This window comes from Lacerta agilis, chromosome 6 (assembly GCF_009819535.1).
Source record: "Lacerta agilis isolate rLacAgi1 chromosome 6, rLacAgi1.pri, whole genome shotgun sequence".
Lineage (NCBI taxonomy): Eukaryota > Metazoa > Chordata > Lepidosauria > Squamata > Lacertidae > Lacerta > Lacerta agilis.
In genome coordinates this window covers 229,154-336,291 of record NC_046317.1, presented here as the reverse complement: position 1 = coordinate 336,291, position 107,138 = coordinate 229,154, and the positions used below count along the sequence as shown (strand labels likewise).

At 47.5% G+C, this 107,138-nt stretch overlaps 1 protein-coding gene across 1 annotated transcript; it reads right to left on the bottom strand.

The window, feature by feature from the left end:
- Positions 1-10,602: 10,602 nt before the first annotated feature.
- LOC117047840 (cysteine-rich protein 2-like) lies at positions 10,603-85,976 on the bottom strand. The gene is made up of 13 exons (XM_033151066.1): positions 85,857-85,976; positions 49,000-49,094; positions 41,908-41,965; positions 40,445-40,582; positions 38,601-38,669; positions 37,359-37,453; positions 34,644-34,701; positions 34,084-34,148; positions 20,382-20,703; positions 14,337-14,431; positions 12,338-12,395; positions 11,031-11,078; positions 10,603-10,922 (listed from the first exon to the last, which is right to left on the bottom strand). Exons 1-12 carry the CDS (start codon positions 85,897-85,899, stop codon positions 11,038-11,040), a joined length of 1,137 nt encoding a protein of 378 aa, XP_033006957.1. The 5' UTR covers positions 85,900-85,976; the 3' UTR covers positions 10,603-10,922; positions 11,031-11,037.
- Between the last annotated feature and the right edge of the window lie 21,162 nt (positions 85,977-107,138).

Below are 107,138 nucleotides of genomic sequence, written 5' to 3'. Positions count from 1 at the left end.
AATAAAACCATATATCTCAAAGACACCACCATCTTGGGATGACCTTCATTCCAGGACACCAAGGAAGTGCAGGCGCCCCAGGAACCTCTTGCCATACAGAGATTGGGGTGGTGTGCAACAATATGTTCCCATCCAAGCTGGTGAACCCTGTATATTTCTAAACAAGTAGATTTTGCTAGTTTGCATCTTCCCTGCAAGTCCTCTTTTCCTTTTGTGGTCAATTCTTTTAGATTGTCACACTGAGATTATTGTTGTTTTCTAAGCTGCCCTGTGAGCTTTTCTGGCTGAAAAGCAGAGTATAAATATTTTGAATGAATATCAGTATGTGGGAAGGGGCAAGGTAGAAATATGATGGCTGGGGGAGGGAAGGCCCCTCTCTAATGGGAGCATTGCATCTGCACATCATCCCTGAAGAATAGGAACACAATTCATTCTACTTGCAGGCTGGAGGACACTCTTTCCCTGTTCCCTGTCTTCAGGGAGCACAGTAAGCGTTCACTTGTAAGCAGAGGAGGCAGGAATGCTGACGTCTCCCTCGTGACCGAGTTGTAGACGAATGTAGAATTGAACATGGAAAAGGCCGTTCCTTTCCATGGGAGCCTACAGACATTTGTCTCTGCAATACTTGCCCCCGGTCTCCATGGCTGTGCACCAAAAAACCTTGAAGCTGAGATGGAGCTGTTCGAAGAGCAGGCATCGGCCAGCCCAGTAGGAGAGTCATCTGGAGTTTCTCTGACTTCATGGGCATAACTTGTTGTGGAGGATACTGTGGGGAAAGAAAGAAGAATTACTTGGGAGAATCTCCATTGCTAATTTGGTCTGCTCTGAAGGCTTCTGGTGTTCCCTCAGTTCTCACAGCAGCTTTCCCATCAGTCTTATGGCATGTTTATAATGATGATCGGCATTTCCCAGGACCCTTAATGTCAGAATAAAAATAACTGCCCTTAATGTGCCCTGTTTTCATAAATAGGAAATCCAAAATATTAATGGAATGTGCTTTGTCTGAGGTGAACTTCTGAAAACAGCCAGCTTCTGACTTTCCATAGCAGGCAGATGTCAATGTTTAGACGCAATTCATTCTTGGTCCACAGAGAAGGCCGGGGGGGGGGGGAGCCTAAAGCTAGAAGCAAAATCAGTCACTGGCAAAAAGTGGTCATCAAAACCCTAAAGTGTGAAAGGAACGTCTTGGACTGAGATCAGGATAAAAGCATCCCTGGTAGGTTCAACCTCCTTTATGAAGCTCCCAAAGGAGATTATTCCATTATGATACTTGCAGTGGAGCAAGCAAAGAGGTTTGCTTTGCTGCCATATTTTCAGGAGAGCAAGAGGGCCACGTTGCTGCTCAACCTTTGACCACAAATTCTTGAAATCAGCTGATCACTGCCAACTGAGCTGTTCCTCCTCCCTTCACTAGCCATGGGACCTTTTCTCCTTGCAGTTGCAGGAAGGAGCCAATAACACTTGAGTGATCTTGTGAGTGAAAACAGCTTTTTGCTTGGTTGAGCCCAGCACAGTGGGGACTTCCACATTAGTCTTTAAATGTGGAAATCCCACTCTTTGCCCTGGAGAAAGTGAGTGAAAATTGAGGTGACAGGGATTCATGAAAATCTCTGTAGCTTACAGTTGGAGAACAATTGGTGGCAGTGTTTAAAACCCTCATCTGGAGTACCCCTTGTGTTTGATCACAAAGGGAAGAGTTGTGGTCTTTGCAGGCAGCAGCTTGCATCACAGAGTAGTAAGTTAAATCTGGATCTGGGAAGAGCCATTCTCTTGTTTCCTCAATTCTGAGAGATGTGGGTAGCGAATACGGTCATTTTCAAATTGACCAACATTCATAAAATATGTGTTGTCTGGGATGTACATTCATTTTCCCCCTCCCTTCTGAATTTGTTCCCACAATAACAACATTTATATGTGATGCCAAACAGCAGAGTCACCTATGAAACACACCATTGCTAGGTTGCTTCAAGGATGCCGCCATGTCTCAGCCTCTGTGTGCAAAAAGGTGAAAATGCTGTAACTTCACAGGACTGTTGTTACTGGGATAGCTTATGTCTGCTTAAACACTTGAAGGGTGTTCTATAGATGCTGAATGTTAATCTGCGGTGAAAGTGTTAAATGCCAATAGACTATAGGTTTGCTGTGAAGATGAGACAGATAGTGAAACTACAACTGCCACCTCAGTGGGAAAAGGAGAAAAACAATTTATTTATTTATTTATTTATTTATTTATTTATACATACCCTGCCCTCCCTGGCCAGAGCTGGGCTCAGGGTGGCTAACACCAATAAAATTACAATACGTAAAAGAAAAACAGTTAATTAAAATACGGGTTAAAATACAATTTAAAATGCAGCCTCATTTTAGTAGTAGCCCATAAACCGAAACCATAAGGGAAGGGAAACATAAGGGTCAGACTGAGTCCAAACCAAAGGCCAGGCGGAACAGCTCTGTCTTGCAGGCCTTGCGGAAAGATGTCAAATCCCGCAGGGCCCCTGGTCTCTTGTGACAGAGTGTTCCACCAAGTTGGGGCCAGTACTGAAAAGGCCCTGGCCCTAGTTGAGACCAATCTAACCACCTTGATGCTCGGGACCTCCAAAGTGTTATTTGTGGACCTTAAGGTCCTCCATGGGGCATACCAGGAGAGGTGGTCCCGTGGGTACGAGGGTCCTAGGCCGTATAAGGCTTTAAAGGTCAAAACCAGCATCTTAAACCTGATCCTGTACACCGGGAGCCAGTGCAGCTGGTATAGCACTGGATGAATGTGGTCCCGTGGCAAGGACCCTGTAAGGAGCCTCGCTGTGGCATTCTGCACCTGCAGCAGTTTCTGGGTCAGCTTCAAGGGCAGCCCCGCATAGAGCGAGTTACAATAATCAAGCCTGGAGGTGACCGTCGCATGGATCACTGTGGCCAGATCAGGGTGAGACTAACTGCTTGATATGGCAGAGATGGGAAAATGCCACCTTTGCTGTGGCTGCAACCTGCGCCTCCATGGAAAGGGTACACCCAAGCTCTTGACAGAAGGCGCTGGCACTAATTGAGCCCCCGCAAGAGATGGTGTACCCCATGTTGTACCGACCCAGCCAGAGGACCTCTGTCTTCAAAGGATTTAACTTCAACCGGCTCCCACGCAGCCATCCAGCCACAGCTTCCAAGCATCTGGTCAATGTGTCTGGGGCCGAGTCAGGATGGCCATCCATCAACAGATAAAGTTGGGGGTCATCAGTATATTGATGATAACCCTGCCCAAAATTCCAGACAATTTGGGCAAAGGGGTGCATAAAGATATTGAAAAGCATTGGGGAAAGGATTGCGCCCTGCAGGACTCCACACACCAAGGAGTGCCGTGGCGACAACTCCTTCCCTAGCGCCACCCTTTGTCCCTGACCTGAGATAAAGGAGCGCAGCCATTGTCGGACTGTGCCCTGAATCCCCATGTCGGCAAGGCGGTGGTCCAAAAGTTCGTGATTGACCATATCGAAGGCTGCTGGCAAATTTAAAAGAATCAGCAGTCCTGCCCCGCCTCAATCCAGCTGTCTGTTAGGGAGACCAAAGCCGTCTCGGTCCCACTGAAATGGATCCAGAGCCAATGTTTCATCCAGAAACCTGCCAAGTTGTTCGGCAACCGCTCTCTCAATTACCTTACCCAGGTACAAAAGATTCGAAACCAGGCGGTAATTGGATACATCTAAAGGAACTAGAGATGTTTTCTTTAAGAGCGGACGCACCACTGCTTCCTTCAACTCCCTTGGCAAAGTCCCCGTGCCAAGGGACAGGTTGATGATCTCATCCAGGAGGGCCCACACACGCTCTAATCAGCCAGGACGGGCACAGGTCAAGGGGGCAAGTGGGCCTTCCAGCTCGAGGAATCTGTCTACATCGGCAGAGAGTATCTGATCGAAGTGGTCCAATACTGGACCCGAGGACAGTTGAGGGGCCTCCAGTTCTGTTACTGTATCCAAATTGGCAGGGAGGTCAAGAAAGAGCTGCTCACACACTCAGGGTCAGAGTGCAAATTAAAATCATCTCACAAAGATTTGGCATCCCCCACTTGCCATGTTGAACCCCCTGCCATGCTTGGGGGTGGAGATCCTAATCTTTAGGGTGAGCATTGCAACTTATAAGCACATTAAAATCTAAGAAAAGACCATGGCCCTTCTAGTCCATCATCCTGTACTCTCAGGGGCCAGGCAGGTGCCCCAAAGGAAGCCCACGAGCAGGACCCCTGGGCAACAGCAGCAACTCTCCCCGCTTGTGATCCCCAGCAATGCAATCAGAACATGCCTCAAACATGGAAAGGCAGGACAGAGCCAGGAATCTGTCTAGAACCATCCCAGACTAATGGCCATCACTATGCAAAACAGGGCAGTTATTCTAGATCAGGGGTGGCCAACTCCCAAGAGACTGCAATCTACTCCCAGTTAAAAACTGGCAGTGATCTACCCCCTTTTGGGGGGTTCAGGTCAAAGTTGTTGAGCTTTTCTTAGAAGGGGAATCCCTTTTCTTTGGGGTTCAGGTTAAAGTTGTTGAGCATAAGGAAGGCATAGGGACTGCCTCCATAGATTTCTATTTCATCTTTCAGTGCACACTGTGTCTTACAACCCTATATCGAGGGAGAGAGAGTGGCTTGAACAAGGCCATCCAATGGCTGAATAGGAATTTGGAGTGGCTCTCTCACTCTTTCTCAGTCCTAGCCAGTCCCAGGTCTTAAACAAAGCCATAGCAGTTGCCTGCTATGGAGTCTGGTTGCACCTTCAGGCTCCCTGACCAAGGGTTTTCGCCAAGGTGTGTCCCCCCCTCTATCTTTCTATCTATCTATCTAGACGTCTCCTGTCAACAGTCTGTCAACAGAGATAATTATGTGGTGATTAATTATAGCCACACCATAAATATTGGATATCACATTATCTCTGGGAAAACGGAGATTCTGACTGGCAGAACTCTCTAACAGAGTTGTTTGACATGGAACGGTCTCCCATTGAGAGGTTGTGGACTCTCCTTCCTTGGAGATGTTGGGTGGGCATCTGTCAGGGATGCGTTAGCTGAGATTCCTGCATTGCAGGGGGTTGGGCTAGATGACCCTCAAGGTCCCTTCCAAGGTCCCTTCCAATTCTATGAGTCTGTCTCCTTCCTCTGCTATGCCAAAAATAGAGTATGGGTGGTTATTCCGTTTGTCCAATGCTCTCCCCAGGGAGGTTCAGCTGGCACCTTTAGGTGCCAGGCAAAAGCATTCCTTTGCAACCAGGTCTTTGGCTGATTGACATTTGTTGTGGGAGGGGGATTAATATTATTATTATTATTCTATTATTTTGTTGTTGTTCTTATGTATTTTGTGGTTTTATATTGATATCTATGGCTGAAGGGTTGTATGATAATAATAATAATAATAATAATAATAATAATAATAATAATAATAAAGATGATGGTGATGATGTGTGATATGGGCAAAAGCAGCAAAAATTGGATATTGTATAAATAACCTTCCCCTTTTTCTTGGTCTCAGGCTGTTACAACGATGCATCTGTTGCAAAGACAGCCAGCTTCCTGTTTGATTCATTCCACTCATTATCTGTCTGTTTCCACCCACGCCCAGCGTAACAGATTGTTTTTTGCTTTGATGACTAAATGTTTATAGCAACCAGAATTTCCACAAACCTCTGAAATGGCACAGCAAGAGTTTCCTATTCATGTTCTCTGTGTCAGATTATTTGCTTGGGAACAGCTTGCTATGTCAAGAGACTGTTTGGGTTCTTTGGCAAGAAGCTGCAATTTTCTTCTGAGAACAGAATAGCAGATGTCCACCGTATTTCCAGCCTCACTCACCAGGGGCCTCGGTCTTTTTAAATACCACCCATGTTATCTAAGGCTCCTCAAGCTATTGAACTCAGCCACCTGCTTTGTAACAGATTAATTTATCATATAAATGTATTTGTATTTTACCCAATACTACCCAAACGCCAATCTAGGTGTCAGAATGAAGCGGAAAAACCCCATTTAAAATAAGTGGGAGCTCACTCTTACTGTAAGAAGGAAGTATCACCTTTATTATTTTATTTTTCATTCCCTATTGCAGAAGCAAACGTGAACAAAAATACCCTTAAGAACAGATAAATGCACACTTTCAACTTGCTGCTTTGGGAGTTGCTAGTTAGATGGATTTACCATTTAAACAACCAATTATGCAGCAGTAACTTTAAATTTTCCTGCAGTGAACCACAATAAAGGCAGCATATTTCATTCAAGCTTTTTTGAAAGCATATTATCCCTACCCTATCATGATCTGACATTTGTCACATTTATCTCTTTGCAGTCTGGCAAATGAATTTTAATACCAACTTTGTATTCCTCTTTGTTTCACATTCACCTAATGATTAGCAGTAGCTATAGGGTAGCAGCAGGAGTAGAACTGGCAAAAGGAAAGGGTGACCCTTGACCCTTACTTCTAAAAATAAGCGAAAGGTTCCGTTTAGGTTTAGGTTCAGTAGGATTGCTTAAGTTCAAGTCTACATAAAGGCTCTGGCTGAGACAGTAATTTCCACAATCCAAGTATATGGCTGGTGCAGTAGGAGATGGGGAGCCCAAATGCTCAAGGAACAAGAGCGGTGTCACCTTATTCTGTAAATATTGGAGCCTCATGTACAAAGAGTAGGGTTAGTTGTTTCTCAAGGGTCATTTTGTGACTACAGTTCAAAACATTGCTCTTTCAGTGCAGGAGTAACAGCAGAAGTGTCCCTTCAAAAAGAAAGTGTGGACTAGTAAATTATAAGTAAAATACATATAAATGCTCCCATATCAGCCTAACATCAATCTATAAATGGCTGACACTGAAACTGCTCCCTCGTGGTATAGCTCCACTGACCCTTTGCAACCAGTTCCAGTCAGGCTGGCAGACAGCAGTCCTGGACACTCTTCAGAAACTGGGCTTTGCCCCTCAAGCCCTTCTAAGTCTGGGCTTGGGCCAAGCAAAGAATCACCTAGAAACTGTCACCAAGAGACAACAGGACTGCTTAAGGTGCCATGACTACAAAATTGTAGAAATCGAGAGAGAGATACAGCTGCACCAGCAGCATATCTCTTTTTTTCCGTATCCAAAAATGCAAGAAGGGCTTTTACACTTGCCAGAAGCTCGGCTCTGCCCTCGCCAGTCTTGGAAGGATACTTTTAAAAAGTCCCACATGACCAGAGACTTTGTGCCTGCCCATTGGGGGATATAGGAAGCTCCAAACACATATTTTTTAGATGTCCCTTTTACGATGAGGCATGTAGAGAAACCATTGACCCCCTGCTGGTGAGGCTTGCTGACCTCCTGGTAAAGCAAAAATTTGATCTTCTCCTGTTAGGCAAAGATCACAAGACGCCCCGGATGGTTGCCAGAATCCGCGCACAGATCTGTAGGCGCACACCATTCCCCGATTCAAACTAGTTTGTTAAGAAAATTCCCAAACTCGGATCCACGGGCGATTCTGAGTCATTTCTCTATGGTAGTTTATCTTAAAGTTTTTATGGGTTTATACACCTATCACATTTTCAAACTTTAAATCCATTGTTTTATATTGTTTTAAATGTTGGTTTTGCTTTTGGGATGGTAGTCCCATTTGTGTTTCACAAGCTGGTCTCTGACCGTAATAATAATAATAATATATTATTATTATTATTATTATTATTATTATTATTATTATTATTATTACTACTACTACTACTACTACTACTACATATAAATGTACTTAAATGTAAATAACATAGTAAATTGTGTGTGTGTGTATTGTGTCATGGTTTAGGAATGTTTGAGAAGTTCCTTGAATGTGTAGCTTGTGTAAGACACTGTTGACTATCTTCACTTGTAAGACATTGGTTGTCAAACAGTGAGCCTTGGCCATCTTTCCTGGAGTCCTCCTCCTCCTCCTCCTCCTGTTTGCTGCCTCCCAGATTCCCAGTCTCCCCCTCTGCCCACTCTCCAGTTCTGTCACACTTTATGCCAAGGGTCCTCTCATGGGCTCATGGCGAGGAAGAGCACAAGCACACCCAGGGGAAGCAGGAAGTTTTCCTTTGTTTGTTTGCTGGCTGCAGCATCCCTGACAACAGATTTGGAGTGAGGAGGTTCCCAGGTGGCTGTCCTTGTCTGTCGTTGATGTGCAGGTATCTGGGGATTTATACTGTGATTCCTTCACTGTGTGCCTTGCCCTTCCCCTGCTCCCTTTCAAGTATCATCTGAGGCTTCTGTATGACGACTGCTTGCTACCGCTGTTTATCTGCTTACAACCCCACCCCCCAAAAAACCCCAAATCCACCCCAGCTTCAGTAACAGTTCCTTACTTCTACACATAGGGCTTGAGAAATGCAAGAAAATAGCAAAGTAGCTTGATGGTGTGTGTTGTAAGAATTTTAAGGTATTTTATTTATATATAATAATTGTTATTAATGTACCAAAACAGATAAGGCCACATGTCTGAAAAACAGCACAGACAGGCCTCACTCCATTTTGACTCCCAACTGACCAAGTATTTCTTTGTCACAGGAACAAAGGGGGGGGTTGCCCCTCCAGCTACTCAGCAGCCGGGGAGAGAGCCTTAGTAGGGCTCCCCTCCTCTCAGGAGCACTTATGAATAAATAGAGACGATACAGAATCTCCCAAAGCAAGGCAATAGCCCTTTATTAGAACTGCTGCAGCAGGGTGTTTTTGCAAGCAAAAGACCCCGAACAAAGGTGCGCAAGCTCCTATATAGATTTTTGAAATTGCCCCCCTCCAGCTCAAGACCACCCCTCCATACATTAGAATTACATCACAAATTGGGAGGGTCTGGTAGCAATGATCTGAGCATCTTGGACCCTGCCCCCATGCCTCTTGCCCTCCACCAAAAACCCATCAAGTGAAACAAAAGATATTTACATTTCCCTATATCCCAGCCAAGTTAATCACACCTTTTTGTCTGACACTCAGGATGCCAGAGATTATCACTCAGGCAGAGGGCTGCTGAGTAGCTGGAGGGTATAATAACAATTATTATATATAAATAAAATACCTTAAAATTCTTACAACAGTGTGTGTGCCCAGAAGTGTAAGTTTGCCCCCTCCTGTGGTTTTGGTTGTTGTTTTTTGTTTGTTTGTTTGTTTTTGTTTTGGTAATACCCATCCCTACCAAAAAAAAAAAAAACCACCAGCACCAATAACCTCCCTCCCTTTTTTTGAGAGTCCCCTAGTTCTATGAGGAGAGATGTAAAAATAACCCTGAAAGTGAGGAGTGTCTTCTGTGTTTCCCTCTCCTCCCTCCTCTTCTTCTCCACCTCTCCTCCCAGGCGAGGGGGGGGGGGGCCCAGCAGAGCCAAAGCAGGGTCTGCTGATGCAGTCCCTCGGAAGTCCACCAGGGGTCTGAAGCCTCTCACTGATTGGCTGCCAAGACAGTAGTCCGAGGGGGTGGAGCAGCACTTTTGGCTATGATGGATGTCACCAACTAGTCAATTCCAGCGCCTGAATGGAATTTTCCATGGGTGCAGTTGTGGGATGTGTTACATCAGTACAGTCAATTGCAACATGCTTTACTTCCTAGAGTGGACAAAGATGGGGGGGGGTTCCTGTCAGTGCTGTCAAGTATCACATTTTCCCCGGGAATCTCCCTTATTTCAAGCAGTTTCCCGCTGCTATCCCTTATTTTTTATATCCCTTTAATTTCCCGTTTTTTCTAAGGAAGCAGCTCCTCTCCCTCCCCCTGCTGGCCAGGGACTGGGAAGACCTCGCCTCCTTGCAGCCTCAAAGCAAGCGGGAGCCATTTCCCGCGCTTACAGGCGTCGTAGCCCACGGGCAGTGTTCCCAAAATACACTAAGCCTACTGAGCGCGTTCACACCAGTGCCACCCACTTTTGCTTCTGGCTCCGCCCACCACTGCCATGTGACTGTCCCCGGGATAGGGGAGGCTGCTGATCCCTTATTTTCAAATCCGAAACTTGACAGCTATGGTTCCTGCTCTAAGTGACTCAGCATATGAGTGTGACTCTATAAAAGCTGAGTCACGCAGCCATGTTCTGCCCTCTTCGTTCCTGTTCGATTCAACTCATAGTTAAGTCTAATCCATTTTGTTAGCACTTAGGCCCATCCTCACAAAGGATGTAAGCCACATATGTTTGTAGCCTGTGAAGAACTTGTAAGTATACATATTGTTATACTTTTAAATACAGACTTGTGAGTCTATTACATTACATTACATTACATTACATTACATTACATTACATTACATTACATTACATTAATGTTTATTATTTCTGGGGACACCAGAAATAATCCATCTGGGCAAACCAGATTGGATTAGTCCTTTTGTAGAGATTCAAACGAATCTACCAGCCAGCTTCCATGAATATAGAGGGGATTTGCTCTGCTATGTCAGTCACTAGCATGAGCGAAGGAAGGATAATACTTAACAGATATTTCCTTTCCTATTATCCTAAACATCCCCACAGCAATGGCCAGTATCCATTCCATCTGGGATTCCAAAGGAGATCTCAAAGGGTCTGCTCAAGAGCCTCCAGGGTAGCATTTTCTTAAAGATATTGAGCAAATACAAGCACATCACACCTCCCCCCCCCTTCCAAAGATGAACTGCAGCAAACCTCTTCAAATCAAGATTTTATTACTGAGACACAATCATCATCGTGGACAGCAGAGTCTAAAAGCAGGGCTAGGCTTTGGGCATGAATTCATTTCCAAGAAACTCTCCGTGTTAAAATTAGGAAAAAAGATTCTGGTCTCCACCTCAAAGTATGTTTCCACTTACACAGAGCAGGAAATCTCCCAGTTATCTAGCATGATGCCTCTTTTGAAAGCCTTCATAATAAGCTAGCTTGCTACATGCTTGGGGTGGGGGAGAGGCACATTGCGGCTATTACGATTTGTGAAACTGCCGGAATCCACAGCCAATTCCATCCTTACAGCCCTAAAAAGAAGCCAAAGAGAATACTGTGAGCAAAATGGATCTAAGCCATCAGGGCTACAAAAGCAATCCTGGGTCTATCAAGAAGAAGCTCTCACAACAGTAATTTACCTGAACTTCATTTGAAGGTGTGGCTTTCAGCCCCTCCACGGCCAAACCCTGAAAGGAAACCAGACAAAATCAATACTAATTCCACATCTGGTTATCTATCCATGAAAAGAGCCACTCTGACCCCTGAGCCACCCAAGACGAGGCTCTGAATGGGCCTAAGCCAGGTCAGGAAGAGGGATCTGGAGTGCTTTGCCAGGACTTTTTAAAGCTAATGGCAATTCCCTCTGTTGTAGCCTTCCAGACATGTACAGAAAAGGGGTTTTTCCCTCAAGGGATAAGATTAGTTCATCATCCATAGCTATCCAGGGATCTGAAAAGTCATATTAATTTAATGAAAGGACATTACATCTCTAGTTTGGTGGACCATGATCACCAAGGAGCTTGCTTCCTCAATCCCTCCTGCCACATGGAAAGGCAGCTCTTTCAACATACTCCTCCTCCAAAGGGGACATTTGGCTATTTGGCTCTTCTGCAGCAATTAGCCTCTCAAACAGAGACTGAAGATAATCTCCCAGACCCACTAGTGAAAGGGTGCAGAAATCCTAGTTTGGGGATGTCCACACCCTTCTGCCATTGGTACCAGCCATGTCAGGAAATGTTGAAGCCATTAAAAAAACAGATTCTTCCTGGTGTTTCTCAGAAAAGCATATCAAATAATCTTATTTTACTGTTTTAACAATGTAAAATGTATCATTTACAACTTAGAATATAAAAGGCAAAGCAAGAAGAATTCACATGCAATTTACCTGTATGCTCATTTCATAGACTTAGTGTGGAAATATATATTGCATCTGAGTGTTCAGTATAATAATTATTATTCTCTAATACTGTAGATTGTCTTACATTATTTTTTTTAAATAAAAGCATTTAATGTTGGGACCCACCCTAGTTTTGTAGATATTTTAAATATCTAGTTTTGTAGATATTTTAAACATATAGCTGCATACTCTGATTTTATCTGAATGGAAATTGTAAAAATATCAATAAGCATTTACAATGTGTTGTTGTTTCCAGTGTTTCCCCATTTCTTCAGAATCATCTAAGGTGTGAAGAGATGGGAAATGGAGCCTCAGACCTGTTGCAAAGGCGATTGGGTGGGAATTGGATTAGGAAGCTCCAAGGCAATCTTCAAATGTGACGGTAAAGTCTGTCACCATATGGCTGCCACACATTAATGAACAACAGCAAACAGCAGAGGCACTTCATGTGCAGCCCGGCCAGCATCCGGTTTCACTCCATCTTCACAGAGAGAGAGAGAGAGAGAGTTCTGCCTCCTATGAGCTGGTGCTTGTCCAGAGGAATCTTACCTTTTGGTCCAAACAAGGCAGCATAGCAAGGGTGGTTGCAATAAGGCTTCCCATCATGCTGCAGAGAGAATACAAACATCTCAGAGGAAGCAGGGAAGACGGGACAGTTGATGGAACTGAGTCCAGCTTTGGGGGATTGTAGTATCTATGGAAGACGGGGGGGGGGGCAGAGCCGTCTTAAGGGGATCTGCCGCCCTGGCGCGGCTATCCCTCCGGCGCCCCCGCCATGCCGCCTCTCCGCCGCCTCCCTCCCGCGCTTGCCGCCCCTTGGGAGGGGGGTGGGCGAGCGGGGGGTGAGGGGCGTGGCGCTGGAGCGGCGCGGGGCTCTGCGCGCCCTTCCAGCGCTTCCGGGATGGGAGGCGAGGGCGGCCGGCTCTGGACGGCGCGGCGCTGCTGGGCAGCTCGCGCTGCATTGGGCGGGCGGCCGGCTGCGCGCGGGAGCGCGAGCCGGCCGCCCTCGCCTCCCAGAGCCCCAGCTGGAGTGCTGGAAGGTCGCGCAAAGCCCCGCGCCGCTCCAGCGCTCCAGCTGGGGCTCTGGGAGGCGAGGGCGGGCGGCTTACAGCCCGCCCGCCGGCGTGCGAGTGCCCGCCTGCCCGTGGGGGCGGGGGCGGGTTGGGGAGGAGGAGCCCGGTATGCCGGCGGGCTCGCGGGGGCGCCCCTGGGGCGCCCAGCGCCCTGGCGCACCGCGCCACCGGCTTCTATGGATGAGACGGCTCTGGGGGGGGGGCAGACCCAGAGCCACCAACCAATTCCTGCTGGAGGCTAAGAAGGCAGAGCCTCGCTTGCCTGTCTACTGTTGGGGCAAAAGCCAGGCCAGCCAGAGGAGTGGAATCCACAAATAATGGCAAAGCAGGGGTAGCCACCAACCCCTCCAAAAACTCCCACTCCACATCCCCCCACCTACCCAGGAATATCTCCTCTGACTCCCTTTAAAACACACACACAGAGAGAGGGGGGGTAACCTTCAGTTCCCCCACCCAGGAAGAAAGCCAAACTCTCTCATTCCACAGCTCACAATAAACTCTCACAAAGACACCATGGTAACACAACACACCCGCACCCACTCAGGAAGAACACACAAGCCATTCAAACAGGCACCCCACCCCACTGCCCCGCCAGCATCTCCAAGGCAGGCAGCCCCAGTTCCCTTTCCCCATGCGCTCCCCTCTTCCTGTTCTCAAAAGAGGCTGCTGGGTGGGCTGGGTGGGCTGCAAAGCATCGTTCCAGCTGCACCACCTCTTCCTTTTCTGCTCAGCCTCTGCACAGAGAGAAGGGAGCAGGATGGCTGGGAGTACTAGTAACGGGACTCTCTCTCCCCAAAGTTAAACTAAAGTAATAATAATTGTAACTCTATAGTAATCAGGAGGGGCCGTGCACAGTGTTGGGCGATCCAAGTGGCAAATCATTGCAGTCAGTGCTTTGCTCCTTCCCACGAGCATGAGAAACAGGGCGTGGCAAACCAGGGATTTGTTTGTTAGCTGGTGGTTACCGTGGTGTGAAAACCAGGCACCCTGGCAGCACAAACACGACCTGCAGCCAACTAATCTGAACAATAAGGCTGTCTGTCATCCAGCATTCCTTCTGAATTGTTTCCCTCTCCTACATGAAGGAGGGGGGGCATACATGCATTCCTGAAAGGTGGGAGACCAGTTAAAAGAAATGTTTTTGTGGTCCTCTTTTCCTCCAACTCATAAAGTCCATTTTGCAATATCCTTGGGAGATAAAGGTGGCATATAAATGTAATAATAATAAGACGAAGAAGCCAGTGAGTGGCTTTAGTTAGCAGGCGATCTGCACAATCTGTCAGAGCAGGCACACATCACAATTCTGCTTCTGTTGCTCAACCCACTTTAGAGACACCTGCATATCTTTTCTGCAAGTTACTCAGAAGCATCATGTCAGAAAAAGCCACCTGGGCATGTGCAGTTACTCTGCAGACTGGCTCCACCTGGAAGTTTGTTGTGCAGGCAAGAAGCAGCCACCTCAACCCTCAACTTACCTCTGCATGGCTACCTGCAGTCAGAGTCTTGCTGCATTTTTCGCACTTCAAGCACGGCCGATGCCAGTCTTTCCCCAGGGAAGTGACTTTCTCAGCTACCGCAGCAGGGACACAAACAAGACATAATTATGAAATGACTCAGAGAAACCTAGACCTCAGGCTGCATCCTGTCAGTGCTCCCCACCCTCGCCCCCCACATGGGAAGCTGGAAGAGGGCAGAGGTGCTCCAATGCACATCCACCTTCCTTAGCCCACCAATGCTGGCAACTGTCCTGCATGGTTGAAATCCTTCAAACTGGGAAGTCAAGGGGTGGCAAATGGGGCCATCTGCTTGCAGGGCATGTGTCAATCACTAAGCTATAGCCCCAGCATTAAACATTAAAAACTTCCCTAAACAGGGCTGCCTTCAGATATCTTTTAAAAGCAAGATAGTTGCTTATTTCCTTGACATCTGACGGGAGGGCGTTCCACAGGGCGGGCGCCACTACTGAGAAGGCCCTCTGCCTGGTTCCAGGCAACTTCGCTTCTTACAGTGAGGGAACTGCCAGAAGGCCCTCGGAGCTGGACCTCAGTGTCCAGACTGAACAATGGGGGTGGAGACATTCCTTTAGGTATACTGGACCAAAGCCGTTTAGGGCTTTAAAAGTCAGCACCAACATTTGAATTGTGCTCAAAAATGTACTGGGAGCAAATGTAGGTCTTTCAAGACCAGTGTTATGTGTCTTGGCGGCCACTCCCAGTCCCCAGTCTAACTGCCGCATTCTGGATTAATTGCAGTTTCCTAGTCACCTTCAAAGGGAGCCCCACATAGAGTGCATTGCAGTAGTCCAAGCGGGAGATAACTAGAATGTGCACCACTCTGGCGAGTCAGTCTGTGGGCATAGGGTCTCACCTGCGTACCAGATGGCAGACAGCTGCCCTGGATACAGAATTGACCTGCACCTCCATGGACAGCTGTGAGTCCAAAATGACTCCCAGCTTTGCACCAGGTCCTTCAGGGGCACAGTTACCCCATTCAGGACCAGGGAGCCCAAACCCCCTGATCTCTAACAGCGGCTTCATATAAATGTTAAAAAGCATGGGGGAGAGAACGGAACCCTGAGGCACCCAGTATACAAGCACTCAGTGTTAGTGGCTCCTTAAACCAGGGTTACAGTCACCAAAATGGAATACCTAGTTGCCATTTTGGAGGCAGACGGCTCGAAAGCCATATTTTTACATACATTTCAGTTCCTGGGATTCATTCTAATTGTGCAGATAAAACAGTACAGATAGAATTCTACAGGATGTGTTGCTGGTGTGTGAAAACAGTCAAGATCCAAGGATCTCCAGACACGCACCTCCAGTTGGGAGAGAGATCAGACGACATCCTGGCATCTTCACCTGGTTGCAAGTGGCTGAAAGCCAGGTGCAAAATGTGCTTAGGTAAAGGTAAAGGGACCCCTGACCATTAGGTCCAGTCGTGTCCGACTCTGGGTTTGCATTGCTCATCTCGCTTTACTGGCCAAGGGAGCCAGTGTACAGCTTCCGGGTCATGTGGCCAGCATGACTAAGCCGCTTCTGGTGAGCCAGAGCAGCACACAGAAATGCCGTTTACCTTCCCGCTGGAGTGGTACCTATTTATCTACTTGCGCTTTGACGTGCTTTCGAACTGCTAGGTTGGCACCTGGCAAATTTTGAATGCTGCATGTCCCAAACCAAGAACTTGGGAATTTGCTGTGACACGTTTGTCCAAATAGATCACCTACATGTTCAGCTTCTGAGGAACTGCAGGCAGACAGCCTCTCCTGCCGCAAGTATCATTTGAACTCACTTGCCACTTCAACTCAGTCAAACACTGAGGCAAGCATTCTGTGATTTCAAGCCCCAACCAGTACAATGGATCTCCTTCCCTCCTAGTCCTATTTACAAAGGGTGTCATTTTAATAAGGCTCTTTCAACTACTGCAGCTCACAAATATTTTCCAAGGGACAAGGGTTAGATTTTTCACAGCAACATTGTTTAGCTTTATGTTCACACTTAAGATATGCTACATCCATTGTTCCAAGCACTACCCAATTTCAAACATGCCTTGAGGTGCTCCTGCAAGTTCATTTCCTTTTGTAGCAGTGTAACAGCTTTGCCACTTTGGAATACTGTGGTCCTGCTCTTTGACATTTAGAAATCTAAGAGCAAAAGTCTCCACATCACAAACCACAAATTGTAGGGAAAAACTCAACAAAATCAGGCAAATATCCACTGCATGCAGAAAGAGAAGAGTTTGCTGGACAAACTTCAAAAAATAAAGTTTTTTGTTTTTTTTTAAAGGCTACGCCATTGCTGTTTACAATTCATAAGGGCTGGGCTGGTTTTGCAGGTACATTTTGAAGCAAGAGCTACATTGCTGGATTTCTGTTGATCGGGCCCTGCATTAACACCTTAAGCAAATAGGTAAGAAAATGCTAAAAGCAGCACAGGATGAAAGGTGATATGAGGCAACTCAAGTCAGTGGCATCAAGCCAGCTCTGTCTACAGAAAACTTCTAGCTACTTCCCCATGAACTGGAGCTATCATTGTCAAAGGCAATCATTTCCTGTTAACCATTTCCTGTTCAACAGCACCTACTACATGAAAAGAAAAGTGACATGAACAAAGTGTTGTGGTTTTTCTAAATACAGCAGTGACAGGATGCATATCTGTCTTGAAGCCTCACTGATCTAAGGAGGAAACTGCCTGTGGAAGTGTGCCCTGGCTTCTGCACATGCTCAGAGCTCCCCTTCCCATGTTGTAAGATTCCAGGGCTGAGCTCTGCTGCGGATCAGACATCTGCACATATAGTTGGATTTGTACATTTTGTCCTCAGATGCACACAGGAGCTCTGAAATTAATTACAGTGTCTTAGAGGTGAACACAGTGTCTGCTTGGCACTCCACAGACTCCCTCAGATGATGCTTGAACACTAATTCTCTGGGTCCCATACAAACTTGTAACAAAAATACACTTTTTCCACATTTGAAAAAATGAGGCTTAATTGGTGTTCTTTAGCTTTTTAAAACTGGGATGCGGGTGGCGCTGTGGTCTAAACCACAGAGCCTAGGGCTTGCCGATCAGAAGGTCGTGGTTCGAATCCCCACAACGGGGTGAGCTCCCGTTGTTCGGTCCCAGCTCCTGCCAACCTAGCAGTTTGAAAGCACATCAAAGTGCAAGTAGATAAATAGTACCGCTCCGGCGGGAAGGTAAACGGCGTTTCCATGAGCTGCTTTGGTTCGCCAGAAGTGGCTTAGTCATGCTGGCCACATGGACCTGGAAGCTGTATGCTGGCTCTCTTGGCCAGTAACACGAGATGAGTGCCACAACCCGAGTCGTCCGTGACTGAACCTAAAGGTTAGGGGTCCCTTTACCTTAGCTTTTTTAAGAGATTCATTTGTTTAATTTTTTATGGTTCTGGCCGCCTGTTTGTATTTCCAGCTGTAGAAACCAATATGCTGTGACTGTATGTTCATTCTACATGAGTGATGCATCACTTAGACATTATTCCTTTTTAAAAATACGTTTGTGTGTGTGAAAAGCAAGAATATTTTACATAATCATTCACAATCATAAACATACATACACATAAATATTGATCTGTACTTGAACATATGAATCTAAGTTCTCAACAGCCCTATATCCACTATACCCAGTTCTATTTTGGGGACTGTCAGAACTCACTTAGCCATTTTCTCTCTAATCGTTTTGTAATGACACATCATCACAGTTAGTTCTATGACCTCTAATTCCCCCCAAACTTTCCTGATTAGTTCATTTTTTGGTCCTCTCTCTGTTGTTTCTATGATCAGAATCCTTGCAATGGATTGGTATCTTTGCAAAATCTGTATTTTATGTTTTTTAATGCTCTCGTCATTGTGTAAAATTCAGCAAACGTAAAGATGGAGCTGCATCTATTTGTATGTGAAACATTTCCTTAAATATTTCTATTACCATTTGCCAGTATTACTGCTTTCTTACAAGGCTCCCCCCCATAAAAATCACCTTTTTGTTCCTGTCAAATCCTACACTTCCCTCTCCTGATTTACATATTTTCCCCTCCAATACACACATGGAGTCCAGTAACACTGAACTGCTATTTTTATGTAATTTTATTTATAAGATATGGCAACTGAAAAATTAGAGCCCCTCTGAAACAAAAACTGGATTTTTTGTTCATCAACTAGTTTTCAAAATTATTCCCTTGGAATTTCTCTATTTGTACTGTAATTCAATTTCATCATATAATTATGGATTATTTACATATTCTTTTTTTTAATTGAGTATCTTGGAGACCATTTGAGATATCTTTCAGTTTGTTTGACTCAGTCTTATCCTTCCAAATTTCCTAACTTCTTGTCAGCCTGTCTGGAAAAGTCCCAATTTGCAAATATTGATATCTGAGTGGGTCTACCTTCAGTTTTGCTTATACTTCTTCAGTGGTCTGGAAATCTTTCCAATCTTGAAAGATTCTCTGTTTATTTTCTTTCCATATCTGGAAACTTCCCAATTGTCCTTTTAGATGGAACTGTTTATCTTCTAGTAGAGAAGTCAATGGGGGTTGAGGGATAAGAACAGCTCATAGTGATGCCAAATTTCTATACATGTTTTTTACATGTGACTCCCCTCTGTAAAATGTTTGCCTATCTTCTTTACTTGTCCACAGTGATACTTAATATCGGGGTGCCAACTCACCCTCAGGACTGTGGGTAACCCCCGCTGCAATGTGCGACGTCACACAGGGAGGGGCTCGGACGCAGAGGCACAGACTCTGCCCCCCCCTCCCCAAAAGGCTGCCTCACTCGCTGGATGAAGAGGGCGAAGCTGAACTGCTTCTCTCCTGCTCTCTGGGAGGCAGTACCACTGCTGCCGGCCGGCCTTTCTCACTGACTTTGTGGGTGACCAGCCCCCACAATTGTATCATTGTGGTGCCCAAGCAACCATGGCCCCCTGGCGTTGTCTCCTAGGCTTCATCTCGGTCTTAGCGGAATATTCCTCCTATGGTCTGTTATATTTCCTCATCTGGTACCATTGCATCATCTATGCCAGACCAGACTTATGTCTGGAAGACCCCCATTCTCTCCTCTTGTTTTCTCTCTGCACCATCCAGGTTCCTTCCTACTCATTTTCCTCTATCCTATTGTCCCCCCACCCTCAGCTTAGTACTTTTTTATTGAGCCTGCATTGCAAATAGGGCTGTAGGGAGAAGATTCCTTGAAAATACAGTCTTGGTTCTTCCCAGTAGGGAGTGGCTGGCTGGCTATTCTCCCGTTTTCTGGGTCTGCCAGACAACAGGCTTGGCAAAGCCTTCGAACTTGGCTCTTTTGTGCCTTCTCCACACCACGGACGACAAAGGGCCCGAGCCTGCGCATCTCCACCTCGGCATCTCCGTGTCCCCGATCACCGGCCCCGATCTGTTGCCCCGGAGGGGCTCGGCGTCGAGGAATCCCCGGGAGCGCGTGCTCCGAGGTTGCTCCGCTCCCGCAAATCTGGACAGAGCTGTCGAGGTCCTCCTTTCGAGGCCCCGCCCGTCCTGCAATCTGGCCTCCGTTTCTCCCAGGTGAAGCCGGGTTGCCCACCGAGCCCCGTCCAGACGCGCATTTGCCCTGCCCTCCCGCCTCCGCTGCGCCCGTGGTCAGGAAACTCGCCACCAGGACCGCGAGCAGCTTCGCCAAAGCGACCCGGGGGGGGGGTGGACCTCGCGAGGACCAGGCCTCTCCGGCGGGCGGCGCCCTTTTGACCCGCGCGCCCCCGCCGCTCTTGGCCCCACCGGGGCTCCCGGAGGTGGGCGGCAAGCAGCGGGTCCACGAAGCAGGGCGCTGCCCGCGCGAGAGATGCACCCCCGGAGGGCTCCGCCTCGGTCCTGAGTCCGCTCGCGCCCCGGGCGGCCCCGATCCAGGGCAAGAGAGCCTCCCTGCGCAGGAGCGGGCGGACCCCTTCCTGCTCCTCGGAGTCCGCGACCCCTGTCTAGGGAAGGCACCCCGACGGGCTTCCCTTCCTGGCGGCGCCGCCAGTGCGGAGCGACGGGCGCAGTCTTACCGAAGTACACCTCCTTCTGGCACTTGGGGCACTTGGGCATTTCGGTGGCGGCGGCGGCGGCGTCAAGCACTCGGTCTCCCCGACGGAGGGCAGCGGTCGCAGCTACGAGCGGAGAGCCGTTGCACTTGCCTGCTCGCTTACTCGCTCGCGGAGAGGATCCTGCCTCGCCTCGGCGCCTCCGACCACGCCCGCCTTGGCCGCACCCTCCAAGCTCCGCCAGCGACGCCTCGCCCTTTCCTCGGCCCCAGCGGGCGGGTGGAGAATTGGCCGCGCTGCTGGCCTCGCCGCGAGAAAGCATCCCGCCCGAAGCCGAAGGCCCTTGCTGCGCGCAAAAGGCGCCGCATGCCATGCCGGAGATGGACCGAGTCGGGAGACAGTTTCAAAGGGGTTTTGGGTTTAGGCGCACAGTTTACTTAAACGCAACCGAAACTCCTCCAAGTTTGCAGCAGCCTGAATTAAACAGGCACCAGCCTTTTGAATTCGGCGGGCTCAGAAATGACCTGGGTACCAACCAGTGTAGTTGTTTAACGGAAGGAAATACATTCCCAGGTAGTTATAATTCAGTTGTTTCCAAAGGCGGCCCATTAGCGATTACAAGAGATGGAGATATGGGGCTAAGCTCTCTCTCTAACTAGTAATGAATACAGAAAAAGAGGAAGCTGTTTTATCCCACGTCAGATGATCCATCCATCTGTTCACACTGACTGGCAGCAGCTCTCCAGGATTTGAGGCAGGGTTCTCTCCCACCAGCCCTACCTGGAGATACCATGGGGGACTGAACCTGGAACTTTCTGAATGCCTAGCAGCTGCTGTACCACTGAACTAGAGCAATTCTCCAGTGGCAATCTGATAGAAGGCATTCTACGTCCCTATGCACCTCTAGTGTCCCTATGCATCTCTAGCGACATACCTGGGTCTAGGTACACACACACACACACCAATGGTGAACTTGCTCCTTTTAAGGAGCTACACAGCTCCATCCAACACTGGTTGGACTACCAACCTGAACCCATGAACTCATCTTGCCTGAATTGAGTTTCACTTTATTGGCTCTCATTCAGTGCATTAATGTGCTCAAGCACTGATTCAGCACTTCCCTATCTCATCTGAATCAGAGCATTATTGCTCTCCTTTGAACCCTCCTGTCTGAATCAGTAGTATGACATTGGCTGGCACAGGAACAAGTTGAGGCTAAGGAAGAAGAGTGGGACTCTTGCCTCCATTGCCATATGTATGTTCATAGAACAGCTACACTGCTGGTTGTTCTTACATGCTGAAGTAACCCAACGTAAAACAGATTTTGGGTGGAATTCCTGTAACTTCAGTTCAACATCTTTGTCTTACACCTTGTCTCCACAAAAAGAAAAGTTAGAGCTTCGTCCTTGGAGTGTTGGAGTTCCTTCCCACAATATCTGCTTGGCTCCCATTAAGCATCCTGCAGGGGCAACTGGTTGCCTTCAGTCTGATGGACACAAGCTCTGCTCAATCTCACCACTAGTATTACATACATCTTTATATACAGTCACCACCAGCTTGAACTCTTTTCTCCCCTCCCAGCAGCTTGATGAGGGCTAAAGTAGACATGCTGTCATGAGATAAATGACAGGATCTTGTGTTCTGTTTGTGTGTCATAAATGTGGCCCAACACATTTTGTTAAGGTGTGCACCCATGGATTGATTGATTTATGTCAATGAGGGAAGGGAGAAAATAGCAAGACGAACAAATAAGGACAAGGAAGGTGTAAATAGGCAAAAAGTTAGCAAACAACCAAGAGTTGTTGGGAAGTTAAAACAGGATATTTTTCCTGCAGAGAAAAATACTTGTGCAAAGTTGACCAGAGGCAGAGCAAATATGAAAGGCTGGTGGCAGAGTGACTGTTCCTCTTTGCTTGCATACCACAAAGTAGTAGTCCCTCATCCCCACAGAGGGGGGGCCAGAGGAGCTCAGAGGAACACAGCCATGAAATAGAAACAGACAGAGGCAGAAGAAAAAAAACTGGAATGGATCTATGCCTTGTGGACGAGGGGGTTCCTCAGCAGCCTTTTTATTCTGTCTGCGCCTCTCTGCTTCCCTAGATCCCCCCCTCTTTTTAGATAAGTGTGTGCCGCCATCCAATGCACAAACCTATGGTGTGTGTGTGTGTGTGCATGCGGGGCATTTATCCCACAGAGACGGGTTCATTAGGGCAGTCAGTCTCAGCTGTATCAAGTGAATTATATACCGTATTATGCCAACAAATTGACTGAGTATAAGTGTCTCCTCAAAGGCATAGCCTATAGCATACTTTCCAAATATAATCAATTCTTAAAGTGCAAAGTTCCATATGCAATACAAGGTGCTGTGGAGTGATTGTGCAGTGAATGCTCATAGATATGGTGTATACAGCAAAGCAACAAAGTTGAAGATGAAGTCCATTCCTTTGAAGAAACTGTACCAGTGAAACCGGGAAACCTCAAGCTAGCCACCCGTCGGAAGACAGACGAGGACGCCTGAGGGACTTTGATTATATTTGGAAAGTATGCTATAGGCTTTGCCTTTGGGGAGATACTTATAGATATGTGTTAAGTTACGCTATCTTCAGTCAATTTGTTGGCATAATATATATTTTTATAGTTCATATTTCTGAGTTTTTCACGGTTTTGTGTATTTCATATTGGGTTATTATTTCCATGATTGTCTGTTGGTTTTTTGTGTATCAAGTGAAATGGCAAGCATTTTTATTTAAACAAAAAGTTCATCCCAAAACCTCCAAGCCGTATTCTTCCTTTCCTGTACCATGCATCCTTCCACAATCCATGTCATTGTAGATACTTTTCTTTCTGTCTCCTGCTCTCTGGCCAGTCAGTTCTCTGTTCCGCATAGCCAAGCTCAATCCAAAACAATCAAATAGGCACCCCTATCCTCCACTGCTTCCTGCAGTTTGGCCAAACTCATGCCAGTCGCTTCAAGAACACTGTCCAACCATCTGATCCTCTGTCGTCCCCTTCTCCTTGTGCCCTCCATCTTTCCCAACATCAGGGTCTTTTCTAGGGAGTCTTCTCTTCTCCTGAGGTGGCCAAAGTACTGGAGCCTCAACTTCAGGATCTGTCCTTCCAGTGAGCACTCAGGGCTGATTTCTTTAAGGATGGATAGGTTTGATCTTTTTGCAGTCCATGGGACTCTCAAGAGTCTCCTCCAGCACCATCATTCAAAAGCATCAATTCTTCGGCGATCAGTCTTCTCCTTCATGGATCACTGCCTTGTCGTGGCGAAGGGGCTTGAATAACTCAGGGAAGCTATGAGCTATGCCAGGCACGTCCAACAGGTAGATCGTTTCAGTGTGGTTTCAATGGCTGGCAGCTGTTCCTCCTCTTCTTCCTGCTGCGGCTGCTGCCACACTGTCAGGGGCTGCTTTGACCCTCCTTCTCCAGCCACTGATTTTTTTGGACATGAGGAGGGGCAAAAAGGGCTCTCTGCCCTCAGGAGTTGGTGCCCCTGAACAGCGTAATTCTACAATGCACATGAAAGCTAATACCCAGAACAAACTTAGTTGGTCTCTAAGGTGCTACTGGATGTTTTTTAATTTTTTGTTTCTACCCAGGTAAAATTCAGAGTTTTGAGTTTAACTTCACGAGCAATGGCGTTTCTTCCTGCTGGCCATCAAAACAAAATTCCCTTGGCAGGCTGGCTTGTCAGACAGTTAAGTGCAGCACAGAACCAGGACTCCTTTTACACTAAGCAGCATTCCAGAAGTACACCTGCTGTTTAGGGAAGCTTTTAATGTTTAATAGTCTATTGCATTTTAATATTCTGTTGGAAGCCGCCCAGAGTGGCTGCGGAAACCCAGCCAGATGGGTGGGATAGGAATGAATGAATGAATGAATATTATGAACTCCTTATCTTTTGTTAGCCCCCATAGTGGATACAGTGAAATGCACTGGGGAAGCCCCCGACTGACTTAATTTTGTCTTAATTTTGACATGCACTCCCTAATCCTTTTATAAAGGGAAAGAAAACTATTCAGGAAAGGAAGATTCAAAAGCCAGGTGGAAGGGAATCGGTCTGGATTTTAGTGATCTGTTTTAATTTCTCTGTAGGTTTTATGGTATTATTGTTGTAAACAGCTTTGTTTTTTGCGGTATACACATATATTTATAAAATACATAACTAAATGTTGCACAGGTGACATATAGGCTGTATCTGCCAATATTTGAAAGCTGAAACTCAAATTTCTTGCTTGAGTATTAGCGGCTGTGCAGCAAACAACCTTTTATTTGGAGTCTGTTTCTGGTCTTTTATGCAATCACAGAGCAGGAGGTTGTTGTGATCCTAAGCTCTCTCAGAAGCAAAGCAGAAAGAAAAACAATGTCACTGGAAACAAAAGCTACATGGCAACAGGTAACTCCCACATCTACCACAATCAACATTCACCAAGTTATTTCCCATCATAGCTGTCAACCTTTCCCTTTTTTGCAGGAAATTCCCTTATTATAGCATTGGGAAACAGCAGGGAGGGTTGACAGCTATGTTCCCCATAGTGCTGTCTTATTAACTCTGTAGGTTTGCAAATGACACCAACTTATTTAGGATGTTGAAACTCATATGGACTATGAATAGCTGTTCTAATTGAGTGAATGGACAACAAACAACAAAGAAACAAACTTTTTTTTAATTGAGGGGGTTCCTTTGTGTATTTTTCAATGATTCCATTCCATTTTTTGTAAATGTGCAGATATTTTTTACAACTGTTTATGTTTTAAATGCTATTGGGTGACAGACAGAAGGTGGAACTGCTCAACACCTGTGTTGCCTCTGCCTTCACTCCAAAGGAAAACAATGCCCAACCTGGTGATAAGAGGATAAATGGTATAAGGAGGGAGCTGCAGCCTGAGAAAGGAAAAAAGGTGCTACTTTAAAGGAATTCAGATCTCCAGGGCCTGATGAACTGCATCCAAGGGTTCTAAAGAAGCTTGCAGATGGAATCTCAGAGCCTCTGTCTATAACCTTTGAGAATTTTGGGACAAGTGAGGTCCCTGCAGACTGGAGGCGGACAATGTCCCTATCTTCAAAAGCCAGGTGGAGGAGGGGAGACCAACCAGTCAGTTTGACACTGGTGTCTGGAAAGGTCTTCAAACAGATAATTAAACAGTCGGTCTGTGAGCACTTCAAAAAGGATGCTGTGATTACTAAGACCCAGCAGGGGTTTCTCAAAAATAAGTCATGCCAGAAGGGCCTTCTCGGTGGTGGCGCCCGCCCTGTGGAACGCCCTCCCGTCAGAAGTCAAGGGAATAAACAACTACCTGACATTCAGAAAACACCTAAAGGCAGCCCTGTTTAGGGAAGTTTTTAATATGTGACTCTGTACTGTATTTTGGTATTTGTTGGAGGCCGCCCAGAGTGGCTGGGGAGACCCGGCCAGATGGGGGGGGGTATAAATAATAAATTATTATTATTATTATTATTTTGATGGAGTTACAAGCTTGGTAGGTAAGGGGAATGCTGTGTATCTGGATTTCACTAAGGCTTTTGGTAAAGTCCCTCATGATAGAGGGACTGCAGTGCTGGAATTTGGGTTGGACAAGGTAACTGTTTGGTGAATTTGTGGCTGGTTGACTGATCAAACCCACTAATGCTCACTAACAGTTCCTCTTCTTCCTGGGAAAAAGTGACCCATGGAGAGCTGCAGGGTTCTATCCTGGGGCCAATTTTGTTTATAAATGACATGGATGAAAGAATTGAGGGGATGCTAATTGAATCTGCAGATTACACCAATCTGGGACGGGTAGCTAATGCTGCAGAAGACAGAATCGGGATTCAATATGACCTTAACAGATTGGAGAACTGGGCAAAAACTAACAGGAATTTCAATAGGGACAAATGGCAGGCTCTGCACTTTGGAAGCATTTAAGACGGGAGACAACTGGCTTGCCAGTAGTTCATGTGAAAAGGATCTAGAGGTTTTAGTGGAGCACAGGCTTAACATGAGTCAACAATGTGGTGCAGCACCAAAAAAGGCAATGTTATTCTTTTGGACAAAGAGGCTCAAAATTCATTCATTCATTCATTTAATTTATATACCGCCCTATACCCGGAGGTCTCAGGGCAGTTAACAATAAAAACCACAATATATAACATCAAAAATCAAAATAATTCAATAACCCCCCCAAAAGAGCCACCTTTTAAAGGGTATAGGATGTAGATCAGGTCAGGCAAAGGCCTAATTAAAAAGGAACGTTTTTGCCTGATGCCTAAAGGTGTATAACGAAGGCACCAGGCAAACTTCCCTGGGAAGAGCATTCCACAGATGGGGAGCTGTGGCGGAATAATGCCTGCTGATGGTTCAGGTTCATTATGGGTTAACCTATCACTCCCATGTTAGGTAGGTGTTCCCTGGGAGGCGGAGCTAGTTGGCATTCTAAAAGGAGGGGGAACAGCCTTGAAAGGCAGTGGGGGTTTGGCAGTTGGGGTGGAGGGTTAGAGAGAGAAAATGGGAGGTTAGGCTTTGGGGAATGGGAGGAAAGGTCATTACCGTTGCTAAAGGGATGCAGGAATTATAACTAAGCTGAATTACATGAGAAGAAGATTTGTAGCAGTAATAACCCGAGACATACATGTTTTCAAGTCACCTAATAAAGTTAAATGTGCTTAAACGTTCGCTGACTGTGGCAGTGTGTCAGTACCTTAAGAGGTGTGACTAAGAGGAGAGAAGTTACAGGTAGGTAGCCGTGTTGGTCTGCCATAGTGAAAACAAAATAAAAAAATTAAAAAAAATTCTTTCCAGTAGCACCTTAGAGACCAACTGAGTTTGTTCTTGGTATAAGCTTTCGTGTGCATGCACACTTCTTCAGATACCAAGAGGAGAGAACAAAGCTTTCCTGGGGAAGAGGAAACTGTATGCTTATTCTCCTGTCATACAGAGGGCTGGACAGTGAAGCCAAGTGTGCCACTTATGTGCCTAAAGGGAAGGCAAACTGCAGTAGTTGGGAACCCTGGTAGGGAGATCCCATAGGTGGCAAAAGGTATTCAAACATAGAGCCCTGAGGTACCCCAGAGACAACTCCCATATGAAGGATTCATCCTAGTTGTCAGTGAAACCTAGGGAGAGTCACTGTTGGGGAAGTATTGAAGGGGAGGGAATAGGATCCCTCACAGGAGCCCCTGCAGAGAAGGCCCGTTCTCATGTTGACACCCTTCAGACCTCTCAAGGAGTCTGGTGTCTTTATGATTTACGGTTGATTTACACACACACACACACACACACACACACAACCAAAAAAACCCTGTGTCTAGATGCAGTGTCGTAGCACAGGTTACTAGCACCTGGGGCAGGGCAAGTGTTGTGCCCCCTGGTGGATTGGGCGGCCCAGTGGTGCTGGGCTGTTGCTGGGGAAGCTGACTGCAGCTCCCTCACACACTGGAACCTAGCAGAGAAGAGGCACAGCAATGCTGTCACTTGTGCTCCTCCTCTCTGCTGCTTCCACGCGGGCCAGGAGCTTTGGCCTGGCGGCACAGGGCCAATGCTGAGCAAGAGGCTTCTGCAGCTCCCTGGTGTGCTCCAGAGAGCAGCAGGGGAGTGACACGGCACTACCACCGCTTCTTCCCTCCCTCCCTCCTTGGTGAGCAGTGGTGGCACCCTCTCCCTCTCTGCTGGCCCAGGGTGGGGCGCATGAGGGCGTCCTTTCATCAGCCATGAGGAGGCACCACCACCAGTCCAGCTCCAAAGGCCCAGCCCCATTTTGCATCCCCGTGGCTCCAGCCTAGATGAGTCAGCCTGTCGTGAGATTGCTTTGTCGCACCCCCTCAGAGTTGTGCACCCGAGACCATAGTTCCTGTGCCCCCCCCCACATCTCTGTCTAGATGGAGTGAGTGCAGAGCATTCACATCCCAAGAGTGTCCTGATCCTCCCATTGCTGCAGTCTCAGATTCCAAGAGACCCCAAACTTCATGTCTGGCGCACTCTGCAGCATAAAACAGACTCCCCATCTGCCAGCCCCCAGCCCCACCTAGGCAACTTGCAAAAGTGGTGCATTTTCCCTGTCCACTTTTACCTCATCTCACACTGCAATTCTGCCCCTCCATCCTGAAATTCTGGGCTTTTGTCTCTATCTCTCCCCTCAGGGAGGGGCTTTCCTCATTTTCCATCTGGCAAGTGAGTCTCTATTAATGGCCTGCTTAATAGGTTAATGGCTGAGCCAATCTAGTGATTACATATTGTTCTGCCAGGCAGTTTCCTGGACACAGAAAAACTGGTTTAAACTCCAGGCCCCCCACTAAATCCAGGAATTTAAGGGTTTAAATTCTAAACCTTTACTAAATCCAGATATTTCAGGGGGGGCTTTCGCCTGCAAACTTATAAGAGGATAGAATCATAGAGTTGGAAGAGACCATAAGGGCCATCCTGCCCAACCCCCTGCCAAGCAGGAAACACCATCAAAGCATTCCTGACAGAGCCTCCGCTTAAAGACCTCCAAAGAAGGAGACTCCATCACACTCCTTGGCAGCAAATTCCACTGTCCAACAGCTCTTACTGTCAGGAAGTTCTTCCTAATGTTTAGGTGGAATCTTCTTTAGGTGGAGCAGCAGAAAACAACCTTTCTCCCTCCTCTATATGACATCCTTTTATATATTTGAACATGGCTATCATATCACCCCTTAACCTTCTCTTCTCCAGGCTAAACATACCCAGCTCCCTAAGCCGTTCCTCATAAGGAATCGTTTCCAGGCCTTTGACCATTTTGGTTGTCCTCCTCTGGACACGTTCCAGCTTGTCAGTATCCTTCTTGAACTGTGGTGCCCAGAACTGGACACAGTATTCCAGGTGAGGTCTGACCAGAGCGGAATACAGTGGTACTATTACTTCCCTTGATCTAGATGCTATACTCCTATTGATGCAGCCCAGAATTGCATTGGCTTTCTTAGCTGCTGCATCACACTGTTGACTCATGTCAAGTTTGTGGTCTCCTAGATCCTTTTCACATGTACTGCTCTCAAGCCAGGTGTCACCCATCCTGTATTTGTGCCTTTCATTTTTTTTGCCCAAGTGTAGTACTTCACATTTCTCCCTGTTAAAATTCATCTTGTTTGCTTTGGCCCACTTCTCTGATCTGTTAAGGTCATTTTGAAGTGTAATCCTGTCCTCTGGGGTATTAGCCACCCCTCCCAATTTGGTGTCATCTGCAAACTTGATCAGGATGCCCTCAAGCCCATCATCCAAGTCATTGATGAAGATGTTGAATAAGACTGGGCCCAAGACAGAACCCTGTGGCACCCCACTAGTCACTTCTCTCCAGGATGAAGAGGAGCCATTGATGAGCACCCTTTGGGTTCGGTCAGTCAGCCAGTTACAAATCCACTGAATGGTAGCATTGTCTAGCCCACATTTTACCAGCTTCTTTACAAGAATATCATGGGGCACCATGTCAAAGGCCTTGCTGAAATCAAGATAGGCTACATCCACAGCATCCCCTTCATCTACCAGGCTTGTAATTCTGTCAAAAAATGAGATCAGATTAGTCTGATATGACTTATTTTTCAGAAACCCATGCTGACTTTTAGTGATCACAGCATTCCTTTCTAGGTGCTCACAGACCGTTTGCTTAATGATCTGCTCTAGAAACTTTCCTGGTATTGATGTCAGGCTGACTGGGCGGTAATTGTTTGAGTCTTCTCTTCCCCCCTTTTTGAAAATAGGGACATTTGCCCTCCTCCAGTCTGCTGGGACTTCGCCTGTTCTCCAGGAATTCTCAAAGATTACTGCCAGTGCTTCTGAAATCACCTCTGCCAGTTCTTTTCATACTCTTGGATGTAGTTCATCTGGCCCTGGAGACTTGAATACATCTAAACTAGCCAAGAATTCTTGTACTACCTCCTTAATTATTCTGGGCTGTGTTTCTCCTGCTGAATCATCTGCTCCATATTCTTCAGTTCAGGCATTGCTTTCTTTTTTGGAGAAGACTGAGGCAAAGAAGGCATTGAGGAGTTCTGTCCCCTGTTCGCATTTTACCACCTTCTCCTCTAAGTGACCCCACTGTTTCCTTGTTCTTCCTTTTGCTACGGACATACCAACAAAAGCCCTTTTTATTGCTTTTAACCTCTCTAGCAAGCCTGAGTTCATTCTGTGCTTTAGCTTTTCTGACTTTGTCTCTACACGTGCTGGCTATTTGTTCTGGTGGTTTCCCCCTTTTTCCATTTTTTGTACATATCCCTTTTAAATCTTAACTCAGTTAAAAGTTCTTTAGATAGCCACCCTGGCTTCTTTAGGCACCTTCCATGTTTCCGTCTCACTGGTATTGCCTGAAGTTGTGCTTTTAATACCTCCCTTTTAACAAGCTCCCAACCATTATGAACTCCCTTCCCTTTTAGTATTTCTGTCCATGGGATCACACCCAGCGTTTCCCTAAGTTTCCTGAAGTCTGCTTTCTTAAAGTCTAGAATTTGAGTCTTAGTATGCTTGGTTGCTCCTTTCCGCTGTATAATAAACTCCAGAAGAGCATGATCACTCCCACCTAATGATCCTGCCACTTCTACCCCACTAACCAGGTCATCACTATTGGTTAGGACCAGATCTAAAATGGCTTATCCTCTTGTTGATAGTTTTAATATTTTTTCCTGGGGCTCTGATATTTGCACTTTTAACTTTCACATCATGCTGAGTTTGCTGCTTGACTGCTCTTTGCTCTAGTCAAACTACTAATTCTATAGTTTATAACAGTTGAGGAGAGCAGGGTGCTTGTCTCACAGAGGGACATAGGAGAATCTGGCTAGCCAGCTGAATGCCAGCTTCTTTTCTGCTTTTCCCCACAGCAACAGTGACCCAAATTGGCTTGCTACCTTCTCATATGTGCAGGGCTGGCCTACTCATGAGGCAAGGTGAGGCGACTGCCTCAGGTGGCAGGATCCACAGGGGCAGCAGACCCCATTGTAGATCTTTATTCTCCCCATGTTCTTGATGTAGATTTTTCCTGGCAGGCAGAGGGGTGCCATTTTGGGTTCATTTCAGGTGCCAAAATGTCTTGTGCTGGCCTTGCCCAAATGACCACTTGGGACTTTATCAAGGATTAAGATGCCAGTGTAACCTACAGAATGAATGCACTGTGGGACTGCAAGCTGTAACATGGGCTGTGGGATACTGAATTGATTGTCTGGGAGAGGGTCACTGAGTGGCTGTTGGGTGGGAGGGCATTTCTGGAGTAGAGCAACTAGATCTCTCGGCTAGCCTCCCTCCTGCCATCTATCCAAGGCAGTGACTGGAGAGAATGATTGCAGTGGGGTTGCCTGTGGAACTGCTGCCTGCAACTGCAATGCGATGTTTGTCCCACAACCTGTCAGATGCTGGCTTACTCTGGAGCAAATTGAGTAAAAGCTTGCTTGGTGGGGAAGAATGACTGGAATGAAGTCACTGCAAGTAAGGATGCACCTGCTTCCTGACTTGACACGTCCAAGATGAACAGCGAGAGCTAAAGGGCTCTTTCCTGGAGCTGGTGTCTCTGCCCACCTCCAGCCAGGTTGGACTGTCTTGACTGCAGCTGCTGCTTTTTCTTCTATAAAAGAAATGAAGTCTATGCAGCAGAGTGAAGAGATGTGGATGACCCAGACAGTCTACACCTGTCTCTAGTGGACAAATAACCCTTTGAGAGAACAACCACCCCATTTCTAGGATTGTATTCTGGAATTCTATTCTCCTTGTTGGTTTTACAGTAGTCTTTTCTTTGTGCCCATTTTCTGTCTCCTGCGAACAACTTGAGAGTTATCCATACAGTGTCAGTGTTTTGGAGAGAGGCATCCCTAAATTTCTGTTTGTAAGGAGGAAGATTAAACCAGCCCTCTTTTTATTTATTTTTTAATTAAAAAAAATATTTACTCGTAAGGAGGACAGATTTTCTTAGACATCTTTTGTTGTATTGTATGGTATTTATTTTCCAATCCACATTTTTATTTTAAAGAGGAGCTTTATGGTTTTATACCATAAACTGTTGATTCTCCCCTGCATTCCTTTTGTTTCTGTTAGGTTAATATTTTAACCAAGAGGTAGGAATGAACAGGTAATGTGTAATGGATGGATTGTCTGCTTTCTAACCATAGCTGTCAACCCTCCCTGCTGTTTCCCAATGCTTTTAATAGGGGAATTTCCCGGGGAAAAGGGAAAGGTTGACAGCTATGTTTCTAACAGCCACCCTTCCACCACCTAGCGGGAGTCCCAGAAAAAGGCTACGGTACTTTGTGTGGTTCCCAAAATGTTTGATGTGAAGATACGTAAATGCTCTTAGCTCTTCTAGCTCCCTCTGATGGGGGAAATGTACTATTATGACAGTTTCCTTTTTAAAATTCAGATGACTTTATAGAAAAATATTTTTTCTTGTTTGCAGTAAACTCTTTAGGAGTTAAGAGTTGGTTTGATTAGTGTTTTATTTCCTCCCAGGAAAAGGCCCTCGTGTTAGCAGTCTTCAGGGGCCTCTGGGTATGAGACTCCGTTGAAGGCGAGCCAGAACAAAATATCACCAGCTGTGCCTCTGAGGCCAAAAAACAGTTTCAAGGTTAGCATGAGAAGCCCTCCCTCTCCACATAAACAAAGGCTCCAACTGAACTGCACAAACTGTTTGCCAAATACCTTTATTGTCAGCAAAAGTTAGGCTGGCGAGGCAGTTCGGGATAAAGAAGGTCGTCTGCAATTTGGGTAGTGCAGGCTTTGCAAAGCAGATTGATTAATTCAGCCTCTGACCCCCAACCCCCCACGGCTGGTACTGGCTGTCCCTTTGGCTAATATCCCAGGCTATGGAAAGGGCAAGCCATTCTCCAAAACAAAAAGCAAATCACTATCTAGTTATGAATAAACCTCAAACACTTAGGGAGGCAGACCCACAATGGGATACTTTGCAAGTAACCAGAGTCCCATCCTTCCCCACCCCCACAGCAACAGACACAAAGTTGTACCCCTCACATTTAAACTTATCAGCCAAAAACGGACAAATACATCCTTTGGCAGACGGCCTACACAGGTATCGAAGGCCTTCACCTCCTGTCCCAAGTCATGGCAAAAGCCCTCCCCTGGGCTCACAAGCCCACAGATCCTTTCCAGAGATGAGATTTCAAGTGGGAGCAACACAGCTCTGGCCAACATGCAGGAGTCCAGGTCAGCCGGTAGATGGAGCCAACTGCTGCATTTGCTCCCAGGATGGCTGGGTCTTTGTCTAGCAAGCAGACAATAGCTAGGGCTGTTTGGAATCTAGATGCTATACCTGCAGCCCCAGAAGAAGATGGCTCAAAAATGAAGCCAGTCCCCTGCTTTGCTCAGCTTGTCCTACCCTCTCTAGGCAGGCAGCCATTAAATGGCCCACACTAAGCTGGAGCGATAGCTGGCTGCAAAACATCCTTGGAATAAAGCCTGGTTTGTGTGACCGCAAGGAGCCATGTGAGGGCAGCTCAGGCCATTGCCCAGGACACACTTGACGGACGAGGAGAAAGGGAAAGGAGGACCCAGGGGAGAGAGGCGGCTCTCTGTGCTTTTATAGCATAGCCTTTGTTATAAGAACGGAGGGGGGAATAGAGCGCCAGCCTGGCCCAGGGAGGAGACGGCAGGGCAAGCACAGCTACGTCACCCGCTCTTGTGACAGGGCCAAGCCAGGAGTTGATTTCACTACATCTAAACACACAAGGAGATTAGTCTAAGAGAATGGAGTGGAAGTGGGCTGAGCAGGAAGTGAAGATGGAGAGAAGAAGCTCTCAAGGCTGGTCTTTCGCTTCTGAGTCTTGATCATAGATGTAACTTCCGACTGCACCTGTGTTCACACCTGCAAAAACAGCAGAAGCATCAATGGAGGAAGGTGGCTGAAAGCAGAAAGGCCAAGTTAACACCCAGCAGGCAGAAGCGGAGAGCAGAATGCACAACTTTCTGTGCTAAGTTTCTTTTCTGCTTCAAATGGTGTCTCTCCTCCCACTTGGACTAAGAGGAGTACACAGATGTGACTTGTAACTGCCATCCCATGTGAGAAGGAAAACCTCTCTCTGTTTGGGGATATAGCATAGCACTGACTACCTCCAAAATACTCCATGTACATGGGCAATTATGTTTAAGTTTGAGACCAAACTGATATCTATTATTATTATTATTATTATTATTATTATTATTATTATTATTATTATTATTATTATTATTATTAACTTCTCATTGTATTTTCTTTTAATCATCTCTTACTACATCAGTTTATGTCAGGCCTTCTGACCTTCTTGCCTCTTGTTTAACAACTGAGTTCCAGAAAATCCATCTGTCCCAATATCAGACTCACCTTTTGGTCCAAAGAGGATCCCATAGCATGGCTTGTGGCAATAAGGCTGTCCATCATGCTGGAGGGGGGGAAAGTGGGAGAGAAATACATCACTGTAAGCCATAAGACTAGCCTCTCCACCACTGGAAGACTTATTTGGATGGCCAACTATTGCATGGCCAAGGAGCCTTTCCTACTGGCCAGTAACAGGTACCGGTATGTGTGGAAGTGCTGGGGGAAGGGGGAGGCAGGGGTCTTTCTCAAAGACCCCTCACCAAAAGCAGATGCTGGTCAAGGATCCAGCTTGGCCCATGTGGCACCGGTCATAGTGAAGTGCTGAATCTCTCTGCCTGGAAATGACCTTGTGCCTAAGGACAAGGGCAACACAAAAGGCTTGGGCCTGCCTCTGTTGTGGCAAGATACAAAAAAGGCTGGTACCCAAGGATTCTGAATGGCTTAGATCTCATAGGCCAGAGCCATTAATATGAAGCAGGGGTATACTGTGCCTGAGTGACATGGGAGCTTTCGCATCCAGAGCTGGAGCTCTCTGGCTGTGTCTACATTATGCCTTTAAAGCCCATTCGAAACACGTTTCCCCTTCAAAAAATTCTGGGTACTGTGGTTTGTTACGGATTGCTGAGAACAGTAACTGTCAGGGGTAAACTACATTGCCCAAAATCCTTTGGCGACAGAATGAGATTTAAATGTGCAGCCACTAGGAACAATGCAGAACTACAATTTCCCCCTCCTATTCTATTTATATTCTGCATTTCTCCCTAACATGAATTCAAGGAGGCAAACAGATAAAACAGAAACAGCTAAAAACACTGGGGGGGGGGGTAATTGACATACATATAATTACAATTTAAAAAAAAATCACAGCCATTTCCTTTAAAACAGTCAGTTCCAGTTGGAGTTTCTGAACCGTTTTCATCAGCAGCCCCACGTGGGACTCATTAGAAGAACCCAAACAGGATCTAACTCTGGCGTGTATCCCGGTGGCCCAAGGCAACATCTCCAGGAAGAGGCACACCTGGCAACTAACTCTGCCAATGCACTTCCAGCCACCGCAGAGACCTGGGCTTCCACACTCAGGGTTGAGTCCAGGAGCACACCCAAAATGCAAACCGGTGTTTTCAGCGGGGAGTGTGGCCCCGTCCAGCACAGCCTTCTATGCTCTGTTCTGCCTTCACAGTGACCAAGAGCACCTCTGTCTTGTCTGGATTAAGTTTCAATTTGTTCACCCTCATCCAGTCCATTACTGATGACAGACACCAGTTTAGAACCAAGACACTTCCTTGGAAAGCTGATAAATATACAGCTGCTGTATGGACACAGAAGAATGCATCTTGTTTGCTTTTCAGAGCAGTAGCAGAGGAAGCCGTTCATGCCAAAACCAACTTGAGTTCATAGGGGAAGAGCTGCAGCCAGGATTTCTGGCTACAAAGCAGGGCTCATCATCAAAGTGCTGTATCAGATAGCAAACAGGCAGCCAAACATACAAGGTTGGATCTGCCTCTAGGATTATAACTTCTGACAGTTCTCACATTGCATTTTTCCTTCTAGAAGATGAAATGCTATGTCAAAAAAGCACTTTACACACATGAAGAACATACAAATGTTATCTGGCTCTGGACGTGTATGCTGGGAATCCACAACAACTGTATGAAGCGGCTCAAGAGAACCTAAAACAGGAGGGAGTGTTTAATATTCCAGAGCAGACAAAGGACTATCCAGGGGTAGGCAACCTAAGGCCCGTGGGCCGGGTGCAGCCCAATCGCCTTCTCAATCTGGCCCACAGAAAATCCATCTCTGGGTTATTTGTGGGGCATAGGAATTCGTTCATTTTTTTCCCCTTCAAAATATAGTCCGGCCCACCACATGGTCTGAGGGATGGTGGACCAGCCCACGGCTGGAAAAGGTTACTGACCCCTGGACTATGCTCTGTGCAGGTCGCAGAGGCCAGAAGTACACTATGAGAAGTCACAGTCACTCTAAACTGGACCGATACATGCAGTGTAAGCTCTTCACAACTAAGTTTGGAATAAACCAATGCCACATTAACCTGCCGCTGGTAAAAGCCAGTTAATCAGAGCCTCTTCCTCATTATCTTTATGTAACAAGCATTTCTTGTTAATGGTTTTTACCGATTCTCAGGGAGCTTTCACATCCGTGGTACTTTGGAAGTGCACATGTGAAGTTGCTCAAAACCACAGATCGCTTCAGGAATCATTTTGTGTGTACCTGCTTATCTCAAAGCATGTCATTAACCCAATCCTCAGGTTGTAAGCCATTTCCCAAACTTCTGGTGGCATCCTCACAGGCAAATGCTTTTTGTGTTTTTACTAAAACCATGACCCCTAACAATGCATTTCTAGTGACTGTGTTGCTATTATCGTGAGTGGTTCGAAATTTGAACTGTACAAGCTTTTGCGAATTGAAAACAACATCTATCCCTTAGAGTAGGAAAATCTCCATAAGAAAACACACATAGAGAGAGATTTTATTGGATTGATGGGTGGGGGGGGGGAGGCAGTGCTTTCTCAGTATCCTTCACCAATATTACTTCTAGATAAGGAGAAAGCTATTCAGAAAAAAATGAAACTATCACACAAAATTTTTGAAGATTCACTTTGTGACACTTTTATTGAGCACTACATGTCTTTTAAATGTGCAAAATATTGGCCCAACCCAGAGAACCTGTGTTAGAATGCAGCGTTTGCACCCAAGCCTTACCTCAGCGTGGCCTCCGGGGATCAGAGTCTTGCCACAGCGCTCACAGCGCAGGCAGGGGCGGTGCCAGTCCTTGCCCAGTGAAGTCACCTTCTCAGCTAGAACAGACAAGAAGTGGCATGCGAATTTGCAAGTCAGTCAGTCCTCATGGCAACTGATGCTGCTTGTGCCTCACAGAAAACCATCAGACAAAAAAAAAATCCTCCAGAGATCAGACAAACCACATCCAAAGCAGTGCTGGAAGGGTTTGACACAAGAATCTCAATGCAACATTCTGGCCACAATTCAGCATCCTCAGAATCTCAGTCCCCCTTTTCCTTTAAAGCAAGTTTCCACCCATTCTGGGTGGAATGAAAGGCTTGCATATTTAGGGCAAAATCCCCAAAGCTAGAAGGAGGCTCAGTTCCATGGACTAAGAGATGAGGCCACAGTGCTCTTCGTAGCTTCTTGCCCCTCACTGAAGCAGAATACATACTGCATACATCAATGCAAATCTTTTATGATTTATATAGGGCAAAGAATTCAACTTTTCTAGGTGCAGAACCCTTGTTACTTTGTTCTGTTCAGTCCTGTGTACAAGGGTCAGCAAGAACATAGCCCCCCAGAATGTCAGGAACATAGCCCCCCAGGATGCAGTGGATGAATTAGACTCAGAGATTGAACTAGGGACCGACTTTGCAGAGAACCGCCTGTCAGAATTGAGAAAGGGCAGTTCAACCCCCCTTTCTCAATAGAGAAGACTCTATTAACTCTCAAGGAGAGGAAGAGTTGGAAAGCAGTCAAAGCATTGCTAGGCAATCAGCAGATAAGCAGTGGTCTGAGTGGGTTGAGTGAGAGTGAGCAGGAGTGGGGAGGTCTCAGTCCTCGATCCAGGTGTTTGGATAAAACCAGAAGGCAATGGAAGAGCAAGAGGGGAAAGGCAGGAGTCTGGCGTCTTTCCTGTTGTGGCAGGGGCGAGATTTCAGACTGACCAACAAACATAAATGCGAACAGGCGAGAAGCCGGGCTCTGGATGTGTCCTTTTGTAAATAAACCTACATAAAACTGCCAGAGAGACAATTACTTCTTATTGGAGCTTGCTTGTCTGCAAGAGATGATATATTCCTTTTTTGAAAAATCAAATATTATCCGCCATTCCAGGCCATGACCATTTCTGGCTTGGTGACGCTGGTTTCATTTGGCTGCAACATTTCACTGTATCCCTGAAGCAAAGGTGGGGGAGATGCAGGACAGGCCAATACTCACCAAAGTAGACCTTCTTAGAGCAGCGTGGGCAGATGTTTGGCTCCCCAGTGAAGGTGGTAATGCTGGTAGCTGAAACACAAATGGGAAGGCATGAATTCTTTTTGGCTGATGAGGTCAAAGGCCTTCGTCAGGTCTAGGAAGTCGATGCACAAGGGGTGTCTCTGCTCTCAGCACTTCTTCTGCAGCTGACACAGTGAGAAATCTCACCTGTGGCTCCTAGAAGCTGTCAGCATGTGATAGCGGCCGCACCCCAGGAAACAACATGGACTGACCAGCTTAACCAGGTGAGGGAAGCTGTTGGGTCTCAAACCCTCGGTGAGCTGGGGACTTCCCCTGCATGCAAATACAGGCTCTGGCAGACTGAGTGGGTCCAACAGTCAAGAAGCGGTTTCTGCCTGTGCTGTGGAGGGAAGTGAGGGGCAGATGGGGCTTGTCACCCTGGGAAGGGAGCCCGCCCATCCAGGAGATGGAAAGCTCTGATACTAACCCTCTGCTGCCTTGTGGGGTCTGCTTGGGAGAAGAAAAGGCTGGGGAATCAACCCTAAATACAGAGTTGAGACCTTAAGATGGTCAGATGGCACACTGTACACCACCTTCTGGCAACTCCTGCAGCCAAGCTGGTGCCAAATGTCTTGCTCTGCTTTCCTCTGAACCATGTCAGCCAGCGACGCCAAGAGGGGGCAGCCCTCATCTGGGCAGCCCTGGACCTCCAGACACACTGCCCAGGCTTGTGCTGCAGGGAGGTCACTTTGGTGCTGCTAATGCAGCAAAAAGAACGTAGGAGGCAGCAGTTATGAGTTAGAAGCTCAACCTGACTGGCGTAAGGTTCAAGCGCTACAGGTTGCCTTCACTGGTGGGAGAGAACGCCGTGTCTCACTGGTCAGTTTCTGCCCACCTTAAGCCAGGCAGCTCCCAGTCAAGACAGTTCTTACCTGCCGCTGTCTGCAGGTTTCAATGGGTGCTTGGAGCTCAGAGCATCACTTGACAAGTGGACTGAACTACTGCACCAGGCAATAAAGAAACAAACCCTCTTGCACCTTGCAATTTGAAATGTCACTTTCTCTCTCTCTCTCTCTCTCTCTCTCTCTCTCTCTCTCTCTCTCCCATTAAAACACACAGATATTCACAATAAAAAAGCAGCACAGCACAGCACCCACTCTTTCCTTCTAAACAGCCAGTTCCCAAAGCCTGTCTTCACCAGTCAGCAGAAGACCAACAAAGTGGGAGGCGGTCTAACTTCTCTAGGAAGGAACTTCCAAGACTGTGAGCAGCCACCACCAAAAATGCCCTTTCCTGCATCACCACCCAGTGTGCCTGTGAGGGTGGCAGGACCAAGAGAAGGGCCTCCCCCAAAGATCTGAGAACCCAGGCAGGTTCTTATGAGGGAACATGGCTTTTCAGGTAACCTGGACCTAAAATGTATGAAACTTTTCTCTATTTCTGTAAAACTGCAACATCCACACAGCACTGAGTATGCAAGGAGCAACAAAAATGGATAGCAAGCTAGTTATCAGAAATCATGAAAAGGTAGGTAGCCATGTTGGTATGCCATAGTCATAAATAAATAAATAAATAAATAAATAAATAAATAAATAAATAAATCCTTCCAGTAGCACCTTAGAGACCAAGTAAGTTTGTTCTTGGTATGAGCTTTCGTGTGCATGCACACTTCTTCAGATACCTGAAATCATGAAATGAGCCAACCACAGAGTCTCCCCATTGCTCAGCAGCGAATGCAAGAAGCAGGGGTGCATAGGCTGTTGCCTGCCACAACCCCAATGCCCTCGGAGCACCCCTTCTCCTGCTTTCTGGGCCAACTGCCTTTCCTGGGACCCAATGCTCACCTTTGCTGGGTGCCTTGGGTGCTGCGCTCGCTTTCTTTTCTTCTACTTTGGATATGTGCTCAATAGGGCCTGGTGCCACTTGCCCTTCAGATTGGGGCTTATCATAGATGTAGGATCCTGCCCCTCCGATGTTCACACCTGGAAAATGGAGCAGGAGAGGTCAGAAGGGCTTTCTGCCCAAAAAGAATTACTTTTCCATTCTCCACAGCCATGTCTATGTATTTGAGGGAAGCCACAAACATCTTCCCATCTAGAACATTTCCCTGGTTGCAGCAATGGGCAAAAAGGTTCCTCAACGTAGCCCAGCCAGCTAAAACCACCATCAGAACATACAGGGAGCCAGCAGCTTCATAACCAAGTCAGACTATTGGTCCCTATGGCTTAGTACACTGACTTGAGGACAGCTCTTCAGGGATCGTTCAGACACGGATCTTTCGCAGTCTTACATGGTGAGTTGAAGCTGCCTACAAAATTATGTGCTCTCCCAGTGAGCTCCAGCCCTTACTCTATCCCCAGTGCTTTCAAAGTTTTGGACCCAGCAGCAAATTCCTGTACCTGCATTGGAGGGGTGAAGGCAGCCCTGTTTGGAGAAGTTTTTAATGTTTTATAGACTATTGCATTTTAATATTCTGTTGGAAGCCGCCCAGAGTGGCTGGGGAAACCCAGCCAGATGGGCAGGGTATATTATTATTATTATTATTATTATTATTATTATTATTATTATTATTTCAACAGTAATCAAGATATTGTTGTCACTATCCAGTAACATGTTAGGGGATTTCACCATAAGAGCTCAATTCCGACACCCAAGGAAGTCCCCTAACAGCAAATATTAACATGCATTTCATTTTATCATTATTTCCTATTGGTTTGTTTTGTAGTTTGTATAAGTTAATCTGTTTTTAAGAGGAGAAGGTCAGAGTGCCTTGGATGTGGGCCCTAGCCAACAGAATGTCTGGAGCTGGTTCCACTACGGGGGTTGCATTGGGACACCTGATCCCAGTAATCTCAGGCATGGGGAGGAGTTGCTTGAGGGCCAGACCACATCGTTATTAAGGAGGCTGGTTTAGTCATTGTCTTAAGAGCATCCCTGCCTCTGGGATAATAATCAAAAGCATACAGTATTTTTCACTTCTTATTTCATTCATGAGGCAGAAACACTGGGGGGGGGGGGGATAGGACTTGGGTAGTTGCAGCAGGGAAAGAGTGGAACATCCACCTCAGCACTTCTCTGTTCCACAAGTTTACATGTAATGTTTTGCTCTGCTCAAAGTTGCTCCTATTTAAAATAGAGCACACCTCAAACCACAAGGTGTGCCACATCAGAGATATGTGAAGACAGACTCAAAAGTGATGTCTCTAGTTGGCTTTGGTGAGGGAGAAGGTGAGAGAGAGAGAGAGAGAGAGATCAGCATTTGTGTCTGGAGTTGAAACGGTCCAACCACCCAGAAAGAGAAACCTACCTTTTGGTCCAAATAATGTTGCGTAACAGGGTTTGTGACAATAGGGCTTTCCATCGTGCTAAGACAGAGAAATGGCAACTGTTAGATTAGGAAAAGATTATTAGCTTCAAACAACTGTCCACTCAAGGCTGATAAATCACTAAATCATAAAGGGAGGGCATTGACTGTTTCATGTGAACTTGAGTCTATAAAGAATCTGGAGATGCCACAAGGGTTTGTTATTTTATTTGAGATTCTAAATTTGCCATCCACTCACAAAGTGCTTGTTGTAAAATTTAAAAACAATACACCAATATTTTAAAAAGATACCGTAGAACATAAAATACACACACAGTTTTCAGGGATAATTAGAAAATCACAAAGTTAGAGCAAATAAAATAAAAACATATAGACAGTAGTGATGAGAACAAGGAGTTCTAACTCCTATGGACTTCAAAAGAGAAAGGCCGTTCCAGTTCCCACAAGAGTTGCTGGTACTGGCCAAAGATGGAGGAGAAGGGCACATGGGGGCTCAAAAAGCATCCTGCCTCAAATGAGAAGCAAGTGAGACATAGTAAGAGATAAAAAAAGATATGAATAAGAACGCCAAAATAATAGATGACAAACCTGATAGAATGGGAAATAAAATCGACCAAAACACCAAATTAATTGGGGAACTATCAAGTCAAATGAATGACATATCAAGCTAAAACCAAGAGTTATTTAAAATGGTCCAGGAGCTAAAAAAATAAATCTCAAAACCTAGAAGATTCCTCCAAGGAAGCTCACAATGATTGCAAAGAAGTAAGAAGAGAGCAAGATAAGATTAAAAAAGAGACGGCAGAACTGAAAAAAAGCTCAGGAGGCAGCACTAGATGCGACAGCCACTTTACAAATGCAGAGAAAGAGATGACTCTGAGAGTTAGAGGTATCCCCTAAGAGGCCGAAGAGATTATAGATGAGCTAATTTTTAAGGAGCTAGCCAAGTGGTTAGAGCTACAAGAAGGCGAAACACTTAAGGGAACTGAAAAAAAATTCAGAGTCAAATCTAGTGTGGCAAAAGCCAACAAGTGGCCGGGAGACTGTTTGGAATTCTTCAGTTCGAGTCAAATTATTGGTCAAAATTATTGGTCAAAAATATGGAAGCCCAGGAAAAAAGTGAAATACACGAGTTCCGTGACCTGCAAATTAGCAAAAAAGTTAAATATCTGGGCATTTGGCTCACAGTGAAGAGCATCAATTTATTTCAGGCTAATTATGACAGCACCTGGAAGGAGATAAAAAACAAACTGGAAATCTGGAATAGGCTAAATATCTCCTTTTGGGGAAGAATTTCCACAATAAAAATGAGTGTGCTTCCAAAAATGATCTTTTTATTTCAATTCATCCCAGTTATAGGAACAGCGAGCTGCTTCAAAGATTGGCAGAAGGATATATTAAGATTTATTTGGAATGGCAGAAAACCTAGCATAAAACACAAATTATTGATTGATATAAAAGAAAGGGGAGGGTTTGCAGTACCGGATCTGAAACTGTATCATGAAGCAGCTTGCCTTTCCAGGATACGGGAGTGGATTACATTAAAAAACACCAATCTGCTGGACCTAGAAGGGTTTGATAATAGACATGGCTGGCATGCCTATCTAGGTTATGAGAAGGCCCAAGTGCATAAAGCTTTCTCAAATGATGTGATTAGGAAATCGTTATACAGTGGTACCTCGGGTTACAAATGCTTTGGGTTATGAACTTTGCTAACCTTGAAGTAGTTCCTCCGGATTGTGAACTTTGCCCCAGGATGAGAAAAGAAATCGCGTGCCGGCGGTGCATCGGCAGTGGGAGGCCTCAGGTTAAGAATGGTTTCAGATTAGGAACAGACCTCTGGAACGAACAGGGGCGTCGCTAGGGGGTGCGGTGGGGGCGGTACGCCCCGAGTGGCAGGCGTAACAAGCGGCGGGCGGGGGTGACAAGCGGCGGGCGGGGGTGACAAGCTGCTGCTCCCGGGGTGACTGGCAGCGTGGGGAGTGGCAGGAGGGGCCGGTGCTTGTCACCCCCACGCGCTGCTGCTCGCTCAGTCGCCCCGGGAGCAGCAGCATCGGACCGCCGCTTCCACAGCCTCCTTTTGAGCCGCAGAGCTTAAAAGCGGGCTCTTCGGCTTAAAAGGGGGCTGCAGAAGCGGCGGCGGCACTCCCGGAAACGCCCCGGGGGCGGGGCATCATGACGGCACAATGTGACGTCACGACGCCCCGCCCCCGGGGTGTTTCCTTTGCCTCCCCGGGTGCCGCGGAGCCTAGCTCTGCCACTGGGAACAAATTAAGTTAGTAACCCAAGGTACCACTGCATAAAGTGTGGGGTAAATATAAGGTCTTACTAGAACACAAAACGCCTTGGTGGCTATCAGCGACAGAAGCATTCTTGGTTAAAAAGAAAAATATGAGACGTAATTGGGCAACCTATAAAGAACTGCTGGAAGAAAAATATAACAGGTTAAAACTTAAAAAGTTCAAAGAAATCCGAAACCACCAGACATAGTGGTTGCAATATTTCCAACTGAATGAGACTTTCCAAAAAGACAAAACAAAAACAAAAAAACAAAAAACCCTGGCTTTTCCACAGAACCTTCCAGGCTTGAAAAAGATCTGATTCAAATTAAATACAAAGTACTCTCCAAAATGTACAGGCTCCTCCTTGACTGGGAGGTGAAGGAGGAAGAAGTAAAATCTGTAATGGTGCAGTAGGCTATGGACTTTGGCTATAATATCCAAATGGAATCATGGGAGTGGCTTGGGAGGAAAGATGTAAAATTCACTGCATGTTATGATTTAAAAGATAATTGCATGAAATGCTCTACAGGTGGCATTTAACACCTGTCAAACTGGCCATTATGTTTAAATCTAGGCCAAACACCTATTGGAAATGCAGGGAGGCGGAAGGCACAATAATCCACATGTGGCCAAACTGTAAAAGAGTTAGAGCAGGGGTCAGCAAACTTTCTCATCAGGGGGCCAGTCCGCTGTCCCTCAGACTTTGTGGGGGGCCGGACTATATTTTGAATAATATAAATACCCTGCAAGCCAGTTCTGCAGCTGCCTCCAAACCTGGAGGAGGAATGCACTCTGCATGCACTCAGGAGCACGTCTCTGCGCTGTCTGCTCACCGGCGTTGTTGACGGGCAGTAGCCGCTCCATTGGCCCATTCCCACGGAGCTCCCAGGTGGCGTGCACCACGTGCTGCGGCCCGTCATCTGAGGCCAGGTCAGTGGGCAGGCCACGCATGTGGAGCACCGGGCAGGTGGCGCACAGCTCAACCTCCAGCTGCTCCAGCACAGCCACTGAACGTGCCACCAGCAGCAGTGCCGAGCCGGGCACCAGGCACAGGGCCAGCAGACATGCCAAGCTCCAGCTGAAGCCCCGCAATGTGCCCGTCACGATGCCGGGTTTACTTCAGTGGGTGGGTGGCGAGGCTTCGGACTGGCTGCAGGAACTTCCTGCAGCCAATCCGAAGCGATGCCAGCATCACAGAAGTCAGTTCCCGCGTGGCAAGGTGTCCATGGCTTCTTTTCATGGAAATGCGGGGACTGACCAAGCAGGCGACAGGGTCCATGGGCCGGATTTACAAGCCTGGTGGGCCGCATCCAGCCCCCAGGCCATAGTTTGCCGACCCCTGAATTAGAGAATTTTGGGAGATAATTTACAATGAACATTTAAAAATGTTTAAAAGTTATTTCCCCAAGAAGCCTGAAGTCTTCCTGCTAGGAATAATGAAGAATGAAATTCCAAAGAAATGTAGGATAATTTTCATGTATGCTAGAGTAGCAGCTAGAATTTTAATTGCAAAGGGTTGGAAAGGAGATGCTATCCTATCCAAGCTAGTCTGGCAAAACAAAAATGTGAGAATATGCAGAACTAGCCAGACTATCAGCAAGGTTTCGAGATGTCACTGATCAAAAATTTAATAGAGAGTGGGATGTGTACAGAGTTTATTTAAAAGAACATTGCAAAAACATAAATCTGTTGGCAGGTCTGGATTGACTTTCTGCGTGTAACAAGAGAACTTTATAAAAGCAATGTTATCAAAATAACCTAGAAGAGATAAAGCTTAGTGTGTAGTAAAAAGAATGTAATTTGGGAGCCACAATGGGGGGACCGGGGGTCATGTGGAAACCAACTACAAACATACCTACAACAAGCACTAATTATGGAATGAATGTTTGTTTATTTTTTTCTTTCTGTTGATTGCTTTGTGTTGTGCAGTTTTAAAAAAAACCAATAAAGCTTTTTTTAAAAAAAAAATCAAATGAGAAGCAAGCTTTTGAAGCCAACTGAATTATCCAGCTCACATCAAAATCTGAGCTGGCAAAAAATCTGTTTGACTTGCCTAAGATCCAGGACAAAGCGCTGCCTTTTGTATGGCAGGCCCACCAAAGCCGCCTGCACCAGCCGCCAAATATCCTTCCATTTACTCATCTGGCAAGCAGCAGCAGCAGCAGCAGCAGCAGCAGCAGCAAGAAGAGAGAGGCTTGTTCTCTCTCTCCCTGCCTCCTCACCCCCCTGGGGCACCACAAGAACCTTTCAGCAAACCAGCACCTTCCCTGTTCCTCTCTTTTTAAAACTGTGTTTATTAAGTTTTATAAACAAATGAACAAAGCAAATAATCCAGCAATAACAGATTATGCTGTAAAGCAGCAATTCTGTGACATGGGCCTTTTCAGGTGTTACATGTGCGTTTTCATATGCTTGTAACAAATGGAAGAAGAGAATTTGTCGATTTTTAGTGACAGGAGTATCATATTTCCACATAGAAAACTAGGAAGAACATGTCTATACTTAAAACTTATTTAAAATTTTATATTTTTGATTTTGTTTTGACTATGGCAGACCAACACGGCATGAACATCACAGGCATAGCAAACAATATTGGCAGTATCTGCACTTAGCTGTCAACAGGAGTCAATTTGTGAGAGGAAATGGTGATAAGGCAGGAACATATTTCTCCCTTAATGCCAGGAATGCACTGCTTGTACTTCCATAGAAGGAAAAGCAAATACAGCCGGGCTTGAGAAAACATCCTTCCACCTCCCAGTAGCAACATCAGGCTTGTCACCAGTTAGCAGACAAGAGAGAAGCAAACGTTTTTTGAGTGCCATGAAGACTGAGACACCCCACTGCTTCCCTCACCCACCACATGAAGCACGGAAAGAAAATTGCTGGGTGTGACTCCTCCAAGTGTGGGACGTGGTCCAGTCAGGGGGGAACCTTCCCAACTCCCTGGTAGAGCACTCAAGTGTGCTGGCTAAGACACACCTTTAGAGAGAAAGTGCTTCTCGGGTGAGTCACTTTTCTCAGATTTCACATAATGGGGGAGCCTCATGCCTTGAAAGCAGATGATTCCTACCCACGGCTCTCTTGTGGTACATGGGCACACATTACACAGTACCCAGGTACACTTTTCTTCTACTCTCTCTACAACACTAATTGGGGAATGAACAGTGCTTGCTGGTGCTGACAGAGGCAAGGCGCCCCTAGGCCAGGAGCAGGAGGGCTGAGGCAACAATAATTTCTGGCTCCAAAGTGGGAAGGAAGAGTAGAAGTCACCTTCCAACAATTTACAATGACTCAGAGTCTAGGCTCAGGAGCAGCAGCAGCCATGAGGGAGGGAGCTGGCTGGGCAGCGCCTGGCGCCCCACGCAATGGGAGAGGCCCAAGGACTGTACAACACCCCGCTTCCCTCCTCTATAGTCAGCCACTCTCAGGGTTTTCTGTCTCTACTCTGCCCAAGGCAGCCTGGGCCTCAATAAAGCTAACCATGGCAAACCATGCTTGTGGAATGAGGCTTCTTGCACTCTGTGCCTCACAGTGGGGTGTGCAGCCTACTTCTCAATTGCACCCAGACTGCAGAAGGTGCCATTGGAGGCCAGTGCATTTGTTTTGCCTTGCACTTTAATGGGATGTTGATTTAACTGCTCTGGTCTGTGGCTGCTCTAACTTTTTGTTATTACTGCTGCTGATTTGTTGTTTATTAGGGTGTTTTAATTATTTTGATGATTTTATTGTTTATACTGGAATTGTGAACAGCCCTGGTATCCCCATGTATGGATACAGTGTTCAAGGTAGAAATATTTTTATAATTAATCAAGATATTATTGAAGGTATTATTTAACTTCCTTATTTAGTTTTTAGAAGGAACAACAAGAAGAACCACCTCCAGATACAGTACAAATGGCGTAATTACATGTGCAGACAGAAAGGGGGAAAGATAGGCATAAATCATTTCATAAACTTATCTGAAATGTCACAGAAACTTAGAAATAAATATTAAAATGCAAAGCTTTTGCTTTCAGGCAACACAGAATTGGGTAGAATCATTTCTTTCCTTTCTAAATCCTCATTCACAGAATCATAGAATCATAGAATTGGAAGAGACCACCAAGGGCCATCCAGTCCAACCCCCTGCCAAGCAGGAAACACCATCAAAGCATTCCTGACAGATGGCTGTCAAGCCTCCGCTTAAAGACCTCCAAAGAAGGAGACTCCACTACACTCCTTGGCAGCAAATTGCACTGTCGAACAGCTCTCACTGTCAGGAAGTTCTTCCTAATGTTTAGGTGGAATCTTCTTTCTTGTAGTTTGAATCCATTGCCCTGTGTCCGCTTCTCTGGAGCAGCAGAAAACAACCTTTCTCCCTCCTCTATATGACATCCTTTGATATATTTGAACATGGCTATCATGGTTCTTGTTCTGCCACTGAAAATATACTCCTGATGAACTATCCTTGTGCAAAGTGAAACTGGAAGCCCATCTTAACATGCAACAAATCCCACACAACCCAGTGAACTGGAAAGCACCTGATGCACTGGAGCCTCACTGACGGGGAGATGCTGCCCCAATTGTTCCTCTGGGTAATTGTGACAGTGAAGAGCTGGAACAGCCTATCCTGCATGACACTACAATTGCCCCAAACACCTTGAGGGTAAACACTTTGTGGGCTAATGGAGCACAGAGCAGAATTCAGAAGAGAGGCGATTGGCTAAAATATGTCCACCTGGTTAACAGATCAAAGATAAGCACTCCCAGAAACTGCCCCAAGGCAGCAGGTCATGTCCAATGGGACTCTTACCTCAGCATGCCCACCAGGAGTCAGGGTCTTGTTGCAGCGCTCACATTTCAAACAGAACTTGTGCCAATCCTTTCCCAACGAAGTTACTTTCTCAGCTGCACAGCAGAGAAACAAGAAAACATGTAATCAAAATATGAACTTTCAGATAACTACAAACTAGCTCCCCATGCCAAACACCATGCCCAGTGCTTTTTTTTATGGCGGAACGCTCCAGAACGCAGTTCCGATACCTTTTTCTTTACCTAAATCAGAGCCCTGCACCTTCTTCCCAAAGCCCAGGATGCTTCTGCCTGGCTTAGGGAGGGAGGTGCAATGCTCTGGCAGGGTCCAAGAGCCCTCCCACTTCCTTCCCCAAGCCAGGCAAGCACCTCCCACCTTAGAGGAGGCAGGAGGGCTGCAGGATCCTGTCAGAAGCCTTGCACCTGCTTCTCAAAGCCTGAGAAGCAAAGTGCAGAGCAAGCGAAGGCAAATTCATGTGCAGAAGAGGCAGGGAGGGCAATTTGGATACTTCCAGGTGTTAACCCTTTACCCTCTTTTCCTGTCCGAGGCTCTGTTCGTCTTGAAAAAGCATGAGATGCTCCTCCCAGACTGGGCTGCAACTCAGCTTGCACTGGAGGCTAATGTGTCTGCCTAGGACAGAGCAGACAGAAAGAGGAACTGCCAGGTTTCCTAGACTGACCTTTCTGACCTAACCTGGGCTGACCTTCCCTTCAGTCTAGACTGATACTCTTAGGGATAAGGGCCTCATTTCCTTCTTTCTTCTTCAACCTCACTTTGAGAGAGGAGATATCTTTTGTCTCTCTCCTGCTGAGATGCAAGAGCAAACATGGAGAGCATGGGAGAGAAAAGGAGGACCGGTTCTCTCTGAGGACTTTTTGCACCTCTTGTAAAAGCCAAGCATGTGGGAGAGAAGTCACACCTTTCTTTCCAGAGCTCTCCTTGGGGACAACCAGAAGAAGAAGAAGAAGAAGAAGAAGAAGAAGAAGAGTTTGGATTTGATATCCCGCTTTTTACTACCTGAAGGAGTCTCAAAGCGGCTAACATTCCCCTCTCCCTTCCTCCCCAACAACAAACACTCTGTGAGGTGAGTGGGGCTGAGAGACTTCAAAGAAGTGTGACTAGCCCAAGGTCACCAGGTCACCCAGCAGCTGCATGTGGAGGAGCGGAGACACGAACCCGGTTCCCCAGATTACGAGTCTACCACTCTTAACCACTACACCACACTGGCTCTCACAAAGAATGCGTAGCTGGGAAAGTGTTGCGATTCCTTTCAATCCTACACTGCTTCCAGGACCCAGTTGCCGGATGCTGTCCCAGTGGATAGTCCTCTACCTTGGCAGTTGAAAAATAGAAAGAATTACAGTGGTACCTTGGGTTATAAACACTTCGGGTTACAGACTCCACTAACCTGGAAGTAGTACCTTGGGTTAAGAACTTTGACCCAAGATGAGAACAGAAACAGCGTGGCGGCGGCACAGCAGCAGCAGGATGCTCCATTAGGTAAAGTGGTACCTCAGGTTAAGAAAGGTTTCAGGTTAAGAACGGACCTCTGGACTGAATTAAGTTCGTAACCAGAGGCACCACTGTACCAGTTCAAGAAGCCTCTATCCTGCTCTGTTTTCTCCTCCTGCTGCTGCTGCAATAGCATCTCAGAAAAAATAATATGAACCCCCTTTCTTTCTTTCTTTCTTTCTTTCTTTTTCTCTTGGGGACTGAAGCACCTTGATAGGGAAATTTACCCGCCACCACCTTCCCCCACCACTATGCCTCCCCGGTAGCGAGTGCGGGACTCGTGAACTCGCTAAAAGCCCGACGATGAGCGGGCATTCCTTCCCCCCCTTTTCCGGCCATCTCCCTACACTTTGCAAGTCACACAAGCACCACATAAAACCCTCGCGATGAAGGGTTCCCCAAAATCCCAATCTGCGTTCCGAAAAGCCCCTGGAAAAGCGCTTCTGTCAAACAGCGCTCCGCTGGTCTCCATTTTCTCAATGAACGGGAAACCCACCAATCAGGAGCATGCATTCAGCTCAGCCTGCAAAATGGAACGTTCAGCTCAGCTACTATGATTCAATCATCACCTTCACGCTTGACTGAACGCTAAGTGGGTATTGACAGGCTCCCTGCTGCGAGAACAATGGAACCGAAACTAAAATGTATCTAGTTTGGGAAACTATTAATTATGAACTGCAACAATGTTGCAAGTGGACTTATTTAGACTGTGGGTGGGCTATCTGACAGCTCAGACAGTAAAATAACATAAAAATCAATATCTCAGCAACGCAGCGTCCGATCTGCTTGGTTCGGGTGTCTATTTGCTCCTTGTAAAATAACCTTTCTAACCCCTCGGTCCCCGCCATCCTCCGATCATCAGAAGTATATTATTTCGATACTGCATAATTTTTGGACTCTCCACTCAGTGACTTTCATAATCCCTTAAGCGGCGAGTCACGTCCTCACCCAGCTGCAGGAGGAAATGCACCCCTCCCGATAATCCAGTCAAGCACCCATCCATCAGCTACCATGGCAGCAGACATCCTCCTAGGAGCTTTCTATTGTCCTGACGCAGAAGAAACCTTCAATGTGTATTACACCCACCCTAGATCCATTCACCGGTTCCTGCCATCCTTCCTGATATGCAAAACTTGTTTTTCCCCTATGTAAATTTTACTGTAACCTCCTCTCTCCCCTCCCCATCTCTGACGTTTCTGTGATGTATTTCGCTATGTATTCTGGGCTATCGCGGGAACTTTTAAAAGTCCAGGACACCCTTTGTTCGGGGTTCGGATCCTCCTGAACCTTGTTGCGCAATAAACTCCTTTGCTTTTGCTCCAATCTCCGGCTGGTCTCCATTGCCTCCGCAGCGAACCACGGGCTTCCTCCGTAGGACCGGGAGCTGAGCCTCCTCGACCCGGTAATTTCCGTAACAGTCTTGGTGCCGAAACCCGGGACCTGCGTTCTCCCGTGGTGGCCGGGGACCCCATCGAGTCTTCAGCCGGCATCGGGACCCTCTTCTCCCGTGGAGACCCATTGGACCTCCGGCCATCCTCCGGGCGGTAATTGCAGGTCTCAAGGGGAGCCAACCGGGGAGCAAAGGCAAAGCTCAGCCGGCTTCGTCTTCAACGATCCAGCGGATCGCAGTGGAAGACGCGTAAGTATAAATCCAGTGCACTGGTGCTTGTGGGAAGGGGGGAGGTAAGCCTGGCAACCGCAATCTACTGCTCTCTTGCCTATCATTTCTTGCCTGTCTCTCAGTCTGTCCCGTGGACTGCTGCTCAACTCGAAAGGGGAGTCCTGAGCTCTATCTCTTTTTCTCCAATACCCAGTCAGCCGCCCCGTTAGCTGGTCTAACGAACGCAAGGGACTGGGCTCTTTTTCTACTTTGCCAGCTGCCAAGGGGCAAAGGACTTCTCTGCACTATCCCAGACCTCAGCCGCCCCGGTCGGGCCATGTAAAACACGCTGGTCGTGCGTGAGCCCGCTTCCGAACGCAAGGGAGGTTTTTCCGGACCGTTTAACTCTATTTAAAGGGCTGCCCGATCTGGCACTGCAGTGGCAGGCGTCCAGTAGGGTCCCCTTCCTTAGCTGTTGATGATAGGTAGGAGGTTGCCAGGCGTGGGGTTACTTTTGCACGGGTGGAAATGGGAAATGAGAAATAGGAATAGTGAGAAGGAATAGTGAAAAGAGGAACACGGAAGAGAAAGAAAGAGGAAGGGAGCTCCAGAAAAAAAAGAGGAAAGGAAAGAGGTAGTTTAGTGTAGATCCCCCTGGTCAGCCGCCCCGCTAGCCGATCTAGTGAACGCAAGGGACCAGGCTAGCTTATTGCAACGTTGTGTATTATTTGCTGTTAGAAAACCCTTCTGCCCCACTCCCCTTGTGAAATTCCCGTTTTACTGAGATATCTCTCCCATCCCTCTTTCCAAAACCCCAGGTTCCTCTTAAAAAAAACCAAGGAACAATGGGCGCCAAGGCTTCGAAGCCCAGTCGTACTTCCGCTGGGAAGAAGGCTTCTCGCAAGCCTTCTTTTACCCAGCCGGAACCCGACTCCCCCCTCGAGTTTGTACTGGATCACTGGAAAGAAATTCCGGGTTCGGAACTATTATCCAGGCAGAAGTTGCAAGACCTCTGCGAAAACACCTGGCCATCTTTTACTAATAAAACGTCATCTGAACTCCGCTGGCCACCGGAGGGATCCTTCAACCAGGATCGCTTAAATGCTCTAAAGAAACACTTACTAGAGGAAAGACCCCGCCAGTTGGACTACCTAAAAGCTTTCGAGGTCGTATATCAAATCCTCACTACTCTGAAGGATTCCCCGGCTCTCCAGATGCCTATGATAAAACCTCCTAAGAAAGCCTCTAGGAAACCCAAGGGAGGTCCTGCACCACCCCCTTATGAGGATCCATCAGACGATGATTCTATGGATCAGGCCATGGCGCTATACTATAATAGACCCAGACAAGCCCCTACAGCTCCCCCTGCACAGAATGATGTCCCTGGGCAAAATAATCTCCCGGGACCCGAAAATGATGCAGACCCGAACAATCAGGCAGGAGCTCAAGGCGGGCAGCTAATAGTCCAACCCATGGACCAGGAAGAAATAGCCACAGTATCCAACGACCAAATGGAACCTGACCCGGTCTTAACGCCAGTCAGTGACCACGCTGCCTATACTTTGTCGCCCCACTCCAATCTTCTTGAAAACGTGGAGGGCATGACCACCCGCTCTATGGTGCAGACTGCTAAGGACTTTGCCATCCGCATCCAGGGTGCTTTCTCGCCATCTGCTTCCCGGCAGCCAGTAAAAGGAAAGGCTAAAGGGAGTGGGGGAATCAATCACCAGGCGGCCTCCTACCAGATGCCCCTACGTGCCTTTCCCATCCCTCCTGCAACTCCGGATGGGGCCCCACGGATGATTTACACTCACCAGCCCTTCCGGACTGCAGATTTAGTAAACTGGGCAAACGTGATGCCCTCTTTGAGAGATGACCCCGACAAGTGCCACCGGCAAATTGCTACAATCTTCTCTTCCCATCACCCTTCTTGGACGGATGTCCACGTACTCTTAAATGCCCTATTTAATGAAGCTGAGAAGGCTGACATCCTCAGTAAGGCTGAAGAAGCCCTAAATCAGGAAAACTACCAAGAAGGAAGACCCCAAGGGGTGGAGGCCCTGACACCTAGGGATCTCCGTATTGAACCCAACCCTGCTTGGGACTTCAATACTCCTAATGGCGTCCGGTGTCTGAACCTGTTTAAAAAGGCCATCTTAGACGGCATTAAAGCTTCAGGGCAGCGCTCCATAAACTGGACTAAAGTTCAGACTGTGATCCAGGGTCCCAATGAACACCCGTCGGACTATTATTCTAGGTTGGTGGCGGCTATTAAAACCTGGGGCGGAATAGACCCCGAGAATCCGCACCATGATATAATAGTAAAAGGTTTTTTCAAAGACCAGGCAACGCCAGATATAAGAAAAGCCTTAAATCTCCTGGTTGGCTACGATGGGAAAACTTTTAGCGAGATACTGTCCATCGCCAAGTCCGTCTTTAATAATCGGGACGAAAAGAAAAAGAAAGACACCAAGGCTGAGGATGAGGCAGTACTTGCTCTCAGCATGGAACCCCCTTACTTCCCAACCCCAGGATTCCCGACAAGAGGGCGAGTAAGAGGAAGAGGAAGAGGAGGGGGGCCAACCACGAATCCAGCAATGCCACGACCTTGGGGCCCTTCTACTGGCCTTTGCTATCTATGCTCCCAGCCAGGGCACATAAAACGAAATTGCCCATATTTGTACCCGGGGAGCCCTTGGGTTGAAGCCACCACTCGCCCAGCCCCTGAAGGAAATCCGCCCTACGCAGCCTTTCCTCAGCACCCACCTAGGATTCAAGGGTACCCCAACCAACAGATGGTGCAACCCCCTCCACCAGGAAGCTGGCCTCCGCAAAGCGCCCAAGGCCCAACGGTCCAGCCAACTGCTGGATCACAACCGTCAACACCCTTCAGTGCCCCTCTACCAGCCCAATCGACACCCCAATCCGCTCAAGCCCTCGCTTCTGAAGCCAGAAGGAATCCAGCTAACCCATATTGACAATCAGCAGGGGATCTCACCCAAGCCCAAGCCATCTGTCCCGTATTAGCTCTATCTCCAGAAGATCCCGTCTGTACTATTGAGATAGACGGACACCCCTACACCTGTCTCTTGGACACCGGGGCTACTTATTCAACTTTAACCAGTAGCCACCTAAGACCCAGAGAAGAGACTAGGAAAGTAATGGGTTTGGATGGGATACCCCGCACCTGCCCTCTGTCACAACCAGCAAAGGTTACTTTGGGACCCTTGTTGGCCGAACACACCTTCCTCCTTACTTCCAGCCCAGTCAATCTGTTGGGGCGAGACCTCCTGTGCAAACTAAATGCCACCATTACCTGTTCCCCTGATGGCATCTACTTACATATGCCAGATGAGTCAGTGGCATCTTTCCAGGGAATCTTGCAAGAGGCTAGAGATGAGCGCCAATTCCCCGACCTCCCTTTGGAATTGGAACAAGAAATGCCACCCTGGTTGTGGGGAACCGAGTCTACCTCGGTGGGACTTTTAAAATCCGCGACCCCAGTGCGAATCTCCTTCAAGGCCGACCAGCCATACCCATGTGCAAAGCAATACCCCATACCCCCAGAAGCCATTGAAGGACTGACACCTATGATACAGGACTTTTTGGAACAAGGAATATTGGTCCCCTGTGCCTCCCCTTGCAATTCTCCTATACTCCCCATCAAAAAATCAGGAGGAGAAGGGGCCCCTGTGCGCTACCGCTTTGTACAGGACCTTCGATTAATAAACCAATTTGTAATACCCCGGCATCCGGTAGTGGGAAATCCAAACTCCCTCCTGAATGCAGTTCCACCAGGCACCACATGGTACAGTGTAGCTGACCTATGTTCTGCCTTCTTCAGTATACCTGTTGCCCCAGAAAGCCAATTCCTTTTCGCGTTTACTTGGGGGCCTGGCCAATTAACCTGGACCAGATTACCCCAAGGATATGTAGAATCCCCGGCCATCTTTTCGGCTACCTTGCACCGTGACCTCCAGGATGTCAATCTCCCTGCAGGCTCCTCCTACTTGTTATATGTAGATGATATACTCATTTGTTCTAATAGTGAGGAGGCGTGCAAGAGAGACACTAAATACCTCCTTATACAGCTAGCCTTTAAAGGGCATAAGGTGTCTCCCAAGAAGCTTCAATTCTGTAAACAAGAAGTCAAGTACCTTGGGCACATCCTTGGGATTGGAACCAGAAGCCTGGCTACCGATCGCGTGGAAGCTGTCACCAAGATACCCTTACCCCAGACTAAGAGACAATTGAGGGGGTTTCTAGGAATGTGTGGGTTCTGCAGGGATTTCATCGTAGGATACAGCCAAATTACCAAGCCCCTCTCTGCAATGACACGCCAAGACCACCCAGATAAGCTGCAGTGGTCAGAGGAAGCCTTTGCCCAATTTGAACGGCTGAAAAGAGAGCTCCGCTCCGCCCCTGCTCTAGGGTTACCCGACTATCGGTTACCCTTTAATCTATTCGTCCATGAGCAAGAGGGAGTAGCTTCTGGGGTCCTAACCCAATCATTCCGGGACCGACAGAGACCTGTAGCGTATTACAGTCTCCAATTGGACACCACTGCAAAGGGATCCATTAGCTGTCTAAGGGCAATTGCTGCTGCTGCCATTCTCCTCCAGAAGGCGCAAGATACTGTACTAGGACACGAAATCATTGTACACGTCCCACATGCAGTAGCCACCCTGTTGACCCTCAAAGGAACACATCATTTCTCAAATCCCCGCCAAAACCGGTACGAAGCTCTCCTTTTAGCCCCGTCGAATGTGACCATAAAAAGGGTTAACTCTTTAAACCCAGCTACCCTTCTCCCACTACCCGAGGACGGCACCCCGCATCACGATTGTACCCAAATAGTCCGGCAGGCAGAGAAACCCCGTGAGGACTTGGACCATCTACCCCTGCAAAACCCAGACCTCATCCTATATACCGATGGGAGCTCAAAGATCGTAGAAGGGGAACGGAAGACGGGGTACTCTGTGGTGTCTGATTTCGAAGTGGTGGAGGCAGAGCCAGTAAACCCCCAGTATAGTGCTCAAGCTGCCGAGTTAATTGCACTCATCAGGGCTTGCGAGCTAGCAGAGGGACAGCGAGTGACAATCTACACCGACAGCAAGTACTGCTTTGGTCTAGTCCATACCACCGGACAAATTTGGCTTCAGCGAGGCTTTCTCACCGCCTCAGGCTCCCAAATCTCCCATGCTGCCTTAGTGGAGAGACTCCTAAATGCTATCCACTTACCAAAAGCTATAGCCGTGGTCCATTGCAAGGCACACACTAAAGGAAGGGATCCCGTCTCAAAAGGAAACAGACGGGCTGATCAGGCCGCCCAGACAGCTGCCCTTCAGGCCATAAGCGAAAGCACCCAGTTCCAATGTATTCAACTGCCTGCCGAAATTGATTTCAGCCTAATGTACGATGGTGCAGGGGAACAGGAACGGGACATGTGGGCATCCATCGGGGCAAAGCTAACCAACGGGGTATGGTCCCTGCCTGATGGAAGAATCATTATTCCTAAGGCTTGGACCCCTAAATTTGTCAGAATCCTACATCAACAAACCCATTGGGGAAAGACTAGGCTCATAGACTACGTCCAAAGGTGCTGGTATGCCCCGGGAACTGCCATGGCCGCTACCGCAGCAACTAAGAATTGCCTTACATGTCAGTCCTTCAATCCCAAGAGGGAACCAAAACGTCCACCAGGGGCTAGACCATGGGCTTTTGTCCCTTTTGAGAGTCTGCAGCTCGATTTTATCGAACTACCCCCATGCCAGGGGTACAAGTATGCCCTCATCGTAGTAGATCAATTTTCCTCTTGGGTAGAAGGGTATCCGGCTAGAAGAGCCACAGCTACAGTCGTGGCAAGGGCCCTTTTGCAGGAGATCATCCCGAGGTTTGGGGTCCCACGCAGGCTGGACAGCGACAGGGGGACCCACTTCACTGCAGAAGTGGTCCAACAGATTGCCAAGGCTTTGGGAATCAAGTGGGAGCTACATATTCCTTACCATCCAGCGTCATCAGGACAGGTGGAGCGCATGAACCAGGAGGTAAAAGTACAGCTTGGAAAGTTATGCAACAGTACTGGACTCAAATGGGTGAATGCGCTGCCCTTGGTGCTCCACAACATAAGGAGTGCCCCTACAGGACCCTTAAAGCTCTCTCCTTTCGAACTATTGTTTGGTAGGCCCCCTCCTGTGTATAATACTCAGTTTCCCCTCTCTGAACTTGACCTGGGGGAAGCGGAACTTACCACTTATGTGATTCAATTCCAACAACAATTACGCCGCCTCCACCAGTACGCGGCTATAGAGGGCCAGAACTTACCAGCTGATATGGCAGTACACTCCTTCCAACCTGGGGATTGGATCCTCACCAAGGTATACCCAAAAGTGCCCCTGCAACCCACCTGGGAGGGTCCCTTTCAAGTGCTCCTCGTCTCACCCACTGCTGTTAAAATTGGGGAGAAGAACTCCTGGCTGCATCATACTCGATGCAAGCTAACCCAACCCCCTCCGGACAATTTTGAGAGCGGGGGGGAGGACTATACGTTTGATAAACCCCCTTCTGCTCCAGACTCCTTCATCGACGACCAAGATCCCGAGGAACCACAGACCGGACCTGATTCGGAGCCAGAGGATCGGGCACTACAGACCGGACCTGCTTCGGAGCCACTGGATCGGGCTCTACAGCCTGGACCGGACCCCGACGCCACCGAGTGGACATCAGAGCTCGTACCAGACGGCATCCGACTGCGCTTGAAACGCAATTGATAGCTCAACGCACCCCAGCAACGCACCCCAGCAACGCACCCCAGCAACGCACCCCAGCAACGCACCCTAGCAACGCACCCTAGCAACGTACCCCAGCATCGCACCCCAGTTCCTGTTCACCGCACCCCAGCATCGCACCCCAGTTCCTGGTCGTCGTACCCCAGTTCCTGCTCGTCGCACCCCAGTTCCTGTTCGTCGCACCCCAGTTCCTGTTCGTCGCACCCCAGTTCCTGTTCGTCGCACCCCAGTTCCTGTTCGTCGCACCCCAGTTCCTGCTCGTCGCACCCCAGTTCCTGCTCGTCGCACCCCAGTTCCTGTTCATCGTACCCCAGTTCCTGTTCGTTGTACCCCAGATCCTGTCTACCGCGCCCCAGTCCCTGTGTCACCGTTCCCAAGTCTTCAGGCATCGTTCCTGCTTGTGTTTTTGGACTTGCCGCTATTGACAGCTTTTGACAGCTGTTTGACAGCTCTCCGTGTTTTCGGACTTGCCGCTATTGACAGCTTTTGACAGCTGTTTGACAGCTCTCCGTGTTTTCGGACTTGCCGCTATTGACAGCTTTTGACAGCTGTTTGACAGCTCTCCGTGTTTTCGGACTTGCCGCTATTGACAGCTTTTGACAGCTGTTTGACAGCTCTCTACCTTTTCAGAATTGCCGCTATTGAGAGCTTCTGACAGCTATTTGACAGTTCCCCGTGTTTGTTTCCAAACTTGCTGCCTTTTGACAGCTTGCCTTTGACAGCTTACTTTTAGAAATGAACTCCATCACGGTACTCTTCCTTTTCCCTTTCCTGGGCAGGCCCCTCGCTTGGACCTCTGAACACTGCCCTGGAATAATGACTGACCACCAATACCTGGACTTTCACCTTTTGGAACAGGGTGGCAAGCAAAATCCGGACCGGATTGGGGATTTTGATTTCTGTCTCCCCGAAAGCAGGACTCTGTTACGCCACTCACTGGTCCCCAAGATGAATGGGACACAGCAGTGGGAACTATTTATACGCTCCAAGGACTATAGGAGGCTGGGCTCAGCCTCCGTCACCCTAGACCAAGGCAGGTATCGCCTTACCTGTGTCAATGGCTCATACCTCCTCTTTAGCCATGGAGAGGTATCCAAGAGCCCTAATTGGACTGAAGTGCAGCAAGGTGGGGGCTCCCACACTTTTACTGACACTTCTTCCCCCCTCACGCAAAACCTCATTTTTGGGTTTCAATGTACCCGCCTGGTACCACCGCCTTCCAGACCCCTGATCCAAGGTATCTGCCTGAGACGTTTCTGTTGCTTATGGGACCTGGGTCCCACTGAGGACTGGAGGGGCTCTGACTACCTGGAGGGCTGGTATCACCCCATCCTACCCTCAGACCCACCAGTTTGGGATCACACCGGACCCCTGCGATGTGGAGGAATTGCCAAGACAGCCTCCCTTTTAAACACCACTGATCCCCTCCACCCTGTTGGAACTGCTCCACGTCGCCTGGCTGCAGACACTTCCATCCCTGAGCCAGACTTCCTCTCATCATGGGATCAAAACTCCTTCATCCAACTCCTTGGCAAGGTGGCCAAGGAGACAGAATACCCGAACTGTTGGATTTGTGCCCATGCACCAAGCCACCTCCGGCAAGGACTTCCCCTGGTTCCTTTTGCAGTCACCCTGGAACAGCTCCGCCTAGGAAACGTGGCTTCATGGAACCTCACTGCCTTAAACCTTACCCACCAGTATCTGTATCTCACTGGTCCTACCCACGGACCCCTCTGCCGTGTTTTCTCTGGAGATGGTGCCTCAGTGGGGACTAGTTCCTGCGACACCTCTCTGGAAATCCACGAGAATGGACAAGTGACTGTTAGTACCCAATCAAAATCACATTTGGTTACTGACCTTCCATCAGCCTGGGCGCTGGCAGTAGGTGCCAATCCAGTGGGCCAGACCTCACGCCCCAACATCGCCTTCCTCCACAGCTTCGCCTCTGGCAGACTCGGGACTGACCTAGCCGGACTGTGGTGGATCTGTGCCCACCGTGCCTACCGGTGGGTAAGCCCCCACATGTCTGGCTCCTGCTACCTAGGGTACATTGTCCCAGGAGTACGTGTCACCCAAGACCTGCCTACTGGGAGACTGCGGAATAAGCGGGAGGAGCAGGCCCTCTCTGACCTGTCTGATGTGGCTGCGAATGGAGAGACCTGGGGAAGAGCCCTATTCCCAGCATACGGTGCCGGTTCAAACCACGTTGATATCCTGAGGCTCACCGATGTCCTCCTGAAATTCATGCGAGAAGCTGAGCAAATCACGGATTCGCTGACCACCGAACTCTCACAGGTGAGACAACTTGGAATTCAAAACCGAATTGCTACGGACTTTTTATTATCAGCGGAGGGCGGGACTTGTGCTCTGATTGGCTCCGAGTGTTGCACATACGTGACAGATCAAACCCTGAACATTACAGGACATTTGAACAACATCCATCGTCTGACCTCCACTTTGCACGACATTCAACATGAAGGAATGTCAGACTTTGATCTTTGGAGCTGGTTGCCCAACTTGGGGTGGGCAAAACAACTTTTAAAGGGTATTTTTCTGGTCATCATAGTGATAGTGTTGTGCATGTTAGTGCTTTGTTGTATCTCTCGTTGCTGGACCCCATGCTGTTCTTTGATCCGCTGTCCCTTAAACCCACCTTCCTCCTCCATGTTTCCCCTCCGGGCTTACTATCATGGCCAGCCCACCTTCCCTGAATACGTCCAGTTAAGACACCTGGGGGAAGGTGAGTACCAAGTTACGGAGGTGTAGGTGTGGAGAAAAGGATTTGTGGTTCTGCGAACCAGATTACAAATCTTATCTCCAAGTGCGGGACTGATAGGGAAATTTACCCGCCACCACCTTCCCCCACCACTATGCCTCCCCGGTAGCGAGTGCGGGACTCGTGAACTCGCTAAAAGCCCGACGATGAGCGGGCATTCCTTCCCCCCCTTTTCCGGCCATCTCCCTACACTTTGCAAGTCACACAAGCACCACATAAAACCCTCGCGATGAAGGGTTCCCCAAAATCCCAATCTGCGTTCCGAAAAGCCCCTGGAAAAGCGCTTCTGTCAAACAGCGCTCCGCTGGTCTCCATTTTCTCAATGAACGGGAAACCCACCAATCAGGAGCATGCATTCAGCTCAGCCTGCAAAATGGAACGTTCAGCTCAGCTACTATGATTCAATCATCACCTTCACGCTTGACTGAACGCTAAGTGGGTATTGACAGGCTCCCTGCTGCGAGAACAATGGAACCGAAACTAAAATGTATCTAGTTTGGGAAACTATTAATTATGAACTGCAACAATGTTGCAAGTGGACTTATTTAGACTGTGGGTGGGCTATCTGACAGCTCAGACAGTAAAATAACATAAAAATCAATATCTCAGCAACGCAGCGTCCGATCTGCTTGGTTCGGGTGTCTATTTGCTCCTTGTAAAATAACCTTTCTAACCCCTCGGTCCCCGCCATCCTCCGATCATCAGAAGTATATTATTTCGATACTGCATAATTTTTGGACTCTCCACTCAGTGACTTTCATAATCCCTTAAGCGGCGAGTCACGTCCTCACCCAGCTGCAGGAGGAAATGCACCCCTCCCGATAATCCAGTCAAGCACCCATCCATCAGCTACCATGGCAGCAGACATCCTCCTAGGAGCTTTCTATTGTCCTGACGCAGAAGAAACCTTCAATGTGTATTACACCCACCCTAGATCCATTCACCGGTTCCTGCCATCCTTCCTGATATGCAAAACTTGTTTTTCCCCTATGTAAATTTTACTGTAACCTCCTCTCTCCCCTCCCCATCTCTGACGTTTCTGTGATGTATTTCGCTATGTATTCTGGGCTATCGCGGGAACTTTTAAAAGTCCAGGACACCCTTTGTTCGGGGTTCGGATCCTCCTGAACCTTGTTGCGCAATAAACTCCTTTGCTTTTGCTCCAATCTCCGGCTGGTCTCCATTGCCTCCGCAGCGAACCACGGGCTTCCTCCGTAGGACCGGGAGCTGAGCCTCCTCGACCCGGTAATTTCCGTAACAACCTCAAGACCAAAATAACTTCATTCACTGTTAAACCAGTATTTGACTTGCAGAGGCTTAATTCAAGTTTGTGTTCAAGTCAGTTAAGATATTGGGGTAAATCCTAGATCACTGAAAAGAATCTCTCTGTTTTCAAGTTCAACCCTTTCCTTTTTGGAAATTCTTGAATTGCTTTTGCTTGCAATGCCTTGTTGGAATAGCTGGACATGAGAAGGGGGTTGCTTTCCTTCATAAGTGTAAAGCACCCCATGGATGTCCAAGATTAGCCATTCCAGTTGCTATGGTAACAGCCCAGTGCCCCAACTATATCTGTGATTAATGTATGTCAGTTCAGTAATGTTTGTTAGTCTATGAGTCATCCGTCTGTTGGTGTTAGTTGTCAAGCATTGCTGGAGTTTATTTGGAGCAATGGAGATACTTTGTAATTGTATGTATCCATATATCTGCAAAAAGCCTACAAGCTGTATATATCTACATCCAGAACAGCATTACTAAGCCTTATCTTCTGCAACAGTAAAAACTATTTGGACCTTAAGCTGCTTCCATGTGGTTACTGGAACTGGGAGCAACTTTTAAAATATTTATATTTTATTAGGGACGCGAGTGGCACTGTGGATTCAACCACAGAGCCTAGGGCTTGCCGATCAGAAGGTCAGTGGTTTGAATCCCCGCGACGGGGTGAGCTCCCGTTGTTTGGTCCCAGCTCCTGCCAACCTAGCAGTTCAAAAGCACGGGAAGGTAAACAGCATTTCCGTGCGCTGCTCTGGTTCACCAGAAGCGGCTTTTTCATGCTGGCCACATGACCCGGAAGCTGTACGCCAGCTCCCTCGGCCTATAGAGTGAGATGAGCGCCGCAACCCCAGAGTCGTCCATGATTGGACCTAACGGTCAGGGGTCCCCTTTACCTTTACCTATATTTTATTAAGGTGATTTCAATTAAAATAAATATAGTGATACAGAAAAAGAAGGAAAAGTGAGAGGGAGAAAAACAACAACAAAGATACATATAAAAGTGAGAATTTGGAGGGGGGAAGCAATATACAATATTCCCATACATTCTTATATGAATTGGCATAGTGTTATTGTCCTAGTGCTTATGTAAATATTAATAGCCTACTGCATTTTGGATAAACTCATTCCAAATGTTATCGTATTTATCCATATTTATTTATGCACCTGTCAGCAGTCTGTTCATAGATTGTCAGTGATGTCATATCGTTAGTCCATTGATTGGTATCAAAGCTTCATTTTTCCAATTCCTCAATATCATTATCTTGGCCACTTTTCGGGCACAGAAAATCCATTTCCATTGTCCCGTTGAAAATTTCCATACAGCAGGTATATAGTTCAATAAAATATTCTCCACTGAAAGATTTAACTTTTTTCTGCACAGTCATAGTTACATAGTCCTGCACTTTCTCCCAGAACTTGTTAAGTAAATAACATTGTCCTTGCCACATCTCCAACACTGAGCTATCTTAACAACCCCCTTTTTATACAACCGTAAAGGAGTCCACTAAACTTTAAATATTATTTTCTGTTGTATTAGTCTTAATTTTAAATCTAATGACACCTTGGGTATTGAAGCTAAAACATTTTAAAGCACTTTCCCACTGTTGAAAATTCCAATTCTTTATTCCAATCATCTCTTACAGTCTGCATATTGAACTTGTGTAATATTAATAGATATCTATAAAAAGTAATTGCTGGCTTTTTATTTTTGAATAAGCTGTCCAATTGCTCCAATATCTCAGGTGTCTTGGAAGCTGAAAGGGCTGATGGCTCAAACACACTTGTTAGGAGATGTTGTAATGGAAGATATCGCCATTGGGTTGCATCTGATAGGTGATATTTTTGTCTTAAAACAGCAAAAGCATAAAATTCTTCCTCATCTATCTAGTTGGTCCAATGTCAATACACCTGCTTCCATCCAATTTTTCCATATCACCATCTTTTTTTTTGCAATTCTTAGTGTGGGGCTTTCCCACAGGTTAAGTTTAGCATGTAAAAATGGGGGGGGGGGATTGTTTTTATTAGCCAATGTATTCCATATACTTCTGTGATTTAATTGTTTCTAGAGTCCCCTGACATTTCAAACATTTTAATCCAAGTATTGTCCAACCAACCAAAGGTGCTATGTACATATATTCTAGGGCTGCCCACATTGGAAAATTATGGCCAACAGTGGAATTCCAATATTTAGTACTTGACAGTAGGTAAGCATAATTATATAATTCCAAATTTGGGATTTCAAAACTGCCTTCTTTAATTTGTAGCTGCATTCTCTGCAAGGATATTCTTGGTGTTGCAGAGCCCCAAAGGCATTTCCTGAACAATGAGTTTATCTTTTGAAAATATGATCAAGATATAAATGAATCTGGGAATAATATTCATTTTGAGAGCATTCACCCAAAGGGTAAGGTTCAATGACTCCCACCTATTGATAAGAAACCTCTTTTATTAATTTATTCATATGAACTGTAACTGTGTTTCATCTCTTGGCATTAACATACCTAGATATTTAACAGATTTGGAACAAACCTGAAATTGTTATTCCTTGAATGAGTGTGCAAACTGGGAGCAACTTCACTGTAAGTGTATCTCACCTGAGATTCCCGACATGGCTTGCTGTCATGGCATTCGTAAACACAGAATAGTTGCTTCATCACAAAAGCAAAGTGACTCTGAAAACTCAAGAGGTTCAGACACCATGTAACCCAAGCTCAGAACCTCAGGCAAATTACTTTGGTGCTGGTATCCTGACAGGGAGAAGAAAAAAACACCCTGATAGCACATTCAGCACCGTCCTCTTGCTGACACTCAACAGCAATAGCCACTGGCATCTCCCATATCAGCAGCAGAGAACGTGTACAGCCAGTGTACCCCAAGCACCAACCGGGCAGGGGGAGAGAACGCAACAAAGCACCAGCTGCCATCTCAGTTGCTCTTAGAACTGAAGTCCTCCCTGACACTGTGTGGATCAGGTATCTGCCTTTTAATATTTTAGGCTATTTTCGAATTAGAGCCTCCATGCTTGACTGCAACATTATCAGCAGCCAGGGAGCGCACTAAAACTCTCTCTTGTGCATAGGATAGCAGGTGAAGTGAAGCCTTCCTTCCTGGCCCATTTGCTTCACATCAAATACCAGAGGCAGAACCTCAAGCACAGGAGAAGACGCATGTGGCCTTTGCTCTCACATACCAAAAGCTGTGGCCAACGTGGCAGAGTCCAGTCTCCAGGGTGACTACACCTTTTGGTGGCTAAGAAATCCACATGCCCTGGAAAAATAGGGTCAAGCCATTTTGAGCCTTGGAATGAAAACACCAGAATTCAACCCCATGGCACAATTGTCATGGGGTTAGCTAGCCACTGCACTAGTAGGCAGGTCTTGGGAGCAGGAGCAGAAGAAACAGTGCTAAGACCCACTATTCAACTCCTTTCAAAAGCTGAGACACCAAGTGCTTTTCTGGGTGTAAACTAGAAGAAGAGGAGGAGGAGGAGGAGGAGGAGGAGGAGGAGGAGGAGGAGGAGTTTGGATTTGATATCCCGCTTTATCACTATCCTAAAAATAATAATAATAATAATAATTTATTATTTGTACCCCGCCCATCTGGCTGGGTTTCCCCAGCCACTCTAGGCGGCTTCCAACAAATATTAAAATACATCAAAATGTCACAGATTAAAAACTTCCCTCAACAGGGCTGCCTTCAGGTGTTTTCTAAATGTCAGGTAGTTGTTTATCTCTTTGATGGGAGGGCGTTCCACAGGGCGGGCACCACTACCAAGAAGGCCCTCTGCCTGGTTCCCTGTAACCTCACTTCTCACAGTGAGGGAACCGCCAGAAGGCCCTCGGCGCTGGACCTCAGTGTCCGGGCTGAATGATGGGGGTGGAGACACTCCTTCAGGTATACTGGGCCAAGGTCGTTTAGGGCTTTAAAGGTCAACACCAACACTTTGAATTGTGCTCGGAAACGTATTGGGAGCCAATGTAGATCTCTCAGGACTAAATCCGTAATGGTGAAATGGGCGCAAGATTTGGGCCATAACATCATGATGGATCAATGGGAAAGGCTTTGGCGGGTAGATATAAAGTTTACAGCCTGTTACAGCCTTAGAGAGAATATATTAAAGATGATGTACAAGTGTACATTTAGAAAAAAACCAGAATTATTTCTATTAAGTATGGTGCCAATAGAACTCAAAGAACCAAAAAGGATATTAATTTTGTATGGCATAACAGCTGCCAGGATATTAATAGCCAGAAATTGGAAAAACAAACGAGTTACCAAAAATTTTGGATTGGCAGATATTAATGGTGGAATATTTACAACTAGTGAAGAGTACGGGAAGAATAAGAGGACAAACGAGACAAAAAGTCCACAAAGAATGGAAATTATTTAAGGAGTATTTGGTAAATAATGGCATAGGTAGTTTTCTTATGGCAGAACTAGACTGAACCCGATGGAAAATCAAGATAAAAAAGGAATAAAATAAAATTGAATAAATGTGCGATAATGTAGAAAAAAGAGTTATATACAGCGAGATTAATCGGAAGTTATTTTTAATTTTTTGTGAAGATGCAGAACCGATTGTAAGTTATGTATAATATGTAGATTTTTCTTCTTTTCTGTTATTTGTTTTGTTTTGTCTTGTCTTCTTCTGAGTTGCATGATGTTTGTCAATTGTCTTTTACTGTTATTTGTAACTTTTTAAAAATAACAATAAAGATTTATTTCCTTAAAAAAAAAAGATCTCTCAGGACTGGTGTTATGTGGTCTTGGCGGCCGCTCCCAGTCACCAGTCTAGCTGCCGCATTCCAGATTATTTGTAGTTTCCGGGTCACCTTCAAAGGTAGCCCCACGTAGAGCACATTGCAGTAGTCCAAGCATGAGATAACTAGAAAATGCACCACTCTGGCAAGACAGTCCACGGGCAGGTAGGGTCTCAGCCTACGTACCAGATGGAGCTAGTAGACAGCTGCCCTGGCCACAGAACTGACCTGTGCCTCCATGGACAGCTGTGAGTACAAAATGACTCCCAGACTGTGCCCCTGGTCCTTCAGGGGCACAGTTATCCCATGTCGGAATACGTTTCACGGATCCGCCATGGATTCATATTTATTTAGTTATTTAATGAGGTTTTCAAGATCTACTTTTTGTATAACTACGCACAAAAGCGAAAGTGAAAGCATGAATGAATAGTGTGGTTCACTTATGAGATTAATCCGCCTTTATTTTATAGTTCCGGTCATGTTCAAAGTTGTTAATGAGCGTTAAACTTGCTTCCCGCCTTTTTGGAGGGCAGCAACAGTGATTTTATTGGTTGAGGCATTAATGATGATGTCACGTTTGTTCCCTAATAAAAGGCAGAGGCACCCCGCTTAGGCACGTTTTTCCTTGGTTTCTTTGGTTTTAGTCAGTCGACGTTCTTTTAAGTTCAGGGTTTAGTTTAAGGGTATTGGGAGCGGGCTGGACGGGTTGGATGGGTTTTTCTTTAGTTAGAGTTAGATCGCGGAAGATCATTCGGTTTAGTTTTAGATAGGTTCCTTTAGGTTAGCCTAGGGTTAGGCCCGCGGAAGATATTTCGGTTTTAGTTTTATTTAGCTAGCCTCGCGGAAGATTGGGCGCGCAGGGACTTTAAGCTTAGGAGAACTTAGCTTAGGGGACGAGCCTATGCGGGTTCTGCCGAAGCCACTAAAGATACAACCGGTGTCTGTCTTCCTTTGGGGTTAAAAGGGGGAGTAAAGTAAAAAAAATTAATTTCTTTAAGTTGGTCCGTCTATTCAGAGTCAGGGTATATATTTTATTTCACGAGGCAACTTTGCATTAAGAAGGCAATTAGGAACTCACACACCTTCGGAGTCATCAATTGGCTTACTCAACTTCCTTCAGATTGTGAGACTTGGCCGGCGACCGTGCTCAAAAGCACGCGGAACGCTGGCCGCTTTCCCCGCAACTGGTACCTCGTGCATAACCAGTCCAAGGCCGTGCACGAGGAGCTCCAGCACCCAAACCCCGACAATCCCATTCAGGACCAGGGAGTCCTCCACACCTGCCCGCCCCCTGTCCCCCCAAAACAGTACTTCTGTCTTGTCAGGATTCAACCTCAATCTGTTAGCCGCCATCCATCCTCCAACACTCCAGACACTCACACAGGACCTTCAGTGCCTTCACTGGTTCTGATTTAAGCGAGAGGTAGAACACCCAGCCCAAACCCCCTGATGATCTCTCCCAGCAGCTGCATGTAGATGTTGAAAAGCATGGGGACAGAACCCCGAGGCACCCCACAAGTGAGAGCCCAGGGGTCTGAACACTCATCCCCCACCACCACTTTCTAAACATGGCCCAGGAGGAAGGAGCGGAACCACTGTATAACAGTGCCCCCAGCTCCCAGCCCCTCTAGACGGTCCAGAAGGATGTTATGGTCAATGGTGTCAAAGGCTGCTGAGAGATCCAGCAGAACTAGGAAACAGCTCTCACCTTTGTCCCTAGCCCGCCAGAGATCATCGACCAGCGCGACCAAGGCAGTTTCAGTCCCATGATGAGGCCTAAATCCCGACTGGAAGGGATCCAAATGGTCCGCATCCTCCAGGCAACCACCCGCTCAATCACCTTGCCCAAGAATGGTAGATTTGAGACTGGGCGATAGTTGGCCATACTGATCGGGTTTTAAATTGTTTTTTTAAGAAGCGGCTTAATGATCGCCTCTTTCACAGAGGGAAGCATTCACCACCCTGCAGAGCCCATCGCCCAGCCCTTCCCAGCTTGCTTTTATTACCCAAGATGGGCAAGCATCAAGGAGACAGGTGGTTGGTTTTAGGCGTCCAAGCAGTTTGTCCACATCCTCGGGGGTAACAGATTGAAATTGATTCCATGCAACTTGACCAGACAGGACTCTAACACTCTCCTGCTCCCACGGTGGTGTCTACCTCCTTCCGAATCTGAGCGACTTTATCTGCAAAAAACTTTGCAAAAGCATTGCAGGAGATCTTGGGGTCCCTACCAGGCCCCGGTGATTAAGGTGGTTCAAATAGATTGTGAACCACCTAAAAGAGTCTCCTGCTGCTATTTTCAGATGCAAGAAAAGGTCTTCTTCGCCGTCGCTATCGCCACTTGGTAGGCTTGACGTTGAGCTCTAACCTGTGTTCGGTCCAATTCAGAATGTTTTCTGCCACCGGCGCTCTAGCCGTCTCAATGATTGTTTCATCGCCCTCAGCTCCAGGGAAAACCACAGGGCTGTCCAGGCTCCATGCAATCGGAGAGGACGCTTCAGAGCCAAACAGTCACTAGCCCTGGTTAACTCCGAATTCCAGCGGGCCACCAGGGAATCAGCTGAAAGGCCATCAACATGGGATAAAGCATCCCCTACCACTCTCTGGAAACCATTTGGATCCATTAAGTTGTGGGGGCGGACCATCCGAATTGGTTCCACCTCTCTGCAGAGGGGAAGGGTCGCAGAGAAGTCCAGTTGCACCAGAAAGTGATCTGACCATGGTACTTCTTTTGTTTCGCTTTTAGTTAGTGTCAGATCCCCCACATCACTAGAGGTGAACACCAGGTCTAAGGCATGTCTGTGACTATGCGGTGGGCCAAACTTATTCAGGGACAGCCCCATGGAGGCCATGCTTTCCACAAAGTCCCGAGCAGCCCCTTGTAAGGTCGTGTCGGCATGGGTGTTAAAATCCCCTAGGACCACCAAACTAGGTGTCTCCAGGAGAACATCCACCATAACCTGAAGCAGCTCAGGCAGGGAATCCTTGGTGCAGCGGGGAGGTCGGTACACCAAAAGGAATCCTGTACTTCCCCTACTGCCCAACTTCCAGAACATGCACTCAGAGAACCAGGTATTCCCAGTAGGACGCCTGGTGCAAACTAATGACTTATTAAAAATCACTGCAACCCCCCCTCCCCGCCCAGATGACCTGGGTTGCTGTGCGTAAGAGAAACCTTGTGGACATGCAGCAGCTAAGACAGGTCCATCTGCTTCATCCAATCAAGTCTCTGTTACGCATGCCAGGTCAAGTCCTCCAAGTCTCAAAGCAGCTAACAATCTCCTTTCCCTTCCTCCCCTACAACAAACACTCTGTGAGGTGAGTGGGGCTGAGAGACTTCAGAGAAGTGTGACTAGCCCAAGGTCACCCAGCAGATTACAAGTCAAACGCTCTTAACCACTACACCACACTGGCTCTCTAGACTGGCAGGTCCCATTTCTTCCATATCCTGCCTAGTCTCTCTGTAATTCCTTGACAGTTCAACTTGTCCTCAATAGTATGACAGTGAAAGCACTGAAGCACAAGAGGAAATGAATCAGACTTACAGCTCTTCCTCCTCAGAAAGGCATGGTGCCCATAGGGGCCGTCCAAAGACAACTGCCTCACTCAAAACAAAGACCCCACCCTCTGCAAGAATCCAAACAGAGGCAGATTTTCTACTGACAAACTTTCAGATGCTTCCCAGTCTACTTCCAGCTTCTTACCCAGGAATAGGCCTACAGATAAAAAGCAAGGTCATTCAGTGAAGCAGCACCCAAGGAACTCAATTCCTTTGGGAAGTCACTTCCCCAAGAAGTAGTTATCACCACTAGCTTAGATGTTCTTAAAGGAAGAGTTCCTGGAGTAGAGGCCTACCAACGGCTAGTCGCTACTGCAGACAAACGCAACCTTTATGTCCATGGGCATTGTACTTCTCAATGCAAATATGCTGATACGTACATATTACTTTCACATTCTGTGGGCAGTTGGTTGTAAATGGACCCATGGAAGTGGCAGGGAGGGAGGGAGCTGCAGTCTCACAAATTATCTGCTATGTTATGTTCTCTCACAAATCTCACAGATCCACAAATCATTATTGCATTATGCTGTTTAGAACTCCCAGCAGTTTTTAATACTTTAGGGGGGCAAATTCTGGGGGCAAACTGCTGGTGGAATCTTGCAAGAAACAGATTTTCAAAACAGTTACAGGTAGGTAGCTGTGTTGGTCTGTCATAGTCAAAACAAAATAAAAAATAAAAAAAATCCTTCCAGTAGCACCTTAGAGACCAACTAAGTTTGTTCTTGGTATGAGCTTTCGTGTATCTGAAGAAGTGTGCATGCACACGAAAGCTCATACCAAGAACAAACTTAGTTGGTTTCTAAGGTGCTACTGGAAGGATTTTTTTTATTAGATTTTTAAAAGTTAAGTTGCCCACATGGACCATGTTGGCCAGGTTTCTGTGCTACAGTACTTTGGAAATGTCCTGAAAGGATCAGTGCTATCACCTCTGGGATGCCAAATGAAGCTGCTGGATGAAACTGTCCAGAGGTTGGACATACCAGTGGGATAAAACCAACCTCTATTTTTATTTTGCTATCAAACCAGCCGTTGACACTGTGGCCAAGTGAGTGAGGATAAGCCGCTTGTGACAGAGTCCAGAAAAGTTGATTAGGATGGCAGGGCTGATGGCTGTCTGCCACTTACGGTTTCCTCTCTCCCCACCCAGCCCCCATGGGAAGGTGTTTGCCGTTTAGAAAGACTGCAGGACCCAGGATTCTTCTAAGTTATAATTACATATTTACAGGAGAATATGCTTGCTGCTGCACGCATATAGATCGTGCCATAGTAGTGCTGCAGGAGTTGCCACAGTCACACATCATCACCACTGCTTTATTAGTCATGGCTGCAATTAACCCTCCACTTCATAGGACACGAATCACATGCTTAGAATTCAGGGAAGACACTGGCTTGGCCCTTGTTCTGGGTTTCGGAGAAGCAGCACCTCACTGCAAAGCCCAACTGGGAAGTGCATGTCCCTTTGGGAGGTGAGAAGGACAACGGATTTCTCTCTTGGAAAGGCAGCAGCAATGCCTCATGCTGCTGCCTCCTGCAAACAACCTTTCCTCCTTGCCACAGGCTACCCATAGTGAAAATAAGGGGCCATTGCTGCTCATTCTCTTCAGGATTTCGTAGAAGGTAGGAGCAGTGAGACATTGACGGCACTTTCTTCTGAAGCCCAACTTGTGGAACAGAAGCCACCTCTCCCTTCTTCATCCTTCTCTTTGTTTGCTGCAAGGAGCTGGGCTTAAGAAGGAAGTCTTTTGTAAAAATAAATAAATAAACTATGAGAAAAGAGGGTCATGGTTTCTTCACCTCATCCATTCTTCGCAGGATGTAGCAGTGAGGTTCAGTGAGCACTTTTTTCAAAGGTTTAAATTAAGAGCATGAGAAGATCTCTGTTGGCTCAGCCTCAGACCAAAGGCCCATCTAACGCAGCCTCCTGTTTTCACAATGGCCAAGCCAACCCCAACAGGAAGGCCACATTCCAGACAGGCACTCTCCATGCCCTTTGCATAATACAGTAGTCTAAGGAGAACTGGCTCTCCATGCCTCATCCAATGGGACTGTTTAAGCTCTGCAGGAAAGTAAAGACAAGCAGAAGGTGCTTCTCCCTCAAAGCCCTTCAGCACAGCTGATGCAGCATTTTCTGCAATAACCTGGACATGGGATTAAAAGGTGGTCCACACAGTCCTACATAGATTTCTTGATAACCCAACAAAGATGCCCTTCTCCATAACCATGCTCTTTCTATAGTGTCTACTTGCAAGTATATCCCATTTAGCAAAGATCCATTGTGTTGCTAAGTGAAAGGCTTCTGTTTCAGCCTATGTTATTGCTTCCTGTTGATCTGGGCTAGGGATTCGTGATGAATACTGTACTTCCGATTTGCCCCTTGAAATTTCCCTGATGACACTTTTTCTTCCTGCAGGGGGAGATCTTAAAATTACTCATGTCCTCTATTTTTTATTTTATTTTTTTCAATGGTTAAATAGTGGGGAAGGGCCATAGCTGGGTGGTAGAAAACACCCACCAGAAACCTTGGACAGCTGCTAATAGTCCAATGGTCTGACTTGGAATAAGGTCGTTTCTTCTGAGTCCTGCAAAGCATTGGAAGTAAAAAGCCTATCTTTGTCTTGCAGTTGCACTTTATCACAAATATAGCTACGAATTGATGGGGGGAAACACTGAAGGTTTACTCTGGAAATCGTGTAGCTGCTCCATCGGAAGTAAGTAAACAAAAGATGGCAAATCCAGAGAAAAAGCACTTTCAAATGAAAGCACCCAGGCACTTGCTGTTCCATGCACACGTGCACATGATATCACGCCCTTCAAATGTTCACTGTATGCTTCAGCCTAAACCAGATCATGATGATTATGTAATCTCTGGAGCGTCACAAAAAAAATCTTAAGGGAAAATCTAGAAATGCTTCTACTTGCTCTCTTCATACTCCACACCAAGCTTGGATATTCACTGTGGTACTGTACAATTTTCAGTGGTACAAATTCCTATACAATTAGCCACGTTACCCATGTTGCAGCCAAAACTAAAAGTCCTGTAGCATCTTAAACCACAAACACCACAAGCTTTCACAGAGCACTTCATTTTAAGTATCTGAGAAACTGGTAATGTTTTTGTCACCCAAAATCAATGGAGCAAACCAAGGGAAGAAGGGATGGTGTGCTATAAAAAGGAAAATAAAAAAAGAAACCAGACTGCAATCAGTCCAGCTTGCTGGGCTGCTCATAAAGGGAACGTAGGAAACAAAATCCAACCCAGAAAGCAAAACTCGGCCTTTAACAAGCAGCGACAACATGATGCCCCAGAGACAGCCTGCCAGCAGCCAGGACAGAAGCCCAGTGTTCTTTCCAGAGAGGAAAGTGAGCTGGTCATGAAGCAGAGAAATGTTTCCTACTGTACGGAATGCAACAGTTCAGAGAGTAAAAAGATGAGAGCCTGCTTTATTTCTTCCAGCTTCCCTGACTTCATGGCTGGAAGACACAGCAGGCAACTTAGTGGGAAAGGAAGGGGAGAAGCCAGCATCTGGGGCGTAGGCAAGGGTCAGGAGTATCTATATGCAGTTGTTAATTCCACACATGGGATTAAGCTCAACCATATCCAATGCATGCATTTCCAAAGAGGTGGCAGTTCTATGGATGTCATTCTTTCCCCTGCTGCTACAAAGCAGCTGGCTGGGCGTATGCATTCGCAGGCATGTGGTGGCTGGTGGGCTGTGACGGCAGCTTCCAGCAGCTCAGCTACAGAACAGAGAGCTTGTTCCAGCCAGGACCTCTTCAAATGTGCAAAAGGTGCACCTGTGGTCTGAAAGCCAGGGAGTTTTGATACAGGTTTTGGGGTTCTTCCCAACTGTGCAGGCAGCCCTTGCAGCAAGGCCCAGGAAAGAAACTCTGGGCAGCAGCATGTCACCCAGTAAAGTTCTGGGAAGCAGCAGCCTCAGAGGGTTTTCATAGTTTGGTGGGAAGAACACCCTCTGGGGAGAGTCGTTGGGGAAAAGAGGGCAGGCATTTAGCCTAGGCCCTCTATAGTAAAAGGGGATAATTTTATCATATTGAAGGGAATCATTTCCTGTCCCTAATCTTGCAGGGGAACACCCAGTGTTAGGATCTGGGATAGGAATGTTAGGAGTCATGGGGCTCCTGGGACCTAGATTGTGGTCTGTCTAAAAATAAAATGTCTAGGTGCCCCCTCCTTTGCTGCCTTTCTACGTGACCAGGAAGCCCCGTAACAACAACAACCCCAAAATCTGCTGGGTGAATTGGTGGTCTGCAGGGTGGCGTGGCAGCAAAAAATGCATCTTTTACTGCAGCGCTGCTGGGAAAATCAGGTGTGCTACAGAAAAGGCCCAGCTGACTGCAGACCAGCTGACTGCAGCCAGACAGGTGGAGATGCTAGGTGCCAAGTGTGGCTCCTGGACATCTCTATCTAGTTGCAAAAGGCCGATTGCCAGTTGCAAAAAGCAATGTCCTTTTCCATGTCAAAGCGCAAGGAAGCCTCACCTTGCAGTTGCAGGTTAGCCCTGCTTTACAACTTTACAAATGCACAACTGCATTCTCCAATGTCTTTAAATTAGTAAAAAAAAAAAAAAATCCTTCCAGTAGCACCTTAGAGGCCACACGACTACCAACCTGTAATTTAAATTAGTCAGTTTTTGTTTGGTGGGTGGAAGCTTTAATTAGAGGTTTCATTTCACTCTCAATGTGGGTGATCTAATATTTTATGCCTTTCAACTAACTGTCCAAATATTCATTTCTCAAATTAAGAGTATTTATGAACCAAACATTGTAAACATTAAATTTCCATATCACTTTCCACTATTTTTGCCCAGTAACCATCAGCCTTTGTTTTTGCAAAGGTACATTTTAATCAGAAGACCCACTTTGTTCCTATAAGCATTGGAAAAACCCTCTTCAGGAGTCTGCCTGATCGCACTAGGGTGAAAACCCCCATAGGGAACACAGGTGGACATATAAGTTCTAACAGTCAGGATCTCACCACCTCAAATTTGCTTCTCTCAAATTATGGTTGAAACTGTATACAATGCAAGCTTGTTCTGGAAATCTGTACTACAAAATGAGAAACTTTGATTTATCCATGCTAATCTTTGTTAGGGATTTGAAACTAATACTTACATTGCCTTGGTTAAAAAATCAACTCATTCCGGTTAAAACTCTTTCCCCAATGCAAATTCGGGGTTGGTGTATAACAAGGACTGAGAGATTGGGGTGGTGGAAGGGGGGCTCGTTTAATCTCACTGTAAACATGTGGTACAGTGACAATAAAGAATTTCTATTCTATTTCTAAATTCCTGCTCCTGAAGTGACTTTTCTCTCTTCTCTTTTAAAAATTAAACCTAAGTTATCTTACACTTGTTCTGCATTAAAGGCAGTTGGCCTCGGGCTGTTTTTCATACAGTGATTATCTCCTGCTCTTTGCATCTCACCTCCAATCACAACCATCTCTCTGCTACCAAGTGATCTTGTTGTTTCTGTGCGAATGAGGCTGGTGATCTTTAAATGGGTACAGTTTGGGTTGACAATTATTTCCCCTCTGCAAATTCGACTGTGTGCTCCATCTGCTCCTCCTTCATCTTGTTTTCTGTTCCACTTTCCTTGTACATGGGCCCTCAGCACAATGACCCCAATTTTCCTCTTTTCTTAATGCAAAAGGCACCTCACACCAGAGCACCCCCAAGCAGTAAATTTTCAGCCATCCTTTGACAAAAATGTGCTTGACAGATTTTTTTTAAATGAACAAAAATGTTCATTTTTGTTGGGACAATAAGAAGAACAAGTCTTTTGCCTAAATTGTTCGCACCTGTCTGTCTTGAAAGTGCAGTGAATGTATAATAAAACAATCCAGAAAGTCTCTCATTAACCAAAGCTTCCAATGTGCTCAAAACTGGGAAACTATAGTCACCAGCTTTGGAACAAGCCAGGATATTAAACTGCAGTTCAAACTACTATTTGAAGTGGTTCATTAACTATGATTAATTAGAGTTTTCCTGATCTGATTGTTCACTCTGTCAAGGGAGTTGTGAGGGAGCTGAATTAACAGGCAAAAGGCTTGTTCATATCTTGCTTTATTAACGAGAGATAGGATCCTCCTAATCAGACTCTATGAGTTGAGGGTCAATAAGGAGTGGTGCAAAATGAGGGCATTGAGAAGGAACAAGGCAAACCTAGAAGTTGGCAAGGGCTGTACAACTCCACTCATACTTGATTCCCAGGTCTTTTGCCAAACTCCCTCTTATGTACCGAGCCACTGTGAGCTAATAATTCTCCCTCAGTCCATAAAAGAGAGAAAATGGAAATCAAACTCCTTCTGCTTTTTTCAGGGAGGCATCAACAACAAGCAATAGGAACCTAGATTACAGAAACTGTCATTGCAATTCACATCCTGGAGAAAAAATACACCCATGGCTGATTCAAGACTACAGTAGTGCAATTCAGGCTCAAGACAATTTTCCATTCTCTCAAATCTCTCCTCCTTCATCCAGTTTGAAAAAAGTAGATATCCACTGTTTGGCTCCCAACCTTTCCTCAAACAGTGATCCACACATTTGTTTGTTCTAACAGTCAAGATAGTTGAGAGAAAACGAACATTCAGGAACTGTTGCTTATCAGCTTGTCAGGCTTTTCAGAGACAAACATATTTGCTACATATTTACTTATCTTCCTGATTTTTTTAAATTTAACTTTCAGGGTTTGTAATGAACAAAGCTTGGAAGAGATGATAGCAGCTGGACAGGAAGTCAAAAGGCATATGCAGTCTGCCAAGACATCCTCCATACAGACCAGTCAGTAAAGAAGCTCTAGTCTCTCACTCCTGCCTACAATACACACAAATAAGAACTTTTGTAGGCAGGCTTTGCAACCCCAGTTCTGTGATGCACTCACAAGCAATGCGCTCACAGATGACGTTTTTGCACCCAAACTAATCAATAATGTCCCCCAGGATTAAGGACTTTTGGGAAAAGATTTATAATGAGTTGAAAAAAGGGCTGAAAGACACTTTTATTAAAAAACCAGAAGCTTTTTTACTGGGAATTGTAGGACAAGAAATACCCAAAAAGGACTTACAGTAACATTCTTTTTGTATGCCACAGCTGCTGCGAGGCTACTACTTGCAAAGAACTGGAAGAGTCAAGAATTACCTACAATAGATGAATGGCAGATGAAGATGATGGACTTTATGGAGCTTGCTGAACTGACTGGAAGACTCTGTGATCAGGGAGAAGAGTCGATTGAAGAAGATTGGAAGAAATTTAAAATTTATTTGAATAAGTATTATAGTATTTAGTGTTGCTTTAAGAAGTAGCTATAGGTTTTTGCTATTTTTCTTTAAGATATAGGATAAGAAGATGTCATTATTAAGTTTTATGGTTAAAACAAAATAGGAAATTCTTTCCAGTAGCACCTTAGAGACCAACTGAGTTTGTTCTTGGTATGAGCTTTCGTGTGCATGCACACTTCTTCAGAGACTGAAGAACAAACTCAGTTGGTCTCTAAGGTGCTACTGGAAAGAATTTCCTATTTTGTTTCGACTATGGCAGACCAACACGGCTACCCACCTGTAACTTTTATGGTTAAGATAGTGATATACTGAAACTGCTAGAGAATGATATGACTTTGAAATTCAGTTGGGGGGACCGAGGGAAGTCACCCAAAAATGTAAAGAATGTAAGAACTTACTGTTCTTTTTCTTTTTTCTTTCATTTCTTTTTCTTTTTCTTATATTATCTTTGTTAAAAATCTTACAAAACTAATAAAAATTATTTAAAAAACAAACTAATCAATAACACAAAGGTATGTCTTCTCAGCTTTATGAACTACTGACACAAAGAAGGGCTCATCCATATCTTGTAGAGCCATGTGGGAACCCGGGTTGATGAAGACACATGGGTTAACCCAGTGTTTTTCAACCTTTTTTGGGCAAAGGCACACTTGTTTCATGAAAAAAATCACGAGGCACACCACCATTAGAAATGTTAAAAACAGTGGTGGCGAACCTTTTAGAGACCGAGTGCCCAAACTGTAAACCAAAAACCACTTATTTATCACAAAGTGCTCAAACTTGTTGAGCTTTTTTGGGGGGAGCTGCCGACCAAAGTTTTGGAGTTTTGGGGGGGTGCACAAAAGTTGCTTTGCTTTTGGGGGGGCGCCCCAAAGCTGCTGGGCTTTTGGGGGGGAAGGGAGTCGATGTTGCAGGGTGCAACGTTACCGTGAGCTGCATCGAGCGGATTGGAAAGATCTGGGGGGGGGGGGGAGAAGATTGCCACCGATTGTGCTTTGTGTGTGTTTGTGTTTTCTGACCGAGGGGTGGAGGAGAGCCCGTCTTGCTGAATCAGACCGAGGAAAAAGTGTGAGCTTTGTGGCGGGCAAGGAGGAAGCAGGAGTGATGAGAGAGCAAAGGCGAAAACTAGAGGAAGGCGCTGTTGCTGCGGGGCTCTGCCGGGAGGACCGTTGCCTTCGCCACTCACACTCCTGCGCTCGGGAAGGGCTCGAGGAGCCTCAAGTGTCCGCCCCTCCCTGGCGTCTTCTTAGGCAGCCGGGACTATGGAGACTTTGAATGGCACCAGCCTCGGCGAGCCTCTGAAGTCGCCGCAGAGCCTGCACCACTCCTTCGCCGAGAAGAAGGGGCTCCACCGAGCTCCTTCCCCAGCCAAACCTTTCCTCAAAGACCTCCACGCCCGGGCAGCTTCTGCCAAGCCCCCGCCGGTGCACCCCAAATTCCCCAGCCTCTCCAGCAAGCCGCAGTCCCCGCAGGCGGGAGCCCACCCGCAGGGGCGTCGCTATGGGGGGCGGTACGCTGCCGGCCCTTTGCTGGTGGCGCTCGAAGAAGGCGAGGCAGGCTGAGGGGCGACGCCTGGCCCCGGGGGCAGAGCGGGCGCTAGCTGCGGCTGCTCGCGTTCCCGATCGCTGGAGCCGGTGCTGGATTCCGCATCGCTGCTGGCGGCCTGAGCCAGCCTCTGCTCGTCGGAGAGCGGCTCGGACGGGCAGTCGGACAGGTCGGAGCTGCTGTCCATGTGGCTGATCCTGGCGCCGGATCCGCTGCCCAGCCCAGCGGCCGGTGCCAGGGAACCCGGCGGGGCCAGGGAACCCGGCGGGGCCAAGGAGGCGCATCGCTTGCCCTTCCTGCCTTTGCTTGGCTCGCCACCGGGCTGCCTCCCGCCGGCCTTGGCGCCTGCTTGATCCGGGGCCCGGGCTGCCTTCTTGCTCGAGAGGGTGGATTTAGCACTGCTCGCCTTGCCAGGCGCGCCGGCAGCGAGGCAAGCCGCCGCTGCCTTCGCACCCTGGGCGCAGCTCCGCCGGGAGAGGCGGCTCTGCGTGGCCAGCAGCCCCAGCGAGTGCAAGCAGGCAACAGTGGACGCAAGCCTGGGGAAAAACAACAACAGCAGCACAGATGGGCCGATGGTGCGCGTGCTAGCAGTGAGGGCTCTGCGTGCCAAATCTGGCACGCGTGCCATAGGTTCGCCACCACTGATATATAAAGTAATTTTTCAATTTTTGCCGCGGCACACCAGGCAACATCTCGCGGCACACTAGTGTGCCGCGGAACAGTGGTTGAAAAACACTGGGTTAACCCACCTCTCAAATCTCTATTGGCCAAAACACAGGAGACGACACTAAAAACAATATTTAGACGGCACAGCACACTGCTTTGTTTGCACAAGATCAACTCCCCTTCTATCACCATCAGCTGGTGAGGCTGCTCCAAGCTGGGCACCACCTGTGCAAAGATCACCCACTTTGGGGAAGAGATATTTGCCACCCTCCTCCATCTCCAGACACGAGCTGCCACCTTTCCCAACAATGACTCTTCTGTCAAACATCAATTATAGACTGCATACCAACTCCTACCAAAACATTGCTGTACTGGCCTAGCAGCAGCCAGATCAGAACCAGCAGCCCACTAGACATCAGCAGACTGTCATACAACAAATGGCTGGACAGATTATGGCAGATACATAGCCCAGACAGAAAAACTGACCTGCCATTCTTCAGTCACGAGAGGCACTACCCAAAATACTTGTTCTATGCTACATGGAATCCGTTTGTATAATTCATTCATAGTCAGCAGGATATGCACCCACCCACAGTACTTTCTGGAAAGAATTAATCATTAATGTAATAGGAAAAACCATAAAGCGACAAGTTATTTCATGTGTAATGTAACCTATTACTATGTTAAAAAGTCAATAAAAGTATTTTGAAAAAAGAAAGAATAGCAGTTGCACTGGCACACTGCTCCAATCCCCTGTGATCCTTAAGGTATCTTTCACAGTCAGCTGTCTTGCTTCAGGGAGCCCATACCAACCACGTTTCCTAACAGATTCACAGCACACTCCTTTACTTAGCAGTCAGTTCAATTTCATTCACACTTACTCCCAGGTAAGTAGGTATGGGATTGCCACCTAAAGAAACCTGAGTCCAACATGTTTTGTTTTGTTTGTTTGTCAATTGATTAATAGTTTTTGCTGCTATGCATTCCCAAAATTTGTAAATTTCCCATTTCTAATTTTATTATAAATAATGGAAAATTGCACAGCTGAAAACAAATATCCCACTAGCATGCATTTTCCAGATTATTTTATGAACCCCTTTTTACCATTAATCTCACTCAAAACAACAGGAAAATCTAACATCTGTTGTATTTTCCATGGAGTCAGAGGCACGCAGTAACCTAGAGATAGTTTCCCCATCAATAAGAAGAAGAAGAAGAAGAGTTTGGATTTGATATCCCGCTTTTTACTACCCGAAGGAGTCTCAAAGCGGCTAACATTCTCCTTTCCCTTCCTCCCCCACAACAAACACTCTGTGAGGTGAGTGGGGCTGAGAGACTTCAGAGAAGTGTGACTAGCCCAAGGTCACCCAGCAGCTGCATGTGGAGGAGTGCAGACACGAACCCGGTTCCCCAGATTACGAGTCTGCCGCTCTTAACCACTACACCAAACTGGCTCTCATCAATAAGGGGTTTGGGGGTTTTTAAATTGTGGATGCAATGTCCCATTCAAAATAGAAACATCATATTGTGTTGAGACATATGCCCACATACAAGGGAAGACATTTGGAGACATATGCCCACATACAAGGGAACGAGTGTAGAAAAATACCATGTACTGTACAGTCGTACCTTGGATCTCGAATGCCTTGGCTCCCGAACAAATTGGTTCCCGAAAGATCAAAACCTGGAAGCGACTGTTCCAGTTTTCAAATATTTTTTGGAAGCCGAAAATCCGACGGGGCTTCCGTGGCTTCCGATTGGCTGCAGGAGCTTCCTGCAGCCAATCAGAAGCCGCACTTTGGTTTCTAAATGTTTTGGAAGTTGAACGGACTTCCAGAACGAATTCCGTTCGACTTCCAAGGTACACATGACCTAAGATTTCCAAACACAATAGTGATTTCTACAGCTAAGAGTGAGAGCCAGGCACAATATAAGAATTCATGGTCGCATAGAATCATAGAACCTTGTTGATGCATTTCATTAGTAAAAGCACAAGTCCATGTGGGAATAAATCTTTCAGGAAATATCTCTAAAGAAGGGGCAATGGAAACCATTTCTGAGGACCCATTAGTAGGCGGAGGCCTGGGCCACAAACAGGAGAACTATCACATGCAAATATAAGGGAAAGGGTTAAGAAAAGAGTCCCCAAATGCATGGGGTTAAAAGCAGGTCCTGGGTCTGAAGATACCTGACTTATTGTACCAGGAACAACTTGTATGTTTGTGTGCTCCCTATTCACCTCACCATCTTCCTCTGCTCACACATCCAGCTTCAGCAAAGCTTTTCTTGTTTAAAGAACTGCTTCACAGAAATTTCTGACCTGAGATACTAGGATCTGAGCACTACCAACGAACCAGGATATCAAACAGCATCTCCAAGATCACTCGGATCAGTTTCCCACTTTGGATAGCAAGAGAAACTATGACTTAAGAAACCAGGAAAGGTGTCAAAGCTGGGAGTGCAATAATGAAGCCCACATGGCTAATTCCTGGTCCAGTATTGTTCTGCCTAAACTAGGCCAGTAACTGGTCATATCTTTCCTGAGAAATTCATACAGGTTTTCAATTCTGATTTTAATGCTTCCCACGCATATTTCTCACAGGAGTCTAAATATTAGATTGTCTCTCTCATATCATGCTCAAGAGAACAGAACTCCCCCAGAGAGCAGAAGAAAGAATATGTGTTATTCCCATCACAAACATGATCCCAAGGAAAGGGATAATGAGTTTGTTCACCCCCCCCCCACAAATGTCTTTAAATAGAAAACAGCAAAGTCATATTCCTTTGTGTGTTTACTTGCAGATGGTGGGAGAGAAACAAGCACACTGGCTTATGCATAATTCCTTAACAGAAACAAACAGGAAGATACCATTGTGGAAGATACCATTGTGATGTCATATGCTTCACCGAGCCTCAACCAATTCCAGGAAGGAAATGCGAACAATGCACAGCAAATCCTCAGCATGGAATTGGTGCCTGACTGGGTGTAACAAGGGAATGCTGCACCCTAATTCCATTAGAAAGTGATCTGGTGAGCACTTGGGTCCCCTAAAGGCAGTCTGTTTTAAAAAAGCAATTCCCAGAACAAAAGCTGTCCAGACAGAGAACTGAATCTGGCCGGGCCATTATACAGTGGCTACAAACCCACATTTTGGACCATCTGCTGCTGAACAAGAGGTCATAATGTTCCCCTGACAAAGGCAAGAAAGTGGCAGTAAAAGAGGACTGGGCTGCATTCTTAGTGCCTCTTTTGACTGACTGAACTAAACAAACCAACACCCAAGATTTAGAAACTGCCTTTCTGAGGTGTTCAGCACTTGCTTAATTTAACACACAAAAACAGTCAAGCTGCCAAGTTAAGACCCTAAAATGATATCCAGAAACCCATCACATGGTGGCTCATGAACTGCCCAGGTCTCACTTATTCACCTTCATTCTGTATTAATGGCATTTGGGGCAGAGAATATGATATTCTGGTTATCCTGGAAGCAGAGACATAGCTAGGGGATATTGCACCCCTGGCAGAACTGTCCAGATTGCGCCCCCTAGCAGATTTCTGCCTCTCCTCCAACCCCCCCTCCACCCATTCAATTCACCCTTTATTTAAAACCATTTCTTATGAGGCAATAATCAATATTTATAATTATGGACATATTTTTAGCCAATCTTGCGCCGCCGCCCCAATCGCCTGCGCCCCTGGTAGGGGCCCACCTTGCCACCCCCTAGCTATGGTCCTGCCTGGAAGATGGCCACATGAGATTTCCAAATTCTCATGCAATATACAAAATTAATGTGTGGGTCTATGCATGGGGAGCCCTGTTGCATCCTACTGAGGCTCCAGCTCTCTCTGTCCTGCTCTTGGCAATAGAGGTTCTAAAGAAGGATGCAGGATGCCTCTCAATTCCTTGACCTCAGGCACCTGCATTGCATGCCTTCTCACCTATAAACAGCTTCCAATAACAACAAAAAATGGGAATGAGCCAGTTGCAGCTGCTCATTGCAAGCTTATGGTATGCTAAGTGGGGTGGGGTGAAGTCGGGGCGTGGCTCCACTTTTCTACAACTCCCAACACACTCCACATGCTCTTAGCGAATGGTTTCGCCCAACACTTTCTCTCTCACACCCAACCGCCTGTTCTTGTAGACCAAGGGGGGCGGCTGCTGCTGCTGCTGCTCATTTTTAACTGACCATTTTGCTTAGGAGGACATATGCATGATTAGCCCTGCGCTAAAAAGAGGAGCTGGTAACCTAGCAACAAACTGAGTTCTGTAAGAATGAAGAAGACACGTCCACTGTTCTCCTTTCAGTAGGAGAGGGAATCTGGCAGGAATGAATGCGCTGGGTAGGAAAGTGAATTTTTGACAAGGAGAAATGATTGGAGGAGGAGGCCTGCGAGAGCAAATGATTCGATAATGAGAAACTATTTCCAGTACATTTGGACTAGTCGTGGAATGGCTTGAGGTTTGGTTGTTGCATAAGAGCATCCCTGCCGGGTCTGGCTCAGGTCCCTCCAGTTCCCAAGAGCTGCCGCCCATCTGCTTCTGGGAATTCGCAAGGCGGGCCTGCTGCTTCTCGAGAGCGCCTGATATTCCGCGCTGCACTGCCTCTGAAGAGGGAGGCTCCATTGAGGGAGCATGGCCAATCTGAAGCGCGGAGACACACCAAGCAGGAGCAGCTGGACTGGAGGCGCGCAGCTGTGCCGACAAGCAGCTCCTTCCTGCTCGGTGGGCAAGAAGCCCTTCGCCGAAGAGGATGGCAGGAGAAAGACGCCGCGAGGGAGCGGCACGGGGACAGCGCGCGCACAAGGAGCGGGGCGCGTGGTCGTGGCAGCCGCTCTCCGGGTCCCCGGGGTGGGTGGCGGGGTGCCTGGGCGGGGGCCACCGAAGGCGTGGCAAGGGGCGCAGGTGCCGCTAAGCGCAAAGCTCGCCAAGGCGGCGCCCGCGGGCTTCATTTGCTTTGTCCCCGCCCGGGCACGGCTTCTGAGCATGGGCAGAGCGCTCGGGTGTGGCAGCGAGGGGAAGGCGATGCGCTCCGGCGGGCGCGTCTTAGGGAGGGACGGAAGGAAGGAAGGAAGGAGCCACTCACCGAAGTAGACGGTCTTGTCGCACTTGGGGCACTTGGATGCCATGGCGCGCGCTGGAGGCGGACGAGCGACAGAGTGGAGCGTCTCCGGCGCCGGCGTCCGACCCCCACCGCCGGCCGCGCCCCGCCTCCGCCGGCCGCCCATTGGCTGCGCGCTCCGTCCGGACCGAGAGGGGGCGGAGGCCGTGGCGCTGGCGGGCGGCGCGAGGAGCAGGCGGCCCCCTCACACGCCAGACGCCGCCCGGGCAGCCGGAGGGACGGGCGGGGCAGGGCGGCGGCTGCGCTGGGCGCCGCTTCCCGCGGGGCGCACCTCTCCGGGCGGAGCCGCCCCGAGGGAGAAGCCGGCGAGGGAGAGGCAGACGGCGGTGCCCTTCCCTCACCACATCGCCCACCGTGGGCGGAGAAGGGGCTTGTTCCCTCTTCCATGTGACAGCCCTCTGGAAGGATATATGAAGATGGTTATCCTATCTCCTCTCAGTCTCCGCTTCACCCAGCTCCTTCAACTGTTCCTCATACGGCTTGGTTTCCAGACCCTTGAACATCTTGGTTGCCCTTCTCTGCACACGTTCCAGCTTGTCAATCACCTTCTTAAATTGTGGTGCCCAGAACTGGACACAATATTCCAGGTGTGGTCTAACCAAGGCAGAATAGAATAGTACTTTACTTCCCTTGATCTGGACACTCGACTTCTGTTGCTTCAGCCTAGAAGAGCATTAACTTTTTTTGCTGCTGCATGACATTGTTCACTCATAGGTAGGTAGCCGTGTTGGTCTGCCATAGATAGTCAAAACAAAATAAAAAATATAAAAAAATCCTTCCAGTAGCACCTTAGAGACCAACTAAGTTTATTCTTGGTATGAGCTTTCGTGTTCACTTTTGTTCACTCCTGTTCAGCTTGTGGCCTAATAAGACCCCAGATCCTTTTCACATGAACTACTGGCAAGCAAGGTGTATCCCATCTTACACTGGTGGAGGCCCATCTTGTTGCCGAAGTGCAGAACCTTATAGTCTATCCCTATTGAACTTCATTTTGTTTGTTTGGGCCCAGTTTTCCAATTTCTTAAGGCAGTGGTTTTCAACCAGTGTGCCATGGCACCCTGGGGTGCCTTGAATGGTGGTCAGGGGTGCCATGGGCAACACTGGCCTCTGTCCCTCTTTCTTTCCTTCTCTCCCTCTTCTGATGCCCTCTTGGGTCACGGCCTCGGAGTAAGCAAGCAAGTGGATGTGGGGGGGGGGGCGGCAAGTCAGCCAATCCACCAGCCCTTGCTGTTGGGAATGCACAGAAAGTGGGAGGGCAGAAAGGTAGGCAGGTGCAGCACTGACCTTTTCTCTGCTTGCTGTGTGCAGTGCCTGCCTGGGAGCTGCTGCCTCCCAAGGCAACTAAGGTGCTGGCCGCACATCCACCTTTGGCCAGTCAGGCCACTAAGGCTGGGGGCATCCTCTTGTGGGGTGATGGAAGCAGTGGCGGAGGAAGGCTCTGCGCTACCCGGGGCGGCGAAAGGAAACGCCTCGGGGGCAGGGCATCGTGATGTCACAGTGTGATGTCACGAAGGAGTGAGCCTGCGCGAAATGTCACACAGGCGCACTCCATCCGCAGCCCCCTTTTAAGCCACAGAGCGAAAAGGCGGCTTCGTACACGGCAGCCCCACAAGCCGCCTTTTCGCTCTGCGGCTCAAAAGGGGGCCACGGAAGCTGCGGTCCGACAACGAAATTGTTGGGCCGTTGTTGGGCCATGCTTTGCTGCTCCCGGGGTGATGGAGGGAGCGGCAGCGCGTGGGAGTGGCGGGAGGGGCTGCCGCTTGTCACCCCCACACGCCACCATTCGCTCCGTTGCCCTGGGAGCAGCAGCACCGCACACGCCGTGCACTGCTGCTCCCAGGGCAACGGAGCGAGCGGCGGCGCGTGGGGGTGACAAGCGGCGGTCCCTCCCACCACTCCCCACGCACTGCTGGTCACCCTGGGAGCAGCAGCGCTGCACAGACAGGGTGCCGGGCGGCGGGGCTCCCCTTGGGGAGTGGTGGGAGGAGCCACCGCTTGTCACCCCCCTCCCCTGGCACCCAGAGCATACCGCCCCCACCGCCCCCCCCCCAGCGACGCCCCTGGATGGAAGAAGGCACTTCTTTTGGGGATGGGGGTGGGGGGTGGCTCAGAGACCAGAGGACTCCCAAGGAGAGGAGAGAGAAGGCTAAGGAAACTCCGCAAGGGAAGATGTTCAAAAAGGGGTGAGGGGCAGGCAAGGGGTGACATAACTGGGCTTCTGAGGCTCAGGGTGTGATTATCTACAGGGGAGCCACAGAGAGGATGTAGCTGGTCAAGGGAGCCAGGGACACAAAAAGGCTGAAAACCTCTATGTTAAGGTGATCTTCTGCAGCATTAGCTACCCCCCCCCCCATTTCCCATCCAAGTCACTTACAAAGATGTTGAACAACAACGGGCCCAGGACAGAACTCTGTGGCAACCAATCGTCACTTTTTTCCAGGATGATGAGGAACTATTTATGAGAGATTTGCTAAAAGCAAAGACCGCTAATAAATCTCTGTGCCCACACGCTTCCTCAGCATGAGTCTAGCAGAGTGTGTAAATTGTGGAAGCCGTTTGAAGACTGGACGTTGTCTTCTGGACAATGAAGGAAAACGTCATGAATACTACAACTTGTGTTTATTATAACAAGCAGTAATAAACACATAGAACTGTACACTCTCTTAACAAAGCCATTCATCAAATCTCTCTCACTATTCCAACAGAACCTGCCAGCAAGTAACAGAGACACAGACAAGTAAATGTTGGCAAATGCTCCTGGGGGGGCGGGTGGCAAAGCCCCAGTGTCTCTGAGCGTTTCCCAGTAGGCATGTCTCTGGAATGGCACATCCCTTCACTCCAGGGTGCCTCTCTGTGACTCTTCTCGTATGAAAAATGCACACAAGTCTTTGGGCATCACACAGCAAGAAGAAATAAACATTTGTAGATCTAAACTATGTTTTATTTATATACTGTACAGAGAATCCATAATCATGTTTGTGTTCTCCATGCTCTGGCAGAACAAGCAGTTGCATACAGCAGAAGTGAAAGTACAGTGCAATAATATGCTCAGACAGAAGAGATAAGGCAGTCTTCCGTTCCCACACTCTCCTCAGACTGACTTGTGTGATTTCTATGAATCACACTAGCCAGCTTGGCTACATAAAATCCCAAAGGCCTCCTCCATTTTAGGTAACTGATGCTGTGTAAGCAAGGGCAGCATTAAGTGACATAAACAGGCAGTTGTCATACACATAGTATACTCCTGTTGTACCTGTTCCACCTTTGGAACTCCCTGTAACTGGATCGACCAGATCATACCTCTGGTTACCTTTCTTCCATGGGACTAGAGCTCTAGCTCTACCTTGGTCTGAGGAAACAGTGTTGACTCTTGCAACCTTCGGGCATGGTTTTGTGTCCCTCGTTGACAAACCCAGTACCTCATTCAAGACCTCAGGTTTGAGATGCAAGCCACAGCTATATTTGCAACAGCTGTGTTAGCAAACCCCTGAGCATACATTTTGCAGATAAAGTCGCTCAAATTCGGAAGGAGGTAGACACCACCGTGGGAGCAGGGCCAGGGCGGGAGAGTGCTAGAGCCCTGTCTAGTCATGTTTCATGGGATCAATTCCAATCTGTTACCTCCGAGGATGTGAACAGGCTGCTTGGACGAGTGAAACCAACCACCTGTCTCCTTGATCCTGGCCCATCCTGGCTAATAAAAGCGAGCCGGGAAGGGCTGGGCGATGGGCTTTGCAGGGTGGTGAATGCTTCCCTCTGTGAGGGAGCATTCCCAGACCCACTGAAAGAGGTGGTCATTAAACCACTTCTTATAAAAACATCTTTACACCAGGCCAATATGGCCAACTATTGCCAAGTCTCAAATCTACCATTCTTGGGCAAGGTGATTGAGCGGGTGGTTGCTGAACAACTCCAAGCATGCCTGGAGGATGTGGACCATTTGGATCCCTTCCAGTCGGGATTCAGGCCTCACCATGGAACTAAAACTGCCTTGGTCACGCTGGTCAATGATCTCCAATGGGCTAGGGACAAAGGTGAGAACTGTTTCCTAGTTCTACTGGATCTCTCAACAGCCTTTGACACCATTGACCATAACATCCTTCTGGACAGTCTAGAGGGGTTGGGAGCTGGGGGCACTGTTATACAGTGGTTCCGCTCCTTCCTCCTGGACCATGTTCAGAAAGTGGTGGTGGGGGATGAGTGTTCAGACCCCTGGGCTCTCACTTGTGGGGTGCCTTGGGGTTCCGTCCTCTCCCCCATGTTTTTTAATATCTATATGAAACCGCTGGGAGAGATCATCAGGGGGTTTAGGCTGGGGGTTCATCAGTATGCGGATGATACCCAGCTCTACCTCTCTTTCAAATCAGAACCAGTGAAGGCGGTGAAGGTCCTGTGTGAGTGCCTGGAGGCGGTTGGAGGATGGATGGTGGCTAACAGATTGAGGTTGAATCCTGACAAGACAGAAGTACTGTTTTGGGGGGACAGGGGGCGGGACTCTCTGGTCCTGAATGGGGTATCTGTGCCCCTGAAGGATCAGGGGCGCAGCCTGGGAGTCATTTTGGATTCACAGCTGTCCTTGGAGGCGCAGGTTAATTCTGTGTCCAGGGCGGCTGTCTACCAGCTCCATCTGGTACGCAGGCTGAGACCCTCCCTGCCCGCAGACTGTCTCGCCAGAGTGGTGTGTGCTCTAGTTATCTCCTGCTTGAACTACTGCAATGCGCTCTATGTGGGGCTACCTTTCAAGGTGACCTGGAAACTGCAATTAATCCAGAATGCGGCAGCTAGACTGGTGACTGGGAGTGACTGCCGGGACCACATAACACTGGTCCTGAGAGATCTACATTGGTTCCCAGTACATTTCCGAGCACAATTCAAAGTGTTGGTGCTGACCTTTAAAGCCCTAAACGGCCTCGGTCCTGTATACCTGAAGGAGCGTCTCCGCCCCCATCATTCAGCCCGGACACTGAGATCCAGCGCCAAGGGCCTTCTGGCGGTTCCCTCACTGCGAGAAGCAAAGCTACAGGGAACCAGGCAGAGGGCCTTCTCGGTAGTGGCACCTGCCCTGTGGAATGCCCTTCCATCAGAGGTCAAGGAGATAAACAACTACCTGACATTCAGAAAATACCTGAAGGCAGACCCAAAAACTCTAAGGTGTTTGACAAAAGGTTCTCTCTGGAATAGTTTCTCATAGGGTGTACCACAGTTGTGAATTTTCTATTCCAAGAGTAAACAAAAGCATTCAGCGATTCAGCCCAAAACATTTGGCAAACCTGCACCTAGCAGTTGTGCTTTCATGCCCTTTTGTAACTCCGTGTTTACCTTCACACACACATCATTGTTCCATGGACAGCAACCTTGTGCTTAATCCCTTGTTCACCTAGGAAGTACTCAAATTCCTGTGAAACAAAAGCCTGCTTCTCATCAGTGAAAAGACATTCAATTTTCACATCATGAACAAATGACACCCTATCACAAAATTCTCTGAACTTTGGTAAAACCTGATGCTGTTTTTCTAGTATATAGACCCATGAATACTGAGAAAAACCATCAACCATAATCAGGTAATACCTGGCTTTGCCTCTAGAAGGTGATAGAGGACCAATCACATCAGCATACACTTGCTGGAAAGCCCTCGTAATTACCTCACCAGGCTTCTTGCCTTTTGGCTTTGCACCTATAACACAAAATACATCATCGCATTCCTTACAATCACTGTTGTCAAAAGGAAGTAAATAAAGTCCATCTTCTTTGTAAGCACACAAGAGATCTCTCCCATCTCTGGCAGTCACGCATCTCTGCCTGTTGAAGGAAACACTAAAATTCTGCTCAGTAAGTTGAGACACACTTAACACATTACAAGTCAGTCCCGGAACATAATGGACATTATTGACCATGATTTGGATACTCTCCAAATGCACTGTTCCAATCCCTGTGGTCCTCAAAGAATGACCGTCCGCTTGCTTGATGGTATCATGCAGCTCCTCAAAGGTTGTGAACAAACCTTTCTGTCCAGACATATGGACTGTTGCTCCCATGTCCACGACAAAAGCATTCTGCGTGGATGATGAGGTGCCTGGTGTAATCTAAGCCAGTGCTTGTGTGGAACGGGGCTTAGCACGCTCCCTGCTACTGGCCTTTTCCATTTTAGAGCTCTTTGTAGCTCCTTTGGGACAGACTCATGTGATTTCTACGAATCACACTAGCCAGCTCGGCTACACAAAATCCCAACAGTAAATACTATACCATGGGTAGGCAAACGAAGGCCCGGGGGCCGGATCCGGCCCAATCACCTTTTAAATCTGGCCCATGCACGGTCCAGGAATCAGCGTGTTTTTACATGAGTAGAATGTGTGCTTTTATTTAAAATGCATCTCTGGGTTATTTGTGGGGCATAGGAATTTGTTCATTATTTTTTTCTTCAAAATATACTCTGGCCCCCCTCAAGGTCTGAGGGACAGTGGACCGGCCCCCTGCTGAAAGAGTTTGCTGACCCTTGTACTATACCATGTAGCAGAGCTCAGCCAATCCACATACACACTTGCAGTCAGCCAATCAACAGGCTGTCTCCAGGGAACCATGTCTCTGAGCAAGTTTCTGTTGCCAGGGAACTCCTGTATCTTACTTGCAAGCAAATCTTTATATCTCATCCATACATTTCTGATTATATGAGTCTTGAAACCTCTGCGGGCCTTTACCTTATCATACCATAAGTATGCATGCCAACCAAACACATTGTCAAATCCCTCCAAGTTGAGCAGATCAGTGTCCTCCAAGGTAATCCAATCTTTGAGCCAGCAAAAAGCTGCTGCCTCAAAGTATAATTTTAAATCTGGCAAGGAGAATCCGCCTCTTTCTTTAGCATCTGTTAGTAATTTAAACTTAATCCTCAGCTTCTACCCTTGCAAACTTTGTACTTGTGTTTCGCTGCAATGGCAAGGAGCAAGCGTATGCTCTCAGTCCATGCAGTAGATGCAAACACCTCATCAAAGTCAAGCCCTGGCTTCTGGAAAAAACCCTTTGCTACCAGGTGTGCCTTGGGTTTAAATCCAACTGAAGCAAGAGGCTTTCACTTGAATACCCATCTACACCCCACCGCCTTTGGACAGTGAAGTGGATGTGAACACCTTGTGCTCCTGAAGAGATTGCATCTCTTCTTTCACTGCCCCTTCCCAGAGCAAAGTTTCTTCTCGTGGCAACTCTACTTCTTGGTAACTTTGAGGTTCACAAACTACCTGATATACTTGAGCTAAATCAGCGTTGTATCAGTCAGGTGCACCCTCTTTGTGCTTCTTTGTGACCTCCTGAGAGAAAGTCTGGCCTCCCCCCTCATCACCCCCCTCAGAGTCTGCCCCCCCAGGAGAGCTGGGTTCATCCTTTGGAGATGCTATGGGACTTATTTTAGCATGTGGCTTTCCTTCTGTGGGAGATGAAGGAACATCTGGCCTTTGATCTTTGCCCTCAGACTCACTATCTGAGCTGCTCATGTCTACCTCTTGCTTTGTGTTTAAGGATTCAGATTTACCCTTTGTGTCCTGGAACCAGACCTCAGAATTTGCATGTAATTGTTCCCATCCATCCTGTTCACAAAAATTTGCATTGCGCGACACAACCACTCTATTTTGCCCAATTGCAAACCTCCACCCCTTACTGAGTTATTGATACCCAACAAATATGAGCTTCTGCACTTTGGGGTCCCCTTTTCTGTGTTGAGCCTTGGGCACATGGACCCACGCTTGAACACCAAACATTTGCAGATGGTTTACCTTTGGCTTCTTGCCAAACAGCTTGCAGTAGGCTGTAGTTCCCACAGTGGCATGGAACAACCTATTTTGCACGTAGCTGGCACACAAAATAGCTTCTCCCCAAAAACTTATGGACAAGCCTGAATCTGCAGGCATTGCGTCCATCATCTCCTGCTGTGGGGGTTTGTTTTCCTGTGCCTATCCCACGCTTTCTAAGCCAAACCTGGAAATCATTAGAAAGAAACTCCCCCCCCTGTCAGATTGCAATTTCAGCACTTTGAATGGGAACTGTCTTTCTTCATATGAAACCCATTCTTTGAACATGGAAAAAGATTCACTTTTGAGTTTCATCAGATACACCCAGCAAAACATGTGGCATCATCCGTGATTGTCAACACATAATGAGAATTGCCTCTGCTGGGATTAAACGGGCTGCATGCACTAACTGCAAGGGTTTTTCACTCTCCCTGTCACTGCGTGGGTAGGAACCATGGTGACTTTTGACTTGCTTACAGACAGTGCAATCAATATATTTGCTGCAGCCTTGTAGCTTAAAACAATCAGCCATCTTGGCCACTCTTCTCCCATTTGGGTGGCCTAGGCGATGGTGACATATATGCAGACAAAATTTGTGGAATGCCACATTTTTACACTCAGGCTGCACATCACTGCTGCTTAAAGCAGCTTCCTGTACACCATCCCTTAGTAAGTACAGGCCATTCTCAAGTAGAGCCCTTCCAAGTGTTTTCCTGTCTTTCTGGATTAAACAGCATGTATCACACAAAACCCAGATTCAACCAGACAAGAAACAGACATTAGGTTACTCTGAAAAGAAGGAACACACATCACATTGTCCAATTGTGTGTATAAACAGGAAATGTACACAGATCTGGCTAACTGCACTCCAGACTTTCTGCCATTGGCTAGCACAACCTGCTTCCATGGCACTGATGTTTTCTCGGCAAAAACTGCCTCCAAATTCACCAGGTTTTTGGAGCTGCCAGAATCTATGACCCAAGTGTTCAGCCGCACCTTGTCTGAACACATGACCACAGCTGCAACAAAATGCGCCTTCTGTTGCCTCTTGTTGCACTTCCTCTGCTGCTTCTGGCCTCCAGTACTGGCCCCCTGTGGACAAAACTTTCAAAGATGCCCAGGCGATCCACACTTGAAGCAGCAACGAACAGCAAATGCTGTCTCCTCTCCGGCTGGCTCTCGGGAACACTGCTGCTGCTCAGGAGTGCTGACTACACTCCTCCCAGGACGACTGCCCTCCGAAACACACCAGGATGCTGGCTGCCTGCACTCCTGCTTCTGCTGCTCCTCCAGAAGCCTCCCGCTGACATAATCCACTGTCAAAACGGTAGTAGGCATTGCCTCCAGCACCAGTACTAAATTGTCCCAGCTATCGGGCAGAGAGCTTAGAATAATGCAGACCTTTTCTTCCTCAGGTAAAACAATTCCACATTCCTGAAGTGCTATGAACTTAAGTTCAGGCCGTGAAGGTGGTCCTGCATACTCTCTCCCGGTCTGAGCATGGCTTTGTAGAGAGATTTCCTTATAGAGAGTTTGGACCTGGCTGTTTGATGGATGTGGAGTCTCCTCAAAACATCCCATATGCCCTTTGCAGATGCCTGTCCTCTGACATGTGACAACTGCATATCATCAATCCCCAAGATAATGGTGCAGCAGTTGGCTGCTGCGGGGGGGGGGGGGGGTTATCAATCGCCACCCAAAGAGATTCCCTCTGCACCGTGGCCTCCATTCTTTGGGACCATATCAAATAGTTGTGACTATTCAGCCTCCCAAATGGCAAAGCTAGGAGATGGGCCATCTTCTAAGTGGTGGTTCCCCCATGAACCTGGGACTCAGCTGTTACTCACTGCTCCTGACAGATGTTGTTGCCAGCCTCCGCCTTTACTCCTCAGCTAGTCACTTCATCCAGTCAAGACGTCCAGAACTCTAAGCACACCGGCCAGCTTTTGATGTTGACCTTCTGACACTCTACCGCTGATCAAACACTGGCTGGGCACCCCATGACCTATACGAGATTTACTACAAGTGAAGACTGCTAATAAATCTCTGTGCCCACACGCTTCCTCAGTGCGAGCCTAGCAAAGTGCACAAATCATGGAAGCCGTTTGAAGACTGCAATTTGTCTTCTGGACAATGAAGGAAAACGGCATGAATACTACAACTTGTGTTTATTATAATAAGCAATAATAAACACATAGAACTGTACACTCTCTTAACAAATCCATTCATCAAATCTCTCTCACTATTACAACAGAGCCTGCCGGCAAGTAAAAGAGACACAGACAAGTAAGTACTATACTATGTAGCAGAGCTCAGCCAACCCGCATACACACTTGCAGTCAGCCAATCAACAGGCTGTCTCCAGGGTACCTTGTCTCTGGGCAAGCTTCTGTTGCCAGGGAACTCCTGTATCTGGGCAGACTGCTGTCGCTAGGGAACTTCTGCATCTGGGCAGGCTGCCAAGAATATCTCACACTATTAATGTGGTTTGATCAGTCGACCAGCTACAAATCCACCTAGCAGTTACCTTATCCAACTCACATTTTACTAGCATGTCTGCAAGTATATCATGAGTGACTTTGTCAAACGTGTTACTGAAATCAATCAATATGCACCACTTCCATTGCTTTCTCCACATCCACCAAGCTTGTGTTGTTGTTGTTCAGTCGTTCAGTCGTGTCTGACTCTTCGTGACCCCATGGACCATAGCACGCCAGGCACGCCTATCCTTCACTGCCTCTCGCAGTTTGGCCAAACTCATGTTAGTAGCTTCGAGAACACTGTCCAACCATCTCATCCTCTGTCATCCCCTTCTCCTTGTGCCCTCCATCTTTCCCAACATCAGGGTCTTTTCTAGGGAGTCTTCTCTTCTCATGAGGAGGCCAAAGTACTGGAGCCTCAACTTCAGGATCTGTCCTTCCAGTGAGCACTCAGGGCTGATTTCTTTGAGAATGGATGGGTTTGATCTTCTTGCAGTCCATGGGACTCTCAAGAGTCTCCTCCAGCACCATAATTCAAAAGCATCAATTCTTCGGCGATCAGCCTTCTTTATGGTCCAGCTCTCACTTCCGTACATTACTACTGGGAAAACCATAGCTTTAACTATACAGACCTTTGTCGGCAAGGAGATGTCTTTGCTTTTTAAGATGCTGTCTAGGTTTGTCATTGCTTTTCTCCCAAGAAGCAGGCGTCTTCTAATTTCGTGACTGCTGTCACCATCTGCAGTGATCATGGAACCCAAGAAAGTGAAATCTCTCACTGCCTCCATTTCTTCCCCTTCTATTTGCCAGGAGGTGATGGGACCAGTGGCCATGATCTTAGTTTTTTTGATGTTGAGCTTCAGACCATATTTTGCGCTCTCCTCTTTCACCCTCATTAAAAGGTTCTTTAATTCCTGCTCACTTTCTGCCATCAAGGTAGTATCATCAGCATATCTGAGGTTGTTTATATTTTTTCCGGCAATCTTAATTCCGGTTTGGGATTCATCCAATCCAGCCTTTCGCATGATGAATTCTGCATATAAGTTGAATAAGCAGGGAGACAATATACAGCCTTGTCATACTCCTTTCCCAATTTTGAACCAATCAGTTGTTCCATATCCAGTTCTAACTGTAGCTTCTTGTCCCACATAGAGATTTCTCAGGAGACAAATGAGGTGATCCGGCACTCCCATTTCTTTAAGAACTTGCCATAGTTTGCTGTGGTCGACACAGTCAAATGCTTTTGCGTAGTCAATGAAGCAGAAGTAGATGTTTTTCTGGAACTCTCTAGCTTTCTCCATAATCCAGCGCATGTTTGCAATTTGGTCTCTAGAATTTTAAGCATACAAGGCAGGCTTAAGCAGTATGTGGACCGAGAACTCCCAGAAGTGCAAGCTGGATTTCGAAGGGGCAGAGGAACCAGAGACCAAATTGCAAACATGCGATTGTAGTTCTATAAAATAAAAAAGAGGTTTGTCTGGCTTGACTTGTTTTTGAAAAACCTTTCTGGGTCTTTGTAATCACAGCATCCTTTTCTAAGTGCTCACAGACTGAATGTTGAATTATCTGTTCTAGGACCTTCCCTGGTATCAATGTCAAGCTCACTGGTTGGTAATGATGATGATGATGATGATGATAATATATTATTATTATTATTAATAATAATAATAATAATAATAATAATAATAATAATAATAATAATACCCCACCCATCTGGCTGGGTTTCCCCAGCCACTCTGGGTGGCTTCCAACAAAATATTAAAATACAATAGTCCATCAAACATTAAAAGCTTCCCTAAACAGGGCTGCCTTCAGATGCCCTCTAAAAGTCTGGTAGTTGTTTTTCTCTTTGACATCTGGTGGGAGGGAGTTCCACAGGGCGGGTGCCACTACCAAGAAGGCCCTCTGCCTGGTTCCTGTAACTTGGCTTCTCGCAGCGAGGGAACCACCAGAAGGCCCTCGGTGCTGGACCTCAGTGTCCGGGCAGAACGATGGGGGTGGAGATGCTCCTTCAGGTATCCTGGACTGAGGCTGTTTAGGGCTTTAAAGGTCAGCACCAACACTTTGAATTGTGCTTGGAAATGTACCCAGATATCTGGGTTTTCTCCCCCCCCCCCCCCACTTTTTGAACATGGAGACAACATTTGCCCACCTCCAGTCTGCAGGGACCTCCCCTCTTTTCCTATCTTGGGCTGCAGCTGTGACAGACAGTAGAGACTGGACAGAGTCTGGTGATGCAGTCCCTTAGAATTCCACCAGAGGACTAGAGCCTTTCTCTGATTGGCTACCAAGACAGCAGCCAGAGGGGAGGTGGGGACAGCACTTTGGGAGGCAGAATAAAAGGAGCCGAGCCGTTTCTGAGAGAGTGTTCCTGCTGGGTGGATTATGAGTATATTGCCTAACTGTAAAGGTAGCTGTGCTGTGGGGGAAATGTCTGGTTGCCATTTCCTGCCTTTGGAACAGTTTGCTTGTGTCAAAGCTGGGTAAGAAATGTAGAACCAAATATATTTCAAAAGCATAATTTGCTTCCCACTGAAAACAGAGAGAAGCACATAAAAAAATAGTTTTGGAAACTTATTCCCACAGAACCTTGGATCAGACCATTGCCTGTGGAATTGCACTTACTGCCTGGAGGTTAGGGGGGCAAGTGGCTCTGGTGGCCCCCTCTCCCCCCCATCTTTCAAGAGAGGGAGGGGTGAGCAGCAGCTGCTCCTCCAAGCAACAGGTGGTGCCAACACTCATGTCTGTCTGCTCTTTGGGCAGCCCTGTTGGGGCCCAGAGAGAGAGCGGAATGAGCAGCTGTTCTTGCCATAGACAGACAATAGGTCCACTCCCCCACTTTTGGGGTTAGCACCTTGTTCCTCCCAGATGGAGGGCAGACACGTGCCACTGGGAGAGATAAGCCACTAGAGACATGGCTGGCAGCTCTTTGCAACTGATGGTGGAAGGCAGGAGACCAAGGTCCAGCTGCTTCACAAAATACACAGTGAGATCTGTGGAGAACCTGGGCCAAGCAGCCTGGCACTCAGAAGAGAAATGCTGGGCAAGGCAGGAGCTGCAGCTGATTTGCCTGGTGGTTGGGCTCTTTAAAGTGTTGTGCCATCATTAGTTGTTATTGTTATTGTTGCTGTTGCTGCTGCTGCTGTTATCATCATGGGCGTACGCAGGGGGGGCAGCTGCCCCCACCCAGAAGCAAAAAAAAAAAAAAATTAAATGGTTATCAGCAGCCTAAAAGGGAAAAAAAGCTCAAGACTGGTCTTTCTCCCCCTCCCAAAATGTCAATAACAATTGAGCTCTTCCGCTCTTGCCGAGGCAGTTGGCCACTGTGTGTGTGTGTGTGTGTGTGTGTGTGTGTTGCGCCAGCTGTTTCCCCCTCCCTCATGGCAACAAAGAGCTGGCGTGCCTATCAGAGACTGGATCCTAGCCTGCACCCTGCTTGGTCAAATGGGGATGCAGGCTGAGACTTGGGCAGTGTCAGGGGACGAATTCACCGTTGACGGGATTCATCGTTGCAAGGGAGCTTGGCAAACTGAGTTCCCTTGCATGGTAAGTAGTTCCTTTGCGAGGACTGAGGATCCTGGGAAACTGAGTTTTTCAGCCATTTGGGGCTTTCTGTTGGGGGGGGGGAGGTTTTTCTGTTTTTTGAAGCTGTTATTGTTATTGAACCTGAACGACCATGGCTTCCCCCCCCCCCCACTTTTGATCCTGGGTACGCCCCTGGTTGTTATATAATTTAAAACTGAGTCTGGCACCTGTAGCTGTGGACCTCAATGCTTGCTGGGCCCTGCTAGGTGCTAATGCTACGTCTGATTATGATTGCACTTAACAGAATGCAAAGGAAGGATTAGGTTGAGCTGGCACTGTAAGCTGTGTCTCTTATAGGGCTAGTAGACCCCTGGGCACCAGATACAAGAGAACTATCAGTCTCCTTCATCAAGAAAATAACTTTTTGCAATCACAACCAAATAATTCAAGTAATGGGACTGAGAGTGCCCATAATATGGAATTTAGGTGTCATGATTTGTTAATGATTTACATGACAGTAGAACAACATCTACAACAGTAGGTGCAACAAGGGTGGGTTCTGGAGACATGGCAAAAAGACAGTATTTCAAAGAACAGTGGAATCTGAACTCTTTGGAGCAGTGGTCAGCAAAATAAGGCTTGCAGGCCGGATTCAGCCCAATTGCCTTCAGGATCCGGCCCACAGATGGTCTGTGGATTGGTGTGGGCATTCTGATCATTCAGGCTGCACGACCCCCCCCTCCCTCACACACACCGCAGCAGCGTCTCTTCCCTCCCTCCTCCTGGCTTCTCCCCGCCCTGCCTACAGGAGGAAGGGAGATGGGCTTTGTTGAGCCGCAGTTGGCTGAACACCATTTTAAGCAGCCCCTCTCCGGAGCCTGCCCTTTTGCGCCGCTCATCGTCCCGCCGCCACCAGCCCCTGCCGCTCACAAGGCACAGGTAAGCTGTGTCCTTTTATTTAAAATGCATCTGTGGATGTGCAGCCTGTGTCCTTGTCAGGCATGCTGTGTGTGTCCTTTTATTTTTATTTAAAATGCATCTGTGGGGCTTCCACTTGAGCCGCCGAGGAATATGACTGAAAATTCCATTGCTCCAGCTCCCACAGGGTAATTAGAGGCTGAGATGGGAGTAATCAGCATTCCAAAATCTTCCTGGGGTACGGGAAGATGCTGCCTCATCCGCAGTTGCCCGATAACCCAGCTCCAAATTCAGAAAGAACGAGGAGGTGGGGGGCACTGGATGGAAAGCCCCCGAGAGGAGACTTCCGGTGTGAACGCCATTCTGAGCAGTTGGGAGCTGTCTCGGCTCCGAGACAGCTCCAGTGTCTTCGGGGATTGGAGCTACCACAACCGCGCTGCGGGCTCCATTAAACCGCGGGAAGAGCGTCCCGCGGTCCTGGGTTTCTAGCGGGTGCCAGAAGTCCCCACCCTGTTCTCAAGCAACCCTTGTAAAAGGGAGGCTTGAGCGAGCGGGGCTCTGGGACGGCGCTGAAGAAGCCACCTCAAACTGAAGGCATGAAGCAGCGGGAACTGCCGGATTTTGAGCGCTCTGCTTTTCCTCAATTTGGACCTAAAACAAGGACTCTGTAAGTACGGAGCTTAATTTGAACCTAAAAGGCTGAAATTTGGCTTACGGAGAGAGATTTAAAATGAGGAAGTCCGTCTCTCTCTGACAGCGGTAAGATCAAAGTAACGTCAATGGAGCTTGCTTTAAAGTTGAACGCTGATTTTGTATACTTTAGAAAACCCTGTTTGGGGGGGCACGATTGAGAGCTTGATTGATTTCTTCTTGTGGATTACAAAGTAAAAGAGAGACACCGTTAACCCTCTGGCCAAGGAGTCTGGGTCAGATAGGGAATGGCGGCTGTGGACCGGCTGGTGCAGCTGGAAAAATACTGAGACCCTATCACTTCCTGCCTACTCAAATCCCACGGTCTCCTTAGACTCAACAATGACACCAATCCAGGAAAGACTATTGCTTGAATTACAATTACTTCAGCAGAATGTTATAGAAAAGTTTACCCAGATTGGAGCTACTTTGAAAAACTGTTCTATATATCCACTCGATAGAAAGGATGGAAAGGATGCTGATCCAGTGGAATTTTTTGAAGAGGAATATACACAAGCTGGTAAACAAGAAAGGCTTCCCTGGCGTGAGAGGCGGGGAGCCCTCAGTGTGGACAGTACAATGAACTCCTGGGGTGGCAGCCCAGAGGTTCGAGAACAACAATCATGGAAAATGCAACAAGAAGTTGAGAGTGGAGGAAAGATACTTTGTGATAAACTTATTGCAACTACTTATCAAGAAGATTGCTACATTCTGGAGAAGAGGAAGCTACATCTGAAGGAAAGAACAGAAGGAAAAGAAGTAAAATGGAACATGAAGGAAATAATAGAAGAAGGAGAACCTGGACTGGAGGAATGTTGGGGGGGAGACTGGGGGGGATGGGAAAGGTAAAGGGAAGGGTGATGATGGACAGGAGAGGGGTGGGGTAAAGTATGAATTATTGGGGAATGAAAGGCTGACCACGGTACTCCGACACCAGAGGGAAAACGGATTATGAGAATGGAAGAAATATTTAGGTACTTGTTTAAATGTGTTGTTTTTTATATATTTGAAATTGGAATCAGAGGAAATATAGGCCACAGCATAACAAAGTTAAGTGAAGAGAGGATAAAAGAGGTTGAGATGTGTAATTTGATGTTTTATTTGATAAAAATAAGATTTGAGATTTGAGATATGTTGATAAGAATAAGGTTTAAGATATATTGATTATAATTGTAAGATTAAGATTAGATGTAAGAAAGTAGATTTTATAATGTTACAAAGTTACTAAAGAAGATTAGAAATGAACGCAAAAGAGAGGATGTGAGGAAGTCCCAAGTTTAGGATTATAAAGAAGATAAGGATGAGGAATTAATTGTTTTGTTTGTGTGTATTTTGTGTAGTTTGTGTAGTGTTTGTTTTTTGTGTATTTTTATTTTGAAAAGCCAATAAATTCTTATTTTTTTAAAAAAGGAAAGCCCCCGAGAGAGCTCGGACCTCCCGGACGCTGTATCTTACGAGCGACTCAAGTTCTATCACTTAAGATAAAAAATTGGAGTTAAGTTTTGGACACGCTTCAAGCGAGGAAGGAGAATTTAATCTGCTAAATAAATCAGCCACTGAGGAGCCAAAAAAGGACGGAGAAAGCATAACACCGGACAGCAGAAATGAAAGGGGGGGTGAGCTTTTACTTTTTTCTATTGTACTTTGACTCACTATATTATTGGCAAACCCCCCCCCCCCGAAAATCTGCCTTATTACGTACAGCAAGCAAGAATGGAAATTTGGAAAACTGATATTTATGGATATAATATGGTTTTAAGAAGTTATAAACTGTGTGGAAATAAAAACATTATATAATTAAGACATTGGATTTGTGAATGGCTTGGAAGAGGATAAAAGATTTTTCAATTTGTTGATATGGACAGATGAAAGATCTCATTAACTGTTCATTATAAATTTTGGATGGCTTCCCGGAGTGTCGCAATCTGAAATCCGCCATATTCCGTGCGGCGGTACGCTCGGAAGGGGTGCCGGCCACTCACGCCCGCCATCTTGGGTGGACTGTGCATGCACAGTCAATCTGAGATCCTGCGCGTGCACACGCGCGCTAGGGGGCGATGTCCCGCCTCCAGGGGGTGCCCCCACTTTGCTGCCCCGGGTGGCAAAGTGGCTCGCTACGCCCCTAGAAACAACAAGGAGACCTGGTGGTTTTAACACAGCAAAAGGCAGGGAGGGGCTGAACAACAGTAATTGCTAGCGGCAGGTAAAAGGACGCTGCGAAACACCAACCCAGGAGATCTTTTTGCTAACGGTAGAAAAGCAGGGATTTTAAACAGCTTAGAAAAAGGGGGACAGAGAGAAACACCATCCCCAGAGCAGTTAGGTAACTTTAAAAAGGGGGAACCAAAGGAGTTGGGGTAAAGGAATAACAGACAACACAAAGCCAGGAACAGGCAAGCCCTCCAAACGTGTTAATATTCCCAGAACAGCATTAATGAGGAGAGGAAAATTGCAGTGGGAGGAACAGCACCAAGGAACAAAACACGTGGGGGGCGGGGACCAAGCCTCAGCTTAAATGATAGAGAAAAACTAGCTGCAGGAGGGACAACCTAAGGAGCAAAGAATGTGTGATCGAGGGGCATCGCCATCCAGTGCAGAAGCTGCTTCTCTTCCCTCCCACGCACGCTCTTAGCTCTTCCCCCTCTGCCAGCCCTTTCAATGGCACCTGGGACGGGTGGGAGGCTGCTGCCGGCCACCGCCACCGAGGAGCCCTGCCCATGGCGCTGCGCCTCACGCAGCTGCGCCGCCTCGCGCCGCCTCGGCAGTGGCGCTGGGAGGCGGTGCAGAGTGAGCGGCGAGCAGAGGAGACGCGGGCGGCGGAGGCGAGGCACTGCTTGTTGCTCGCACCCAGCCAGCCAGGCAGCCAGCGGTGCTTGTGGGCTTGCGCTCCTTGCTGGCGCTCCGTGTCAGGCCAAGATGCTGCTGCCGTGCAAGAGCCCCGTTCGCCGGCGGAGGACTCCCGCACCCCCCAGTGGCAGTTTCGGGCACTGCAGGGCTCTTTCTGAGCTCTGTTCAGTTCTCAGCTTTTCCCTGGAGTCCTGGAGGACTCCAACTCAGCCTGGACTCCCAACCAGGTGCTCTCCGGAGCTTTGGCGCCCTGGAGCAACGCGCCACTTCCGCCACAGGGTAAAGACGGCAGTGGGTGGATGGCTTGTTCGCTTGCTCGGCCAGCACACAGTTGCCCCTCTTCGACCGCCTCCCAATCTCCCCTTTCAAGTTTCCCGTTCCTCCTATCTGCCTTGAGTTCTCCCACGCCCCAACCAAGTAGGTAGGCAGGGAAAGCATGTGTGTCCCTTTAAGAGCCTTCACGTGTATGATCAGCTGACAGTGACGATACAGGGGGAAACTCTCCCTGTTCCCGAAACATCAGGCGCTGCTGCGGGTTGCACTGGCGCCTGGTTGGGCTGGGCTCATGTTTTGCTTCTCAGTCGTCTCCTGGGTCTGGCTGCAAAAGCAGCGCTGCTACCGTTGCTGAGTGCTTGTTCGCTGAGACTGAGCGAAGAGGGAAGTGTGCTGGGTGAAAACATCTGGAGAGGAGACTAAGATATCCCTGATTCCCCCCCCCCAGCTTCCTTATCAGTCTCCAGATGTTTTCACCCACCTTGAGATTGCTTCATAAGAAGCAGGCTACTCTGTGACCTGTTAACGCCTAATCCCACTTGATTCCTCCCCCCCCCCCCCAGGTTTTGGTAAATTGTGGTCGCTAAAACTGACTCCTGCCCCTCCCCCTTGCCCCACCCTCCATGGTTGTATGGTCTCTGGAAGGGAAGACGGAGCTTTCTCTGTGCTGCTGTTTTGATCCACAGCGATCTTTTTGTGAGTGACTTTACCCCCTTGTCCCTTGCCTTTAAACCCCCCCCCCCAGCCTCTTGAATGTTTGCTTGAATGATTTTTCAAATCTAAAGTAAAACAAAACTAAGTCTACCTAACTGGTAGTAAACAAACACAGATGGTTTGGTGTGCTTGTGTGTTGATGTACTTTCTATTGCTGGATTGATGACTGGAGTATAAATAAGCAGTGATGTTTTCCTGTGCTTTTCAAACAACTCACTTTTTGCATTTCAGAATACATCTTGCCACTTAATGGTTAACACTTGCTTGCAAGTAATTAAAGTAAATTATAAGCTATTTAGTCATAAAATGTTAGTGTTCTGATATGCTGCTGCATGGAAGAGGTGTAAGTTGCTATGTCTCCTTGCTTTCAGATTCTTATAAAGTGGTTGAGAAGTAAAGGCAGGGCCGGTGCTAGGGTTTTTTGCGCCCTAGGCGAGATCACCTTCTGCCCCCCCCCCCCGGCCAATCATATTTCAAACACAGATGTATTATAGGAAGAATGAAAAGCACAGAATTTGAAATTGTTAATTTATTTTTTTAAAATTGTGAAAACAAGTCATAAAACAATTTCTGATTTATTTTCTCAAACAGAACACAGTTTTAGCACAGAAATCACTTTGAAAAATGTTAAATGTGATGCTGAAATTTAAGTCTCTTTAATGTTTCAATTTCAAGCAAATCAAAATCTTATTTTACGTGCCTTTTCCTTTGCAAATTTTTGTTAACAGTTCCTTCAGGTCAAGTGCTGATGCTTTAGCATGTTCGATTGACATAGTTGCCAAACCAACTATTGTCTTTTGGAGCATAGTTGAGCATATGTGTGTTTTTGTAAGTTTGAGTTTTGAAAAACTGCGTTCACCACTTGCCACTGACACTGGAAGTATGAGAAGGATCCTAAGAGAAACAAAAACATTAGGCACACTATTCTGGATTTTGTGTTGTAGTATGAAGAGAAGTACCGTATTTTTCGCTCCACAGGGTGCACCTCGTTTTTAGAGGAGGAAAACAAGGGAAAAAAATATTTTTCTGGTTTTCCTCCTCTAAAAGGCTGGGAGGGAAGGAGGGAAGAGAGAGAGAAGGAAGGAAGGAAGGAGGGAGGGAGGGAGGGAGGGAGGGAGGGAGGGAGGGAGGGAAAGAAAGAAAGAAAAATAAAGAAAGAAGGGGTGAGAGAGAGAGAAGGAAGGAAGGAAGGGGTGAGAGAGAAAGAAAGAGACAAGGAAGGAAGGGGTGAAAGAGAGGAGAGTGGGAGGGAAGGAGGGAAGAGAGAGAAGGAAGGAAGGAAGGAAGGAAGGAAGGAAGGGGCGTCGCTAGGGGGGGCGGTAGGGGCAGTACGCCCCGGGTGACAGGGGAGGGTGGGGGTGACAAGCGGCGGCCCCTCCCGCCACTCCCACGCGCCGCCGCTCAGGGGCGTCGCTAGGGGGGGCGCTGGGGGCGGTACGCCCCCGGGCGACAGGGGCCACAAACGGCGGGTGGGGGCGACAAGCGGCGGGTGGGGGCGACAAGCGGCGCCCCTCCCGCCCCTCCCCAGGCAACGCCGGTCACCCCGGGAGCAGCAGCGCTGCACGGATGGGGTGCTCCCTCGGCCGTGCGCTGTTGCTCCCGGGGCGACAGGAGCGAGCGGCGGCGCATGGGGGTGACAAGCGGCAGCCCCTCCCGCCATTACCAAGCGCTGCCGCTCCCTCCGTCACCCCAGGAGCAACAGCGCACGGCCGAGGGAGCACCCCGTCCGTGCAGCGCTGCTGCTCCCGGGGTGACCGGCAGCGTGGGGAGTGGCAGGAGGGGCCGGCGCTTGTCAGCCCCACGTGCTGCCGCTGGCTCCGTCCCCCCGGGAGCAGCAGCGCACGGTGTGTGCGGTGCTGCTGCTCCTGGGGCAACGGAGCGAACGGCGGCACGTGGGGGGGACAAGAGGCAGCCCCTCCCACCATTCCCACGCGCTGCCGCTCCATCCGTCACCCTGGGAGCGGCAGCGCACGGCCCGACGACGGAGTGCGCCTGCGCGCAGGCGCACTCTGTCATCGGAT

Excerpts from the sequence above, each read along its gene's own strand:
- LOC117047840 (XM_033151066.1), bottom strand. The coding sequence starts at position 85,899 with ATGGCATCCAAGTGCCCCAAGTGCGACAAGACCGTCTACTTCG. Across the intron at positions 38,670-40,444 it reads ACCCAAGGCACCCAGCAAAG|CTACCAGCATTACCACCTTC; the intron begins GTGAGCATTGGG and ends TTTGTGTTTCAG. Across the intron at positions 14,432-20,381 it reads CCAGAAGGAGGTGTACTTCG|CTGAGAAAGTCACTTCCCTG; the intron begins GTAAGACTGCGC and ends CTGCTGCGGTAG.